This window comes from Pyrgilauda ruficollis, unplaced genomic scaffold (genome assembly GCF_017590135.1).
Source record: "Pyrgilauda ruficollis isolate IOZ18807 unplaced genomic scaffold, ASM1759013v1 scaffold29, whole genome shotgun sequence".
NCBI classification, from domain to species: Eukaryota; Metazoa; Chordata; class Aves; order Passeriformes; family Passeridae; genus Pyrgilauda; species Pyrgilauda ruficollis.
Window position 1 is genome coordinate 9,961,761 of NW_024524266.1, and position 133,566 is coordinate 10,095,326.

A 133,566-nucleotide genomic window follows, 5' to 3' on the forward strand; every position below is an offset into this window, starting at 1 on the left:
CTGAATCACCCTCACCCAAAAATCTGTTGAATTAACTTAACAGTTAATTTTAATAAATAAATAAATAATGTCCTTTAAATTACTGTTAGAATGATGTGTAGGTTTCAATCAAAACCTGCATAAACTGAGAAAGGGGATATGTTCTATCATATTTTCTCATATTAAAAATTGTAGCGTGTTGGACACACTTTTTGCTTAGATGAAGTCAACAAGGATATATTAAAGTTCGGATGGAGTCTGTTGCTGATATTACTGAGTGCCTTTTTGCCTACAGTCGTTACAGCAATCCAAAGCTACTTATTTGTTGCTATTTTATGTATAATGAGATTTTTGGGAGATTTTATTGAAAAGATAAGAGTTACTCAAAAATTGGCATGTGTTTGCATTTGGATTTTTTTTCCTTCTCTGAATTCAGTAGTAGGTTTCTTAAAGGCTTGTCCTTTTTTAAAGGGTGCTCTACACACCTGTGTGTATACTGAATGTTCCTTTCCATGTGTAGTATGTTCATTATTTGAAAATTGCAGTCAGTCATTTTGTAACTGCAAAAATAAATGGTAAACTGTACAAAATTAATATCAGCAGCACACCTCAACCAAAAAATACTGTGCTATTTCAAAGAAAAATTAGAGCTGTAGTATTATTGTATGACTAATGTATAAAAATAAATACCATATGTCTTGCAAAATATCATCTGTTCTCTTGAAATGAACCTTTGTCATTGCCTTTTGCTTAGTGTACCTATGAATTTAGTTGATTGTAGTCTCTCAGTGCAGTTGTCATTTGGGCTATTGATTAAGTTATTTTAAAGCATAATCCTTTTTTTTTTTTTTCCTTCTTTTGGATAACTAGCATGAAAATACTGAAGGCAAATTATTTTCCTTGGACCTGTTGAAAGCACAGGCTTTAAAAATCTGGCATGCAGAATTTCCAGTCATCCATTTCTGTCATGCCATTCAGATGGGTTGAGCTGCAAGTTCTTTGGAAGCCTTGCTAGCAATGGGGGAACACCTGAGAAAGCATCTTACAATCTCTATTGATCTTTTTTCATTATTCAACTCACCTGGACCCTAGCTTCTCCTTCTAGAACATATTTTTTGTGTACTGACCTCATTTAAACAGGAGAAACTAAGAAAGCACAGGGCTTTTAGAATGGTAATTTCTGTATCTCTATTTGCAGATTTCAGGAGGTTCCCAGTTGACTATTGAGGTCTTACCTGAGTGCAAAAACAGAAGCTAATCAGCCAGCATGACGCTAAAGAAAATAGATGAGACTCCAGTTCATTGCAGAGAAAAAACCCTTGATTTTCCTGTTGAGATTTTTCAAAACTAATTGTGTGCCATTAGACGAGCAGTTAAGAGGATGAAATGGAATGAAACTTAGAAGTACTTTTGTAGGCTTCAGTTTTGTTAATGTAGGCATATTATAGTAGGTTGTTTTGATATTGGGAGGCAGCGCCAACAACTAAAAAAATCTAACCAGTGAAAAGTAGCAAACTTTGGGCAGTTGAATGTGCTTTGTGTTAAATCATGTATAGTACAGAATCTCCCTTGAGACTGTTGAATTTTTATCTGCTCATCCTTGCACTCTTAAATTTATTGATTTGATTTGGGTGTTGTGTGAATTGTTTTCTTGTCATTGCTGATTTGTGCTGTAAATGTGATACAAGTTTTGTTGTTGTTGTTTGGTTGTAACTGGTTTACATACTGATGCCAAATAACCCATGACTGTTGAAAAGCGAACTGATCTAAGTTACTTGTTGAAAGAGCAGCTCAGTGGAGGTGTAGCTTTGCTGGAAATGGAACCTTTAGCAAATGTTGATTCCTTTCTTCCTTTCAGCTGTAAAATCTCTTATCTGAGTTCTCTTCTCAGTTCAGGTGAGCTGTTGAAGCTCAGTGTTGTGGTTACAGGCATGAGTGTAGGTAATTGTTTTACTCCTGGTGAAGGTGTCCTTGGCACATTGACATTTCTCTGGTGTGTTCTCACTGCCAGGTCTAGAAAGAAGTTTCTGGTTTGCCATGGGGAAAATGTGCGTTGCTATTTTACTGGAATGATGGATTGTTGTCTGTTGTGTAGGGATGACACGAGATTAGACTGGACAGTGTCTCTAAAGATACTGTAGGACTACCACTGTTGTATTCCCACTACCCAAAACTTCTGTTCATATTTCTCATTTAAGGTAACTTTCTGGAGGGAATATTAAGATTGTATGGCTCCTCTGAGCCAGGTTTTGGAAGCTGTTTTTCTTTACTGCAGGAAAAAAAGAGGTTATACCCCTAGTAGGACACGGGACTGGAAAGGCAATGCAGAGAACTAGAGCCTTGTGTTCTTATTTCCTGTATTCTTGAGTTGCTGTGTGAAAGTTAATTGGTTGGTGTTAATTGAAGGCTTGTCAAGGTTTTGGCTTCATTCGTGTGTGAGTTTAATAAACATTAGAGCCTCTAGTGACACAGAAGTCCTTTGCTCCTCAGTGGTCTTTTGCTGGCAACCCTCAGTGTTCTCTTGATGATTTATGTGCAGAGTACGTGACGCTCATTGTGTCAAGATTATTTTGAGGGTGGAAAATTTTTATCACCTCAAAAGTTGATTTGGATTATATCCAGAAGAAAAACTGAAGTAGTCTTGGAGGTTTTTGTTTGGTCAGTGGGTTTGTGTGTGTGTGTGTTGTTTTGTGGGTTTTTTTGGTTTGTTTTTTGTGGTTTTGTTGTTGTTTTTGTTGTTTGCTGTTGTTGTTGTGGATTTTTTTCCTTTTGTTTTCCTTCTGTTGTCAAAGTTCTGTGCGTAAGGACAGCATGGCAATGTGCTTTGGTAGGGAGTAGATGCTGTACTGAGGATAGGGAATTCTGAAGTTGCATGCCTGGGAATTGATTGGAACACACTACCAGTGGCTGATGCTTTGTGTTGTGGTTGCTTTGGTTTGTACACTTCTTCTAAGTAGTTTACATAATCTTACTATAAAGCATAATATATTTACTATAATTGTTTCAGTACTAGATGAATTTGACTTCTCATAGCAGTAGACTCCTAAAAAATATTCTTGATTCCTTTAAACATGGTATAAATATTACTCGTGAAGGTCTTGATTTTTCATTTAGCGTAAATCTCCCATCACTTATTTTTAACTAATGAGATAGAAATGAAAATAAATCAGGCTCTACATAGTAAAAGCATGTTTTCTTTGCCAAATTCAAGCTGGCACATTCAGTGTCCAAACAGTTTGCATAAACTAAGCAGGATAAATATAAATTGGGCAAAGAACTGCTAAAAGGACACCAACTAAATTAGCCCTGGGTTTTAGTATGAATTGCATTTGCTTAGTGGGCACTAGACAGTGCCTCTTACAAGTAAAATGAGTGTTTAGCATGCTTAAACCTCTAGTCGCCTATATTCTTGAACTCTGAAAGTTTTAATGTTTTCCCACTTTAACTGGATACTTCAGATGGGGTTAAATAGTATTTCTTCTTTTTACTAAACATTTATTTCAGTATTTTCCTCAAATAGACACCAGTTTTCAAACAGCTTTGAGGAGATCTTGCTTGTCTACTGTGTCTTGGGAGGGGATTTCCCTTTTCTCATATGAAAGAAGAGGATGCAAACTATTTCTGATGGCATGCTGCATTTAAAAACTGCGTGGAGATAAGAAGTCTCTTACTTCTGCTTTTGGAGTCAAGTTTTGCCAGATCTCATTGATTCAGGGTTTTGGTGCAAATGTATTTGTCTTCCTAAGAATGGCATTTGACATTATAGTTTTTAATTATTAATAAAACTATACAGTGAACATAAATTAACATAATCTTAGAGAAAGTCCATCAACACTTTCATCAGGTTTAAAATAGTTGCTTTTGTTTGCAGTGTGAATATCTGTGCATATTTCATTAACCTTTATCTCGCTTGATGTGTTAATGTATGCTGAGGAGACTCTCAAAATGCCTGAAGTTAACTGCATTCCATGATCTATTTCTGGTGTTACTCAGCTGCTACTGCTGCTTGGAGGCTGAACTACAAGTAAGATCATTGCATTTCACTGCCACTGGAGTTAAGGGTACAAAATTATTTAAGTTCTCAGTTGGCCAAGTTCTCAGCTTGCCAAGAAACAAGTTTCTAATAGTTGGAAAATGTGATGATGGATTCCTCCCCCTTTCCCCCCAATTAATTGAACTTCAAGAGCTAGAATATATTTCTGAAATGAATTGCAAGTTTGTTATTGGAGCAGATTCAAGTACTATATGGAGAAGTTCTTCTAAGAGAAGGAAAAAAAAAGAAGGCTTGCTTTTACATAAGTAAAAGGGCTGATACCTCCTCCTCACACCCCCAAACAAGATCAGAATGGTATTAGATTTTGCCTCTGTTTTTACTTGCAAATTAATAAAAATGGCAGGATAATTTGTGTTCACATCTCCTGGCAATAATGACAGACCTTCTATTTTGAGAAATTGACTCTTTTAGTGCTGGAGACAGTTGACATTTTCCTTACAGGTGTTTCATAAAAGTGAACATTGTTCTCCAATATCCTGGGCAAAGCGTGATCCACGGATCTGTTTTACCCTCATGTGGGTGACGGTCCTTTGTTAATTCATCAGCTGCTGTCTCCACAGGTTTGTAAAGCGTATAATTTCTTCAGTCCAAAGAGTTGCTTTATTTTGCAAGTGTTTTCTGTGTAGAGCTTTCAGAAAGTGGTGGTCTGTATCAGTCTTTCAGTCCACTGGTGTATGAGAAATCTGGTTTTCTTGATGCTTTTTTTGCAATGCGAAAATCTCATTTGTTACTGTAATAGCATAGCCTTTTATAGGAGATCTTCCAGCCATGGAAGAAGATGTCCATCAGACCATTTCTTCATTTTTTTAGAGTTTACCATGTGAACTTAGACTAAAAATAGGAAGTAAATTACCTTTTGCTTAGGAATCTAGCATCTGTTTAAAAGTGCTAAAAAGAGAGTAAGCTATTATTTCAGTGAAGCTTTTGGCTTAAGTATGATTCACTTCTAGAAAGTAGAAAGAGTAGAAAAGGTAATCCATTTAATTCCCAATTACTTTTAATAAAGACAAGAAAGGTGGTCATTTAATTGAGCTTCTAAGAAATTACATTTTCTTGAAGAAGGACTTTGTCCCCTGTCGTTAGAAGTTAGGTGCACGCATATGTGCATTTCTCTGTGTGTGTGTATATATATATAATCTGCAGAGATAAGAAAAAAATATTTGACCTTGTATGTCTGTGTAGCAAGGGTATTTGCAGGGAATTTTGGGCATCAGTTTGCATGAGAACCAGTTAAAAATTTGCCAGTTTTATCTTTGGCAAAATTGGCCAAACCCTCATTTTGTTGAGCTGAGTGAAGTGTAATCGTGTTGAAAAACACAAAAGACAAAAAACTTTCCCCAAATACCCCAAAAAAGTATGAGGTGCTGTGCTGGGGGAGGGAGGTGAGGAGTTGGGGAACTTTAAATGAGAGGACAAATTAAATAAATTAAATAAAAGCATAATAAAACTGGGCCATTGTCTGGACTAAAAGATCCACATTGGAAAGAGATGTTGTGTTATAACTTTTTCTTGTTGAATTCTTGAAGAAGACACATGTATTGCACACCCTAATGATAGTCTTTTTGCTCCCTCATTTTTCCCCCCTCCCTTGAATTAGCATTTTAGACTGTTTTATATTCCTTCTTCTGAAGTTAACTGTTTTCATGCTGAAGTAGTTTAAACTGCTGCAATACTACTAAATTAGAAAATTTTTACTCTTTTTTTCTGTATTCTGGCTTTCTGGGAAAAACCCCAAACAACATCAATAACAACACCCCTCACCCCCCGGCCCACCCCCACCCCCCAATATTCATAGAGTGACAATAACAAATTTTGTGTCCATTTTACACTACAGGCAGCTAACTAGGTTTATTCTTTTAAAACAATAAGTAAGCAGGCAGAGAATATAGCCTCTTTTTTTACCTTTATTCAGTATTAACAAAGGAGAAGAGAAGGTGGCTTCTAAAGTTGGGTACTTAATGCAAATTCATTCTCTTGCATAAGCTACAGAGCAATAGAACATAACACTGTCATTAAAACTGACTCATAGCATTCAACGAAGGTGTGTTTCAAGCTTTAAAAGTGTTAAGAGAATTACTGCAGTCTAGTAAATACCTTACAGTGGGAAAAAGTACTTGAGCTGCGTTTTGTTGCAAAATGTTGTGCAAATTATTTGGAAAGTATTTTGTTTTTAAAAAATATCTGGCCATGCAAGCAGAGAAATAGTTATTCTAAACTACAAAGTATTTTGATCAGTTGAAAAATGGATGAAAATAGACTGTGAAATTCATTTAACATCTATATTTGAAATTTCTGCTCAGGAGGGAGACTCTTTAAAAGAATTGATTGTGTTTTAGCTCTCTTCATTGCGGCTGTGGGGGGATGACTCCTATATATTAGAAAAATCTCTGTCCAGCAGTAGGTGTTCAACTCTGTAAATTAGTGTTTTGGTGGGTTGTGTTTGGTTGGGCTTTTTGACATCTTAGTGGAGGGGAACAAAAAATGCATATCTAGCACCACAGAAAGTCCTAAATGTTAAACTTGAATTTGAATTGGTTTCGTATGTAGCCTTAGCAACAAAGAAAGTGGTATAATCCAAAAGAGATTACAATAATTATTTCTGACTTTTTGTCTGAGCAAATAGCATCTCACCCATTCTATCTGGATTCCAAAGGAAGGTGGAGATTATTCTTCTAATGTTAGCAAGGCACAAGGAGAACATTAGTGGAAAGAAGTGATGTGGTGCAGTTAAAACTGTAATCTTGCTGTTGGCTCCCTGCCTGCTGAGCAGTGGCTGCTTGGGTTGGATGTGCTGGGTTAGCCTGGGCTCGGTGTGCTGCTGCTCCGTGATTGCTGCCTGTGGTGGCGGCTGAGGAAATGTCTTGCTATGCCTTGATGACCAATATTCAAGCCTGCCAATATATGCATATGGTTCTGTACAGCTTACTTGCAAGCAAAAGACAGCTGTTTCATCTTTGATTTAGAGTCTTTCACCTCAGCATCTCCCTAGCAGCCTTTGTCAGTAGGTGTAATTGAAATTTGGGAAGTTCTATTTAACCCTCTGAGACATGGTATGCCCTATTTTGTTGCCTGCCCTTATTTTCTCAGTAGTTTGTACTTTTGCAGGAAATAAATGACAGTATTTTTCTGGGTGCATTTTTCTGCATTCATATCTCCCAAGTTACTTTTATTTCCGTGAATATTAGCAGCCTGTTTGTACAAGAAGTAACTAGATATATAAGAAACAAGAAAGTCAGTTATGCAAATATTGACTTTTGGATGCTGCAAGTCTGTATTTTTTTATAAACTAATATAAATCTCAAATATCATGATGAACTCATTGCTCATGCCTGAAGCATCTTGTCCTTAGAATTTTATTTTCTTCATTCATTTCAGCACTTCTCCATATGCCAGTCTTTTACTGTCTTCCCTTGTGACTCCCTGCAGTAGTTTCCCTTCTTTTCCTCCCTCACCCACCCTTCTTGCCCTCTGCCAGGAGCATTGCCTTCCCTCTTTTTTCCCTTTGCCTCCTCCCACCCCTCACACTCCATAATTAAACTTGGAAAACTCAAAGGATAGAAAAACAAATGAAGGATGAAAATCAGGATTATGAGGTTTTTTATTACCTTTCTTCTGGTAGGTCTGCCAACATTATTTACTGTTTAGATGTATGTCCTTTTTCTCAGGACCTGTTTTTCAGGTCCTCTTTTGGGTCACTTACGTATCCAGACATGCTTTTGCTGTCGTGGGAATCTCTCAAGGAAGAAGCTGTCAGCGTAGCAGGAGACACTCTGCTTGGCTTGCCTTTGTCTGTGGGAGAAAGGCCATGTATCTGCCATTTTCTACTTATGTTTAAATATTTTCCCATTGATACCTAAGCTTCTAATCTGAATGATTCTTCTCTTTAGATTAAGCTGTAAATAATGTCCTTTTACCTTTTATTTATATTTTGGGGGAGTAGTTCATGCCTTCAGTAGTAAACTTCTCAATTTACTTTAGAGATATTTTTGTCAGATTAATAGTGTGGACAAAAATGCTAATTAAGCAAAATTCATTGGATAGGAATGTTTTACCAGTGTATTAATGGTGGTCGATGAAGGTATAGAGCAAGTACAGCCTGTATTTGTATTAAGAAAGTTAGTCTGAATGTTTGCACTTTTAATTATGAGGATAGTTTTTGTATTATGTGAGATTTAGGATATTTTCTTTTTCTTTCTTTTAACTGCAACATGAAAACCACTAGGCTGAAATTGGAAGAGGAGCTATTACTTAATTTATTTTGTTTAAAGTGATTATAGAAGTTGGTATTGAAATGGCATGGTTTATTATTAAAAAAAATTAAAGTATTACCACATCGTGTTTCCAGAAATGAGTCAAATTGCCTTCTAGTTTTTTTCAAGTTTTTCCTGAGTTTCCTGGTAAGACTTTCACTTACCTTAAGACTTATATTTTACCACAGCATGTTCTTCATGTAAAGAAACATTACCAGAGCATGGTTTCAAAGATTATGTCTTAGTTATTTTATAACACCACCAGAGGCCTTCAAAATAGCAAAAAGTTTCCTCATCAAAGAGCTTAACATCTAATTAAAGACAAGACCTAAGAATGCAACTAACAGTTGAAATAAGCAGGAGAGGAAAAGACAACATCATCATGATTGTATCTTTACAACTAGGATTCTGTGGGAGGTTGACCTTGGCTGTCCACTGTCACCAAAATCGCTCTGTCTACTCAGCTCCTCAGAGCATCACGAAGAGCTGGGGTTGGAAGGGATCTCCTGGTCCATCCCCCTCTCCCCAGGGTCTTTTCAGTGCTGAAAGCCCCAGCTCTCTCAGCTTGTCTTTAGGAAACATGCTCCAGCCCTCTGACCGTCTTTGTGTGTGGCCTGCTCTAGTATGTTCGCGTTTCCCGTGTGCTGAGGACCCCACAGCTGGGCCCAGCTCCACAGCTGGGGTCTCATGAGGGCAGACTGCGGTGGCAGAATCCCCTCCTCAGCCTGCTGGCTGGGCTGCTCTTGCTGCACACTGCTGGCTCACATCCAGCTTTTCATCCACGGGAACTCCATGTCCTTCTCTGCAGTGCTGCTCTCAGTGACTTCTTCTCACAGCCCCGTAGTCCTGTCTGGTTTGCCCTGACCCAGGTGCAGCACCTTGCCCTTGGGCTTGTTGAACTTCATGAGGTTCTCATGGGCCCATTCCTCAAGTTCTTCCAGGTCCCTCTGGACACTGTCCTGTTCTTCTGTTTTATCAGCTGTACCACTCAGCTTCATGTCATCTGTAAACTTGCTGAGGTCACTCAATCTCACTGTCTGTGTCAGTGATAAAGGTATTAAAGTGCACTGGACTCGGGACAGAGCTCTGAGGAACGCCACTCATCACCGGCTTCCAACTGGAACATAGAGCCATTGACCACAACTCTCTGGCTGCATCCAGCCAGCCAATTCCTTATCTGTGTCCTTGGCTGGACAGGGGAGGAGTAGTATAATAAAGATTTATTTATTTAAGGATTATAAATTAAATCTGTGCTTTTGTTTCTCTGCTTTTTTTTTTCCCTACTGGAAAATTGCTTGCACATGTTGCAAATTAAGTTGGTCACCTTAATATATCTTCCAAAAATGTTTGCAGTAATTTAGCAAACTGAAGTTCCCCTACCTGAAGGTGTTCTAGGTGGCTCAGCATGAGGACATCTGTCCTGACAGCACAAGTCAACACTGTTGCTGTACTTTCTCTGCAGTGGATTTGCATTGAACACAAACTTTTTTTTTGGAGTTTTCAGTTTAGTGTTCAGAGTCCTCCCTCAAATTGTCTTTAGTACATGATGCATTGCTGCTGCTGTTTCTGTGGTGAGGCATTCCAGAACTCTAAGCTTTTATCCTCTGCTTCAAGGAAGATTATGTTAATAAGTTGTTATATTAATAACAGTTAACAATTAACACATAATGGTAATTTAGGTAATTATTAGTTGGTTGAGGTTTTTTTCTCTTCATCTGGAATGTGATTCTTTTTTATTGAACTTCATCTTACTGTGGTGATCATAACCTCTTAATGCAGTCTGAGCCACTTTGGAGATTAGTCTTCTTGACTTGGGTTTTACTTAATTGATTTATTCACCTGAGTAAGTTTAATGGTTTTTTTTTTTTTCCAGCTAGAAAGCATAGCAAAACTCACCTTGATTTTACACATGGTTAGTGTTCAGTTACTCTGATAATAGACATACTAAAAGAGCCCCAGCTATGAAGTGTAAAATAAGCACATTGATACACTTTTAATCATACTCAGTTAAATTCCCAGCTGCTAAAACTGGAGCAAATACCTTGTAATAGAGTTTCAAAGATTGAAATAGTGGTAATATCTTCAAATTCAGATGAAACTTCATATGGAAAGGTGTTTCTATAGGTTTTAATTTCCTTGGGTATTTTTAACCAATCTGCTTTGAGACTGATGGAATTAGAGAGTCTTTTTGTAATTAAAAAAACAAGTCAAACTTAAAAAAAATTACAAAATCCTCCAGCACTCCCCCACAAAACCCCACTGTACACGATTTGTCTACCATGTATTTTAATCACTTTTAGTGACTTTAGAGGCAGAAGACCCTATGATAAATCTGAGTTATTTCTTTAAATGTTCTCCTGCACTCTAATATGAATTTGTTATTGAAATTACCTGTTTTAGAACTATTAGTTGTTGAGTGGCTTCTTTTTGTTGTTTTTTTTTAAAAACTTTTGATGGCATTCGTTTCAGGGTTAACATTGTATAAGGTGGATCATTGTTATTTCAATAAAATGTTTCTAATTATTTCCTTGGAAAATGCATGAAGAATCAATGATAAATAATATTATAGTGTAGAATGTAGTTCTGTTTGGTTGTATGTATTGTATTTTATTATTAATTTAGTACTTAGTTTTGAGGGGCTCCTGCCTCATGCTTCTGTTTGTTCTATGTATTTGGCATACCCTTTTCAAGGAAAAAGGGATTTCTTGGATTGTTTTTTTTTTTCCTATTTGGTTCAGATAGTGAACCAGTCATCTGTATTTAATTATATGTTTGAAGATTACAAGAAGAGTAGTCATTGCAGTTGTTTTGATCTGCATTAGAATGCCCACAGAATTTAGTTTCAGCATTCGTTTGCTATTTATAAATACTTTTTATTCACCTTTACTTTTCTGTACTCTTATGACAAAGATCCATCTCAGCCAAATACAGTGCAGAGAGGAACATCTGACTTTTAGAATGTGAATGGGAGCTATTTTTAGAACAATGAAGACAAAATTGGTTGGAAGAGGGGGAACTTTGTCAGATTAGCAGAATTTCAGTCTCACTAAATCACCAGCATGCTTTGTGTGTGCACGTATGAAAGATTCAGTGGCTGATCCAGTTAAGAATGCATCAGAGCACTTTTTCTGAAGTGGCCAGGACTTGTGCAAGTGTTGTTTTGCCTGCTGCCAGCATGGCAGTGCAGCAGTGCAGCGCTCGGTCGCGGCTGCTGCCCTTGTGGGGAGGAACGCGCGGTGCCAGCGGATGCCAGGGACCCGGAGCGTGATGGGCACACTCGGGAGGCCAGTTCTTTCCACAGCTGCCCTGCTGAGCTCAGGCTCCAGAGCAGACCTCCAGCTGACTGGCTGCTTCTTACATGTCCCCTTCAAGAGAATATATTGTACTTTTCTTGGACAGGAACATCCTCTGCCCTCGTATTTTTTTTTTCCCTTCTTATTCCTAAGTATGTATCTTCAAACACTGGAATTAGCTGCAGAGAGAGTCCTGATGTGTAACTGAAAACAGCAGCGTTTTTTGGGTACTTCTAAAGATGAGAAAATGTCTGTAATATTATTTTGTAATATTATATTGAGGATTTAAAGTCCATGGCAGATTGTCAAAAATAATATGGAACTAAATCATAGGCAACATGACAAATTAATATAGGATATTACTGGCAACTGGTGTTCTGAGAAGAGAGAAGGAAAGATTAAAATCAAGAACCAACTTCCAAGGAGACCACTACAAATATTGTGTCAAATAAAAAAATATTAGCTTCTTCCCCAGCAAGCTATTCTGTTACAAAATAAAACCTTCTATTATCTTAAAAAAAAAAAAAAAAAAAAAAAAAAATTCCTGCTCTTTGCCTAAGAATATATCACTAAGCCAAAGTGTGCTTTTACTTCAACTACAAATGTTGGGCACTTGTATTGGATAGAAATGAAAGTGTAATGTGGCAGGTGCCTTGTGCCAGAAGAAACTGCGAAGGTTTTGGTTTCACAGGTTGCTGTTGAGAGTTTTATCCTCTGCACACTGATGATTTTCCTTCAGAGCTGCCACAGGAACAGCGAGGCCCACCCAGCATGCGCCAAGACCGGCGTCAACTGCGTAAGGAGCTGTCACACCCACAATAGACTTACTTGTTAAGGTTCTTACTGGAGAGCAAGACTAAAATGGAAGCAAAATTATCTTTCCTGTCCTCCTGTTATGACTCATGGGAGCTGCTTTTGTGCTCAGTGCTTTCATAATCAGTGTGCTTATTTGTCAGTATGGTCTTAGAAGCATCCTGCTAAGCACCCACTCTTTTTGAGTTGGCCACAGCTGTTAGGGAAGATCGTGAATCCTGTGTTTTAACTCAGAGAAGTGAATTTAGTTCATATATCCAGGATGAGCTGAATTTATTTTTGAATCTGTACTTGGATACAAAAAAAAAAAAAAAAGAGCACTCATAGAAAAAGATAAAACAAACCAAATCATTATTTCTGCCCTGGCCTTCAAGATTAGTCTTCTTTTAGGAATTTAACCAAACAGGTATCTTGAATAGTTGGCAACTGATTCACCCTTTTCCTAGTTGTTTGCTTGCTACAGGATAGAAGCTGTGTTCAAGTTCTTCCCCCATGCAGTCCTGGTCCTGTGGCCATGGAGATCTGTTGCCTTTAGGCCAGTTGAGTGATGATGCCTTCCCTTGATGTATAATCATTCAAATGCATTTGCAGGTTTCAGTGTGTCAACAGCTATTTAAAAACCCAAAACTAAAAAACCCCAAGCAAATTCTTCAAAAACCAGCAATGGTGAAGTCAGGGTCGAATGCTGATATTATTAATGTCAAGAAAAGCTTTCTGGAGCTGAATTTTAAAATCTGTGGGCCTGTGCAAGGAACCTTGGTGTTTTGCTTTTACATAATTTGTTCAACTTTGACAGATTTCTAAATTTTGTATTTATTTTCACCAGCTGTTCTTTTCATTCCTAATTTTTTCTTATGAGCAGAGGAGGATAGATTGAAGTTTCAAGTATGAAAAATGGCTTGCTATAATTGTTAAATTCTTGTTGCTTTTTATCTCTTCAGCTTTTTCTTTTTTTCAACTTCCTTTTTGTGGATTTCTTCATATTGTGAAATCTTGATGGCTCTTGCTCCAGAATCTTATCTCATTTAGAACGTCTACTGTCCCTCCATAAAATGGAAAAATAATGTGGTAGCTTTTTTTCCAAATTATGGAGTGAGATTGATACAATGTCACTAGTAAGATTGGATTATTTTCCTCTCCATTCCTTAAGTCAGAATGTTACTGCTCGTTTCCTCTTCACAGCTTTTCATATACTGATTTTTTACTTCCTGATCAGTAATTTGTCATAATAAACCTGACACATTCCGCTGGATCAATAAATCAAAAAAAAAAAAAATCTCACCTATTTTCTTTGCCCTGTCACTTGTGTTTACTGCTATAACACTGAATTGGTTGTTTGTAGCTCTAACTAGAGTTTTCCTGGAAAACCTCAATGAACAGAGCTACGTGTATATTGGAGAGGAAAAGTCAAGGTGCTGAATGATGCACCATTGCTAACAGAAGTGGTTAATGCTTCTTTCATCCATGTAACTTCTTTGACAGAAGACATGCCAGGGTGTGGATTAATGCATAACCATCAAAAGATGGTATGGTATAAGTTCTTTACATTTGTGTAGGGATCTGCTGTGTTGTTAATGCACAGATGAAAATGTAAATGAGCCTCTAGAAATTCCTAGTTGTGGCCTCTTGGTAGGTAAACACAATAAATAAAACAGATTAAGTTTAATTCTTGTTTTAGAAGAGGAAGAGGGATGTATTATCTGCTGGCAAGAAGCTTGTTTAAAAGCTCATGGATGACTTTGAAGTCAGAAGTTTGTAACTAATTTCGGCGGAATGCAGATTGCATTCTGTCATGATATATGAAATTAACTGAATACTTGATTTTCAAGATGAAGGTATACAAATTTAACTGTATTTCTAGAACAGTTTTACTTCTCTACATTTTGTGAAGCCAAACATCTACCTCATGTGTTTCATAATTCTCACTAAGTGTCTCTACTAAAATCTAACTATGTAAAAAGTGCTTTTCTCTCCACACTGATATTGATGATTATGAAATAAAGAATAGCATTTCTACTTATGTTTGAGGCTTTGGGTTGAGTGGTTAAGTCCGATGCTTTTGAGTGATGCACTAGAATTCTTAATGGTCCTGAAGGGAGAAGGAGTTATGGAAAAGCTGGGTTTTTTCCCCACTGCTTTAATTTCAATTCAAATGATCAGGTACCATAATGCTGTAGTATTCCATAAGCTCATTTCGAATATGTTTGTATGTTTTCTGGGATTTACGTATAAGCCTTACATGCTATTGCAGAACAGCTACTTTTGTATTAAAGTCTCACACTGTAACACTTCTGGATTAAATAAAACTAATTTTTTTTGTGTTCATCTCATGGCGTTTCATTTTGCTGTTGGCTCTGTGTTTTGTAGAATATCATGATAATGTTGAGAGCATCTCAGAGGTCTGTTTGTTTAATTAATAAATTGTTGATGTGCTGTGAATCTGGCTGCCTTAGAAAGGGGTATTAGGAGAATGACTGCTATTTCCATACTGAGAGCCTTTGAGAGGTAGATGATGGCCTTGTTTCCACTTCTGCAAGGGTTATTCTAGCCAGCAAGCAACTTAGGAAAACAAAACAGTGTGGCACTCAGTGCAAAGAACGAAACTGTGGCAGCTATTAGGTTTTCCTTGTATTAGCTAAGGTTTTCCTTGCTATTTCCAGTGTTCAGCTTGAAAGAATCCAGCCTGTCCTCACTAAGTTACAGAATAAAGTCATTCTTGCTGTGGATAACTCTCTTGAAATTACGTTTTTGTTTAAGCTTCTGTTTTATTTAAGCTTTTGTTTAAACTTCCAGGTGTTTTTCCTTGTTTTTGTTATTACAGTTACTCACTCTGACATTCATAAGACTCTGTGTCATTCATGGAGTTTTGAGTTCATGTTACCAGATTCCCTGCAGGAATCAGTGATTTTCAAAACAATCTTAACAAGGCCAGTGCCTTTTGAAAAACAGGAGAATCCCAAACAAAGGGTACTGCCACTGAACAAATATTTTTAGCAGCTTGATTTTAATCTTTCAGCAGCTTTTGAAGACAAAGATCTCAAATCAGCATATAAATTTTGTCTAGAGAGTAAATGGGTCTAACTAGTCTGACTTCTCTAATGTTTGAATTATAGCCCAGTTTGAGGCAAAAAAATTGGGGCAAAAAGTGTTTGGGTATGAATCCATACTACTGGGTGCCACTAGTCATCTTTCACTAGCTTTCCTTTTCATTTCAAGATTAAGTTCCCATGAAGTGCCCTCAGGAGCAGAATTGGGCACAAAGCTGCCTGGAGCTAGTGTAAAAGAGGGGGTCACTCGAGTGCAGTTTGCTTTTGGGAGTCCCCCTGTGTGCGTCTGTGTTACCTGTGATGTCGGTCAGTCATGATGCACTTTGGGGAGATTTAGGGAAGCTGGATTGCGTGTTTCTTTGGGCCAGTTGAAGTGTGTCACTAATGGTAAGTGAAAATCACTAAGTGACTTGACAGGGTTTTATCTTTAAGGAATTACATGCAAATGCTTCTCTAGGCACCATGAATTCAGGGGCAGCAGGGGATCAGCTTTCTGTGGCTCTTCTAATTGAAAGTGAAAAGGGAAGATGGTATGTGATCACTAGGGAGAAGAGGTATAGTATTGAATATCATAGAATTTTAAGAGTTAGAAGGGACCTTAAAGATCATCTTCTCCCAGCCCTCTCTGCCATCTGCTGGAACACCTCCCACTAGACAGGATGCTCAAGGCCTTATCCAGCCTGGCCTTTAACACTGCTGGGGTTGGGGATCCACAGCCTCCCTAGTTGGGGGATTTCAGGAAGGAAGATTAGCTGCTTGCAAGTCTAACCTTTGTTCCCAATAAAAAAAAAACTAGAATTCATACTGAATAAACTTGCAGAACTGAAAATAAAAATAATGGGTCACAAGCTGCAGGCCTGCATAGCTTTAAGGAGTTTATGAGAAATTTAGGAATTATGCATGAGGGACAAAGGAAACTGCATCTTAATTTCTTCTTGAGCTTTTGGTACGTTATCTCGTAAGTTGCTTTACTGTTTCTTCATATATCTAGGAAGTATTGTGTACACTGATAGGCAGAATGAAAGTGTACACTGATAACATTTGCAGATAAGTAATCAATTTATCACAAACCAATTTCTGGAAGGATTTGTCAGTGAATCATGTTGGGAACTGAAGTAACAGATTTGGAGATGTTACCGAATAGTGCTGATAGAAAACAATATATGTTTTCTGACTTTTCCTTTCTTTCTGGCAAATAATTTTGGTGTTCTGAACTTGGCTGACCAGTTTTGTTGTGCGTGTCTCACATTATGGTGGCACTAATGGTTGTTTCAAGGTCTCTGTAGCAGTATTTCTGTCACTCAGCTGCAGCATGGGGACAGGCAGCTGCACCCTGTGCCTGGCACCAGCCTGTTCCAGTAGAAAGCTGAAGCAGCTCAGTGTGGGCTCTGTTCTCATGTTGATGGGTGCAACTAAGCAGATGCTCCTGTTTTTCTAGGACCTCATTTTTTTTAAGTTCGTTAGTGTAACCAGAAAGTCTGGACAAACAGCAAAAAGGCTTTTGTGAGGAGATGCCAAATGAAATAGGAGGAGAACATATGGAAGGGAAAGGAAGGAGTATTTTGTACAATTCACCAGTGAAGAAAAAATTGATTAATTAAAACAGTAAATTAAACCACTGAAATAATTAATAAAGGACTGGGCAGCTTTTTCTAAAAAACAAAAGCAAACCAGAGAACCCTAACTATCCCTTTAATTTGCAACTCACTGCTTTGTTTTCAAATCACTGTGGTTGATTAACTCTGGAGTTGCTTCTGAAGTAACAACCCCTCCCCACATGATCTGCCTGTGTCTTGCTGAAACAAAAGTCATTGTGATTCTCCTCCACCCTTGGGTTGTCCTTTTGTTGTGTATGACCTGGTCAGCACTGGGCTTTTGGCCAGCACCCCTGGCTTACAGTGACATCCCATTTGTGTGAGCTGAACCCAACATTATTGGGTCACACTCACCCATTGCACATAACTTAATTAAATGTATTCACTTCCATCCTGCCATCCTGGTCTTCATGAGTAGGTCTGTCCTTGAGTCACTGAATTGTAAAGATGGTATATTTCCAGTTCATGGTGAAACCAGTTGAGGGTTTTTCTTTCCCCATTTTTGAATGTCGGATATATGCCTTTAATATTTAGGGAGCAAATGCAGTCTGAATTAATAAAATCAAACTTCTAGTAGAATAGCAGAGTAGGGGTAAGCCTAAAACACCCAAAAAACCTTTGTTCTTTACCCTGTGTATAGTTGCTTAATTTGAAAAATTACTTCAGTGTTTGGGGAGCACTGAAAAAACCCTTTGAAGAAATATTTTTTCTGTTTATCACGTTTCTTTAAATAAGTTGATAATGGAAATAATTTGAAAATTTCATTCCTAGTCAGTCTAGCCAATTAATTTCCTTTTACTTTTTTCTTAATAATCACAGAAAATAGTAATAGAAAGCTGTTTTCTCCTATAGAGTGTTCTTTCTACCATATCCTTTTTATCATTACAGTGGATAAACAAGAAATTAACTAAACAAAATTTGTTTCTGTACCTAGCTATCAACATACACCAAGTGGACCATAAGTAATTATAAGCTTATTTTTGCTTACTGAGGTAGTTCCTGACAACATTTTTGTTTGCCTCTGTTCTGTAGAAAATTACTTTATGCCAGTTAGTTAGCCTTGCAATAGACATCCTGTGTATGGGATTACAAGGCCAGCTGTTGTGTCAGATGTATGGTGTCAGTGGATTCTGTCCATTTTACCTCTTCTGATCATAAAATGTAGAAGTAGATTAATTGTCTGTTAAAATTGTTAGACTGTGTTGGTGTGATGTCTGTGTACCATTGCTTTCTCTTACTGAAGTAAATCAAACTTCTAATTATGTTATTTTCTGTTCTTTCCCCAGGAAGCTATTGATTGCCTAGAAATTAAAAGAGGGTGTGAGAAGTCTGATTGATCAAGGTGAAAGTTTTTTTCCAAGAGCCTTTTCACAACTGCCTTTTGCAAAATCTTCAGTCGGTCCTGTTTGTGCCATGTTTTGTGGCTCTCACCGTAAGAGGAATTTGTCTTGATGAAGATTCCTAACATTGGTAATGTGATGAATAAATTTGAGATCCTTGGGGTTGTAGGTGAAGGTAAGTAGTATCCTAATAAAAAGATTAATTAGAATTTTTAGATTTGACTTAGATGATAATGAGTTACCAACTGCAAAATTTTTCTTGTATGTGTTTATTTTCTATAGCTTCTGGCTAATTTCCGTGTCAGATGGATGAAGAAGTTTGGAAGCTGAAAGGAAGGGAAGAGAAATAGAACAGTTTTGTGGGGGCTTGGGGTTTTTTTGTGGTTTTGGTTTTTTTTTCCTTTTAAAAGTTTAATGTATTGATTTCTCATTGGTGGTACTAGGGAGATGCAAGTTATCAAACTTAACTGCAAGCATATTTTTTAAAAAATAATTTCAGTGTTTTAAAATCCATTTACTTTTGAGCAATTTTTATGGAATTGTTTCAGTGTACAGAGATTTAGTACCTGTATATGTATGTTCAGGATAATAATACTGGGAACAATGCTACTTCTATAGTTAGGAGGTTGCTGAACGCTGTTTTATCTTGCCACTTTTAATTTTTTTCTGCTTTGAGATGGCTTATCTCTCATCTTCTCTGTTTCAGGAGCCTATGGCGTTGTACTTAAATGCAGACACAAGGTAAGTGAATTACTCTTCAGTCAGAGGGAAATGTTGGTGTTTGAGTGAAGCAGTGACTGCTGATGAGAACTAGCATGTTAATATGTATGAGACATGGCATGTGGGGTGGGCTTTTTCTTGCAGTAAGTTACTTAAAGCAATCTTAATTGCAAGTTTCAGGGGAAATGGCTATATCTAGTACCAGATCTCATTTTGTTGTGTGTTTACTGTTTCTCTGAAATATTACTAATATTTTATTAATTTCAACTTAGAGAGTTTTTGGAACACAGTTTATGCTCAAGCAGTCTTAATTAGAATGCCAAACAATTTGCCAAATACTGCTGTAGAAGCACTTGGCTGTCTTGGAAGGGGCAGGGGAGAGAAACGGGAGTCCATGAGGGATTTTGACATCTGTAAGATGATCAAATGGCAGTAAGAAAGCAGTGACTTTTTTTGGTTGTTGATTTTAATTTGGAAAAGGAAGACGTTAAAAAGGAAAGAAAAACAACAGTTTGATACAAAAACGAAGTTTGGCAACCTGTCTACTCTATTTTAACTAGTGTGTAAGATGGATGTATCTAAACTTGCTGCTCAACAATACAGAACTGACACAAACAAACTACTTTGCTGTCTTTGGAGCTGCAGTGTAGTCATTTAACAAAATAACTTATCTGAAGCAAAACATTTCAGAATCACAGAATTGTAGTGATCCAAGAATATCTAAAAGTCTTTTTATGTAGTTCATACCTTTTTTCTAGAAAAAGTTAGGACTGTGCAGAGGGTTTATGTTCCTATGGTGGCTTTTAGCGTGTACACAGAAGGGCTTTTGCACACAGTGTATGGTTCTATCTGGTGTGTCTTATGCTGTTGTACTGACTAAAAAAAGGAAAAAAATAAATTGAAACTTATGTTCCTCTCCAGCTGAAGCCTTGTTGGTCTTGGGGATGTATAACAGTCAGTAGAGTGACTTAGGTAAATTGGATCTTTTTAGATATTTATAGTACGAAAATTCCGGGCAGGTAGTTTGAGAACACTTGGGTAGTGATGATACGGCTTGTACTAGGCATCTCTATTCTTTATGGAACGTAACCTCAGCCAGACTCAATAAGTTTCTCAGATTTCCTGCATTGCTGAGTGAAATTTAAGCTGTGCATGTCTCTTCATGCTCACGCAGAAGAGTTCAGTACTCTAAAAGTATGGTGTATTGGCATGGTAGTCTATTGCCCAGGCTCCTATGAGAATACCTTGCAGCGCACCAGATGACTGGAAGGAAAGGCTTTCCTTTAGCAGAGGAAGGTGTTCCAACAGCCTGTGTAAAACTGCTGCCTGCCTTGTGAGCATCTACATTTTTTGGTAGTCATACCATTTTTTTCTACAGCTTCATCTTAATGGAAACAGCTGTGCAAGAGGTTTTATACAAAGTGGTATTGCTTTAAGCTTCTAGCAAGTGGGTTTATTAAAACGTAGTTTCCAGTTTTTGGAGATCTGAAGGAAAGGTGAGGCATGTTGCTGTTTTCATCTAACTGATTTATGATTCTCACTTAAAGCAAGCTGCACTGAGCCTCTGAGAGCAGATGAGTTTAGGAGCTATTTTACCAAAAAAAAGAGTAACTGTCTAAAAGTTAAATGTTGGCCTTTCCTACTTGTATAGGAATACAAAGATTAAATACACTTTCATACAGTCTTAACAGATTTACCTGGAAATGCAAGGATGTATGGTTTGGGGGGGTTTTGTTGCATTTTTGGGGATTTTGATGGGTTTTTTTGGGTTTGTTTGTGGTTTTTTTTGTTTTGTTTTGGGTTTTTTGTGTTTGGTTTTTTGTATGATTTTGTTGTTGCTGTTGTTGCTTTTGCTTTTTTTTTTTTAATTTACTGTTTGGCTGCTGGTGGGCATACTTTTGAATGTAGAAGTATTTATATTAATGTTTATAAATAGTGGTAATATGCCAGGATCAAATTCCCAGCTATTTTAAGTCAATATATCTCCACTGTATTGTTGAGAGGGTAAATTTTGTGTGAAATGAGGAGCCAGCCCTTAATTGCAGCAATTTTCCAACATATAATCCACTAGTGCTTCAGTAAATATATAGCTTTTTACCTCAGTGCATTTCACTGGCATGTGTATATAAATTTAAGTAGGAGAGAATGGCACAAGGAACAAATACCTTGTCATTATTATATGTGTTTTTCCTTTGCTAAAGGAACATTACCAGAAAAGCTAAACTAGCTCCTCTAGAATAACTGTGTTTACATTATTATACAGCCTGTTTTTATCCCAAATCCTTCATTGCTATTTTTGGTTTGTGCATAAAGATTATTTGTTTATCTGAGGATTTTTTTCTGATGCTAAGCTAATGCAAATAATGTTGAAAAAAAGCAGAGATCATGTTCTGAAAAGCTTTTTCCTATTTTTTCTTTTAGCCGGAGGATGTTTCCTAGGGAAATACACTGAAGTACATTGTGTTTGAAAATACTGGAAATACATTTGATTGTTGCAAACTATTTAAAAAGGCTGTCTTGGCTTATTTGAATTTTGGCTGTTTTCTGGAAAGAGAAGCCGCTTGAACAGTTCAGTAGTGTCAGAGATCATGGCTGAGGAAAAGAATCTTTGCTAATGTTTAAGACTTGTCAAATGTTTGCCCTTTAAATAAAACCAGTATCCATTTTACAGAGTGGTCTTCCTGCTTCATACAGAGTTGTTGGGCAGCAATATGATAGGAAGATGCTGTGGTAAAGCCATAGGTCCCCAAAGATGGGCACATGGAGAAAGAAACCTAAAGAAAATTAAAGAAAGAATTAAACCGAAAGCCAGTATGAAAAGGAAATGTTACACTGTGAGATAATGAACTGTGTTTATAGGAGGAACACTGACAATTGCAGCTGCAAACAGAGTTTATAGAGATGAGGTGAATACATCCTTAGAGGCCTGAGGTAAGTGGAGAAGATGATGATTCTGGAGCAGGGGTTGTTTGTTAGGATGAGGCAGAGCTCACCACAGAGCCAGGCTGCAGACGAGCTCATCCGAGCAGGCAGTCAAGCCATGAGAGGCATTTGGAGAATGCTCTCAGGCAAATGCTCTGGTTCTTGGGCTGTCATGTGCAGGGCCAGGAGTTGGACTTTGGTGATTCTTGAGAGTGCCTTCCAACTCAGGGCACTCTGTGATTCTATGCCTATATATATATATATATATTTGTGTGTATAAATTGATGGTGGTTTTTGAGGTTAGCCAGGTGTGTAGGAAGGTGTGTGGTGATGCAGTTTCTCTAAAAGCACAGTTGAAATGGATGAAATCTCCTTGACTTCTCCTTCTCGTACAGTGAAGTGTGTTACCAGAGGCCTTGAGACTAAGGGTATACAGTTTAATGATTTGGAAGTTTGGTGCCAGTTGTTCTTATAAGTCCAACATCTCCTACCTAATGAGATGATTTTTTGGTCTTTTATTTTAGGAACATGTCTGGTTTTGGTGGTTCTTAATAGTATGAAGCATTTTTAGACCTTTTTATTTGATATAAACACCACTTAATTCCCATATTAAAAAGAAACAAAAAGAAATGTTAGTTAGAATTATTTGGCACTTCAGTGCATTGAAGCAGAATAAAGAATAACCTCTGGAATAGGTTTAATACTTCCAGGCAATGTCTTCTTAGCCTAATATTTAATTTTGTCTTGTTTGAGCCTTCTGTAATACTCTTGCATTGCGTTCTGGTAAGTTGTTTGTCTGCCTCAGAATACATTAAAGAAATATTTGCTGACTCCTTAAAGAAAGGTACATTTTACTCATTAGAAAATATAGTGAATATGCATATGTGGCAGAATCATTACATTTCTTTTGCATATCTCAGCCTTTTTTATGTCTTCTATTACTAGAACCCCTACGGATCAGCAGGGTCATGGTTTTCTTAGTTTTCCCTTTGAAACCAATATTTTTTTTGTTTGTTTGTTTCTGCAGGTAATCCACTTCTTCACACTTCACACTATTTGTTTGTGTTTGAGCAGAATCAGGAATTCCCCTCTTACCAATGCTGGCCAACTTGAGAAAGTTTTCCCATGGCCATCACTGTGCTTAGAGGAGGTAATTCTTGTAGAACAACCACCTCTCATAGACTCCTTTGCTCTTCACAGGGCTGTCTCCAAGCAGATCCCAGAGCAAGGTGAAATCTGTTCTTTTGAAAGTCCAGGGCTGTATTTCTATTGTCCCTCTCTCTTAATTATTTTAGAATCTTAAATTCCACTGTCATGGTGGAAATGCTGTAATACCCATAAGAAAGGAACACAGGCTCTGTAAATTGTAATTTAAAGTGCTGCTTCTTCAGCAAGTATTAACTTCACTATAATAAAGTAAAAGTGGAACAGGTGATCTTACATCCCTTCAGATGCTGGGAATCTTCAGTTGTGCGGCATCGAAATGGCCTCTAATCAGAGTGCAGCATACTGTGAAGACCAGTCTGTAAGAAGGGTTTATTCTCTATTTTCATTATTCAAGCTGTTGCAGGATTCTTTTAAAAGAAAAGTCCTGATCAATTCTATTGTCAGACAGAAAGATGTTCTCAGGAGAACTTGTTGCTACATCCCTGGATAAAGGCAAGGCCACACAGGTTAGGTAGTTTCAGGTGCCGAGTGGGAGCTGCTTGCAGGCTCCTCTGGTACAATGACCTGGCTGGGTTTGTCCTGCAGTCCAGCTGAGCCTGGCCACCTCAGGTGAGCTCTGATGTGCATCACTAATTCCTCCTTGTACAGTGGTCTTCTGTCAGGGTGCACACACAGTGCCTCTGAGGTTATCATCAGCCTTCATGTTCCTCTTGGTTCATTGATCAGTGTCAAGCAATTGCCTTCTCTGTTTTCCAAAAATATGATTGTCTCCATCATGCTGTATTACCCTTGCAGCAAATGTTGGAGTGTTTTAAGTCCTCTGTGAAAACTGGACTTTATTGTAAGGCTTCCCTTAAAAAGGCTTTATTTATTTTGCTCTCTTCATAAGGTGCTTTGAAGAAGGTGTTCTCCTGAAGTAACCTGTGTTCTTCTGTCTACCAACCCTTTTGCAAGAACTTTTGACTTTTGTCTTACCTGTTTGAAAGCTAATGTGCATGCATTCAAGCCCCCTTCTCCTCTGCAAGGATGTCCTTGCCTTTGTAGGATATTTAACAGAAGATGAGCTGTGTCTCTTGTGGCAGAGCTCTTGTCACACAAGCTATTCCACTACATTTTTTGTACCCCTAAAGAGTGTGCCATCATCTAGGATGACAGGTGGTTCAGATAATGCATATTTCTAGAACTGTGCACTCATTCCTAGTTCCTCCTGGTCTTTTCTCAGAAATTTTATGTACAGGCACCAGGAACCCGGTCATGTTGCTTTCATAGAGCAAATGAGAACTTCATACTTACAGAAAATGTGGGTTTTCTCTAATATTGTCATAAAAGCAGAGTTCTGAATTTCCCTGGTGGATGTTAGAATCCCTTTTCCAACTCTTGTGTCTGCTGATGTTGTTAACACCTTTGCGCTTCAAATCTGCCAGCCATTTTTAAGTCGTTGAGTTCACCTTTAGTGTCAAAATTAAAAGGCAAGTGTACTTGTTTGTAAAAGTTGCAGGTTTTCTCAGTGTGCTGTATTTTTTCATGTACTTTCTTTAGATTTGGCTCTCAAGGTTCCTCAGCTCCCCAGCATGTGTTGAGTCAAGTACTTGGACTAAAGAATACAGTCACTGCAGTTTAGCTTTTATGGTATAATCTTTTGTACTGAAACGGGTACAGCTCTTTTTTGTTTTACTTTGGATGTGACTGATATGAAAGTAGTTCCTGTTTAGTTGATTGAGAAATTAAATGATGAGTAAATGAAAAATTTGAGTTCTCAAAATGAGACCGGATTGCTGCCTGTGTTTTTTCCCCTTGTCCTCAAATTTTTGCTGATTTTTAAAAATATGTAATTAAAAGCAATATGCTAATTTTCTCAATTAATCAAATTTGGTTTGGCTTTGTGGCAAGATTTTTGGTTTTGGTTGTTGCCAGGGTAAAATCTCTGTGCAGTGTACTGTTTTCTGTCAGTAATGGCAGCTTACCTATGGAAGATTATTCCATTAATGCTGTCGTTCCTTGGGCTAAAGCATCATATCACTGGTGTTTTTTTATGCCAAAATTTGTGTGAAACACATACAATGAATATGAGACTTTTTGGACCTTCTGGGTAAATAGAGTTTGCCAGTAGTAAAAGTTTGCAGTAGTCAGAGCTGAGATCTGTCCTAAGTATTATGTGAGGAAAATAGAGCTGTTAGGCAAGTGATAGTGCTCAGAGTCATAGTAACTCTTTAATAACCACTTGCTTCAACTTCACTATGAGGCACTGAATAACCTTTTGAATTCCTTACAGAATTCTGGTGTGAAATGTTAGATATAGAGTATTTTTTGGTGGACTTCCAAACTCCACTTCCATGGCATTCCCTTGAGTGCAGCAGTGAGAGGCAAGCTTGATTAGTGCTGGTTCACTTCAGGCATTGCTTTCTATACATGTAAGAATCACACAGTGAACACCTGTAACTGCTTCCTGTGCAGGGTAGATGTGAATATGGTATGGGCAGTTTATATAGCTTTTATTTTTCATTGCTGCATTGTGACATTTGTCTTTACCTGAATCTCTTCTAAAGTCCTCCCAGTCCCTTGTGGCAGGGAGAAACAGACAATCAGATAGCATTATATCAATGTGGTTTTAAATATGATTGCTGTCAATAAAGTGCTGATTTACATTCAAGTAAGTAGAAGATTCATATGTGTACTGTGAGTGCTGCAAAGATCAGACAGTTGTGCAGAATGGAGCATAGAAACTGAATTTGTTGAATTCCCACAGCTCGAGCAGACCACTGCTAATTCAGTCTCCCCTTTCACTCCCAAGGTGGGCTATAATATTCTCTATATCACACTACCACTGCCTTTTATTTCTTTTCCTCAAATTCTTATTCCCAAATCTCTGTCATTCTTCAATTATTTTTAAAGAGTTTTTTCATAGTACATTTCTTAATAAAAAACATTAAAGCACTAATTTTGAGGAAACTATCAAATTCTAAAATGATTTGCCCACACTACTAAAAAGAAAAAAAATAGATCTTTGGTGTTGTCTTAATTTTCTCAAAGTCTGAGTCCTGGGATTAACTGAACTGAACATTGGGATTCACACTTGTAACGCTATGTAGGATGAGGGGATGAGGTAAGGTAGTTCCAGATCTTTTTTTCATTTCTTTTATTGTTTTCTGTCTTTTCCTTCTGCTATATGTTGCTAAGATATGCTCTGTTTCACAGTTTTATTTAATTTGATCTTATATAAACCCTTGCTATCTTTATCAGTCACATATAATGATTTCTTTAAGAGGGCCTGGCCCTCTTAAAGGGCTCAACAAAGTGGGCCTGAATGCATTTTTAAGTGGGAGGGATCATTCCAGAGGGAATGGTAAGGGAGGTTTCAGTTGGATATCAGGAAAAGGTTCTTCACCCAGAGGCTGGCTGGGCACTGGAATAGCTCCCCAGGGAGGTGGTCACAGTACCAAGCATGACAGAGTTCCAGAGGTATTTGGACAATGCTCTCAGGACCATGGTGTGATTCCTGGGGTGTCCTGTGCATGGCCTGCAGTTGGACTCGAGGATCTTTGTGGGTCCTTTCCAGCTAAGGATATTCGATGATTTTATGAAAGATAATGGTTTTTGTTAATAACATCAGTCACTTTGTAGCCATATGAATAGAATGATGCTGCTTTGATATCTGCAGTTGTGCTTTGTTGTTTCTGTGTTGTTGAGTCTTTTCTGACAATCCAGATTGGTGATTGAAAGTTCCCATTCCCTTACCTCCTCCTTTGTGTTTGTCATGTTATGAGTCCATCAGATATGGATGGTATTCATTGCTAAAAATTCTCATTCTGTCCCTCCTTTGCTCCCCATAGCTAATATTTAGAAATGGAAGGTGCAGGGCAAAGATAAGAGAGCTTTCAGTGTGGAGAAATTAACTTGCTGTGGAAGGGGATACTAAAATTTTTTTTCTTTTCAGATGTGTTCAGTTTAAAGCAGTACAGTGTGAGGGTGTTTGCTCTCAGTCCACAGATTAAGATGGCTTAAGTTGGCTTGTCCATTATAACATTTCATGCAGTACAAAGCTGAGGTGCAGAGACACCAGATGCTGCAGAACATTTTCAAAACAAGAAAGGTGAGGGAGACAAACAGGGAATCACCCTTGTACTTTGGTAATGGAGGTAGGTGAAAGAAGCATAGAAGCCTGAGTTAAAAATAACAAGAGTGATTCATCTTGCTTTGGGAAGATATGTAAAATGTATTGCTGATGGTTTTCAATTTAAATTAAGTCAAAGACAAGCAATTTGTTGCAGTCACAGTATCTCAGATCAGTATTTCTTTTAATCAGACAGTTTCTTCCAATTGGTCACACTAAGGACTCTGGATAAACCAGACATCTTTTGCCCTTTTTCTTTTGTTTCTTAAGCAAACTGTTTGTATTTTTGATACTATTTTACATCATCTTTTATATGAATTATTGCTGTGGCTACTGGTGTTGCTAAGTGAAAGGTTACTGCTTATGCCACAACTAAGAACTTCTCTTGGAACATTGCCAGTAAATAAACAAGCCCCCTAGTAGTTGCTGTAAAATCCATCTGCAAAGGGATTATATATCATTACACTTGTAATAATACAGGAATCATATTCAGACCTGCAGCAGTGTGTTCTGTGGCTGCCCTTAATGGCTCTTAATTGCAAACAGCTTGTAGAGCTGTATCTCATTTTAAGGTCCTTGTAAGTGAAATCTTATTTTTAAGTGTGGATGTGATGAGCACCCAAAGCAAGGCTATCCGTACAAATAATTTTTTCTTGCAAAAAGTTGAAAATTTTATGCTGATAATTAAAAGTTTAGGAACATGATTACAGTATTTCTTAGAAGCAATAGCAGAAGAAGTTTAAATAGCTGAGTTTTGGAGACCTGATGTAGGGTCTTGGATCATTAGGAAAGTAGCAGTGCAAGCGAGGGAATTTATAGTTAATGCAAATTATTATATGGGAGAGAGAGCAGCATATGGCTAATTATAGGACTACATCTGTAGTAGTATGAACTTGGTTGAATATTGGATTACAATCTGGTCTTATCAAATTGCAAATTACTGTGCAGCATAATTGATACAAACAAAATGGTATCTAAATTTTACACTATTTGTTTTCCTGTGAGGGATTCTTGTGGAGTTTTTAAACTTTTCTAGGACACATGAGCAGCTCTAAGAGCATGATTAATCATTGATAATGTTAATCATTGATTTCTGGAGACTCTGTATTTAAACAAAGGCCACTAAGAGCATAACTCAGTGTTTCAGAAGATCATTCATGTAGATTGTTAAATGTACCATGGTAAAAATTATCATCTGTCTGGCTTTCAAAATTATTTGTATCAACCAAATTGGTCTAAAATTTAAATACACTAAAGTGTCTTGAATATGCTATTTACATTACCTTATTTTCTTAATTTTTTGGGGTGAATTTAAAGTCCTTTTTTTTAAAACTCAGGAGTCCTGCAAAATGAGCTTTGACACTAGGTAAAACATTCACAATAACAGTGAAAACTTTCCTGTAATTTCATTTTTTTTCTGAAAACTGTAGGCTCTTCTTGGCTCTGCGTTTTTTCATCAGAAAAGATTACAGTGTGTTTTTAAATAGTAAGTTGTCTCTCTGAATGTCCTGGTTAAAGCAATTGATATTTCCTTGATTACTCATTTCTACATAATTCCTAACTCATGGAATACCTTCCTAAAATAGAAAAAAAAACCAAAAAACACTTTCTATTCTTTTTGAATAAAAATTCTTGGAATTTTTAACTTCTTTTGAAGTATAGTGGTATTTACTTCTCATTCAAAGCCTGGATAACAATAAATGGGGAAGAAGGAAAGTAGTTTCCTTTTATACCATTACAGCTGTTAAAATCTGTACAAATTTGTAAATTCTTGTGCAGCGGACCTAATAATTGTACTTACAATGTGTGGTTTGATCATAGCTAAAAACCTAAGTAAGGGACTAGACAAACCTGGCATCAGACTGTGGTAATGAAGAAATTTTGGATACAGTGGGAAGGCAGGCTGAGCTCTTCAACAGAGGCCAGTTTTGCTAAGACTGCTTTGTGTTCTTTTTTGAAAGCAGTTGTTAAATATTTGCACAGAACTGGAGTAATTCTTTATGAGATCTATGCCTTATGCACATATTACAATTCTGAAACTCTTTAAAACACATACTTCTTTTTGCTGTGAGTAGCTGCACCTGGGCAATAAAGCTTGATGAGTCTGCTGCTTGGTTTTTTTCAAGAATAGTCCAATTGCATGCTAGCTTCTCATTTTCTAAAGTATATCTACTTGTGCTTTTCTTATTTAAGATAAAAACTAAAACACTGTCTGGATTTATAGAGTATTTGCATTTTTACTATCCCTGATTCATTTTTGTTTAAATTGCTAAATTAGATCAATTTTTATGCCAGTCCCTTTTAAGCCCTAGCACCATAGAACATAGTGGCTTTACTTTGCCCATTATGAGAAATCACACAGTTTATGCAATTTTATTTTCACTTTTTCAGATGTATAGCAAAGTGAGGATTTGTTTCTGAACAGAACAGGTAACTCCTTTTTGGAAACAGATACCAACATTGCTCTCCAATTCTATAGTTGTTTGCACTTGAAAAACTTTGATAAGACGTCTTCTGTTTCTTCATCCACAGGAAGAAAACTAATTTCTGTACAGTACTGGGTTAGAAAGATTAGTGTAATGAAGTTCAGTGTCTGTCTTGCATAAAGGGAGGGTGAATATTTGCAGGTCTTGAAGTAAAATAATTGTACTCATGGATGCCCATTTCTTCATGGTTTCATTCACTTGTACTCTCATACCCACACGCTTAAGAGTATAAAGGGATGCGTGTGTGTTCCTGAGAGGTGTCTGATTTGGGCAGTAACTCCAGCATGCAGGATGGAGGACAAGGGTAAGGAGCTTTCATGTCCCCACTTCATCTCTGAAGTTCCTCTGGGTGGTGATGACAAGCTAGTTCTTACATCTTTTGTGTATATATAATGTTTAGACATTGTCTGTTGTTATGGGATAGTCCTTAGCTTCAGTCTTGCTTTCTTCAACTTCCATGGGTCTGTTTTCTGCTTTTCCTTCTTTGGAGTTTGTGTTTGAAATGTATGTTCATAATCTGTTTCCTTGATGGGCTAACAGAAGATGGGCTCATATATTACAAACTGCAACCTTGCGGCCATCCTCCTGTTGAGGGGTGCATGGTCTGCTTGTGAATCAGCTGTGCTGCAACCTTCTGGCCTTGGTATAATGTTTTACTCAGTTTTACTTTTGAAGCACCATCCCATGAACAATATTCTTGATTATCAACAGTGTTTTTTCTTCTCATGCTCTTGCATGCCTGTGTGTGCACTCTCTCAGTTCTTCCCCCAATATCCTGTTCATACCCTGATCTGTTACACACTCCTGCAGCAGAAACAAGATGTCTGTGTTCTCTGAAAAGCTGGTTGTTCTTTTTTCAGTTTTTGGCATAGAAGTGTGCTGCCTTATTAAACAGCTCTCCTAATTCTTCAGTCCAGAAAGAATCCTTACAACACTGAGAACTCCTTCCCAAATGCATATTATGAAGCATATTTTTCATGCAGTTCTAAAAACAGAAGATTACCACAGATTCCAGTGTGCTGAAAATTATTTGCAAAACAGTTTTCTTAGACTTAACTTTGGCTGAACAGGATTATCATCATTATCAATTTTCCTTTAGGTTATAGATGGGCTTTTAAAAAATGTGGTTTTGAGGTATGACAGAGATAGGTGATATTTTTAAGTGTGATAATGCACTGAGATGTGGAAAAATGAAATTCGATAGGACCTAAAAAACTTGACTGGTTCCACCTACCTCCTCTTTTGACAGTATGCATCTTGACCAGGAGGCAAGCTATCTTCTTGAAATCAATTAACATTTCCAACAGAGATAGAGTAATGCCATGTTTATGCACAGAAATATGTTGCAGGCAATGCCATCTGCAGAGCATAGCTGACTAGCTGCTGCTTCTACAGGATCAAGTTTTCTGTGACTGTTTGTGTTAAAAACTCATCCAAGGGGTGCCTACCATTTTTTCTCCCTCAAAGCATCAGCCAGTGAGGAATGGTGTTAAGAAACATATACAAGATAGTGTCTGATGGACTTGCACCCTGGGCTCTGAACCTGTTCTAATTTTGTCCTTCGTGCTTCCACTGCTATAAATGTTGTTGCAGTGCTAAGGAACTATTTGGGAAGCAAAAGAGAATCAGTAAGAGCTTCCCCAGTGTCTTTTAGAAAGATGAAACATAGGCCAAACAACACCCATCCCATGGGCTCTAGCAGGTTTAAAAAAAAAATAGAAAGTGAGGGAGGGACATTTCTCCTCAGAAATTCTGGGGTGTAGTGCCCCCTTCATCCATATTCCTTAGGTAACATAAAAGAGAATGCAGAGTAGATGTCTAGATGATGGCAGGATCAGAGAAGCAAATCAAGGGTGATCAGTCTCTGTTTCTATGTAGTAGGGTTCTCAATGAAATGGATAATGTTTAATATATATTGTTGTAGATGAGCTTCTGTTCCTTTACCAGCATCCTTCCGATTACACCTGTGCACATGTACAGAGCTGTGCACAAGTGTGCATGCACACACACATATTTGTTTAATTAATGAGTTACAGCATAGTTGTCTCTTCTGGTCAGTTTTAGAAAATGTTGCTATAAATTCCTTCTGTAGCTTCTGCAAAGGTTTTTGTATGTATTGGTTAGCACACTGTAGCACTTTTCATTTTTATGGATGTAAGGAGAACTGAACACTTGTGTCTCAGTATAAAATATGAATGGCAATAAATCTGTTCTTTTATCGAAGTATATAGCAGGCATGTACAAGGCTTTAACGAAAATATGAATAAAAATTTCACAGCCCAAGTCTTGTGATTATATTTTCTCAGCTTTCACTTGTTTCTTCATCTGAAGATTGTGTTTCAGGAACTTTCTGAAAATTTATCCTTATTTCTAGAGTGTCTTGTGTTTTTTCCTAAATATGTTTGTCTGAACAAAGACAATCTTTTACCACTTGAGTTATTAAAAGAAAAATGGAAATGAAAGTTCTGTTTCGTTTTATAGCTCTGTATCTACAGTAAACAATAAGACCTAGAATTTTTCAGTGGAAGAACATGCTCTTGCTGAACAGATCTGGCTAGGAATCAAATTATGAGGGCATTGTTTATTCTTGCAAAGAACAAATATGTGGAAAGACAAAAGTGAAGGAATAATTAGGTATAGGAATCTCTTATCTATAGATTTGTTTGAGGTTTTTCTCTTGATTTTTAGACTGGGATAGGTTAGCAATTAACGTTCTTCAAGGCCACCTTCTTATTTTTTGAAGAGGTGGTGATAATTGGCTATTCAAACTACCTGAATAAAACCTGTGTGATGAGACTAATTCTTTTTCTTTTTTTTTTTTCTATGAAGATTTCAACTGCATTTAGCGTAACCAATTTACTTATTTGCTAACTTTTTTATTTATTGCTACATATCCAGAGCTACTGCTATATTATTTTATACTGCAATGTTGTGGAGATAAAAAAAAAAAAAATCACACCCAGAATCATGTTATGATGAAACCAAGTCAGATTTAGCACATTCAAGCACAAATGCTAGTCAACAAGCTGCTGTTAGAACTATTGTTTACTCTCTGTACCACCAGAAGGCTTGCTACTATATCAGTTTACAAAGGACAGAAGGCACCCTTCCTCTGAGGGAGCTTTGTTTGCCATATCTGCATCTAAGTGCTGCAATGATGCTCCAAGCTTACTTGTACAGGCTTAGCATTTGGAATTTTTGTAGTAATCTTAAATCAAATCTGAAGTAAGAATCCTGTTACTGAACATTAATGAGAAATTTTGCTAAGTAAAAGGTTCAAAAGCTTTACTCCACAAAGAATCATAAAACTTTTCCAATTGTTAATTCTTCTTTCACCTCTGTTTAAATGAATATTTATAGTTCCTTAGAATTGAGAGAAGTATGGCTCTAGGAGGTGAATATGCAACATACATTCTAAATGCAGAATTTTCTTATGAAAACCTCTCATGTTAAATATTTGAGCTCTTGCTGAAGGATCTGATCTAAAGCATTCTTCTGGAGGCTTAACATAAGGAGAAAAGCTACTTCTAATGGGGCCTTATTTGCAAGTTATTTAGAGTTTTATTGATCTCAGGTAGTACCTTTAATTATACCAGAGAAAGGAAATGCAAAGCTCATAGCAGGGATGCTTATAGCTTCATGAAGATCCTAACCTGTGAACATATACTTTATTCTCTAATATGCAGGTGAAAGAATGATGAGCTTCAGAAATTCTGGTCTTGCTGCTAGTTATGCCAGATTGCTTTGTGGGATGTGAGAATTGACGCTGCAGTTACGTTGGCAATGGAGATGTTCTTACTTCGGTAGCACAGTTTGGAATACTTTGTGTTTCCAGCATGTTAATTACAAATACAGTCCAATGAACTGTGATCATCTTCATGTAGCAATGCAACTCAAAAATAATGATCCAGAGAAAGTAATATCCTTGAGGTTACTAGTCTTGGTAAGATTTGGAAATGTACCTTAAAAACAAGTGCATACATGTAAGTTTATGCATGCAAAAATAAAACATTCAGACAGAAGGGCTGCAAAGTTAAGTAACTTGGGTGGAATTAATCTCACCCACTGTTTCAGTGCTTAGGTCTTGCATAACCAATCTCCCTCATTTATATAAGTTGAGAGAGTCCAAAATCCGAAAAGCAGCTCTTACCATCTGGAAATTATTAAAACCAGTAACCTTCTGGCCAGATCTTCTCTCCCTCCCCTGCTTTTACTAAGTGTGGGGAAAGCTTTGACAAGTCACGCTGAGTCTCTGACTCTTAGCTGGCTAAAGCTAAATGAGATAGGCTCTACCTTAGGAAATATTTGGCCTTATATGTAGATTCATTGAGTCTTTTAAAACACAGAATATAATGGTTCTCAGTTTAAATTTAGCCTTGGAGGTTATTGTTTCTATTTTAGGCCTGGAGAAGGGCTTCTTTTGCATACACCAGTATTTCTAATGAAAGAATGCTACCTTTTCCCCTCAAATACTGCCTTGCTTATATATACTGTGATAAACTTACTTTCCCCCCCCCCCCCCCCCCCCATAATTTTCTAGACTTCTCAAATACAAAATTCATGGAACACCATATGGATACCCACGCAGTTGTCACACAGCTGTCAGCTTCTAGTATTTGAGATGGCATAGCTAGTAACCTGTTGCCTTCATCCCCCGTGCATACCAGAACACAGTGGAATGAGACTCATCTGTGGTTTTAGTGGGTTTGCAGCTATTTCTGAATTCTCACCATTCCTCTGCTTTCGGTTAAATTGGGTTCCACTAAAATTTTAATGTTCACAGATTCATTTATTTGTTATGCTGCTTTGAACACTAACTTCTCAGTCGAGGTGCCTTACCCCAGTTTTCTTTTCCAATCTGTTCTCAGGCTGCATTTGTCTGCCTTCTTTGCCCAGTTTCTCTAGCCCATGTATTCCCTGGCCCTTAGCTCTTCACTCTGCACTTTTTTATCCTCTCTCCCCACTTAGTGTTTCCAGTGTTTGTGATAATAAACTCGGTGAGATCACGACGCTTTTCCTTCCCCTTTTTCCAAGAAGTATTTGTTTGTCATGCTTGGGCAAACTTTCACAGTGAAGTTAAATTCTGTGTGGTTATCCTTTTTTTTTTTTCTCCTGGCTCAAAAGTACATGTGTTGTGTGTAAGATGTAAAAGGGCAACATGTTAGTCTTACTGGTAGGGACAGTTTTTGCTAGAAGAGCTTTTTTTAGCTCTTCTAATTCCCAGAATTTCTGTGATGTTATGACATTTTCTCTCCTTGTTGAAATATAAGGGAAGATATACTGATCTGGCCACTGCTTTTCAGATGCTGAAGAAACTGTCTGAAGTAAGTCCTCTTTCTTGATTTAGCTCCTAAATCAAGCTGAAATTTCATCTGCAGAAAACGCTATTTTTATGAAAACTTAGCTGCCATTTCTTCTTCATCTGTTAGTAGTAGCAGAAATCTTCCTTGGATGCAGATTCCTTTATTTCCACATGTATGGTCGGCTTCTCAAGTTAGCTAAATTACCATGCAGCGTGTGTAGAGGCAGCCCTCCTGTTCCCTTGACCTCTGCAGCAGTGATCAGGAGGTGTTTGAGGTATGAATTTTGCCTGCTGTCTTTCTTTTAAGCAGTTTGGAATAAATTTTAATCTTAATGCTCTTCTATGAAGAAGAGAAAATCTCTAGAAGGAATGCACTTTTAGATGCTTCACAGATAAAAATGGCAGTTTTCTTAGAAGGCAAGAATTTCTCTCTTACTTTCCAGAGAGTGCATTGTCTGTATAATCCCAGACAAGAAAAGCCTTTTTTTTTAATCTGCAAACCTGAGTGTAGAAACTTTGAGAAGAAATTAGGGTCTCCACTTAAATACCCATCAATATACAGATTGGAAAAAGCTCCTGAAATTTAATTTGCTTTGGTATGAGGATAATGTCAACAAAAATATTTATTGATGAAAAAGACCTAGAGAGCAAAAAGATGTCTTGCATATGTCACAAAATCATTACAGGCAGAGGAGGGTATTGTTTTCTTTCTGTAATGCTGTTGTCTAATGTGAACTGAAGCTTGAAAATACAAGTGGCATTTCCTGTTCAAATTTATCATTCCCTGGAGAACAACACAAAAAATATTCTCATTAAAGATCTGAAATAAGTGAAAGGGAATGACAGATTCCTAGGGTTAATGCAGACATCTATGAAATGTTCCATAGCCAAACCTAACAATGAGCTGACACCAAAATACCAACAACGATGGTTATGTCAGGTAACACCTTTTACATACCAAATTGCATGAAGAAGACAGGGTTACAGTGTTACACTAATTTGTGCGCCCAAAATGTGAGGAGGAAAACTTTTCAGTTTAAAACTTTATTTTATTTTATTTTATGTTGTGTTATTTTATTTTATTTTTAATTGGAGGCACGAAACATAAAAGCTGAATTCTAGACAGGAAGACCATTGTAGCTTAGGCTTTCCCCCAGATGTGGCGTGCTTACCATTACTAACTAATTAATGTATTAAAACCAAAAATAACCTTTACCTTGGCTCTTGCTTTTGTTCCAAAACAGATCTGGAAGGTCTGCCTGGTATCTGAATAGGCAGATGCCACCTCTGGTTCTTTAAGGCCCAGAATACAGAGGAGTTGTTGCTGCCATTTGCACTTGAGAGGTGTTAAAGTTGGGGCAAACCTTGTCTCTACTTGTGCGCATGGAAATGACAGTAGCTGCTGCTATGTTTAGGTGTTTTTCCTTCAGCACTGAGAGCCAATTTTTTTCTAACATAGTGTTAAGCTGAGTTATCTAAGTTTGAGAAATCCTGTTGTAGCTTGCACACTAAAACAAAACTTTAGTTGGTATATAAAAATTGTTAACATAGAATTAATAGTGGTACTTTATGATGGATGGATGGATGGATGGATGGATGGATGGATGGATGGATGGATGAGTACAGACATTTCAGAAAAGATGAGCTCAAAAGAAGGGGGAGTGACATTTCTCTTTGTGGGAAAGAGTGTCCCAGACGTATGGTGGTATTTTCTGGGATGGTGTGATGGCCCACTCTTAGGAGAAAAGTGGGTCACAGCAGATGGATGATAGTGTGGCTGAGACCCTGTGGTTCAGAGTTAGAGGTGAGACCAGAAACTGTGGCATTATTTTGGGTTTTTGCTGTAGACCAGCTGATCAAAGTGAAAAAATGGGCAAAGCCTTTTTTACACAGCTGGTGATGTTTCTGAAATACTTGTTTTTCGGGGGGGGGGGAACTCTGACCCTTGTTTTCAGGGGGGACTTTAACTTCCCTGGCATTTCTTGTCCAGGCAGTGTGGTGGGATGTAAGCAGTCCCAGAGATTTCTGGAGGGTATCAAGGAAATTTCTTGATGCAGGTAATGGAAAGACCAGGCAGATTATTAGAATAATTTGCCACAGTGTTTGCATAATAGTGGAGCTCAAGATCATGAGTACATTGAGGAGAAAATGTTAGAAAGTACAGACCTTGAATAGAGAGTATTCCAAAAACAGATAGGTGGGAGATTTCAAGGGAGGCAACTCTAAAAGGCCTCTCTGACATTCCCACGTGTGTCTTGCAGATACCTCAGCAATCTTAAATGCTACTTAGATGCTCATGTTTAGGCTGCTGAATCATGACTGGAGTGACTGATCAATGTAGAGCTCTTAGAAGTTTGAACACACAACTCACATACAGGGATCTGAATATGGATGTCTTGATCTGAAACTGAATTTCATATGAAGAGTTTCAGCCTCAGAAACCTGCTTGACAAGTTTGCCTTTGGTTCACAGTAGGTCTTGTTTTACAGTTAAAAGAAAATGCCTGCCATGTTGTTGATGAGAAAAAAGACAAGCCCCAAAAATTTTAAATGTGAAAGTACCATATAAAAATAAATTGTATCCACTGCAGAAATAAAGATTTCAAAACTAAAGCTTGAGGTGTGATTAACTTCAGAATTTCAGCCAATCATGCTGAAACTATTTTGACTTTGAGACTTAGGATAACAACACTGAGGACTTTGGCAATGATATATTTTTTTTAATAAACAACCAACCAGCCAAAGTAACTATTTTCTAATAAGTTCTACCTACTCTTGAGTTACAAGGTGCCCAGGAAAGGAGCATTGCATTATAATAACAAAAACAAAAAACAAACAAAAAAAAAAAAAAAACCAAAAAAAAACACAACAACAACAAAAAAAAAAGGAATTCAATGTAATTATAAATACCTTGTTAACCTCTGAATCTATGGAGTCAGTGATATCTTAAAGGAAGCCATGAAGGTAATATAGTTTGTCTTACTGCATTTTCTACTTTGTTATCGCTTGCATTACAAGTGTCAAGATTATGCTGTAAAAAGTAATTAAATAATGCTGGTATCTGCCAATGCAGTATCATGCTATTTATAAATAACTTTCATTTTCACAATTTCCAGTGTTAACAGACAAAAACAAACAAAAAATCCCCAAACCAAACAAACAAACAAAACCGCACCAAGACTGAGGTTTGAAACTGAAATTACTATTACTGACATTTCTGCATTGGAAGAATTTTATAGATGTGTACTGAATTTGGTTTCTATTTTACGTCCATGGCTTGGATTAAACAATACTGTCAAATTGTAAAATTACATGGATTAGTGCTACAGCAGAATGAAATGAAACACAGATTATTTTTTAAATTGCTAAAATAGTACTAGTTTATCATGAAAAGCTAGAATAGCTACTATTTATAGTGTTTAAAGCTGTTTTTTATTCCAGATCCTATTCATTACATTATTGTACACATTCTTTGGAGATGCATATTTGCTTGGAGAAAATTGTGAATGAATATGAAAAATCCAATTGGAAAAATGGAAGTTCTGATGCTAACCACTATCATCAGCCCAATAGCTGGTAGAAAATACTGAGTGGGAAATACTTCCTTTCAAGTGTTCTTTTCAGGGTAGTATTTGCACCCTAAATCAGTAGACTGCAAGTCTTGAAGAATGTAAAATGCATGCGTTGTAGTGCATTCCTTAGGATTCAGGTGTGCCTCTTCACAACTGCTCAAAGCAGAATCAGCTACAGCATGTTGCTCCAAATCTCATCCTGGTGGATTTTGAATGCCTTGAAGGCTATTCAGAGCATCCCTAGAAATGGGGACATTCAAAATCAGCAGAAGTGCCTTCCAGCCCCAGCTGTCCTGTGAGCCTGTAAACTTCCTGCAGGCTGGGGAGCCCCTGGCATCAGCATCATTGTCACTCCAGCCTGCCACTGGGGCTGGAGCCCCAGCCTGGGAGTCCATGGACACAGATGGGCCACTCATTTGGCTTGTGGATTCATCTGGTAATTGGATGAGAAAAGCCTTCTGTTTAGGACTGCCTTCTACTACACTTGGTTTAAAACAAATAAGGAAGGTTGGTAAAGCGAGCGTTTGTTCATGACATCTGAACAAACAGTAAAGTTGTTGCAAGTTTTTCTGAAGGACATGGATAAAGAAATCACAGAAGCTGTTTCAATCTGCATGTTTGTTTTTGTTTTTTTGTTTTTTTTTTAAAGTCTCTTTCCATCATTACCTGCACTTACTGGTAGTTTCCTGTCAAACTTGTAGCTGAAGGTTTCAGCCTTTTCTTGTGCTTCTTTCCTTGGTGAAATAGCTGAGCTTATATGGCTGTTCCCCTTGAAAATCTTTTAGAGTGGTTTAAGCTTTCCCTAGTCCTCTTGTTCTTCCTCAGGAGACAGTGTGACCATCTTCCCAAAAGTAGCACATCGAATATAGAACTCTTTGTTCCATTAGGAGTCTTCCCCTGCACTTAGATGGTTAGTAAATAACATTCTGCTTTCAAGAGATAAAAAATTGATTTGTGGTGATTCACTCTAGGTGCTTCTTCTCAAGTAAACTCTTAACATATATGTGTTGGAAAAATTCTAAGCAATTTTCCAGTAAATAAAGGCATTGTGATAACTCAGACATTCTGTTCTGTCATTATTTACAGAAGACTCTGTCTCTTCCTAAAAATAAATAGGACTTTTATATTAGAAAGTAATTTCCTGAAAGTTCTCCTATGCTAAGAGTTATATTGCTTAGATAAACCAAGTGTGAGGGTTTTACCTGATAAACAGAAGAATTTCAATTTTCTCAAGGGAGAAATAGAAGGTTGAAACAGTGAAGCATCTCTTGAGGGAAATTCTCTAAAGTTTTTTAGGTGTAGAAGAAGACACAATATGCTGTGGCTTTATACTGTCAAACTGTTTGAAAAAAGAAATTGTGTCATCTTGCACATCTTTCTCTGTAGAGAATATTTTAAGGTACTCCACTAGATTTTGAAAGTAATTGCCAGCAAAATTGCCAGCACGTAATGTCAGAAGAGTTGAGACAGCAGGAAGTTGTGTTTCAGTCTTAGTGCTGTCTAAAGATGGTGGTGGTTTAAGGCAGAATGCAGATGGAGTCAGGACAGTGTCAGGGCAGTGACTTAAGGACCTGGCATAATTGCAGGTAACGATGCCTGTGACCTTTCAGAACATGGATTGCTTGGCTTAGTTTAAAATCTTCCACAATTACAAATGTCACATTTATGATACATTGATCTGACCAAAATGCTAATATTTTATGTTCCTGTTTTGAGAGTAAATTTGAAAAAATATTTGGCTGGGTTTTTTTTAAGCTTCATTTTAGCAACTTGTGAAAAATACTTTACCATCTTGTAATGGTTTTCTGGGCTTTTGTTGCCTTGCGGCTGACTGCTTAATGTTGTGGGATTTTTCAAAATCAAGATTATTGAAAAATCTGTTCTAAATACTTTAATGTTGTAGAACATATTATGCAATGTTTATGCAATTTAGAGTAAAATTGTACTACTTTGTTCTGAAAAGACATTAGCCATTGGATATGTTTGGCTGCATTTTGTTCATTTTTTTTTTAATGTGTGTCTTTGTTGTGGCAAACTAAATTGTATAAATGTAATAATGGATCAGTGAGGATCAAACCAGATTATTCTCACTTCTAAATAATTTTTCTGAAATGTGAATGCTCTCTGTGTGTAGAGAATGCAAATTGACTTAACTTCTTCTAAGAGACTTTGAGTTTGGGCCTAAACAGCCTCACACTTGTACAGATGAAAATGATGAGCCAACCACAGAACATGCCATATCATATTTTATTGTTTCACTTAATACATCAGTGTAAAACCCTGATGTGATGTACTAAATAGTGCTTGAGCAGCACCACCTGAGTAAAGGCAGCAATATGCTGCTTGTGCATGGGATGTGCTCAGCGTTGACTGCTGCTGTCTCTGCTCACATTTGTTGATACTTATAAACATTTGTTCTTTCAGTTGCTTAAAAATTCCATGCTTGAGAAATTCTTGTACAGGGTGAGGCAGTAAAATTAGAGGTGAACAATGCCACTTTCAGAAGGTCAGTCTTACCTATTTTTCAGCAATCTTGTTGTGTACCTGTGCTTTGTGTCAGATTTTCCATGATTTGCAAAAGAAAAAGGAAACTAACAGAAACTTTGAAATAAAATAGGGACAAACATTTAAAAAGATTTTTTTGTAACATGACATTTTCAAGACTAGGATATGCTTTCTCTTTCCAGACAATAATGGTTGTAGTTTTAAGATCTTGATTTATGCTAAGCAGCATCTTTTTCCTTGAGTACTCCCATCAAGGATCTCTCAAGAAAACAACAGAGATACATCACTCTGCTGTTCTGACACTTGTGTTTTGTGCTATATATAGTTACATAAAATGAAAGTGACTTCTGTCATATAAATTTTGTAGAGACAGTGGAAAAATAGAGGACCTCTGTCCTTTAAATGAGATAAAATTAAATGGTTTTGAATTAGGAACTCCTCTGGTTTGATAGTGGTGACAGGAAACAGCAGCTATGACAATCTTGTGAGGAAACCTCGGAGAGAAACTTGGGGGTGGCAAGGAGCACAGCAGTGAAAATGCTCAGCTCTCATAGTCCTGCTCTCCTCTGTGGTTCAATGGGCACTTGGTAAGGCATGTGTTTTCTCCAGAGGCAATTCCCACAGATATTTCGAGGTATAGGACAGGACTGAGCCCCAATATGAAGTGATTCCTCTCTCCAGGAATTTTCCCATGAGCAGGTATCTCCTCTCTATCACTATATTTATATGTGAAGGAAATTAAACAGAAATTTTTGTCTTAGCCTCATTAAAATACATTTGCAGGTTTGTACATGAAGAGACATATTTTGCCCCATTTTAGACACATGTAATCATGTAGTCTGAATAACCAGTCCCTGTACATCCTTAACTTTTACACGAAGTCTTTTCAGTAATATTCATCTATTGTTGTATGTTTAATTGTAAAACTGTGTTCTTCCTGTAGTTTTATAACACAAGGTGTTTGTAATATACATGCTCAATAATCAGAGGTAATGCCAGTGTTAAGAGAGATTCGACTTCTGTGTTTGCAAATTTGCTTTTGTTGTAAAGTCAAATATTGAGGCCAGAATTTCTTTGTTAGAACATGGTAATGAGGTGCTTAGTAATAGATGTAGCTGAGAGTACAGCTAAGGAAACTCAAATTTTCCTACTTCGTGATATAAACTGGTAGTAGTAAGTAGTAGAGATCAGAAAGGGTTATGTGAGTTTTTTCTTTTTTTGACATTCGCTGAAGGCAAGCACTGAATCAACTAGTACCAGCTTATCTACCTAGGTGATGCCTTTAATTGTCAATGAAGATTTTCATGCTAGGAGTTGGATTCTGAGCTGTCCTATAAGTAGGTTTCCACAATCAGTCTGAACATTGTTTTCAGTACTGTCCTGTTTCATAGTACAGTCTTGAAAAAACACCCCTTGAAATGCAAAAAAATACATTTTAGTGAATGACAGTTCTATTTGGGAGAATTCCAATTTAGCCTGTTTTAGAAGAGCGGAAAACCAGATTTACAAAAGAGCTCAGATCTCCAAAATGTCTTTTAAATAGATGCTTAAGTGACAAAGTCTAAATGCAATCTGTAAAGAACCTTTCAGATTTTCCCAGAAGTCTGAATTATCACTATTGAATTTCTTAATTTCTCTTAATTCCTCTGCTTTTCTTTGTATCCCCTGTTCTGTCCATCTTCTCAGGGCTCAGCAATGTGGTGTCTGCTTGCTTTACACCAAGTGCCCGTCAGTATTTGTTTGAAATTTCAGGTTTGGCCTCTGTCTGACCAGCAAGTCTCTCCTAATCCAGAAGGGGTATTTTTACCACCTCTATTATATGCCCACTGTATTCATCCATATACAAAATTTATTCCATGTTTTCAATTCTGTATTAGCTTATGTTAATGAAAGTTATCTGCAATTGCTGATTGCTTTGCACAGTCTACATGTGCTGCTGACTTGCAACATCATACAGGGTACAGGAGACTGAGTTCTTGCTGGTTCCTTCCCCAAGGAAGAATATTCTGTATACAGATGATAAATTTGAGACAATTTTTTTAAAATTTCCTCTTTTTATGTCTTGCATTTCTTTCTTAAAATTTGGTGGAAACCGGACATCTAGTTCAAAATTAGTAGAAGTAATGAAAATAGAGGAACAGGGCATTTCACATAGGTTCTTTCATTTGAAACTAGTTTAAAATTATGAGAGGTGCCTATTTTTTATGTCACTTCATATAAACCATTTAGTTATTTTAAAGCATGTGAGCAAGAGTTGAGAAATGTGCACTTGGCTGCAGTTTTCTCTTCTGTCAGATGGAACACCCCTTTTGGAGGTGTTCTGCTTCATAGGGAAGTTACAGACTTTTTGTAAAGCAGGTGAAATGTATTTAAAATCTGTGCATAGTAATCTTCAGTGCCTTTGGCTTGGCTGCTTCACCAGTAGCGCATTCCTAGAGAATATAACATGCATAGGATGAAATTCTCTGAGAAACCTAGACAAGAATGTTTCTTGCTGAGATGGAACATGATGTTACTAGACCAGCTCCTTAAAGCACATACTGTCTAGTCTCATTCTGCTGTTGTTTCACTTCAGGTTATTTAAATATTATTTGTTGGGGTTTTTTTTAAAGATAGGGAAAGTGTCATGTATAACTTCTTAAGTGCTTATGACACCATTCATTATCATTTCACTGGTTTAATGAAATAATAGAAGTCACAAAGCTGTGTAAATGAAAATTTCTTAAATGTTAGATTTTTTTGAACTCTTCAGGTAATTTTCTCATCCCTGTTTCTGAGGATTTTCTGTTCCTTTTATTCCTAGAATCACTCATGCTTTAAGTACTGTGTATAGTTAGAATCCTCCAGGATGTTTGATAGCATATCTTACCCAAGTCTTTGAAAGACCTTGACTCAAGAGATTTTAAAACTTAATTTCCAAAGTAATCACATCCAGTGTAATCAGGATATGGCAGAGAAGCCGTGTGGACTAGTTTTCTTGAATGAATCAGAATTGCTGTCTGCGTGAAGATACATGTTTCAACTCCTATATTTCTTTCAGTGTACTTAGCTATTACTTTGACAATAAAACACAGCCTTTTTGTGGTAGCTGAAACATCTAGAAATTTTTCTTTTACCTCATGTGAAATAGGCATGTAATAGTAATGGATAAATTTGGTTCATCTGTAAAGTGGTGTATGGAGGCTGTCTAAGCATAGGCATAATACAGTCAGCAGAGGCTTTTTAGGGCAGTGTTCCCTTACATTGTTCCTTACAGTGTTCCTTTTCTGAAAAACCTTTCAGTGGCTTAATTAGCCAGACCACCTACCAGTAGATACCAAAAGTCAAATAAACTAAATTTACTCAACCTCTTAATGTTCCTTCATAGTCCTAGTAACTATTGCTACTATTGCTAGAATTAGAATTAATAAATATAAAAATACTATAACTCAGTAGTAGAAATATAATTAGTAAAATAGGGTTTTTTGGTTTATTTCAGACCATTCTTTCTAGGTGCTTTTATTTTAATTGGGATCAGGTATTTTACAGGTTCATGTGTTACAATGATTTGAAATGAAAAATGGAATAAATGGTTGTGTTACTCAATAACTGGTTATGCACATGTCTTCAGGTATTCTAGAATGGCTTCATTTTTATTGCTGTCCTCCAATCTGGCCTTTGTATGCTATAAATAGTGGAATATTGCTGTTTGTTTTTTTTTAAAACTGTGATGTTTGGTAAAGGTGTGTAAGGTAGATCTAGCTCAACAAGTACTCAGGTAGCCTCCTGCCTGTCTGTTCACAAGCCCTTACCCCATGACTTTAAGGTTTGCTCTGCTGCTGAAGTTCACTGTCTGCATCCTTGAATGAACAGGCCTGAACTGGGCTACATCTGTTGGCTACCTTTTGTCCATGTGCTAAATGCATTCCTGCTCAGACAACGCGAGAAACTTAAGAGAAAAATGTGACCTATGATTTGGAGAGTAGAGAGTGCTAGAGGAATGCACAGGCAGGTGGACATTAGTAAGTTATCCCTTATGACTGTACAGTAAGCATGGTTGTACACTGCCACATGCAGTTACTGATGTCCATTTTGGATAAGTTTCCCTTAAGGTGACAAATTTTTAAAAGGAGGCACAGAGAAGCTACTTTCCTTATACTGTATTCTTTGTGGATGTTTGAACTTTGAAGCCCAAAAGCTTTTGGCAGCCAAAATCACAGGTCTAACTATAAACCTTAGCCACATACTGGCACAGTATTTTCAGTTCACCTCATAAAGATAAGCACCCATATCCATACTGTGGTTAGATAAAAGATTGCTAGAGCTTCAGAATAACTTAAGAAACAAGAGTCACAGGAAAACCACTTCAGAATATTTCACTGTTATAAGAATATTTCACTGTTATAAGACTATTTCACTGTTACAAGGTGTTGAAATAGGAACTTTTGGCATTTAACTCTATTGCTTTTGTACTGGGGATCCTAATTGTGACACATATCTGCTGCGTGTGGGTTTGTATTGCACTTGGCCTGATCGCTGAGGTATTTCCCAGATTTTCAATCAATTTTTTTTTGCATTGTTAAATTCCTTTTGGATACTTCTTTTTTTCTTTGTCTGATACTCAGGGGAAAAAAGGCAAGAGAAAATGTACAAAAAATCTTGCTCATTTCCATTTCTTTGCTTTTGTTTTACAGGAGACACATGAAATTGTGGCCATCAAGAAATTCAAAGACAGTGAAGGTAATCTTTTCCGCTGCATGATCTTTACTGACAATATAGTCAGTAACTATATTGTTAATATCTATTCAGTTAAAATGAGAAGTCTCATATAGCAAGATATGATTTTAGAAAGATAATGATTTATTAGCTCTGTAAATATTCAAGGCACTTGATGTTTCATACCTTCCTAGAGACTGCATTATACACTCTGTTTAGATAACTACATTTGATGCATCTGTCTTAATATGGATGAGATTGTGGTGCTGTACCTGGTAATAAGGTCTACCATTTGGAGATTGCATGTGACCAGAAAATGTAAGAAGTCCTCTTGTAATAGTGACTTGCAGAGTCCTTGGACTTTATCACCCTTCATATGTGAGAGAGGATCTAAATGTCAGGGCAACTTGAAATTGTAAATGGAGGAGACTGAAAGAAGTTCTTGAGAAGTTCAGTCACAGGAAGATAAATCTGGCAGCCCTCGAGGATCCATGGAGGGAGCTGGGTGGTGAGGCAGCAGTCTGTCCTCACTTCAGTGGGCTTCAGTCTCCTCAGGAAACTTGCTCTTTGCCCCTTCACAGCAGACCCCGAGTACTCTGCAGCGTTTCTGAGTTTGCTGAGAGGGAGGAAGAGCTAATTTCTGCAAGGATTAGTGTTGCTGGCAAAGAGGGTGGTGGAAGGCAGGATACACAGAAATTACTCTGAGTGCTCCGCACACATTCCTCACCAGCAGTAATAAACCCAAAGGACTGTACAAGACAAGGCTGGGTCTCTGCCCCACGCTTGTTGGGCTCAGGGAATCACCATGTCCTCTCATAGGCAGCGCTGGCAGTCAGCCATGAGAGCAGCTGTGTGCCTTGTGTGCATCAAAAGTCAGCCCTGAGCCCCAGAGACCTGCACAAACAAACAAACAGAAGCGTGAGCTGGGAGAGGAGTGATCCTGGTGGGATGCGGTGCTGCTGTGGTTTGCTGTGTACCGAGGCTTTAGCCAAGAGTTAGCAATTTTGTTTAAAGAAACAACAGTCACTTTATTTTAGCAAACTTTCTTTTTTTGCTATCCTACCCTATTTTTTTCCTGGTGGCCGTGAACAAGGGCTATATTTTTCAGTCAGTCAGACACAACAAAGTCTGATTTGCATCTTGTTTTGCACAGTGCAGTCTCTGCTTGGCAGATCATTTTCCCAAACACTTGAAGAGTATATTTGATAAATGTTTTAGCTCTGCTATTCAGAAATCTTTTAAAGCCCTGTAAAGGATGTAGAAGATAGTTTAATTGTAGTGATCATCTTGACCAGGTCACAAGAGCATCTCAGAACTGCTTTTTGGAAATTGCTGTGGCTTTTCAGTACAGATCCTAGGAAATAAATCTCAGTATTAAGCCCTAAACAGGATTATTGTATTAGCTTGTCTACCAAAAAATGAAAACAAAAAAAACAGCATTGCCATTAGGTCTGGCTTTCCAAGGGTATTACATAATATCAGTTTACATGACTGATGACTGCTTTTCTGATTTGTAGCTAGTTGTTTACGAGTTTCTGGAAATATGACAGAAGTTCTTTTGATGGATTTGATTCAGCCCATTTCACATCTGCCTTGTTAATATGGTAGTTCATTAGAAGTTTGAATATACTGTAATTGTTTCTATTGACATTTTTGTTTCACTGAATTTTTGCCGTTGTTTGACATATGAATACTAAATGTGCTGGAAAGTGACTGTCTTTTTTATAGATGAGATTATGCAATCAGGATGATGCAAGCCAACATCAAGCACTCAGTTTTAAAATGAAAAGATTTAGATTGCTCTAAATTATATATTTTTTAATCAAAACATTTGTGATTATAGTATTTTGTTTTCCTTCTCCCTCCTGCTGCACTTCAATTTTTTATTTTCCCCTATTTTCATCTATGATGATTAGTGCATTTGCATGACCAGTGTTATTCGCTCTCCCCTGCAAACATCTTCTGGCCTTTTGCCTTGGGAAAACAATTTCTCTTTCTTGTTTCTTCTTCCTCTGTCACTGTCTTTGTGGTACAAAACCTGCAAATGTGATTTAGTTTTGAATTTATGCAAGTATTTCCCGTTTAGTAACTCTCTGTTGTAGATAACAGTTCTAAGTGATTAAGTACGCTGTTTCTATGTGCATGAGCAAATTTACTGAATTAATGGATTTCATTTTACTAAATGAAAAATAAAACCTAATGTAGTCAGGTTTGCTTCACATATGGTTGCTAGTATCCTTTAGAACCTATTTAGTTCAGAGCCTCTTAATGATAAGCAGTGTATGAAGCATTAGTGAAGCGCTCCTCCATTCTTGAACACCTTTCAGACAATTAAATTGTCAAATCAGTTAAATGAAAATTGAATTTAATTAATGAAACAGTTAAATTTCTTGACTCCTTTGAATTAGATTCAAGACTTTGTTGCATCAAACTTACTTTGTTGCATCTTACTTACTCTGCTGCCTCCTGTGGCTGCTACACTGGTCTGGGGTTGCTGAATTTCCTTTGAAAGTCATGTGGGGAACACACAGAACTTAAAAATCTTCAGTCTTAAAATTTGTCACGGCTTTTGGAAAATAAAATTATTTCAGAATCAAATACATTTGTTTGGTATTGTTCAGAGATGAGCTTTGCATTCCAGTGTTTCTGCTGAGGACAACCTTCCCAGTGGTTAATGTGTGTGTTGTGTATTTGTGAGGTATAGCATGTACACACACATGAATGTTTTTTTTGAAGCATATTAGTTCCCTTCATAATAAAAAAAATATAGAAATGCAAGCAGTTTGTTTCTTATGACTTTCTCAGCCACAGAAAACCTTTATGGTAGTGATGGGAAATCTGTGAGGGTTGTATAATAAGCACAGTCATCATTTACCTCTCTTCCAATGCAGAAGTATGCAAACAACAGAGAGTCCACGCTGGAAAATAAGCTTTTTTTTCTCTCTGTAATGTCTAAAACCAGAGAATTTAATCAGTGGTTCAAAATAAATCTTTATAATGCTTTATACTTGGAGGGTTTGTTTTGTTTTTTAATCAGCTTGCTCTGTCACTTTTACTTCACACTCTAGAAAATGAAGAAGTCAAAGAAACCACTTTACGAGAGCTTAAAATGCTTCGCACTTTGAAACAGGAGAACATTGTGGAGCTGAAGGAAGCCTTCAGAAGAAGAGGAAAATTATACTTAGTTTTTGAATATGTGGAAAAAGTGAGTTGATTTTGTAGTATCCTTGCCGCAGTTTAATTATCAGCTTACTAAAAAATGTCTTTAAAATTGCTTTTTTTTTAAAAAAAAAAAATTAAGTTATCCTAATCTCTAAAGAGAAGCAGCAGAAACTTTAATGCAGTATGTTGTGAGACGGCATCACTGATTACTGTTGTGATTACTGATTTTTATGTCATGTGTTGGTATTTCTTTTTAAAAATTCTTCCATTTGTGAATGTCAGCATGTTAAAAATTATGCAGACTGGAATACATATGATTTGAATAAAAGTTTCCATCTGAACTCTTTAATCCAGTTTAATTGTAAAGCTGGGTAACTGTCCTGTTATGTTGTGTAATGAGTCTTGACGTAGTCTTTTAAACAAGATCACAGACTTTTGACCTTGGAATCTCTTTCAACTTTCTCCACCCTTCCCTGTTAAAAATAGGATTTGTTTGTGTATTTCTGTAACAAGGCCACTATCAATAGTTGCTTAGAGGGATTTGGCAAAGACCACTGTCATTAACTCCAATCCTGACCTCATTTTGAAACTATTCCAAAATTTCCTTAGATTGGCCTACTACTGCCAAGCATCCTGATCTGTTTCCAGGGAGAAGCAACCTAGAACAGCCTGGTTTTTTGTCATTTTTGCAACCTTCCTGATGAAGGTAGACTTTCCCATTGAATTCTAAACATTTAACATTTCTTCACGGAAACACTTAGATGGTGTTCAGATACACACAGTAAAAGAAAATGCAGGTTTAAATATGTCTATAGCCTTCATGGGATACTGTTCTTTTGACTGAAATTTTCATTTAATTTCCTGCCAGTGTGCTGTTGCACTCTAGCTGAGTGCTAGTCCTCTGCAGTCAATTTTCTCTCATCTAAAAATTTCTCACCCTAAATGCTTTCTCCTTTACGTCAAGTTGACAACTTATTTTGTCATATAACTTGACTACATAATGTGAGGTGACCTCTGTTAGCCCACAATTTGGCAGAAATCAGTTTTGGTCTTCACCAGCAGATCAGCAGCTTCTAATGTGGTGGATCTTACTTGGATTAACATTCAAAGCTTGACTTGTTTCACCCATGTTCATTGCAATTGTTCCAGACACATGAAATGTCTTTGGTCACACAGCAACTTAGAACGTATATTTAATTTTCTGTTGTAGTTGACTTGACTAAGCTATCTGGAGAAGTAGGTTTAAAGAACAGCATAAATAAAAGATATTTAATTGATCTGATAAGGGGTATATATTAAAAAATGGTTAATATCAGTAAAAACACCTGGCTGCAATATCTATCATTATTTATATCAGAATAAAATAATTTAGGTAATATAGGTTGGCATCATATCTAGTTTGTATGTAATGTCATTTCTGTATTAATGTTCACCTTCCTTTTCAGTTAAACTTTGAAGTAAATGAACATTTCTTATTTTCAGATACCTTAAGTAGTGTCACCCATAGTTTCTTTGAAGACCAGGATGTTTCTGAATTCTTTGGATGAGGGAAAAGTAGAAAGAATTAAATAAAATGTGGTGGAGTCGACTGATTTTTTTGTTTAACTGGTAATGAATACTGTCCTTCAGGGCATGTTAACTCTGCAATACTGAAACCCAGATTACTTAAATTCACATTTAGTCTAATCTCCTTTATTCATCATCCCCGTTGTTAATGTCTTCGTGTAGGATTATGTCATCCTGTGTTGATGCTATTATTTTGTTTTGTATTTGTAACACTAACTTCTTGACTTACTTACCCAGATCCACAGCCTTCTGTGTGGACAAGAATCTAACTAAAATCAATATGGTTTCTTAACAGAAAATGTCTTTCTTCAGATCTGAAGTGTGTTTGTAAGAAAACTCACACTCAAGCACATAAGTTCCAGTATTTACTCCCAAACTGCAAAACCTAGAAATGTTTTCAAATATCATCAAAATCTCTACTGTTCATTAAAACATCTTTCAAGCGAAACCTCAGAAATTTTACTTTGCAGCTAAAGAAAATGTTTGTCAAAGACAAGGTAAATTTACTTCTAATGAAAAATTTAAAAAATGCTCAGATTCATAGTTAAATGAGCTGTGTAATGCAATATAGCCAAAATATTACTATTTCGGTGTTCAGTAAATAAGACTTTTTTCCTCTCTTCAGTGGGCTGCTGCTGCCCATTATTATTTCAGAAATCAGCATACAAACTTCATTGTACTTCTAATTGTGCAAAATTAGAGACATCTGTTAGCATAATGGGCATCTAAGTGTTCTTTTTCAAAGAGGAAGTGTACTAGTATAAACAGTAAGTTTATTTTCTTTCCTATTTATATCCACAAAATAGTTGATATGGCGTAGTTGCTGTAGTGCCAAGATGTCCAAGATCACTATAACTGATCTGTAGCTATAGGGTACTCCCTATGCCCCTGTGAGGAATTTTTATATCTTTTACTCCATTTGCACTAAGAGGCTTGTGTTGTTTTACACCCATGCATGTACAGATACAGTGGGTGATTCATGGTGGCCCTGCAGTGTCGAAGTGGCAGAACCAACATAACGAAGAGAGCAGTGTGTTAAACCATTGCTGAGTATTTACAAAATGCTTTGATTTGCTAAACTTTTTGTATGGCCACACACCTGACCTGGTGTTTCTGTTTAAGCAGTGTTTTTTAACTAAATGACTTTCTAGGTGTTTCAGGGGAAGTGGTTTGATGACAGTCTTTTAAGGACTTATGGTATATTTGTGGTTCACCTTTTAGGATTATTGTCTTCGCAAGTGTTTTCTCCAGAATGAAAGCAGCTAGGAGAATGCTTATGGTTAAAATTCATTCCCTGAATGTTAAACTGCTGATTTTCCATTGCTGAGCTCTTTAGCCTAAATATGTTGCTTCAGAAGGCTGAAAGCATGTTGTCTTCCAGCAGCTATAGTATAGCTCTTTTAAATGATGTGTCTTTTAAACATTTAGAATATGCTTGAATTGCTAGAAGAAATGCCAAATGGAGTTCCACCAGAAAAAGTGAAAAGCTACATCTACCAGCTAATTAAAGCAATTCATTGGTGCCATAAGAATGATATTGTTCATAGAGGTAAGTGTGTACTTCTCCACATGAAATAAGGCCCTTTCTAAAGGGAAACATGTTACAGCTTGAAGTAATTTGCATTTAATATAAATATAAGCAATTGCTTTCTATCAACAGGAAAAAAATGTAAATTTGGCTGGGTCTTAAGTCTGCTGCATGGCTCCAGATCATTTTAAAATGAAATTCATCTACATAAAAAGTTTGCTGTCCACTATCTTTGGGAAGTGATAAGCACAGCAAACTGTAACTGCGGGAACAGACATTGTCTAAGGAAAAGGATTTTTTTTAAACATTTCATGGTGCTCAATCATTTCACTTTTGAATCTGACAATAGAAGAAAAATAACCTAAAATTAAAAACCTGGTCCCCCATGTTTTAGTTCTTAAGGCAGTTCGTCCCAGCTCCCTTGAGTTTCAGCTCTGTATATTTACTTTCTCCCTAAGCTTCAAGCACTTAGAGTACACATCTTGATTAATTACTTAATCTAGTTTTATGTAATTTATCCTGATTCAGTAAAATTGTATTTTGCTTTGTGACTTTGCAAGAGTAACATTTTTAATTAATATTTCCAATAAGATAAAATCCTTACATAGTGTGTTTTTTATATTTAAGACCAGCATGATTCTGAAAGTATTTTCAAAGTGTAATTTGAAAAATGTACCATGTGTATAATAGAGGAATGAAAAAAGGGCCTAAAACTGGGCAAGACACTTGTTCTAAAGAAATTACAAGAGGTGATCAAATGGTCATTATAATTGAAAATGTTGAGCACAACATACTTAATATTTTATTGGTTAACTGGGTAGTTGAATATCAGTCCTTTCTTTTATTTTGCCATATGAAATATGGATATTGGTTTTCTTCCCAGGAATATCTGTAAGCACATTTTATCTTTCCACATTTTGTTGGGAAACACTTTAGAAGACTTCAAAAGGCAGAAAATTAATTCTGCCTGTTCACAAACTGAATTGCTGGAAGCTGTTTCAGCAGTTGCTCTTGTAATGCTTCATTTATGATTGCATGAATATCTCTAAATAAGTTATAATGAAATAATATTTGTTGACAAAGTCCAAAATTGAGAGAAGTTAATAGCTTTTTTTTTCTTTCCACCCACTCTGATACTTCAGATATCAAGCCAGAGAATCTCTTAATAAGCCACAATGATGTTCTGAAGTTGTGTGACTTTGGTAAGTTTGGAAGATACCTGTTACTTATCTTTGTAAAGAAAATCTCTTGCAGTGCAGTTTTGCCTTATTTTGTAAGAGTTCTACAGTATGTACTGTTCAAAAGTCCTCAAGCAGTGAAAATTGATTACTGCTTCAGGTTTGGGGCTAGTATTTTAATTTTAAAGAATTCTGTTCTTAATTTGCATACTCTGTGAAATACCTGTGTTAACATGTCTGTAGAAACACTGCATTTCTCTCTTCCTGTGTTAGACAAGGTTTCTGCTTTTGATGTTGCTGAGGCTCATCTGAGAGGAGCACAGATGATGAGCTGATCAGGAGGCTGGCAAAACTATAGGTTTATCTGGCCTGTGTATTAAAAGAAAAGATAATTATTACTTGTTTAGTAAAGACACAGTAAACTTGTGCTTTCTATATCTTTTTTGAACCATTGGCTTTTGTGGAATGTTATGTGTGTAGTTATAGGTTTTTTGTTACCGTAACTAAGGAATCACATGTCCACCTGTGATTAATGACAGACTGACTGGAGGTCAGTCAGAGCTGTACATGTTAGGTTAACTCTGATGTTTCTTGACCTACCTGTTTAATGTCAGCTTTAAGGCTTTGAAGAATCACCACACAAGTACAAGGTGAACTTTGCCCATGTGAGTAATCCAAGAAGACAACAGGGCAGGACATTCTAACAATCTGTATTTTTACTCTAAATGCTACATAAACACAGAATAAAATATTGTTCCCTCTGAAAAGTTTACAGTTTGGCTTGGTAAATAAAAGCCGATTCCATAGTGTTACCCCAAGGGCACTTTTCAGTAAGAACAGTTTGAAAGCTGTCATTTCAAACCTCTGCAATTTTGAATGAAAAGAAGAACTGCTAACAAAATAAATCAAAATAGTTTCTAAGGAGGACAAGAAAGGTGTTTGTCATTTGCAGTGCTGCTTATTTCTTTTAATCCTAAAGGCATTTTTGCCTAAACATTCAGAAGCAATAACCACTCTAGGAAAAACCTTAAAATATTTGGTCCATGTAAGTTCTTTGAATTCAGTGTGAGGTACTGCACAGCTCTGACAGAACATCAGATACTCTTGTGTGGTGCCCCTGGTGCCTTTGCCATTTTGGCACGCACAGGCCTCCAGTCTGCACTGCTGGGGTAGCCCTCCCTCGCCTTACAGTGACTATCAGGGTCTTGCCCCTGCCAAGCAAACCCCAGTGAGGGACCAACCCACTGCCCTGTGCAGAGCTGAGCAGCCAACCCAGGCTGTGCCCTGCGCGGTGCACAGCCCGGTCTGGGCTAACCTCATCACAAGCAGGTACAGCCAGTGGGGGTAAGGAGCACGAGTGGGTCTTCATGGGAGCTGTGCACCCCACACGCCCTCCCTTCCTCCCTCCTCTTTTTTGGGTGAGGGATGTCCCTGGTTGAAAATAGTACCATTAGAGTTGTTACATGACATCAACTGACAAAACTTGTGTCAACATCCCCTGTGCAGCAGAATTGCAGGAAAATAAAAAGCCAGACAAATGGTATGGTCATGTTTTGGACACCAGTTTTTACACCAGATAGAGATGGTGTGAATTCTGCCAGCAGTGGTGCTCTGTGTGGTCTGTTGCCTTGCTCATGCTGTGTGCTTCAGCCGCGTTCTCTTTCTGCTCTTGGAAAAAATGTGCAATCACGGTGTACTCAGAGTGAGCAACATAATATCAAAGAAGGCAAACTGTTATGTATTTCTATGGTTCTTAATGTTCACGTGGGTTAGTTTTAATTTTAATTGGCCTTTCAGTTTTAGTTGAATTTACAATCCTGAGGAACTCTTGTAAGATGGAATCAGTTTTAATTTTTCAGTGTTATTACTAATTGACATAATTGCTAGTAGGTTAAGCTATTACTATAAAATACATGTCAGAATGGTGTTAACCACAAGTGTTTCCTGAATGTGCAGAGATTAGGATATAAGAATTTGCCTTGTAGTGTGATATGATATGCTAGTCTGACTACCTTGCTTAATTCATGCTTTGGAACACGGCTACTTGCCACATACAATGTCACATTTGTGATTACAAATACAAAAAAAAGGATAATGCATCCCTTTGCAATAGCCCAGTGGACAAAACCAGTTTGAACAGAAAAGATCGTAAATTTTTAATGAGATAGTTCTTCATAACCCTTGTGCCATGTGTTCTGTACATACTGTGCTAAATGAAATTGAGATTGGTTGTTGTGTTTGCCTGGACACATGTTGTGTGGGTGTCATTTCTGCCAATAGAAGTGGAAAAAGAGAACAGTACCAAGTGCCGATTACAGGAGATGCATCTGACTGTTGGAAATAATTCAGTTTTCTGACTAGTGTGTTTTGCTTTTTCAACACCAGGGCTTCAAAATTGCTTGTTTTAGCAACCTCTTAATTTCTGTATGGTGTGTAAGCATAGAAATTGTGAAACATGGGACTGGAAAAGACCTCAAGAAATCCTCTAGTTTTTCCACCTACTCAATAAAATGTCTGTGTCATTCTTGACAGGTGTTTGCTTAGTATATTCTTAAAATTCTGAATAATAGAGGTTCCCTAGTGTTTCTAGGCATCTATTAAAGTACTTACATGTTATTAAGATTAGAATGCTTTACCTTAAGTCCAAGTTAAATGTACCTTGTTTCTCTGTAAGAAACTGACAACCTCTTCCTTTTTTTTCTTACATCTTTTTCCTTGACATCTCTCCTACCATGTTCTGAGTTGTTTAAAATCCGTTCTTGAAATCTCTGATTTTGCTTATTTCTTTCTGCAGCATGATGCCTTTGCAAATGCTACTGTTTTCATAGCTGCTCTCACCCAAATCTACTATCTTCATCTTCTAATCTGTTCCTGCTTGCTGTTTAGAGTTGATCTAACCTCCCTAGCTTCCTTCTCTTATTTCTATATTCCTCATACCTCAGCACAATTTGGAAGAAGGAAAAATAAGCAAACTCCATCATAACCAAATATAATTGTTCCCTTAGAAAGATGTGTTTTCCTGAACTGTTAGTTCTCTCCATCATCTTTCTGCATGGTGTCACAGGGTCAGAGCAATACTGGATCCATACAATGCATCACCCAACAGTAAAGAGGTGACACAGAAGCTCATTATGATAACTTTGCTTTCGGTCTTGCCACATCAAATCCCTGCTGCACCTGGCCTGTAAAGTTAGGGGTTGATTTTTCAGGCTACATTAGCTGGTTTCTGGACATAATAGCTCCTGTCTGTGACCAAGTTCTGGTAGACTGGCCTGGAAGGAGGAGGATGAAACTTGGACCTGTTGATTCTTCCGATGCACAGGAGCTCATGTGCTACCAGGCTGGTGTGTTGCATCAGCACATCTATTTATTTCTATTATGTGACAACTTTTTTCCTTTCTCCCCCTCCTCCTTTCAGTCTGGGGTTTCCCACATTTTGACTGTCCCATTTCTTCGGTGTAGCTCCTGATTATCTTCCCTCTGTTCTTTAAGCACATGAATGAAAGATTTTCCACTGCCAAGATTAATCAGATAGCTCATAATTTGGAACAGAAATGGGGCTGCCTAAGCAGTTCTAAATATAGTAATATTTCAAAATTCAATCAATCCCGTGTTAGAAGTTTAAAAAAAGCAGTCCTTTCCAGCTTTTCTGCAGCAGCACCAGTAATGTTCCTTAGACTTTATGGGAACAGATATGAATTCTTATGTTCAAACAGCTTTGAAATATCCATTCCTCATCATACTCATCCCATCTTTTAGTTTACTAACACTTGAAGTTAGAGGTATCTTGCAAAAAATAACAGCTGTAACCTATGTCATTGACAAATGTATAATTGTTTTCTATGATCACTAGTCTAATAATAATAATAATAATAACTATCTGCATCCAAAGTTTTACTTCAACTTGTAGTGAATTAGTGTTCCACAGGGGTCAGTGAAATTGGGCTTCTTCACGCTAAGCTTTACACTTTCAGAATACTAAAAACAATTCAAAAATTTTCTTAAATTACAACATTACAAAACATAGTTGAATGGAAAAGGCAATTTTGGCAGCTTCTGCAAAGGAACTCAGATATAAAGAAATACATCTATTGCATTTAAGTAGCACTTATTGAGTCAGTAAATAAAGTTATGCCTTATTCTTCTGCAACTCTTTGGAATTTTTACTATTTCTTCATTGTTCATGCAATAATGGAAGGATTTAGTGATTTCACTGAAGGGAATTTTGAACTGTGTTTTAATGCCACATCCCAAAAAAAAAGCATTTTGGAAATGCTGCTTCTGCATTTCAGTCCCAAAAGTTTGTCTTACTTTGAGCTTTAGTGAGGAGCTGACACATGTGGAGTCTTGCTGCTGAGATCTGTCTGTCCTGTCTCACCTAACTGTTAATTATTTATTTGAAAACACTAAGACTTGATACTTTTTGAAAATAGTGCCAACATCTGTCCTGGAGTACTTCTACATGAAAAATCCAGTAACATTATTGTGGTGCTTGACTGACTTTTAGTGAATGGAGGAGAATGAAAATAAAATTTCAAATTATTCCTACAAACGCATTTTCCGGACACTTGTCCATTAGGACCAGCCAGTGGTCATAATTGTTACATCTTTGGACAGTAGGGACATTTTGGTACAATTGCAAAAAAGTATACATTTTAATTTATTTGTTATTTCTTAACAAAATTATATGGATGAAGAAGTTAATTTGGACATGCTTTCTGATCCTTGAAGAATTCATGAAGAACCTTATTGTGAACGTGATGCTAAAGCAGTTGAGAAGTCAAATATATGGAGTGAGCCAAGTGCGGATATAAACAGTTTTGCTGGTTTTCCTAGACTCCTACATTTTATAGTTTTGAGGAGATGACCATTTTCCTTGCCAAGCCTGGGAGGTAATGTCCTTAGATGAGAATAATATGTCATTTTTTGACCAGTTTAAAAAATCAAAGACAGTAGTAATTAGGATCAATGAGCAGAAGAGTCTAGTACACATGCATATGTAATGTTTCTAAAGTTATCAATCTTCTGCAAACAGCACCTCGGTGAAATTTAGTGTGATATTTCAATAGCTGATATGGCATACTGACAGTTAACTTTTATAAATCTGGTTTGATTACATAATAGCATACAGAGTAATAGCAAACCCCACTGGCTTGTGAGATTGTACACAAGTAAGGGAGTCAGTAAAGCAGGCATGCTGATTTTCACTGTTGTATCAATAAAAGCTTGCATTTCAGTAGACAAGCATTTGTTGGAGACATCATTCTGCAGCAGGGGTTGTAAACAATTTGCTTCTATATAAATAGACATGACCTCTTACTGCCAAAATCAGTGGTGATACAGGTATTGTTTTTAAAATGGGATACAATCTTTCTTGCTGTTTCTCTGACAGGCTTTGCTCGTAATCTCTCTGAAGGAAGCAATGCTAACTATACAGAATACGTGGCTACCAGATGGTACCGCTCACCTGAACTCTTGCTTGGGTAAGTACACTTTGAGAAGTGCCATAATAAATCTCTACTGATTCTACATGGGTTTTCAGCACCTTTTGTAAGCTCTGCCTGTGGAGAACAGTGTTGAATTTAAAGGCAAGGTTTCAAGAGCTTCCAGATTTTCATTAATTTTTGTTCATTTCCAGTAGGTCAGTATGAATCATTGACATACGACCTGTCTTGAGCTGAGCAATGTTTAACTGATTAAAATATTAGGCTGAATTATAACAGATGTACTTCTAGTTCCTGCACTCCATCCCCAGTTCTTTCAGAAGAGGGTTCCATGGTAGTCCTCTAGCCTGGAATGTTCCATCAGCCCTGTGTGGACATCACATAGCAATGGCAGTTCAGCTTTCACAATGCAACATTCCTAGTTATCTTCATCCTTTGAGTCAGGACAAGATTAGGAAGAACTGTTTTGCTCAGAGATGGCGAGGCTCTGAACAGGTTGCCCAGAGAAGCTGTGGGTGCCCCATCCCTGGCAGTGTCAGGATGGGGCTCTGAGCATCCAGATCTAGTGGAAGATGTCCCTGCCCAGGTGAGGGGGGATTGGAACAAGATGATCTTCACAAGTGCCTTCCACCCCAAAACTTTCTGTGATTTTTTTGCTTTGATTTTCATTTGTGGTTACCCTTTGCCAGCACTGCTGAAGTCACTCAAAAGGAAGGTGCTAGGTTTTTACTAGTTAGGAAGAATTTATTGAAGGAGGCTGTATAAATCCTTTTAATAAAGCACTGAGAAGTCAGCATTACATTGACTGCAAAAGTATTAGTTTCATGAGTAGCCTCAGCCAGAAAACTTAGTATTGCTCCTTTATTAATCAGTAAAATGAGCATTTTACTACCTCACAAGGTAAAACAGGTTTTGAGATACTAAATGAACAAATTCATGAGATAGTAAATGAACAAATTCAAGGGCAAAGGAAGAGGAAAAAAAAAAAGTGGAGGTCTGTGATATGTGATCTTCCCATTACAGTACAGGGCATTAATCTAAGTACGTGAACACTCTCATAGAGTAAAATTCCAATATACAGTGCATATGTATTTATATCATATTCTTAAAATAAGGAACTATTAGCCACAGGATGAATCAAAACATTTCTGGTCACTCCTAAGAATCTTTAAGTACCATGTTGAGTACTCCTGGGAAACAAGTCTTTGTTGGAACATTTGATTAACACTGAACTAGATTTTTTTGTACTGGTAAATAATTAAGTAATAATTATTCTGTCAATAAAGTCATCCTAGTATTCCCAGAGCTGTGCTAATCTTAATCAAATTTGTTGGCAGTTGTTTTCTTATGTGCATAATGGTATCTTAAAAATGCTATTAAAATACTCTAAGCTCAATTTTTCACATTTTGGAGAAAACAGTAAAGCTTCCAGTGAAGCGTGTATGTGCATATATAAGTATAAATTTAAAAGACTTGGAAAAAATAGCATAAATTGTGACCTTTTTAGATACAAACCATTTTTTTCTGTCACTAACAGTAATGAGGATTTAGGAGGAAAGACATGAAAAGCTTGACAGACATAGTATTAGTCTGACCTGCATTTTCTGAAACTGTTTTGTTGGCAGGGGAAATTTAGCAGGAATTATGTCTGTTTGTAGTTGACTAAATCTGTTTGATTAGCTTGTAGAGAAATGGAGGGGATTTGTGTATTTAATGTTTCAATTGTGCTGGTGTATGTTTTTAAAGCCAAGTTTTTCTGGCAAAGTGATGCCTGTTTCTTGGCAATCCTGTTCTATTTCCCAGGTATTCATCTTTCCCATTCCCCTTTCCTTACATTTACCAAATTTTTATAAGCATCTAATATTCAAAAGTCTTCACAGGTTTATTAACTACATTCAATTTAACAAATATGGTTTTACTTTTTCAATTTTTAAAATGTGTCCCAGAGAGGTTTTTGTTTAGTGATAACATTCAAGGCTTAAATTTCAGGAGATGAAAGAAATTGCTCTGTAATTATTCACAGAACATCTAAAATCTACTCATTTTGGAGAGCCTCAGGTAACTACTGTTAGTGGAGTACTCTGTACCCTTTGATGACAAAATATTGCTAAAAGCCAGTTGATTTTAAAACATGCTAAATTACTAGATAAAAAGGTATTTTGGAGAATCTAATATGTGCAGGCAGACTGTAGTGCTTCTGAGGTATGGTCTATCTGTGCTACAGGAGTTATTTTCATTTGTCCAGCCATGTCACTCTTGCATGTTTTTTTCTGCTGAGATCTGACCAGACTGATCCTGACAATCAACAGAAAAGAAGTCTTGAGTTCGCCTTTTCAAACAACAAGGTTGAAGTTTGTGCTGTCTTAAGAAATGGCTGTTTTCTGATTTGTTTCTGTTTGACTAAATAGTGAAAAGTTCTCAACTGTAGTTCAGCTTCCTTTATTCTTAAGAGCAAGCAAATATAATGGACCATGCCTCAAAGGAGTTTTAGCCAATCCCTCAGTTGTGACCCTAGCTTGTTCTACCGCAACCTTTTCCCTATTTCACATTTTAGTGGAGAAAACTATGTATTAAAGGCGTTGCAAACAAAGATGTATTTGGGTTTTAGTCATGATAAAAGGGGAGGATTTTTACCTGTGCTCTCACTGTTTTGCCTACAGAGCCTTGGCTTTGGAGTCCATTCTTGCTTGTGTTGCCTTGTGTACTGAGAAGGAAAACCAGGCCTTACTTTAAGTCCTTCTGACCTAATGTGTGCGTTGGACTAGCAGCACCCTAGAAGGGTCAAATACTGAGTCCCAGCAAATCTGCAGGGAGCCACTGTGCAGGATTAATAAGGAAATTATGCATCCCATTGAGTAGTAGTGGTACTTGAGGAATTGTGACATGGTCTGCTTTGCCTCTGGTGGTTCTTTGTCAGCAGTCTCTTCCAGTGGGGCAAACCTTTGATTTTGGCATGGTTGTTGTGAGAGGACTACAGTGTCTCATGGCACATTCTCTAAGGCAAGTGGTTCTTGAAGTTTTGGTGCCCTACTTCAGCTTTCCCAGCTGCCATAGAGTCCAGCAGCAGTTTCACTTAGGCTATGATCCAGCTAGAAATGCTTTCTCACCTTCTCCTAGCCAAATCACCATAAGGGTTTACTGTTCCTCTGGCCAAGTGTCCTCCCCACAAATGAAGTAAATAATCATGAGTAATCAATGGGGAGGAGTCAAATTATTTTTATTTTTTTTTTAGTTTGAGGATGTTCTTTCTCTAAACATCATTAATCAGCAATATAAGGAAGGAGTGAAGGAGACAGATTTAGGATAGGATTTGTCACCTTCAACTCTTGATGCTGTCTTATTCCAGAAAAAGGCAAGCCAGCTGTAACTTAAATCTCTTGAAACAGAGTTTGAGTTAGTGGATTACAAGCTTCAAGAAGAGGAGAAATATGTTCATTCAGTGAAATGTTTCATTCAGTGAAATATGTTTTCACTTCAATCTTTGTTCCAGTCTTTATGATTTTATATGATTTTTTGTTGACATGAAAAGTATTCTTCAGTCATTCTATTCAAAACCTAAACATTGGAAAGACATTATTGGAATAATTTGGGTGTTTACAAATTTTTTTTACAAATTCAATAGGCAAGAACTTGGGTGTATAAAAAAGAGCTCTCCCCAAACCCCACCCTGTGGCTTTGCTCCCAAACAGGAATTACTTTATGATGCTTTCATTGCTTCCTCACTTGTTTCTTCTATCAAATAGTTTTCAGGAGAACTCTGTTTTCTCTCTAATTAAAATTTTTGTCTATAAATGCTGAAATAAAGATTTCTTAGGATTTCTGTTCTCCCAGTGGCCAGACCCAGTATGCCCATCCACCTTATTAAGGACAATCAAACAAGAGATGTAATGCAGGAACAGAGTGCAGGCATGAGCTCTAGAGAGAAGGGACGTTAGTGGTAGTTTAACTGTGAGTGGAGAATGCTTTGCAGTCAGAAAGATTATTCCTGTATGTAAGATTTTTCAAAAAGAACAAGGACCCTGGGGGCACTTTAGAATCCATCTCCAGCCTTTTCAAGCAGTGATAGATACATCAGGAAATCTAGGGCAGACACAGAGGGCTTGATTTTTGAGGTAGTTTGCTTAATAACAAAGTTTGTTTTTCTGTATTGTGAGGAAGTGTGCCATGGGAAATATAGCAAATAAATTGAAGCAGGTCAGTAAGAAGGCAGTGGCAGTGGGTGACAAACATTTTATTTTCGCTTGGCAGAGCCCCGTATGGCAAGGCTGTGGATATGTGGTCTGTGGGCTGCATCCTGGGGGAGCTGAGTGATGGGCAGCCCCTGTTCCCTGGCGAGAGTGAGATTGACCAGCTCTTCACCATTCAGAAGGTGCTGGGCCCACTGCCAGCTGAGCAGATGAAGCTCTTCTACAGCAACCCACGCTTCCATGGCTTGCGGGTAAGGGAAAGCTTTGTTCTTTTTTCTTATTTTTCTTATTTACTTCTGTGAAGTGCTGCAAAGGTTCTTTACGTTTACATTGTGCGTTGTCTGCTGCCTACGTTTCTAGGTAAGTATAGGATATAGAGACTATAAGGCATTCATAAGAAAAGTAAAATTCTGATTACACCAGAAGTGAGTATTTTAAGTACATTTGTTTTCTTGTTAAAAGTTGTTTAAAGACTTTCTTTCATTTCTTTGATATTTTTGGCATGCGATTTACCTCTTATACCCAATCTAACATTGCCCTGCTGGGTTTGCACTGGAAAGTTTAGTGGCAAAGCTCTGTAAGGTCAGGTTGTGGACAATTCAGGACTGCTGTCTTCAAGCTAGTTTGTTGGGAAAATCTGAGCTGTAGATGCTGCTGTCATGGCAGAAGAGCTCTCTGCCTTTTGACTTATATTCCTGGGGAGTTTTTGTAAGTCTCTTGAGTAAAAAACTTCTTCCTACTGACAGCATTGTTCTCTTCAAGGGTTTGCCAATATAATATAATGACAGAGACTCACTTGTGTGAAGATCCATGCAAGCTGGGATGTGCAATATGACAAAATACCAGAATCAATAAATAAGTAATAGTTCTGTTACTTTTAACAGTACCTGGTCAGTGATTGTACTCATGTTTCCTTATAATTCAGTTTTGGTTGTCCTTTCTTCTATTGATGAATGTTGCTTGGAAAGGTGAGTTTATGATCATGATGATATTCTGAAATCATTAGTGTAAATCATATAAAGAGACATATGAAGGCTTTAGGTGACCTGATCTGTGCTAAAGACTCAATATTTGAGTTTTACTCAAGAAAAGGAAGAGAAAATGTGAGAATGTGAAAGGGAAGGAATGGGGACCTAGTTCTCTTAAAGCATGTTCAAAGTTGCCACATCTAAAGACTCAAGATTTGAGTTTTACTCCGAGAAAGAGAAAATGTAAGAATGTGAAAGGGAAGGAATGGGGACCTAGTTCTCTTAAAGCATGTTCAAAGTTGCCACAAATTTGTTTCAGCTAACAGTGAAAAGAAAAGAGTTAGCTTAAGGTGTTAGGGTATTTATTTTAGGTATAAGAATAACTAATTCTGAAGAGTTTTTGTTGAAGAGTTGTTGAAGTCTGTAGACCCTTCCAGAGTGGAGGGTTTAAAAAACAATTAGACAAGCATTTCTTGCAAGGTCCTAGTTGTATTTCACCCTGTTTAGAACAGTGGGCTGGATAGTGTTTTTGTATGAGAAATTTATAACCCCGTATCAGGAAAGCAATGCTCTAAAAAATGTAAGCAAAATAAATTACTGCCTCTTCAACATTATTTTACAGCATTTCTGATTGTGCAGTGTAATCTTGTTTGGATAAATACTCTGTGATGTCTTAAGATGAAGTATCTGTTTTGTAGCTTAAAAATACAGTAATTCAAGAAGACAGCACAGACCTAATGTGATTAGCACAAGGTTCAGAGTTATGGGTCTGTTCTCATCCCGGATCAGTGGTTTAGTGCTTGGCCTCAGACATGTTCCTGCCTTCTTAGTCCCATCTGTAAAGTCAGGGTACTGCTGATGTGGCAGGGCCATACGGCTCCTCATAGAGAGTATTTTTTAGACTTGAAGTAAAGTCTGAATAATGGCTTAGACATCCAAAATACTACAAACATTATTTGTTTGAAATATAATATTCATTAGTTAATTAATGGGAAACAATTATCTTGTGCTATAAGCCAGCCTTAAAAGTACATTTTTTTGAATGTAGTGTAGTGCTTAATAGTGAAAGATTTTCTGTTGCAGAGCAGATAGTAGGTGTGCTGTGATCAAGCCAATTATTACTTACAAGCTGGACTTGGTGCTGGATATTCTCAAGACAGAAACTAGCCCATGATGTAAAATTTTTTATCCATATGCTTAGACTTTGTGAATTTCTATGTTATCTTCAGTGAATACTCACATATTGTAAAACAGGGTGAAAAAAATTCAGACACTCCAGCATGGATCCAAATGGACAGTCGCAAACTTGTCTTTTCTTTCGACTCATATCCTCCATATATATGTATATAACACAGTTTTCATTGCTCCTGAGGTTTAGGGAATATTTAGTGATCTCTCTTCAGCTCTTTAGAGGAGGAAAACATCCAGGGTATGTTGAAGACATAAGGAAGTAAAATAATAGGGGATCAGAAACAACCAATAGGTTCATGACTTTACAGAAAAGTGTGAGTGGCAATGTAGGGCTATAAATATTTATTCTACCAATAAGTTACGTGAAGAAATCTGAACAATTACAGTGACAAGCCACTGGTGCTTTGCACGGCTTTGGCACATTTTCCTTTTTCCCTGATCATTCTAGATATAAAAGCTTCTTTATGATTGTGACTCCAGAGGAAGACATGAACATTTTACAATTTGGTTTATGTTAAAATTGGAGGAAGTGTGGAAACCTTGTTTTACCTAAGTTACTGTTTAAGATCAGTATAGCAGACTTGGACTTTAAAAAATTCTCAATTATTAGTAAACCACTTCAAAATAAAGCAAAGTCAAAAGAAAAATACAGAGACTATTTAGGAATAAAAGCATTCAAACTACTGTTCTTTCATTTTTCTTCAAATTCACATAATGTAATTTATGAAAAGTAATACTAATACAACTAATGGATGCCCCCAGCAGTGTGCACTGCTTCTCATGGTGTTGCCAGCAGCATAACCACAGCAGTAACCCTGAAACTCCAATCTTTGAGCTTTTGCCTTTTTTCACTAAAAACACTTGGGAATTGTTCATTAATGTTTAGTATTTGAGTAGTACTGTATTTGCACTCTCAAATTCTCTCTGAGACATTTTTAACCTTTTTTTTTAATAAATATGTTACTTATGTTAATTCTGAATCTATTTTAAATTTCCTGTCAATCATAATGCCACAAAAAAATTTAAGTTGATTATTTCTCACTTGAGAGTGATTTCTTGGCTGTCCTAATGATCAAAAATACTTTCTTTGGTTGACTAGATGCTTACCACACATATAGAGTTATTTGTTTCACTATAATATTTTATAGTTTTCATAAACCACTAAATTTTTCAGTTTAGGATTCCCATTAATTACATGTCTTGATTCACTAGTTTCTATTTTTTGAAACATTGTATCCATGTATTACCTTGTTTACATGATCAATATATTTACAGTGTATTTTTTACAGTTTCCAGCAGTCAATCATCCACAGTCTTTAGAAAGAAGATATTTGGGAATTTTAAGCGGTGTATTGCTTGACCTTATGAAGGTAGGAAACTGTCTTTTATTCTCTATCTGTAATATGTAGGAAAATATATAAGTGACTTTTTACTTTTTTTTTTTTAATATGACACATCTTAGAAGGACTTTGGGAACTCCCTTTTGAGATATATTGATTCCCCCATTGTTTGTAGTAAAGCTTGGTATTTCCTAGGAATCAGGAAAATATCCCTTGCAAATGCCAGGAGAGTCTGTTCAATTCTAACTGATTTGATACAGAATCTGTAGCCCAGACAAAGCATCATCACCATCCTTTGCAGGGCTGTGCTTTCACACTGACACCCATGCACTGACTGCTGGAGTGTGATCATGTTTAGATACATCCACAGAGTTTTGGGCTAACCTGAGTTGTTTTCCATTTGTTATTGAGTAAGTGTGAGGATGTAGACAGTTGTCAAAAACAAAGTTGACACGCAGGAGTTCTGGGTTTTTATCCAAAATCTTAATCTGCTTGCTATCACCTCTACACAGTGTGTACATTACTCTTCAGTCCTCTTCAGTCCAGTGTTGGAACAAGTCAGCTAGTTATACATGGCCAAACTAGGTTATAGTCCTGAGAGTTCTTCTTATGAGGAATCAGAAGAAGCTCATTCCCCACAAAAACATTGTGCTTTGCATTTGTGCCGTGTTCCTGGGTATGGAACACGTATTGCTGTCCTTACTACTGTACTATAAAAATACTCCCATGGTAAGCTGCAGTATAACTCTCACATCACTTCATCCCTAGTGAGCTGAAGAAAGAAGTCATAGTATCCAAAATTAGGTTTATAATCACAGAACTGCCTAAGAATTAAAGGCAATATGGGACACACATGAAGCGTGGATATGGCTAATCAACTCTGAATTAATTTTATGATCCCAAACCCCTCTGCACCAGTTGTCTTGGAAAACAAAGATGCTTTGGGAAATACTTGAGTGTTTACTTGCTTTTAGTAGTATTGCTGTAGCCAGCAGAAATCCACCAAATTTGCTCTACTCTTCTTCAGAACAGCCAGTTCAAATCCCTTTGATCTCCATGCCTTATGAAGAGAGTCAGCATGGCTTTTATCTTGGTTTCAAGGAGTCTGCAATATGATACACTCCAGTGCATATAATTACTTGTTTTGGTATTATACTTTCTCCTCTATTTTCTAATTCACAGAAACTTTTTTTCATACTTAGCTGTAGCTCAAGATCTCGTAGTATATATTGCAGAACGGAAATTTCAAAATATGTCTTAAGACCATTGTTACATGTATTGGGGGAGGGTTTATTTTCATGTTATCCTAAATTTTATGTTATATCTCAGTTTTTTTTAGGTTCTTTTGATATGATTTAAAAGTTGCAAAGTTGTGAAATGAAGCACTTGAATTTTAGGGAAGCACAGGTTTCCAAATATTTTCATTCTTTTCATCTTTTCTGTTGATGTTTCTGCCCACAAGGTGAGAAAGGTCAGGAATTCTGTAGAGGGGATATTTTTTGTTTGATCTGCATTTCTCAATTCAGGAGTTGGAACCCTGTTAAGCAATGTGCAGACGCCTACAAGGAGAGAACAGAAGGGACTTGTGGTTAAGTTGCATGTTGCAAATGCTGCGCATACTTTGTTGTGTGTCTGTCTCTTCTGCAGACAAGGGACAGTCTGATACATGTCCACACTTGTTGTGCTCCTCATTATCTGCATTCCCAGGGACCTCAGGTCAGATTACTAGACTACTGAATAACCCACACTTCAATTTATGCCAGTTGAAGTAGGGAGTTATTAACATATATCTATTTAGAGAGCATTTCTGGACTAGATTAATGATGAGGCACCAATTTGACCTTGTTGCTTTGTTGTTGCTCCAGTCCTCTGCTCTCCATCACAAGTCAAGCTGATTTGCAAGCATTAGGGAGTTAGGAACTGGTTTTGCATGTTATGATTTGGGAAAAAAAGACACTGAGACTCTCTTCTTTATATCATCTGCCATTCAATTGTCTCTGCCATTCAGCACCAGACATGCATTTCCTCTGAGCTGTGTGCTAAAGAGAATACTTGTAGAACCCTTTCTTTTTACCCTTGGTTTTCTTCACTTGCCTTAGCTGGACTGTGGCCTTCTGAAGAGTGGCCTGACCTTTGTGCTAATGCACTGCTTTTATAGTCCGTCTTTGTATCCTGTCCTTCATTCTGGTTCTCACCCACTTCTGTTTTGCGTTTTTGTTTATTAGGAAATTCCCTGTTTAGCCAAACTCAACCTATGAAAAAGATTTTGGTCTTCTATACTGTAAGATGCTTTGTTCCTGAACTCAAACCAAATTTTCCGTAAAAATCAATGGCTGTCCTGGACATCTTTCCTCTTATGGTAGTTGTTCAGGAGATTATGCTTGGTAATTCCTTATAAAAAATGGAATTTGCTTTCCTGAAGTCCTGGGTTTTATCTGTGATGTTTATCTTCCCACCTCTTCTTTCAGTCCTAACTGTAGTCATCTCATGGTTGCTACAGCTCAGTGTCTTCTCTGATCAGATTTCTCACCAGTACTTAACTGTTGTTGAGCAGCAGCTCAAGTAAACTGAAGTCCCCTCCTTGGCTAATTTGCCTCTCCAGCAACTGCACTCAGAAATTTTCACCAACTGATTATAGAAATCTCCTGGAGCATGTACACAGGCTGGATGTCAGGATAGCTGAAGTCTGCTGTGAGGATGAGGATCTGTGACCAGGAGGTGTTTTTTTGTTGTTGTAGAGAGTTTTCCTCTTCAGCACCTTCATGCTCTTCAATGCATTGTTGGTAACAAACTCCCATCATAACATACCATATGTTGCTTTGCCTTCTAATCCTGACCTAGAGATTGTCCATGGATAAACCTTTTGTTCCATGCAGACATTGGATGTGATCCAGGAAGCCAATTATATGGAGTGTTACTCTTCTCCCTCTCCATCCCCTTCCTTCTGAGACCAGTTGTACCCATCAGAGACCATGCCTCAGCCATCAGCCCTGTCCCACTGCTTCCCTGTGATTCCAGGCAGATTCCCAGCCTTGTGATAACCTGTGGACTTCCAGTTGTCCTTGCTTGTCCAGCCTGTGTAATGTAGTGTACAGGCACTTGTGAGAAGCCTCTGGACATCCGCTCTTCTGAAGGGGAATGTAGGAATCACATGTGGCCTCCTCATGTTTGTTCAGCCTTTTGAGCCACTGTAGTGATGAATACCAGAAAAAAAGGGGGAAAGAAGCTGTTAATCATTCAGTAGAGTGTGTCACTTAAGAAAGAAAGGTGCTGCATAGTGTATGACCAAACTGCATAAGATTTGGTTTGCCACTTGCTTTGTTTCCTGAGCATTTTCCATTTTGAAGTGCAGGGATCCTGTGAAGGGAAAGCCAGTTTGTGGTCAAGTGGCTGAATATGGTGTTAATGTAGTGTGTGTGTATGCACAGACACACATAGATTTCTTCTCTCTTAAACTTACACAACCCTTAAGAAATAGCTGTTTTTTTTACTTAATAGCCATTCAAACTTTTAACCTTGCTAACAGTCATGCATGTTTGAATATTCCAATGTAAACTCTGGATTGCTCTTTTATTGCAAGAAACCTTTCAAACTTCCCAAAATACCCAAGCTCCTGATTTCAAGTTTTGTGATTAAATATTTTCTTCATGTCAGGAAGTGTCTTTATTTAGAATCATAACTGATCTAACAGAATTATGAGGCAAATGTTATTCTGAATGCATTGTAAACAGCTTAGAGAATTCTTTGAAAATACAGGTGAACTTGATCCCTATAAGCTAAAACCAGAACTCTTACATTTGTGTATTTTTAAAAATACTAAACTTTAAAATAATGTTTATTTTTGGATTATAATGTTCCCATATAGTTGTTTCATTTGTTTGTAAAGCCTGTTTCATTGTAGCATTTTATTACTGGTAAATTTAATATTTTTGATTCAAAACAATGTTGTAAGGTTTATCCTGAAAAATATGTTTAAAATACATATATTTAAAACATATATAGATATATATAACATTTTTAGAAATTTTATATATCTTTGTATTTTAAACATACTGTCATATATGTGTGCATAAAATTATATATATATATATATAACAAATATATGTGTTTATTTAGTATCATATGTAGTTTAATGCACCATGAAATTACTCTAGCAGTGACATCTAATCACAGAAACTTTGGAGATTAAAAAATTACCCAATAATGTTCTTTATTTTGTTGTGGGGGTTTTTTTTGTTTTGGTTTGTTTTCTTTGTTTTGGTTTTAGGGTTTTTTTGATAATGTAAATACAGATACTAACATTTAAGCTTTGGGATTTGTTTTTCAAAGAACTTACTGAAGTTAGATCCAGCAGATAGATATTTGACAGAACAATGTTTGAACCACCCTTCGTTTCAAACCCAAAGACTCTTGGATCGCTGTGGAAGTTCACCTTCACGGTCAGCTAAGAGAAAACCTTACCATGCAGACAGCAACACTTTATCCAACAGGTAAATGTAGCCTTGTCACTGTTGCCACTGACTCTTGCTCTGCCGGTGAGTGAGTTGTTGTGGTGCTCACATGCAGCATCACCTACAAGAAAAGTGGGTGTTTGACAGCTGAGGCACTCTGGATCATGTATGCTGTTCTGTTGCCTCACTGAGTAAAGGAAGCAGACAGTATCTACAGCTACACGAACTGAAATTTTTGCTAACTTACTGCATCAGGCTGCTTGCATCAAAAAAAAAAGAGACAATGTTGAAGCCATTTCTGTATGACAAAAAAAAAATTGGCTAATCCACCTTAAAAAAAAATGTTAGCCTTTTTCTTGAACAATAGGAATTTTGTGGCTTGGAAGATGCCCAAGATTCCAAAGGAATGCTCTTTTCTTTGGAATGCTACCACTGTTGTATATGTACAAATCTGTCCAAGATTTTGATATTTAAAAGCTTAAAGTTCACACAGATTTGTAGCAGCTGAATGTCCTGAAAATTGTGCCTATTGATCACATTCCAAATTGGAGATGAAGAGAATTTTGTCTGCAGTTGCAGTTGTGGATCATGTCTAGTCTATTTGACCTCAGACTCATACAGGATATGTTTGCTCAGTGACTCCCTTGCTGGACCCACGTAGCTTGAGAGAAGCCACTTAATTTTCATACCTCAGTGAATCAGGTTTACTGCTGGATGAAATACTTCAGTACAAAAAGCTTCTTGTTATTGCTCTGATAAATGCATTCATAAAGGTCACCCTCTGAAATATGCAGAATATTTTAATATTCTATATACAGGCTTTTAATCCTGGCCATGTTTTTCTTTAGCTTATCCTGTGAGATTCAAAAAATTGCTCCTCTATTTTAAGATTTCGGATGACATTCACAATCTATACTTTTTCAAAGATAGACACCAAGAAGTTTTAGCTGCCTTTACAGATGCTTAGAGTAGAAGTTTTATCATTAGACATATGGTATCAGAAAGAAAAAAAGACCTGCATCCACTAGAAACTTGTCCAAAAGTCTTGCCTAGTAAAAATACTAGGTTCCTCTATCTCTAAAGTTTTGAAAAATATGCTTTCTGTTGACTGGAAAATATTTTAAGCTGGCATTAAAATTTCTTAAGTTTTAGGAACTGCAATGAAATATGAGATCACTGGAAGTGGTTAATACAAAAATCCTAGGTATAAAACCAGCTAGCGTTATCCAATTATAATTATCAAAAAGATCAACAAAGGTACAGTGATCTCTCACTTCAACCCTCAGCAATATATCTGAGTTACGTCATAGATTTATTACAGAAATAAGTTAATTGCTCATAGCCTGCCTAGGTCCATCAAGGCAAACAAGCACAGCTCCAGCACTGTCCAGTCTTGGCTATGGCAGTGCCAGCCTAAAGCTCCCAGAAGCTGAACTGGTTTAATGCCAGAAAACCTGAGATAATAAATCCTGCTCACAAAAATCAGTCTCAGGGTTTGCAGAACCAACTCATATCTCAGTCCTGTAGTCCCAAAACCAGAAGAGCTAGGAAGTAGAGTAGAGGACAAGGACATAACCAAGTAGCTCTGCCCCAAGTCAGTCTGGTTGCAGAGCCTTTCAGGTGCAGCTTTGGAATGAGTTAATATACCAAAAACTGGGATAGTGCCAAGTTCCACAAAAGCTGTCTTCCTGTGGTTGACCTGGTTTTGGGTTTGGTGTTACAGGGCTAGCTCAGGCTGACTCCATCTGAACAATAACCTCTTTTCCCCTCCTTTCCTCTCTCCTCCTCCTCCAAACCAGGAATACCCAAGATAGCCTGGAGCACTGATTGTATCAGGGCTTTTTGACAGTGCTGACATATTTGATTGTTCTACCTTCCTTTGATATGCCAGGTGTATTTAAGATTTTTTCAATTGATATACAGCTGATTTTCATAATGTAATGCTTCACTTAGCGGTGTACTCACATCCATTTATGTACACACATACATAAATGTGCAAATATGTTGGAATTTCTGTTACTAGATTTTATATCTTTAGAGCTTGTGTCAGCAAAATCATTAACCAAAGCAGAGTTTGCCATCAGATTATAACCAGAAACAACAATGTAAAAACACTTGCAAATCTGTTATTTTAGTGAAGCTTCTGGTGCCTTAGTTGGCGATATTTGATCTTACTGCAGTTAAATTTTTGGTTTTAAATGGCAACTGAAATGGGTGTACTTTTTTGAAGTTATTAATACATGAATAAGTAATCTGATATATTAATGCTTCTTTATGCATTTTAATATAGAAATCAAGCCAGCAAAAGTTCTGCTTTGCAGTCACACCACAGATCAAACAGCAAGGATATGCAGACACTAGGGGCTGGCGGGCCAAGAGAAGAGGGGCTTCCAGCAAATGAAAGCTTTTTAAATGGAAACCTTCCTGGACCTGCACCTAGTCCAATGCACGCAAAAAAACCAAGCAACACACCTGGATCTGGCAACAAGGATATAGCCAATAATAACATGCCACATCTTCTCAGCCCAAAGGAACCAAAGGGAAAAACAGAGTTTGATTTTAATGTGGACACCAAAAGTTCTGACGGTTCAGGCACAAAGTACCTGAAGTCCAACACCAGATCTCAGCAGAACCGGCACTCCTTTATGGAAACTTCTCAAAGCAAAACTGGGACGCTGCAGCCTGGCGACAAGCACAGCCGCCACAGCTACATCGATACCATCCCACAGTCTTCTAAGAGTCCCTCCTATCGGACAAAGTCCAAGAGCCATGGAGTTCTGACAGACTCAAAATCCGTGGGCAACCTTTCTGAGGCCAGGGCCCAAGCTGCAGAACCAAACACCAGTAGGTATTTTCCATCCAGCTGCATGGACTTGAACTCTCCTACCAGTCCGAGTGCTCCCCGGCACAGTGATAACAGAACTATGCTCAGTCCATCCGCCAGGAATAACCGCAGCGAGGGCACCCTGGATGCCCGAAGACCACCAACAAGACACTCCAAAACAATGGAGGAGTTAAAACTGCCAGATCACATGGATGGAAGCCATTCCCACTCTCTGTCTGCTCCACATGAATCTTTTTCCTATGGTCTAGGTTATACCAGTCCTTTTTCTTCACAGCAGCGCCCTCATAGACACTCTATGTATGTGAGCCGGGACAGAGTGAGGTCAAAGGGCTCAGAGGGTGGCTTAAGCGTAGGGCAAGGGATGGCAGCCAGAGCAAACAGCCTGCAACTGTTATCTCCACAGGTGCAGCATAAGTCACTCACAAGGTCTGTTGGCTCATCACGAGAAGACTGTACGGAAGATTCTAATAGGGTTAGTCCAAAATATTGCCTCTTATTTGAAGGTTTACCTTTCTCCTTTTAACTCACGTGGGGGCAGTGCGCCTGCTTTCTGTCTTCTGTTTGTTTCTTTGCAGTTATTCATTTATTTGTCTTGTAAGGTATGGGGATGTTGTTGGGGGCTTTTTTTTTTCAGAAGGGCTGAATATATCAAGGTACTTTTGAAAAATGGACTTTGAATACCATTCTCCTAAAGTACTGAAATGTGAGAACAGAAAAATTGTCTCTGAAGTTCAAATTTCATTAGTTGTTTTTAGTCCTTGGTTACATAGTCTGATGTCATTTTTACTGTATCATTTTGCTTAATTATCTTTCTCATTTGTGTTTTTATTTAGCTTTTCCTATATGTATTTCTGTTATGAATGTTAATGTTAATTTTTGAAGCCAGTGTTTCATTCAGGTATAGCAGGACATTATTTCTGAAATACCCTAATTTACAAGAGAAATATCAAAGCTTGCAATATTTCTTTAGATTAGTATGATAAGTAACTGGTGTAATCTAGAAATTTCATATTGTAGTGGCCACTGTAAATTGACTCTGACAGTGGTTACTGTTAGTGGATACCTGGTTGTGTTTTTCTGTGAGCATTAATTAAAGAGTAGAGGACAGGCTGGTTCTGCTGTTGATTTACATTTGTTACACAACACTTCTGAATTATCTCATGTTTTACACATCAGATATGTAAAGATGACTGTATTTGTCCTCAGATCTTTAAATTTCTCTATTAACAAAATGATGGAGAGACAAATACAAAAATAAGTGTTTGTTTCTCTATGCCAACACCTGTGATAAACTGACTTCTAAGGAGCGAACATCTAGTTCAAATTTGTTGATAAATTGAAGAAAGTCAAAGAGCTGCAAATAATATTTAAGGTCCAAAGATGATGGTTTACTATGAGAAACTGAAATACTCTGCCCACTTAGTAGTTCATCTAAGAAATACGTGTAGCTAACCTAATAGGCATCTACAAGTACCATAAAAGAGTTTCAGGTAGTGGCTGTCTCCTCAGTCCAGTAGAGAAAAAAAGACATTATATGTTTTTTTATTCATAGCACATCTCCTCCATTCAAGATTATGTTTATTCAAACATCAGAAAATACCAAAATAAAAGTGCAATGGAATAATAATTTTTAAAAAGCTACCTAGAAGGGATTACAGCTGCTCCATTTCAAAAACAGTTTTTTTCCTGTGTACTTATTTTTCTGTCTCTCTCATTTCAGTCAAATTAAATGTTACTTATTCTTCAGGATATTATTTGGAAGGGCAGTAATATCAGTGTTTCAGTTTTTGATAATAAAAGGTCACACTACCTTGTATTCTTCAGTTCATTTTCTGCATTATGCAGCAGATAGTAATTTGAAGTAATTTTAATTTTATTTCATACTATTTAGAGTCCAGTTGTTTTTATTGGATAATTCTTTGTCGTTGAAAATGGGTTTACAGATTTTTATTTTAATTAGGAAAATCTGTGTGTATTGTAATGCTTATGTTTTTGTTCATTTTCATTTGCTTTGGAAAGTCTGTTCATTCAAGATAAAGAACTTGCCTTTATCTCTTGTGGTCAGTATTTTTAAAACTTCAGCCTTCACTTAGTGCTTTTAAATCTGTATTTCAACCATTAGAAGTGTTAAAGGAAAATGACTTTTCTGAAATGGATGCTAAGTCTGTGAATTCACAGAGCTGTTTTTTATTTGTTTATACAGCTTTCAGTAACAAATCAAAATCAAATTTTCAATCTTCTTACGCCTCATAAAGGCATTTTCACAAAAAAAGTCATTTTTTGGCTCCTTCCTATCCTATTTTCCCACCCTTTTCTACATTATGCATTAGGAGTCAGAAAGTTTCACTCCCTTCAGGATTAGTGAACTAAAAAACTCATTAATAATATGTGTTCTCATAGATTCTTTACTGTTTTCATACTTATTTTTTCTGATCAGTTCTCCTGGGGTTTTTTTCTCTGCTCATCTTTGGTTAATTTTCCTTACTTCTGTGTTTCTATTTCGCATTGGTTTTCTTTTTAGCTCTACCAAGTCTTTTTAAAGAAAAACATTCTTTTTTTGCCAAGTTTTAAATCTTATTTAAGAAAAAAAATCAAGAAAAAACTCTCATCCAGTCTTAGTTTTAGGACTTTTCATGTCTCAACACAACAGTTTTGTTTTAAGGGGTTTTTTACATTTAAAGTAAATGTACACAAAAAGGGTTAAGCAGAAGAAAATCAAATGCAAGTTGCTATTACTGTCTCATGTTTGAAATCTAACTGCTGATAAATAAGAGGTATCTAATACAAGTAGTAATTTAATCAAATGCTTCAGCCTCTGGTAAATTTTAGAAGAATCCAGCTGGGATTTGAAGCATTGTTTTATCTGCAGTTCTGGCCTCAGTTTCAAGGTTTGTTTTCTCTGTGACAACAAGACAGAGACCAGATCTTCATCCACAAAAAGCAAAGTAGATTTTGCAAATCACTTGTGCGGTGAATTGAAATCCCAGTTTTTAGTTTTGGATAGGTTTTTTTGTGGCTTTGGTTTTTAACCTTTGTCCTTCTTGGACATTCTAGATTTCACTTAGTGCAGGGGTTTCAGTAGTTTCCTATGGGGTCTTGGAGAGAGCATTAAATTTCATGTGGTCAGTCCATACTGAGGGAAAAAATTGTAGTTTCTGATGCATTTAAGAGTGGGGTTAAGTCATATTTGGTGGCTAATTGTGTGCATAAGGATGTTTCTATGGGCTCACCTAAACTTGTACTTGAAGTACTTCCAGTATTGTTTTCAGGAAAATAGAATGAATTAGAGGTAATGATATGCTTTTAGCTATCCTGTCTGACTGAAGAACTTTGTCTATAGATTTCTTAGTTCAGAGACTTTCTATTATTTTGCGTACAGTAGATTTTGTGATTGTTGGTACCTCTAGATAATGATATTGAGAGATAAGAGATGATAGTGCTTTGGTGTTGCAATTATTTCAAATTAGATGCATTCCTATCTGCTTTTTAATGTTTGCCAGTAGCAGAGTGACCAGATTCCATCAGAAATTAATTTAACAAGCCTCCAGTAAAAGATTTCTCCCGAGATGTTACAGTTGCATTTCATTCAAGTTGAAATTCTGAGGGCCTGAATCAGATTAATGTCTTTAAAATCACAACTTGGAGGCAAAATTTTGTTAATGCCATTTTTGTCATTTTGGAAAGAGGCAAGCAAGCAGCAAAATCAAGTAATTATTGATTACATAGTCTGTGATTTGATATTTGCAGTTATTAATAAAATGAAAGGAAAATGGTATGGTGAATTTGGAGTTCTGTTGCTTATGTATGTTGACTAAAAACTGCAAATCAGTTTACAGTCTTTCATTTTAAATAGTTTATTATTCTTTTACATAGGGTGGAGCATATCATGATCCACACACAGAAGATGGAGCATCTACTAAGGAGAATAGAATTCTGTATAATGACCCTGTTCCGAGAAGAGTTGGCAGCTTTTACAGAGGTAATTTCATGGTGGCTCTTTCAAATTTAATGCAGAATTTTAGTATGGAATATAAATTAAGTACTAGAAATTGATACAGAGGATTAACATGAACAACTACCAAGGTTTATTGGAAAAATATTTGTTACTCAGCTTTCAGAGGGTGAGTTTGCAGGATCTGCATTGGTACCCTATTGTTTATTTGTAAATGATAGCTTGCTTTAATTGGAAAGTACATCCACTGCAGTACCTTGTAAAGCAAAATATAATTTATCAGGACATCAGGGCAAAATGAACAAAATTAGTATTACCAAAGTAGGCAGTTAATCAATATTTTAAATTTTTATTTTCAGTTCTTATAAAGGCTCTATTTATACCTATGCACTTGTAGCACATAGACATACTTACTGATCTGTTTCAGATACTGTGTTACATGGACGTGTAACTCTAGCTTTAATGGCTTGTAACCTGTGGCATTTCTTTTGTGGGGACTTACTAAAGATCCGGGTTTCCTCCGAGCAAGAGCACACTTGCATAATTCCAGTTCAGAATAAATAATAAAACAGGTCTGTGTATGGACACACACAAATAGATAGTGTTCTGTTATGGCACACAAAAGATGGTGGTTTCTGAGCAGCTGCCTCATGGCTAAACCTGGGTAATTGTTTTGAAGAAGATGATAAGAGGCTAATTACTGTCCTGCAAGTGTTAGGAGGCTTGTGGGGCTCTTCTGAGCCTTAAGAAGTCCCAATCAGCTGAAATTCGATTATGAGTCACCTAATAACCTTAAGCAGAGTCACAAATCTTCCTCTGATCCTCTTCAGGTTGATAAGTTGGCTCATGACCTGATTTAGACACGTTAAAATCTGACAATCCTTGCAAGTGTCCCACTGCAATATTAAAACCTGTGAGCAGAATTAAAGCTTGCACTGTTTTGAGCGATGCTTTTGAGTGTTCGTGTTGCAAATGCAACAGAGGATGCTTAAGAATTCTCAGTCCTGGATTGCTTTCATTAATCCCTAAAAAGCTCCTAAAATTGTGCGTGGATTGTCCTTCTTTTTTATGTATAGTGAAACAAAAGTTCCAAAGAAGAAGGACTTCATAAGTCATGTGCTAAAGAAACTGCAGATCTGGGATTTATTCAATTCCTTGTTATAAAAAAGAGGGGTTTTCCACTTCAACTTTGTCTATCTAACAAATATATTTTAGATGGGCTTAATTATTGCCTTGGGAAGATGATATTATATTTCAAATAATACTTATTTGAAAGTATTATAGTGTATAATAATAATAGTGTATGCAAAACTGGTGATAATAGTATATGCAAGTTACTGTGAAAAAGGTAAATCCTTATTTATATAAATTTAACCTTTGTATTAGAACAGTATTTATTAGCATATACTTTTGTACTACAGCTTGAACAAAATCTTACAGATGCTGTTTTGATAGATTGTGTAATGTGATGCTGCATTAACGTTCCAACAAGCGTCTTGTCAGTTTTTAATCCAGTGCAGGTATTTCTAGTGATATTCATAATTCTAATAAATTTATGTTCTAGATCTGTATATAGTTGTATATTTTCAAAACCACAGTATTTCTGTTTGAAAAATACATAATCTAATTTCCATGTTTTAATTTTTAGTACATTATCTTTTAGCTACATCAAATATAATTTTTTTTCCAAAAAAACTGTTTACTTACTACTGTTTTTAAGGGTTAAAGTGAAGATGAAGTGTAAACTGTAGTATTTCATGTCTTTAATAACAATATTCCAACCTCTTATTCTCTTTCCTGTTTTTAAATATCAGTCACGCTTAGAGCTCCCTACAAATAGAAGTGCTCTCAAATCTAATAACAATTTACCCAAGTTCTGATGATGGTCTCATGTTATGACCAGTATTACCCTGCAAGGATCACAAAAGTCAGCTTTCTTTTCAATCCTACACAAAACACAACCGTGTCTTTGCTCTCCTGTTACTGTAAGAGGCAGAGAGGAAGCAGAGGAGTGGGAGCTGGGATTTTTTGGCAGAGCTCAGTGTACATTGTTTGCTGTTTCTCTGTTCAGTTCCATCTCCACGTCCAGACAGTACCTACATAGAAAACAATGTGTCCAACAGAGCCTCGGTGTTACCAGCAGACAGCACCACGGTGACAAACCACCCCAAGAGACAAACCACCTTTGACACCTGGTGAGTTGTAATGGGCACACACGTGTAGAGAATGGCAGGGAAAAAATGTGGTTTTAACAGGAGGGACACAATCCTCACGCTTTTCTCAAGATTTGCAGTTGTCCATGTGCTTAGTTGCTTCCTCCAGCTATACCAGCATAGCATGGCGTGTTTTCTGTCCCCTCTTGAGCAGCAAGGAATCCTGCTTTGCACCCATAACATGAATGCAATAAAGTTTATATACTTTTGTCCAATCCTTCACAATTTTTTTCCTGCTATTAGTCCTTAGTTGAAGATAGTGCAAAGTGCTTGTGTGTGTAGTATATATAGAAATTTGTGGATTCCAGAAGCATGAATTGTTAGACAAGTGGGAAAAATATCAAAATGCATGTTTCCATATATAAAGTACTATATTAATGAAGAATATTTTCACCCTACAATGGGGACTGCTGCTCTCTTTGTTTATACACAGAAGGAAATGAATACATTCTATGGGAAAATGGATTAAGCAACATCTTAATGGTGTATATTGATTTTAAAATATTAAAAGCATCACATGGCTCCATTACATAACATAGAGCACCTTAATTATGCTAATAAAATGACATATACATAGCTTCGCAGGACTCAATGGGAAATAGTTTTGTTTCTCTTAGAGCTGTTTGGCTCTAAAATAATCTTTTACTTTTTAAAATCACAATAAAGCATATTGAATAAAAATAAGCAGATGGAGCTCACAGGACTGGTGAGAGGAATGGGCTGCATACATTTGCATGGTTCAACTATGCTTTATACCACTCTCTGTGAAACCTTTCTCTCTGAAAGGGCCATAAAGTTATGATGTCTAAACTGTTTCAGTGGTTTGTTGACTTAATGTGTTTTCACACAAATAACCAGAGAATTATGTGCTTAAAGAGAAATGGGGGTGGTGGGTGGTGGACTGTTGGTATTTCAGCTTGTGTTCAGGTTTTATACCTATGTCAGTAATAGAAGATGTTTACTCCAGAACCCTTCTCACCTGCTCTGATTCACTAGAGTCTGCTTCCTGTCCTTCAGTAGCTCCACCTACATCCATTTTCTGGAAGTTAGCTGAGGAAACCGGTCATTTATGTAAAACGGTGGTGCTTATGTTGTGGCTTATGTGGCTAAAGAAGGTATTTATTCCTGCTGTTGAACCCTTTTACCATTTTACACTGTCCTTCGTATCTGGATCTTTCTATATTGCATATCACATAAGACAACTGGAATCTTGTTTTGCTTTATATATCATTCAGCAATATAATGTCTTGACTGCAAAGAAACATATAATGTTACTTGAACTCTGAACTGAAAAAAATAGCGTATGTTATTAGAGCTGGTTGGGAATTTTTTTATGAAGTTTTTTTTTTGTTTGTTTATAATGCCAAATTACCAAAACCAAAACTTTTCAAAAGAAGTGGGTGATAACCACTAACCTTTTATTGTGAAGATTCTTCAGCTCCAGGATGGAATTGCCAGACAAAACCAGAGATACTCTCAAAATAACCAATATTTTGAAGGCAGCATTATTTTTTAGAATGCGAGGAACTTGAGTGCAGGGTCTTTGTTATTTAAACCAGAGGCTTGAACCAAGATCTTAGATCTAACAAGTCAATGCCCTAAACCAGAAGTTAGAGGTTATTCTGGAGGACATTGTCTGGTTCCCTCAATATATTGTCTTAAAGCTGTTTCATCTTGTTAAAACAGTGAAAGAACCACAGAGGTGCTCAATATGGCCTTGTGAAAAAGGCCCTTCATTAACTTTGAGACAGATAGATTTAAGTCCTTGCTCCAAATTGCTCAAATATTTTCACAAAGTGGATCAGCTCCTTTGAGAGAAGAACCCACACAAGAATAAGCATTTCTTCTTATGAAATGGAAGAAATAGCAGTAGCTGCAAAACCAAGTTACTGCTATTTTGGCATATGCTTATCTTTCTCTTTTCTTTTCCTACTCCCTATTTTCCTGAAGTGTTTCCTGCCCAGCTCTACCTGCTAACTCTGTTCAAGTTGTCCTGGCAATGGTCTAATGTTGCAAAATTGTTCTGTGCCATAAATGCAGCTTAATCCGATTCCTGAGTAGTGAAGAGTCTGTGTTCCTCTACTCAATTTTCTGTATAGAAGTTGTGTAAATGCTTGTGAAAATGTTGAAAGCTCTAATGGAATGTGATTCTGCTTACATCAATTTTATGATGAAGTAAATATTTGATGTTTGAATGACATACCTAACTGGTACATGACAATTCATCTCGAATTATGAGTGACATGTATTCCACCTGGACTTGCCACTACTGTAAAATATTGCTTCTCATACTATTGCTCTGTGTTGCCTTTCTTCTGTCAAAGATTCTGTGAATGTTTGCTAGACTGAATTGTCACAGATGTTCCCCTGTCTTTGTGTGCATTTTTTCGCTCTGTCCCCACTGTCCTGCCTTTTAAAATAAAGATATTATAAACTTGACCTTTGTCATCAGATTTTACTCTTAAATTACTAGATCATTTCTGAACTTCAGACAACTTGATTTGAAAAAAGGCAAATTTTTTTATCCTTCTAGAAAATCTTCTCTTTGCTAGAGTTTAATTTCCTGTAAATGACCTTGAACTTTCTCAATTTTTTTTTTATTGATACAAGAATAGATGTTTTATTCTCTTCTACTCATACAAACTTTGTCCTGAGCTGGGCAAAATCAGTAGTTATAGGCAAGATATTTATTTGTATTCTCCCAGTGTGCCAGAATATTGGCCTGAATTATCTTTACCACTGTCATAGTTCTAAATATCTCTTTAGAATCAATTCCAACATGCAGTAGGGTATCTCACATCATATTGGAAGTGTTTGCATTGACTGCTTACAAGATATTTGGGGGCTTCTGGAAAGCATTTTTATATCCATACAAATGTAGTTGTCCTATGACAAGTAGATTGTCGTATCTTCTCTAGCATATGTCATATATTTCTGCAAAAATAATAAAAAGGAGGAACTGTATGTATAATATTACTGTTTTTAAATTATATATAATATATATAAACACACAAAATCTCTGTCATTCAAGAAAAGAAAAAAAAAAATCTCATTCTTACGAGAGTAAAAGGCTTAAAACTTTACCCACTGTCAAGTTTCAAGGTTCCAGAATACGTTTTTTTGTAAACAGGACATGAGTGACTTTTATATTGCTGTGGCAGTGTCAGTGTAACATTATAGGCACACTTCTTTTCCTGAAAGTAAAAGGTTACCAGCATCTGAGCAAATTAGTTTAGAGTATGTTCAGCTGTGTGTGCAGCATGGCTCTTGCTGCATTATAAATACTTTCCAGTTCTTTAATGGAATTTGTAAAAGAAATCAGGAAATTGCAAATTCTGAATGGTATTCTGTATATGAGATAATAGATCTGGGGTTTATTCCAATTAATAAATCCTCCTTTTCCACATGATAAAATAAAAAAATTGCAGCTCCAAACAGAGTTCAGATTTGATCTTTTGATTTTAAGCTTTCAATGCCAGACTTTCAGACCATGACCTTTTACTGTGGGCTTCAGCTTGTGGGATTGAGATTCTTATCTTAAACTATCTATTTGAATTGCTTCATTCGTTTCTGACATTTTCATTCCTTTGCTAAATGGTAGCTGTGTAACTGCCCCTTAAGGGTCTTACTTTGACTAAACTAAAAGGTATCTTGGAGAATTAGTGTTTGTCATTTATCTTCAAAGAAAAGTTCTGCTATTTCAGTAACTCCCTCATTAGACAAAATCCTGACTCATGTAATTGTGATTGGATCCGTAAAGGGACTAGTACATGAAGGTTTCTCAGCCAGGCTGCCTGCTGAGATTAGGGTTGCTGAAGAATAATAAAACAAGCACGAGGAATTGCCTCCCAAAAAGAGCTGTCTGCAATACGAATCTCTCTATGGCAGCATGAATGCAACATGCTTCCTATTTTTTCTTTTTAGCTAATGTAAAAGCACATCAGCTTGCTTGCCACATGCATGTTTGCTGCTACACCTCATTGCACCTGCATGAAGCTGGATACCTTTCCTACCAGGGGTAATAAATAAGAATGATAATCACAGAATTTCTGTTTGTACTTATGCCTTTTCCGAGTGTTTCAGACCAGAATAACCGATGTGTTCTACATTATATGTCCTAAGCATGCAAAAGGTACACAAAAATAAAATAACAAAGCACAGCACATTTTTCCTTTGGTTTCTGCTTGAGAATGAGCTCTGTGAGTGGGGGCTCTTCTCTAGGACTACTCCTACTTGTTACTAAAACAGACAGCACATAAAAGACTCTGGTGGAACTGTTTGCTTTCAAGAGCTGAAGCTTTATGCAAAATACCAAGATACTTGCAGTGTGTTGTAAGAGTTTAGTGTTGTGTGACTCTACAGATTTTTTTGATAATCCTAATTTTTTCCTGTACTGTCCATTATCTGAAAATCGTCTTTTGGGATGCCTAAATTATCCCAGTGTTTCATCATCGATCAAAATGTTCTGCTCTATTTTTACTCGGTACAAAATCCTGGTGTTGAAGCTTCCTGCTATAATGCTATATATGTTCACTCTCTTCACATAATGAGCATGTGTTTTGAAGCAGTTTCTTTTCAAGGTCAATGCTTTTTCAGACAACTGTACTGCATTATGAGTCAGAGGAGTTAATGACATAAACCATTCAGTATAAAACCACTGGCTTTTGGGTAAGCAGCAATTGAAAATGAGCAGTTTTCAGCCCCTTATTTTCCAATTCTCTCTGGTCACTGTAGCCATAAAGAGGAAATGATGGTGCAGAATTTCATTTCTCTCCTGTCTGCTCAGCTGCTGTGGAGAGCAGTTTTCTCATCCAGGTTCACTGGGCCAAAGAAAAGAATCACACTTGAGTGAATCTCTGTCTAAAAGTATGGCAAAAATTGTTCCAGGCTTCACTCTGAAGATTAACTTCACCTTTTAAAATAGCATCTCCATTTTGGAATAGACTTTGTAATAGAAAAGCTATGGCAAGACACTGAAAAATTTTAAAGGGCAGTGTAAAGTAACCTCCTGGGGTCTTGCTTATGATCTGACACTGGTTCCTCAGTGGACAACAATTATCAGGTTGATAATTTGCATTGGGACTGGTTTGGGATATGCTTGCAGCTGTGGATGCACAGGAGCTCCTTCGGGGAAAGGCTCAGAAGATTCTTAGCCCCATTTACATGAATTTCTGAGTACAAGCAGAATATTTGGGGTGTATGCTTTCCTCCAACTTTTCTAACAAATCAAGTAAAAATAATTTAGTAAATAATTCTGCAGGTGTTCTGTCTGTTATGCCAGATTCCTGAGTTCACTGAATCTAAAGCTATCAGTAGTCTTTACTCTTTGGCTTTCTCCTTGGTGCTTTAAGTGACTTGTATAATAACGCCTTACTCCTGTCACACTACTTGGAGTAGTACCAAGTACAGGGACATGACAGCAACAGGAATCCTTAGCAATCCAGTATATTTAAAATACCTATTATAAGTATAATCATTACATTAAACTAGAGGGTTTTTTTTCCTGTAGTAATGTCCACATTGTTGTAATGTCCACATTAAATATATATTGTCATGCACCTGAATGTAATTTCTGCACCTAGATATAAGTTCTCAAAAATTTAAATTAGGAAAATTTCTACCATACTTTCTACTTATTGCAGGATTTAAACACATGCATTTACATTTAGAGCCGGGTAACATTTCAAGCTTGAGGTGGTTTTGTGTAGAAATTGTCTAGATATAAGTTCTCGAAAATTTAAATTGGGAAAATTTCTACCATACTTTCTACTTTTTTTTTTTTTTTTTTTTTTTTTTTTTTTTTTATCTTTTTTTTTTTTTTATTTTTTTTTTTTTGCTAAGACCATTCTGTTAATGAATAGTTGCACTTTATTGCAGGATTTAAACACTGCATGCATTTACATTTAGAGCCAGGTAACATTTCAAGCTTGAGGTGGTTTTGTGTAGAAATTGAAGAACTGATACCACCTATCAGAGTGAAGATGGTTTTATCAATAAGGAGGATGACGCCAGTGATTTCTACCCCAATTATGTTTTTCACATTTATTTGGGGAAAAAAAAAAAAAAGTCAGCCTGGCATGTAGTAGCAGCTGAATCACCAGCTGATAGCATGGCATTTAAAGCCAGAATTAGAAGCCAGTGACAACTATATTAGACAGTTAAATGTTGCTACATTACAGTCGCTCCAAGAAAAGCTGTTCCTATTTGTCATACAGAGCCCTTAAAACAGTGGCTTTGATTTAGGTTTTCCATCAAGACAATTTCTTTTTTGTTTTCATGCAATTTAAGTGTGAAAAGGGATTTCAGTATGTCGGTTTCTGTATGTCAGTTGCTACTAAATGTTGTCCATCCTCTGGGATCCAGGCCCAGAGACAGCAGACCTGTTGGCTGTGTTTCTCCCAGATGAGTATTAGGTCCTGATTTGAAATGTCAAAGATGGGAAATGCACTTCACTAAGGAGTTTTTTCTGGCAGTTAATGATGTTATTGTGAAAATCAGTGCCTTATTTCTAATATGACTTCTTAGGCTACATCATCCACCTACTTGTTCTTGTAATATCTTTGCCTGTTAAGTCCAAGATTTTCTAGTATTCTGTAATTTCTTTCTGGATAAGTAGTTCTGTGTCGTGATCAAGGAAACTAAATATCTGAGCTGGTTTGAGTGTGTTTTTTAACATACTAAAGAGATTGAAATCGCTGAAAATGTTTTTGTGGTGCTTTTCTGCACCGTTTTCAATTTTCAAGCTATTTTAAAGGGCACTAGAACTGAATTCAATTATGCCCACCACTGTCCTTGTAAACCATCTTTTTACCCTGTATAAGTACTTTACGTACATGGTATACTGTGTATATTGAAAGTAACGTGTTATTTATCAGCTGTAGTTGCTTCAGACGTGTAAATAAAGAGTTAAAAGGCAGAAGTTCAGTCTTCAGGCAAGTCACCTGTTCCATTTTTGGGTCACCTCCTTTTGCCAGCACTGTCTCATGCATAGCAAACTAATGGAAGGTTTTAAGGTGAAATGGACAACAGTAGATCCCAGCTTCCCTGATGATAGATTTGGAACCATGTCAGCAAGGGTCAGGAAGTGCAGTTGAAAGTGGTTCTCTCTGGCCAACTTTGCAACTCCTGCTTCTCCAGCAAGCAATGGATAAACTGGACCTGTGCTTTGATAGCTCATCGCCATTTGTATGTTCTCTCAGATATGCTTTTCATTTTCCTAAAAGACCTTGCGTGTGATATTTTGATTTGAATATTAAATTCTGACTTAAAAGAACACATGCATGCTTTCCTTTTCCCTAAATAACTATTCATTGGTTTAAACTAATCATTTTACCCTAACACTGTGTACCTCCTATCCCTTGTAATAAGTCTCTCTGGTATTTGTGTAGTAACCCTGGAACCAATGAATGCTAAAACTTTAAGTATCTTTTTACTTTAATCAATAATTTACATTCTTTGGCATCAGATCTCAGTATTGCACAGAATTTACAAAGTAATACCATAATAAAATTTCTCTTACAATACCTTATTTCATATTTAGGAAAAGTCCTGAAAACCTTAACAGTCACTCAGAACAGCTCAAGGAGAAAGAAAAGCAAGGTTTTTTCAGGGCAATAAAAAAGAAAAAGAAGAAATCTCAAAATGTAAGTATGCAGCATTTCTGGTAGAAGAATTATTTTATTTATTTTGAATTATACCATTTTAATAATGCTAGATTAGTACAGTACCTTCGCATTATTTATGATTGTGTGTGTGTATGCACTTCTTTTATTTTCTCTCTTCACTATATGAAAGTCAAATTCTTCTCCTGTTTGGGGTTGATTTTTCTGCCTTTTCAAATATTTCTTCACTTACTAGTCCTTACTAGGACTAGTTAATGAAGAAATTCAAACTCACACCTTTGTTTCCATTCAGACCTTTTGAGAGCCAGTTTTGATGCAAGTTTTAAGATGATGTTGCAACAAATTCTTTTTCAGGATATGGTGATACCATTCCAAGAATAGTAACTTCATTGTTGCATGTCCCCAGAGCTTGAATAGTTTCAGGCACCCATACAGAGAAAATGAGACTGTAACAAATGAGAATTCTTTCCAGTCTTTTTCATGGAAGTGTCTTGGTAACAGCCTCTGTCTTCTTGCTGCATTCCATGACTGGAATAAGGATGATGTGTCTTAACCATTCCTAAGTGTTTTATGTTTTGTTGAGGGAATGGATTGTGGCTTTTGTTATTCAGTATAAGTCTTTGGTGTCTCATATGTTTTTACATTTTCATAAATTTTTGGGAGGGAGAAAGGACTTTCTTTTATCAGAAAGTAGTGGTATACTAATATTTCACAAATTTTTATAATAAAGATATCCCTAAGAACTGAAGTAACCTAAAAATAATCTCATTCTTAAATGACAGCTCTGGAAACATTAAAATATTTAAAACTGTAATGTTGCTGTAAGTTTAAATGCAGTTATAGTTTTGAAGATTCTCAGAATTGAGTAAACCATGCTTACTCCTGGCAAAGGGGAGTGACTTAATGAAAATATTTACTGTCAAGGAGTGAGGTGACAGGACTGAGAGTTGGTGGAGGGCTACTCTATTGAAAACTGGGAGAGGGGAGTGATTACCACACTTTTTATTGTTTTGGATTTTTAAAAATGTCTTTGAACTGTGTGGAACATGTGCATATGTATATTAACTAGCACTCAGAAATGCTCCTCACCTTCCTGCTGGGTGATTTACAGCAATGGCATCTACCTCTCCTTCTGAATTCGTTCACCCTCATACCTGTATGCAGCTCAAATATGATCATTTGTATTAAACAACTGAATTAAATGCCTACATTACAGCTCTGGGACTGTTTGATACCAAAATGTCCATGTAAGGATAACACCTAAGGCCATTGGTTCCAGTAATGCATTTTCAAGGGGGAAAAAAAAAAAAAAAAAGGTGTTAAATTTGCATTGCTATATTGTACTGTGATTCCAGCCATGCAGACATGGTGGCAGACAACACTCCAATAGCTCAGCTGATGGATGGTGTATTGATTGCCTTCACATTAAACTGTGTGAAAGAAATACATACTGGACTGTGTTGCCTCTCAAAATCTGGCATTTTACAAAACACCTAAATCAAAAGCTCCTTGATCTGTAGCTACCAAAACCATCATTGATTACAAGCTAAGACAGATTTATATCTAATACTAACTCCTGTTTCTTCTCACTCTTAAAAAGAGGGGTAGAGAAGAATGGAAGAGAGAGAGAGAAGGGAAAAAATTGTGTTTGCTATTTAGAGGTGGTATCTCACAGAAAGATGAATAAATTAGTGAAATAATATAGTGATACAACTCTTTCATCCTCAGCCAGAAACTTGCTGAGATCTACTTGAGTTTTGGATCAAACCAGAGCCGGAAAAACCTCCTTTAATTTCTCTTTGCAGCTGATTACCAGGACAGTATCTAGGCATAGACTGTACCACTGGTGTGTGTACAAGTGTCTGGCTCAGACACTGCTCTTTGTTCTTCTTCATCTGTTGGTTGAAGACATCTACCAAACAAGCACTGGGACAGTCTTTAGGATCTTCCAGCACAACATAAAATTACTGCCTTCAATTCAGAACCAGATTTGGTGTTAGTAGTAAAAGGTGTTCACAGCACTTGTAATATTAGCTCTTCAACTACACATATAATGTTTTCTATGAATTCCTATTAAAAGTCTTAATAGACAGCTTGTTACTACCCAAGGTTTTTTCCTGAGACCTACAATTCATGTAGAGTCCTACAAATATGAAATTCCAGTTATTTACTCAAACACAGACTTTCAGCAAGAAATAACAAATTAGATCTGGGGACTGTCACAGAGCTAAGAAGCACATAAAAGCTAGCTATGATTTACTTCTGATATCCTTTGGCAAGTCTCATTTTGCTGGTGATCATCGTCACAGGAGTTGTAAAAGATACCTGAAATTGGATTGAAGACATCTTAGTAATATCATTCTTAAAATATCGAATAGCCTAGAATTAATCCCTTCAGGCACTTCTTCCTGCAGGTTGTTCCCATGAATCATTGTCCCTGGAGTTCTCCAGGTGCAGTACCTGGTGGGTTAGCAATTGTTACTGCCTGTTATGGGAATTCTTTGCAGTATTGTTTTTGTAGAGCTGTTGTTATCCATTCTCCTTTTCATCGTTTGAAGTGTTTTAGTAATGTAGCAAAAGGTTTTGAGGATTGCTAGAATCACAGTTTTGATTTGGTGTCATCTGCCACCAAACAATTTGATATCCATGAGGGTTGTACACAGTGACAGTAGGCACTATCTTCAGAGGAGTCTGAGTTTTGCAGATTTTGGCACTTATTTCAAGCTATGGGTCAGAAGAAATTATCTGCTTTGGAAAAAAAGTTTCAGGTGAGCATTTCTCTTAGCAGTGCTTTCATTCCCTTTTAATTTACTGAATTTGAAACAGGAAATTCTTCTGACCATAAAGTTCCTGAACATAAGCTATGCTAATTATTGATTTTCATTAACTTGTATGGAATCTAGGAGCTGGGAAAGCTGTTTGAAAGCCCACGCTTTTGGTAGTGCACTTGTCATTGTATTTAGTCAAATAATAACTCTATTGCATAATAAAGATTTCTTCTGATAGACAGGAAAGTGCAAGGCACAATATATGTGTCCTCTGCTTGTTTGAACCTGAGCAGGGGGGAAATAGACCCATTTATAGTTCTAGTACCTTATAGTTCTGTTTGTTGCTCATTCGTCTACTGGTAAGCTCTTTGGTTGTGCTCCATAAATTAAAATAAAACAGCCAGTGTACTTGCAGCTGTACATGAAGTTGCTAATGGCATATACTGAAATAATTCATCCTAGATCCATAGCTCTTACTGCAAGTTAAAAATAGAAGGCTTTTTCCCCCCCCTCCTGGAGTAACTATCAACTTCTCATTCTGAAACCAACTCCTGTTATTGTTAGTGGATTTTTAATATTTTCTTTATATAAAAATTAAGAAATGTCATACTGCTTTAGGTCATTATCAGAAATACAAATGATTGCCAGAGTTACAGGATTTAATTCTAAGCTCAGTAAAGTCAACAAGAGCCACCAGTTATTTCCAAAAGCCTTTGAAATAAACACATTCTGTATTTCTGATGAACATGGATATAAGAATAGGTGTGCTGATCTTTTTTTTACATACTTTCTATGCATTGAATTCCTTGAATTTGTTCCATAGGCTTTTTTCAATCATTATTGTATTTTCAAGAAGCAAATTATAGGCTTGATAACATGTATTGTTGAATACTCAAAAAAAAAAAAAAAAAAGTTAATTTAGTAAGGGGCAGATCTCTTGAATTGAAATATTATGCATTTAGTTTTTGTGTCTTATATTGCAGACAGACTCAACCAACGGCGAGAATCCGAGCATCAAGAAATCCCTCTTTCCTCTTTTTAATTCAAAGAATAATTTAAAGCATAGTTCTTCTTTGAAAAAACTTCCTGTAGTCACTCTACCAATGGTATTAATTTTTAAGTACAGTAACACTGTAAAATGCTCCAGTAAATTTGTTTTACTGACTACAGCAGCATGTGGTTTATTTTCATGGTATAACTTCCTCTTCATGCCAGTTAAGTATCTTGGGCCAGTTCAATAAATTTAAGTAAAATTGGCAGTTTTGTTGAAACAGATTATGCCTAAGAAAATTTTTAATAATATTTGATACAGTGAAAATGTAACATAAACAGTTCCAGAGAGAATGAGCCTTGGGAGTAAGACTAAGGAAGGGAATTAGTTGTGAAATTGTGTATGTTTAAAATTAAACTGTCTCATTATGTTTCATTCAGGAAAGAAATCAACCTGGTTTGGTTTATAACTATATTGTAAATACATAATTTTATACAAACTACTCCTTTATATATAAATTTAAATAAATCAAATGCTAACAATAGATTATCTGGAAAGAACTTTAGCTCATGCGTCTGTTGTATTTTTGTTTGTCCTGACTGTTCATGATAAAAGACAGTTTGTATTAAAAATAGATTATATTTTGACTGTCCTCTTTTTACTTAGAATTCTTGAAATGAGATAAAAAGCTACATGTAAGTTTTAAATTATCTTTCTGCCATAAAGTTTCATCTGTTTCTTAATTTTTGCTTTAGTTTAGGATATTTGTGGAGGAGAAGAAAGATGGGAATAGAGAAAGTTCTTGGTTTTGTGATGTCAGTCAGGAGATGAGTTTAGAGGGATTTTGGTCTGCTTCACTCTGGAGCAAATTTATAGAACTGATCCATGGTCTTAACTGCAGTATGGAATGCTTTTTAAATGAAGATGAGGCTCAGCAATGTTTTGTTTTTAATTTTATTTTTGAGGCCTTGTTTAACTGCTCTTTCTTACAGCAAATAACACTAACAGCATGTGAATGCTTTAAGGGCTAAGGGTAGAGCAAATCTGCATGACGTCCACAGCCACTTGCTCTTACTATGGGGAGAATTATTGAGAGGTCATTGTAATTCTGCTGCAGTAATGGGCTTCACTTTTGTTCTGTAATTAACTGTGGGAAATTATTTACAGCTATCTTAAGAAAATACTAGGAGACCAGTATTCAATATTTTGTTGCAGATGCCTAATACTGAAGGTCAGGATCTCTTGGCATTACAGAAAGCCATTCATTCTTCCAATCACCAGAGCAGCAGGCAGAAGGATTGGCATCCTGAGAAGATGACAGAAATCCAGCCTCATGTAAGTGGCATTATCAATTCCCTATATATGAATATCACTGATGTATGTTGACAGCTTTTTCTCTGGTGAATAGAAGAATTGCATTTGACATTGTTTCCCAGCTTTCTAATTCCTTGCTCACTGGATGTACCTGCAGTCCTGCATAATTTTTTTAAAAATGTGAACATGAATGACTAGGAAAAGAGAGATTAATGTGTCAGTCTTTGAGCCCTTTGAAATATTAGTTATGCTTTTGTATTACAGGCAGGCAGTGTTCCAGTGCACGTCCATGGTAGCGATGCAGTGCTGTACAAAAGCCCTCAAGTCAGCTCTGTAAGGAATGGTGAATCTTGAGGGTTGGCTGCTGCTCTGCAGAGTTTGATACTTGATGTGGTCACCAAAGCATCGAGGCCACGTTACAGTGTGGCTGGCACAGACTGCAGTTTCAGCAGGCTACATTTTTGGAGCATAGCACTGCATTAGTGCAACTTTATTTTCTCCAGTTCTAAAACCAGCTCAGTGGGCAGTGTTTGGGAGGGAGTGTCAGTGCCATGCTCCATTGTTGTCACATTGGGAACTGAAGAGGGTTTGTTGCAGCTGCAGTGTTTGAAGAAACAAGTTGCACTGTCAGCTGTGGAATTTAACAAGGCTGCTTTCATACCACTTTGTGAACTCAGGCTTCCCCAGGCTCTTGCTCCCCATTTTCAGTAACCCTGTATCACCATTCACCTTCAACCTGCTCACCAGTGAAAGAAGCTGGGGGAGACTAGAGCTGCCTATCACCCAGCTGCCAGCAAACAAAATATGTAACTTCTGAGTTCTGCCAGACCTTGTTTCAGTGCAGATGGTTACTCAAGACTCACTCCAACCCCTAATTTATGTTCACAACATTTTTAAGAACTTGTATTTCTGAAATCTGTTTCTCATAAAATGTGGCTGATGATCTTAAGTTAATAGCAGACAGATGGACAGCTAATGCAATTGTCTGTGCCTGCATTTTCAAAGGAAATAAGGATAAAATAATTGATGGGAGCAATTTTTCTCTGAGGGAGAAAAGCTTCCATCTTTTCAGGTAGCTAATAGATTGGACTGTGATGAGAAGACATTTTCTCAGGTGTGTAGCCATAGCTTGGAATAAAATATATCAAACAAATATGAACTAAAAGTGAAGAAGTCCTGTGAAGTTTAAGATGTTCAGTTTAGGATAGCACAGCTTTTTTATGGGAGGTCTGATATGATGGAGCTTTTCTGCGTGTCTTTCAGAGCCAGCCGTTAAAATCTCTTCGGAAGCTCTTACACCTCTCTTCAAACCATCCTGTCGCCGCCGAGCCCCGCTTCCAGCCCTTACCCAGCCAGCCAGCCAAAGCTTCTTTTCCTGAAGTGCGAATCCACCCCATGAGTCAAGGCTCCAGCAGCGGCAGCAGCAACGTGCGGCCGGAGCCCCAGGCCAAGAGCCGGCCAACGCTGCAGATCCCGAGCCAGCTGGAGCCCACCTGGCACGTGTCCCCCGTCAACAGGAGCGTGAGCGACGGGCCCCCCTACTCGGAGCAGCTGCCTTCCAAGAGCGGCCAGAACGGGCACACCTACAGCCGCACGAACCGCTCGCGAATGCCAAACCTGAACGATCTCAAAGAGACAGCCTTGTAGTGGCGCTCCAGCACGCAGACCCGTGTGCGTGGAGAGCGGCGTGGGGGAGCGGTGGTTCTGCTGATGGTAAGACTGCATTTTCAGCTTTATACAGGTGTGCAATATGTACATGTGGAGCTATGCTGTTCAGCACCACGAGAGAGTCAGGGATGGTACGGGAACACGAGTGGAACTGTGAGTTACCAGGCATCAGAAATGTCACTGGACGCCAGGCAGAGTGTGCCGGTCAGGGAGAAAAATGCATTGTCGTTTTCTCTCATTTACATTCCAGCTTAGTGCACATCTCTGTCTGAAAGCTGGGAGACTTCTGGTATGTATTGGCACTTACAAGGGTGAAAACATTGTCTAGGCCTATGCCCTTACTACATTTTTTGCTGCCTAGTTAAAACAGTGGGGTTTATGTGATAAAAGTGTATCCCTGTAAAGGGTTTAAAGTTAAATTGTATGTCTTAAATTTGTTTTTTAAACTTCCATATTTGATAGGATTTGTAATATTTATTTATGATGACCTAATATCGTACTGTTATAATCATATCTTTTATGTTATAATGTAAAGTTATTTTGAGCTGTTTGAAACATTGTGAAGCAGTGCAACAGCTACAGTAGTTTCTATAAAAAACTAACAGTAACATTTATATATTGCATCAGGAGTATTTTATTCTATATATAAATATATATATATAAATGGAAAATAACTGTCTGTTTTTTAAATATACTCATTTAAAAGAAAAGTATTGTTATGACACTATCTGCCATATTTTTTATACATTTGTGATATAAAGTGCAGTATTCTACTTCTAATAAAAGGAAGCTGAATGTGGATATAAACGTGACTGTAACAGTATGGATCTTGCTTGGCTATGAGAGCCCAGAGTTATAGGCATTACTGGTAACAAACAAAAGACAGCCTTTGATTCCAAGCTTTATTATGGGCTATTTTGTTGGAAGTATTGGCTAAATGTAAGAGACTGCAGAACTGTACAGTAATCTAAATGTGGTATGTTCTCCCCTGTCCTTAGCTTTCCTAGTAATATTAATGGGATTTCTGCATCTGCATCAAGAGCACAGAGCCCCAGTACCAAATTTTTGTTTCTTCTAAAGAGATAAAGTGCCCCATTACTACAAGCAAAAGCAGGTGCTCTTCCACGTAATAGCAGGGGTGAAAACCAAAGAAACACAGCATGAATTGCAAGTGAAATGCAAAACTTCAACACTTAAGCATAGCATGGCACTGCAGATCATGGTATAAGCTTTTATGCATATGTGTATTTTACATCTCTAGCAATCTATTACCTAATAAGATAAACACTGTATTAGAATTTAAACTACTCTTGCACTTTTTATTATATTTCAGGATGTATTTAAAGCTACAAATCTGATATTTGGATATTGAGGGAGAAGGTTGCCATGCAACTTGACTTTTCCTTAGGTCTTACTATCCAAATATTCCCATACCCAGTTCAGCTACCAGTCTCAGCAAAATACTAGATCTTGGGCTCCAGTCTCCTGTACAACATAGTTAAAACTGCCTTTACCTTGGTGATTGTCAAGTGTAGCAAATACTCACCCTGATTCCTCTGTTGCTACCAGTAAAGTAAATCAAAGGTGAGCCAGTAGGAGTCAGAAGAGTTATGCCAGTCTAAACTTTGTGCAATAAGAGGAGAGCCAGGCCTGTAGTGTCAGAACAATACAATCTTTCCTTTTCAAACACATTCGTTCTACTTCCTCATTACTGCGCAGCATACTTTGTTTTCTAGCTGCTGTCTTCATGAGACACCTGTACTTGCAAATACACTGTCTTTTCCAAAAAAGAGATTAACCTGAATGTAAATTGAATGATTTAGCCATAGATGAAGTTAACAGAAGCAGTCAGGCAGTGAAAGCTGAACTTCCGACTTGGATAGCAATGCAAACTGGACATGCTGTTCAGTACCTCTTGAGTCATACCAAAGTTCTAACAACAACAAATTCGGCACCACTACTGTAAAAATTGTTGTCAGAAAGAACAGTGTGGAAGGATGTTATATCAGTTTTGTCCAGGACTAAAAATAAGTCTACTAAATTTGAAAAATTAAAAACCAGGAATTCTTCCTTTGTCAATTGCCTGCAAGAAATGTGCATGTGATTTTTCTATAGCTAGATATGATATATAATATCTCTCTATATATGATATATGCACTGTATTGATATATCATATATATAGCATATATAAATACAATAGACATGAAAGGATATTCAGTTTTTTCTAGGTTCAGTGGGCATCTAGGAAAGAGATATTGTGATATTTACTTGTCGTCACTGTCAGAGTTTAGCAGCTTATTTTAGCAGTCTCTGTAATATTCACTGCTTGGTCAGAGCTACATGAGCCCTTTTAGCCCTGCTTTGAAACGGGCTGATGCCACTGAAATCCCTCACAAAAGCACTGCCTGAGAGAGTGGGGCTCTAAGCAGTGTGGTTTGAATGTCTCTTTTATGGCAACAGAGCTGGTGAAGAGCCTGGAGCACAAGTCTTTCGAGAGTGACTGAGGGAGATGGGGGTGTTTAGTCTGGAAAAAGGAATCTCTGAGGGACCTCATTGCTCTCTACAACCACCTGAAAGGAGGGTGTAGCCCAGTGGGGATCAGCCTCTTCTCCCATGTCTCAAGTGAAAGGATGAGAGGAAATTACCTTCTGTTGTGCGAGGAGAGGAGAGGTTCAAACTGGATATCAGGAAGGAAAAGATAATTGAAAGAGTGTTCAGGCATTGGAATAAGTTGTCCAGGGATGTGGTGCAGTCACCCACTCTGGAAATGTTTGAGAGGCATCTGGATGTGGCACTTGGGGGATATGGTTTAGGGGTGACTGGGGTGGTTGATGGTTGGACTGGATGATCCTAAAGGTTTCTTCCAACCTTGATGATTCTGCATTCAGTCTCACAGGGAATGTTCAGTCTAGACTCTTCTGTGCTTTGTGGATATGTATCCTTTTGCCTCTACAAGGTTTTTAGCTTGCTGGTAAGATCTTCATGCTGGGGATGATGATACTGGGCTCTATGTGGTTGTTACAATTCCTAGCAAGGAAAAATGTTTCTAAAGGATTTTTTTTTTCTCCATACCCATTAAGTTAAATCAGGGTGATCCCTGACTGTACATATAGCTGTTTAAAGTAGTTAGCAAATCTTCAAAGGCGACCCAAGGAATGTTTGAGTATTTGGTGGCCCATATTTACAGAAACTTGTTTCTACTTCATACTACTTTTTCCTCTTGAATTCAACAAACCGTAGTAGCTTTCAGTTAAATACTAAATTGTGTTGAATGTATGTAGTATTTTCTTTCTTCTGCTGGAAAGAAGTTCCAGTAGCTCGGCCGGCTGGTGCTGGCTGGGATGAATTCTGTATTTTTAACTTGGTCTAGCTTCCCAATATTTAGAATATGGCTAATGTAATTTTGTTGAGATTTTCAAAGGAGTCTTATTATAGTGACTGAGATTTTCTGACTTAATAAAGAGGAAGAGAATTACAGAACAAACTCTTTTGTAAGTGTGAGCTTTCCTTTGCACTGGTCTGTGAGTCCTGTACTACATGCTCTATGGATTTATTTACTATAAAGGATCCTAGTTAAACTGTATTTTATTCTTTGGCAATCTTTTGCCTTATGGCATCACTGATGATGTGAATAAAAAAGAAAATACGTTTCAGAAATTAACTGTAGTCATTTTACAGAACTCAAGCTGCCTAAACTTGTCTATATGTTTTAGTTATAGCTCTTGAGCTCTTTTTAACTGAAAAAAAAAGCACCTTAAGGTCATCCTAACTGAAGTTGTGTAAGTGTCTAAGCTGTTGTTTTAAACTGCAATGTAAATGTATTAACCTAGAACAACATCTGTTTTCAACAGACCTGGCCACAGAGAGCAGTCCCTTTGACCTATTCACTGCTTTTTGCTCCATTTATTGCAGTCCGAGCTCCGATGCCCCTCTGAGAGATTGCCAGGAGAGCACTGGGCAGAGTTCTTGGCAGGAAGTCAATGATCCCAGATTTGTCTCCTAAAACATTCCCCAAACACCTTTTGTTCTTTTAGATCAGTATTAAAGCAGGCTTCAAACTTCCAAGTGCATGAGGCATCCTCAGGTCATCATTTGGCTTGTCACCTTTCTCTCTACCACAGCAACTTGTTTCTGGGACCAAGGCTGGAGAGACTCTTCAGGAAGCAGTGGCCTGTGGTAGGTTCTTCCCCTTCCTTGTCATTGCAGTTACATCTCTTAGGAGATGAACCTCACTTGTTTAAAAAGCTACATACCAGCCTTTTCTTGTTTTCTTCAAAAGCTGATGAGGTGTTAGCTGAGCAGACTCCTAGGTTCACCCAGAAAAAGCTATGTATTCTCAACAATTCTGTAGACCTCCCTATAAGAACACAGGGAACCTATGGGAATACAGATTATACAGCTCTGAAAGCACTGTTGTGATCTAGGTAGCTAAGACAAAACCTAGCCACTTTAAAGAGGAGCTGTGCTCTAGAAGTACTGGAGTTTTTATTCATGTTTCATTTTTTTGTTGTCTTGTAATGAGTTGTTAGTGAGACATGCTTCAAAATACTTGCATGTAATTAATTCTGTACATGTTAATCACTGTCAGACTAGAGCTGGGAGAATAATTGCATCCCAGTCACACAAAGAATGTGAAAAGGATAGCCATACATGATAAACTGCAAATTGTGGGGTGGCAATGAATGTTTATTTTTTCCATTCCAGCTAGCATGCATACTAAATCTGTGAATGGGGTAATATCACAAACAATGCATCCAGGCTGTTGTTCATGTTAGTAGGCTCACCATTTGAAATAGGAGTGCCACAGAAGATGATTGGAAAGGTGATGTGCCCATGTGCCCTATGTAACCATTTTTGAATAACCTTAAATCAAGACACTATTTAAGAACAGGTGCCTTTCCCTACACAGCTCTCTCTAATGGTATCATGATATTAACCATTCCTTAACTTTGGGTTTGTAATGAATGAGGAAAAAAGCCATTTAACTTCTGGCCTTTTTTTTAAAAAGGGGGTGATTTGAGTAAACCCTTTTAATATAACAAAACTTGGAAGTTCTAGATGTTGGCACCTTTTCCAAATGGTCAAGCAGCAGCAGTGCATCAATGCTCAGGCTCATTAGGCAAGTGAAGGCTTGTGCTGTACTGAATGTTGTACTGAAACAGAAGATTTCTCATTTTGCAATCACAAAGCAAATTTCATTAAAATTAGCAAAGCAGATCTTACAGGAGATCCTCTTTCAACTGTAAGAAAAAAGCTGTGTTAGGTCATCTGTTCTCTCAGTGGAGTGTCTTAACAACTACCACGTGAGACAGCATAGATAAATCTGATGGATTAGGTCTGAATTTTACTTGTTCTGAGTTCTGTTTGGATAGAGATTTGTGACCTTGTGTGCACCAATTGTTTGGTGCAAAAGCTGGGGTTTGAGCTACTCAGTGGAAGATGCATGTGAAGTGTGAGAGGACTGGCCCTACTATGTTGGATGCTTTCATTCCACCAAATCAGATTGCTTCTCAGACTCTTTTAAAACATAACAAAATATTCTAAAAGAACATGCAAAATACGCAGCTGGGCAAAAGTGACTCTTGAAACATGACCCAAGAGCCTGAACATGGAGTTTGTGTCTTAGCCTAAGAATGACTACACATCTCTTGTCTTCTCTGCAAGTCAATCTACCTCCTCTCTCTTGCAGAATGTGGTTGAGTTTGGGTTTGTTTCTCCTGAGCTTATTATTGACTCCAAATTTTGAAGAGACATCTAAAAAGATTCTTCCTCTAGGTACTGTTAGCAACCATGTAATAAAATATTGTTGGGCCTTCATCTGAAATACTTCTGAAACCTCCAAGCCATCTGAGCTCTCTCTAGAATCCCAGTGCCATCCTTTGCACTGCTTTGCAGTCTTCCCTTGGCCTTCCCCTTGTGGTTCTCAAATATTGCAGTTGCCTTGTTCTTTGTTGTTTCTCTAGTGCAGATTTTCAGGGAGTTAGAGGCCTTATCTACTACTCCACCCTATTTGCTGTTTCACTCAAACAGCTATCCTTAGACTTGCTCAGGATTTCCTTCATTTTAATTTTCCATTTCATCTGGGTGAGATACCTTACCTCATTGTGCCCCCACCAAAACACACTGCCTACCAGGCTTTTCCTTCCACCAGGTCTCTGTTTTCACAGGGCATTGTTTCTCTGGATCCGTTCTGAGAAATGCAAGGTGGCATCTCAATTGTACAGGTGTAGAAATGCATTGTGAAGTAGCTGCTGTCGTAGAGCTTTTCATTAGCATAAAGATGAAGCATGTTCTTAGCACAAGGTGGAAACTGCTGTTCAAGTTTCCTGTAGGATATGAACCTCTTGGTGTAAACTCCTGATATGTAAATCCAGTGGCAGAGCTTTTAACTCTTTGGTTACAAGGCAAAACTTTAAGCATAGGGAACTGTCTCGACCTTCCTTTTCTTTCTTTTTTTTTGCTAGTGCACATCTTAGGATACTACTGAAGGATATGACTAACTGAAAGAAGTAACTTTATATTTGGGTTATATGGACCAACAAGCTAAAATCTTGCCAGAAATCATAATTTTTTTGGAAATTCTATGCAGGCATTTTAAAATCTGGTTAATTTGATAAGGAATTCTGGGACTGCTTAGGTCTCCACTGTGGAATGTTTCATTTTAAATTTGTGACATTTGGAAGAAAGAAAAAATAATAAATTTAGGAAAATCTTTTTTTCTTTTTTTTTTTTTCTTTTTTTTTTTTTTTTTCACTATCTGCCAGTACAGATTAACAGGCTGGGGAGGCAGCTTTCAAAACTTATAAATGTATGGATAAGATTCCCTGATGTTTTTTAACAGCTATTAGAAATCTAAAGCGCACAAACTTTTAAGTCTACCGTGCTTTCTGTTGTGGAAGGGATATGTTGTGGTGTTAGCCTTTTTAATCCTGGAATACAAATTGATTTTAAAATGTGTTGAATATTTAAGGATGACTTCATGCAAGTTAATAAACCATTTGTAAAGTGTTTGTATACAACCCTTTGTATCATGTTGTTGGTACACCTTACCAAATTTTTTTTGAGCATGTATTCCATTCTTTACTTCTGTACAATTTCTATTGTTGCTGTAAATATTCTAAAAGAGAAAAAAAAATCCTGTGGTAACCTTAATTATCAGCATGGAAATGGTTAATTTTTACTGAGCACAATGTATTTTTGAATGGGCCTTCCAAAATATGTCTTTAATAAAAATGCAGATTTTGCACTAGAACCCTGGCACTGTTCACCAGCTGATCTTATTCCTGACACGTCTCTTCCAGAGCACCTCTCCATATGTTAGCTTGGCTCAGATGAGTGGAATGGACCAGAACCAGGACTCCTGTGCCCAGTGGGTTGCTGCCAGGTCCTGGCTGACTCCCCCATCCAAGAGGCCACCTGTATCTGTCCGCAAGCCTGAAGTTTCCCTGGGATGTTTCCACAGGGCAACGTCTCTGAAGCACCTTGCTGCCCACCATTCCTCTAGTCTCATTGCAGGACGGATTCTTCCTTTCAGGGCAAGAATATCTGATGTTCTCTTTTTTGAACAGTAACAACCCACCAAGCCCCTTAGCAGGCACCACCAGAAATTAAAAGGCCCTGAAAGTTTCCAGCCCGCAGTCTTCACCACAGGAGAAGTGTCACGATGGCATTTTGTCATTGTAACATGCAAACTGAGACACTTCTAGGCAAATGTTGAGATGTTGAGGTGTCAGCAGTAAGAGTTTTTGATGGCTTCCTCTTCAAAGTATCCTGGGTATAAGGTTTTTTTGTTACTGCGTGCAGCTTTAAAAAAACTTTATTTCCCTGCTAGTCTCTCGTTCTTTGGGGTAATTGTAAACAAACTGAGTAGGGACCGCTTTTCCTGGGCCTCCCTTCTTTCCCTCTGAGCTCCAGCAAGACTTGCTGAAAGCCAGAACTTGCAGTCTGTTAGATCCCTCTGAAATAGCTGCCTGATAGGTTGTGCAGCAACCACAGCCTTGGTGAGACCAGGCTGCTGCCAGTGGCTGCACTGAGCTGTGCCCATCACCTCCTCAAGAGGGAAGCTTCCAGCCTGAGCTAATGGCTTCAGCTTCCACCAGGACAAGCAGCCCAGCATTTTTATATTTCCATCCAGAAATTGGGTTGAAATGCATTTCCTCAAGGTGCCCAGTGCTCTGGGGACTTGGCTTAACTCTTAAAACCTTATTTGGCTCTTACTCTTCCAACAATCTGTACTCCCTGAAGAGCCCCAGAAACTGGAGTGGTCATCTCCTTGAAGAGGCTGAGCACCTTGATGTGGTATCCCCAGTGTAGTCAGTATTAAACCCCCATGGGATGGAGGGCAGAGAGGACATTTTTTGACATTTTTCTCTGGATGGAAGTGAAGAGATAATTCCTACATGTTCCTGCATTCCATTAAGATAAAGGGACTATTGACTTAAAAATGAAGTGGCTGGTCTGGAGGCCTGAGGCAGTCTCTGATCCGGTAACTTAGACTGGGTACAAACTTCTCAGCACTGTTTGTTCCCTCACTTCTCTCTACACATCCCATCCTAAAAATCCAGGCCATAAAGCTGAAAGCTATTCTTGGTGCTACTTCCTATTTCAAATCCCTTGTGTTTTATGCAGCTGCAAAGCCATACATTGATCTCCCTATCTCTGCAGGTAAAGACCTGCAGGATTGTTTAACATCTTTGTCAGTGGGATTGAGTGTGCTCTCACCATCCTGTTGTGTGGTTGACATGCTGGAGGGAAGGAAACCCATCCAGAGGGAGCTGAGCAGGCTTGAGAGCTGGGCCTGTGCAAACCTCATTGAAGGTCAACAAAGCCAAGTGCAAGATGGTGCATGTGGGTCAGGAAAGTCACAAGCAGAAATACAGATTGGAGGAGGAACAGATCAAGAGCACCCCTGAGGAGAAGGACTTGGGGCTGCTGATGGATGAGAAGTTCAGCATGAGATGACAAAGTGCACCTCCAGCTCAGAAGGCCGATTGTATCCTGGAGTGTTTCAAAAGCAGTGTGAGCACCAGGGTGAGGGCTGGGGATTCTCTCCTTCTGCTCTGCTCTGCTCTAGTGAGACTCCACCTGGAGTGCTGTGCCCAGGTCTGGGGCTACCAATGCAAGAAAGATGGGAACCTATTGGAGCATGTCCAGAGGAGGGTCACTAATATGTTCACAGGGCTGGCACACCTGTCCTATGAAAACAGGCCGAGAGATTTGGGCCTGGAAGAGAAGGCCCTGGTGAGACCTTATAGCACCTTCCAGTACCTACAGGTGGCTGCAATAGGGCTGGAGAGGGACTTTGACAAGTGCACAGAGTTATAGGACAAGGGGGATTGGCTCTAAGCTAAAGGAGGGCAGGTTTAGATTCGATATTAGGAAGAAATCCTTTACTGTGAGGGTGGTGAGGCACTGGGACAGAGTGCCCAGAGAAGCTGTGGACTCCTCATCCTTGGAGGTGTTCAAGACCAGGTTGGATGGGGCTCTGAGCAACCTGGTCTAGTGGAAGATGCCCCTGCCCATGGCAGGGAGATAGGAGATAAATTATATTTAAGGTTCCTTCCAACCCAAACTATTCTGTGATTCCATGATTATGAGGAAAAGCTTTTGTATTTATGTAATTATACTTCAGCTGGTGCTGTCTCACTTTCAAGATGGTCTCAGTCACACTGTTACTCCAACATGCTGAATTTATGCAGAAGTCAAATGCAATTCTAAAAGCATTTTAGGACCACTTAATTAATTAAGCCTCTCAGCACTCTTTATATAAGAGGCAGAGGTTAAGTGAATTTCTAGAGGTCAATTAGCAAGTGAGCTGCATAGTGAGGATCAGATCAGAAACTCCTGCTTTGGCAGGAGCCATTTAGTTGCAAGTCAGAAGTAGGTCCCTTCCCCATGCAAGTGGAGAGGTGAACTGCAGACAAAGGACAAGAGGCAAATGAACTGTGAAATGCACTGTGTTCCATCTTATGTATTACCATACATTTCAATCTAGAAAAAGGTCTAGTGATTTCTTTGAAGATGGGAGGCTGGAAGAGTGATAGCACACTTCCTTTCTACCTAGAAAGTATTTTTTTCCTCCAAGGTTTTATTATATTCTCTCTGTAGGATTAGTTATGTGAAGATACATAATTTAGAGTGGTGCCTTGGTGTATAATGGTGTGTGGTCCATCCATTCAGGTTATGCATTAAGCCTGCCAGCTCTTCCAAACCTCACAGGAGCTTCTGGCCTTTGCCATTGGGTGCATTTCCAAAACCAGACAACTGGAAAACCCTGGACTGTGCATAGGAGCTTGTCAGAGGCCAGTCACAGGCAAGGCTTGACTAGCTACAGTCAAGCTTTGGGATAGTACAAATATTCACCAGCTTGTGCTCAATTCATCCTTCTGCCCCTCACGGCCACCCCTCCACTCCTCAGTCATGCAGGAAAACATCAGCCCCAAGGCTCCTTCCCCCATTACCATCCATCAGGACATGGAGCAGAGCTGCCTGTGCTGCTTTTAGGGCAGGCAGAGCTGTGTGTTAACATGTTTGCATCTGCATCCAGGGCCTGGAAATGCTTCAGCTTTCAGTGTTGGTGACAGCGAGCCAAGAGCTGTGATGGCTGCTGGGCAGCCCTTGTCTCCCTGGTGCTGGATGTGCAGTGCCTCCAGGGAGGCTCCAATACCATGCTGGTCCCACAGCTTGGCTGCTGAGGAAGTGCCTCGAGCTCAGTGGATCCTCTCAGCAGAGCTTGCCTTGACTGTTCAGCATTAAGGAAACCACACAGGGATTTCTCACTAAGAAAATGTGTCCCTAGACTAATTTGTGGATAGGCAAAAATCCCATCCATGGATGAGGAGGTGGGAGGGAAGCGAGAGTGCTGGTGTATAGCAATCACCTCAGATGGGAAGCGGTCTTTTTTACATCTCTCTAGACTTCATACTGTTGGTTAGTGGAGCAGCTTTCAGACTTGCCAGAAGAGCTTATTTCCCTGAGAGCTATTATTTATCTCTACATACAGGAATAAAACAAGGCAGAAATATCTGCTCTCACAAATGAATTTGATGAATTGCACAGCCATCCAAAAGCTTTTCTCATGTGTTTGGTCACTCTCATTTGTTTTTAGTCATATCTGTACTCCTGCCCTGCACACTGAGCATTCACCTCTCTGCCCACAGGGATAAGGAGAGGACAGGAGAGGCAGACAGGCTGCCTCAGTGCCACTGTCTTCATGCTTCTCTTCCCTGAGACAGTTCAGGTTCTGTTGCTGTGGGTCTTTGGGATGGATGCACAGATTGTTGGAAAATAGGGAAAAGGCCTCTGGTGCCTGCCAGAGCTGCAGGTGTGTGGGAAGGCAAACCAAACCCCACCTCATGCGAGCTGTGGGGGCTGCAGGTCCCACCTAGGCTGTGTTGGGCTGAGGCAGCGACATGAACCTCAGTAACTGGGCTGTCACCTCAGGAAGATGGGTTCATTATCCACATGCCCCAAATTCCTTGGGTGCTAAACACCCACTGGAGATTGGGCCATGGAGATCAAACAGTTAAGAAGAGTGAGTCCCTGTATCTGTGCCCAAACACCCACAGGGAGCAAAGTGCTGGGGTCCCCAAGATGTGCCAGTGCAAAAACAGAGAGATTACAGAGAGGCTTTGTCCACCTGGTGCTCAAGGCACTGATGTCTGTCCCTAAACCAGGCACAGCAGCTCAGGCCAGGGTGTTCCTGATACAGGCAAACATGAGGTGATTTGAGAGTGTGATATTTGAGAGGTGAGGCCCTCTTACCAGGGATAGGCCAGGTGAGGCCCCAGCCCCGTCTCAGGGATGAGGGTGACATGTCTGTCCTGGCATACAATAATACACCCCAAAGAGAATCCAAGCCTGCCTGTGGACCTCACCTGCATGTGTTCCAGTGTTCCAGCACATTGTGATGATCATTTCCCCAAGCTAACACCCAGGGCCAGAAGCACCACACCTCACAGGATCCGAGCCATGGCCCCGAACCTTCCTCTTCCCCAGTGCGTGTCCCACGGCCCCCCTCAGCTGCACCACCAGGCACGGTGTGAAGTAACATTTTATTCAAGACAGCCCTTCCCTCCCTCGCAGGCTGGGCGTTCACGCCGCGGGAGGGGCGGCGGGGCAGGCAGACACCCCCGAGCCCTCCGGGCACGGCGCTCAGCCGCACTTGCCCAGGCACTCGAGGAGCTCCATGCGGATGGCGATGCGCACGTGCCAGCCCAGCGGGATCAGGCGGATGAAGCGCGCCACGATGGGCGGCCGCAGCAGGTTCTGCACCGAGGACGAGCGGTCGGAGTTGCCGTAGAAAACCTGTCAAGGGAGGGGTGGTTACGGGGCTGGAAATCCTGTCCTATGACTTTGGGGTGCCTGTGCAGAGCAGGGGAGGAGGAGGCCCTGCACCCTCAAAACAAAAGACTTTTAAAATAGCCAGATGTAGGCATTTTTTGTCACATGATTCAGTTTTCTTAGTAGGCCATTTCCCCCCATCAGTCCTGCACTTTTTACAGTTAGGCCAGAAAATCTCACCCCATTCTCATCCCATTCTTTCTCATTTGCCTTCCTGTACCAAGGCACTGCTTGTTTGGAGTGAGCATGATTGACTTTGGCTCTGTGAAGTTCATGAGCAGGCTCCTACAAAAGCCATTATAGATGAAAAAAAATGTGAGGGCCCTTTTCCCATTCCTTGGCCAGGATGTCATATCTGCTGCCATGACCTGTTTCTTTGGGAAAGCTCAGCATCTCCCCAGGACTGCAGGAACTTCAGCACAGCCAGCAGAGCCTCCTATGCTAGGACAGGGCCATTCCTATAGATGGGCATTGAGGATACCTGGGAGGCAGCAGCTGTGGCATCCCCCAGCCCAGCTGGACTGCACAGGCATCAGAGGCAACTCTGTAATATCTCCCCAGTGCAATTTTTTGTTTCAAGTCAACCAGTAAGAAGTGCAGCATGAGAATGGTTTGGTGGGTTATGACTTAACTAGTTGCAGATTTTGTCTGAGAGGTTTTTCTGCACCAGGATGACACATTATCCCTGGACATGGAAATGAAAGAAATCCCCGTGCAGTGCCAAAGCATGGCTGGGTTGTGTGGCCACAGCTGAGAAAGGGGTTTTATCATGGAGTTGCTGCCTCCTCTCCAATGCCAGTTAATGCCTCTGAGCTTAAACTGGACTCCAGTATGATCATTAGAAAACACAAATAATGTATTTTGTCCTTCTGCACTTGTCACCATGACACACTCTCACCTCAGGGGGAATAGCCCCTCTCTGTGCTGCTCCCTGATGCAGAGTGAGCACTGAGATCCACTCTGCTGCTCCCACAGGATCCCCCTTTTGATGCACCTTCCTCTGGGACCTGTTGTCACCCTTCCACCAGTGGCCAAAGAGCAAAGGTCACTGACCCGGTTGTTGCCGGTCTGGTCCTTGTAGTACACCCAGTTGAGGTTTTCGTCGGTGCGGTACTGCACGCTGTACTTGGTCATCCACTCGTCAGCGTCACAGCGCCCTTGTGTGAGGATCCCCGAAATCACCTTCACCTCCTTCAGGTCGATCTGCAGCCACTGTGCAGTGTCCTGGTACTTGGAGAGCCATGCACACCTGGGGGGACACCACCAGCCCCGCTCTGTTCTCCACTGTGCCCTCCCAGGCAGACCCTCCTGCTCCACACAGCCAAGGCTCCCCAGCCCCCACAGCCCCCAGGACCCCTCAGGGGGGCATTTTTGAACTCACCCGAAGCCTTGGCCATTGAGGCGGGCCTTGTTGGCTGTCCAGGAGGAGTACCAGCCCGTGTACTGCTCAGGGTTGGAGCAGCTGATCTGGTCTGGGGTGACGGCACCAGACTCAAAGCCCAGGGGCTTGTGGTAGGGACACTCTGCAGAACAAGGGAAAAACACTTAAGGGACAGAAGTGGCTCTGTTTTCTGGGTGTGTTTGTGCACATATTGTGAGCACCTCCTGGGGTTTCATTGCTCTCTCTTCTCCCTCCTTAGAATGCTGGGAATGTTCTTACCCCAGACCAGACCTTCCCTGGGGCCACAGGGTCTTCACTTCTAACCTTCACTTGTGTTAATTTCTAACTCTTCTTTCTCTCTCAAACTTACTAGACTTGTTCTGACTGCAACATTTTGGGGGAAAGGCTTTATTCAGATGTTGCCGTCTGAATCTCCCTCTTGTAAGCATGTGGAAGAAGAGCCTGACTGGTTGCATCAACCTGGATCCAGCCTCCAGGCTGTCAGCTTTTTGCCTTGAGTAATGCTGGGCACTTATTTTCTTGCTGGGCTTTACCTCCTTCTGCCCCGACTGTCTTGATTTACAGCTCTACTTGCATGGCAAAATTGCTGAGCCAGCTCAGGTCATCCTTCCACAAGCACCCTCAGACCTGCATTTCTTTGCATCTGGGGGTGGCCTTGCCTTGTGGAAAACTTGCAGGTGCTCTGGTGCCAGTGAGGTGTCATGCTCAGCCCTGCTGAGGGATCATCCCTGGCTCAGGGATTTCCATCTCCATTTTTGACTGCAGATCTTCAGGGGAACAATCCTGCCCCCACAACTGTCTTCTGCAATAGTGAGAAATTCAACATGACTACCACTGGCTGCAAAACTACTGGAGAAAGAAATACTCATTCCTCTTTAAAACTTTCTGTGGTGGGTCACCACACAGTGCTCTGGAAGGCAAGACTTTAGTGAGGCTGAGCACCTGCATGCTCCCTGGACCTAGCTGTGGGGGTCTTTTTGTTATCATCTTTTTTTTTATGTGATCAGGTTATCATTGGGTATCAAAATACACAAAATGAAGGCACTCAAGTGTCACATAGGGATTGCCTAGGCAAACATCTATATCATGGGCAGCATTTTCTGATTTTGCAGCCTGTGGAGCCTCTGGAGTCCCCAGAGTTAATTCTGTCCCTTTCTCCAGTTCAGCATAGTCTGTTTCATGGGTCTCAGCAAAAAAGGAGCACGCAAAGCTCTGTGCAGTTCACTTCTGGGTGAGAGTTTCCTTGCCTTATCGATACCTGAACAACCACTGTAGTGCCTCGTGTCAAAACCAATCAACATGTGGGGAGCACCAGTGGGTGCCCAGAGCCCAGCATGACTGTGGCCTCCCCAGTGCAACTCCCCAACACTGCAGCCATGCGGTCGATGTCTCATTAGCAAGCTCTACTCAGTCAATATTGCATGCATCAATAGCTCATTAACATATCTTGCTCAGCTGGAACCTCATTAATATGTTTTTCCCCATGAAAACATAAAGCCACTGTCCCACCTTCCTCCAGGCATGGAAACATCATGCTTTTCCACCACGTTAAAAGCCTTGCTCCCTTTGTGCAAGAAGGGGCAGCCTGTGTGTTTACAACTTGTCAGGCTTATCTCGAACACACCCAACGTTACTTTTAGCAACACTAATCCACAGACCACACAACTGTAATGCAATTAGCAGGTCACCTTCTGGTGAGTCCATTTGTGCCATGCACAGGGACCTGCCAAACCAGATGCCTGGTGCCTGTCCAGCCAAAGCAGCTGAACCATTGAGCACTGTTACTGCCAAGCTAGAGAAGAGCCATGCAGCGTTTGTGAGGCTGGCTGCTCCCTTAGGCCATGCCAGAGGCAGCTCTGCATGGCTGCTCTGCAAACTGTCCCTGGGCAGCAGGGAGTGCCAGGCCACACCACCCTGGCTGGGCTGGGCTGGGCTGGGCAAGGGGAATGCAAAGCCCCCCTCTGTGGACAGCAACAGCTGGAAGTTACAGTGGAAACATTCCTCATTCAGGAAAACAAGGGAAATGCCTTCATTACTCAGCTACATAATGCTAATGTGAGAAATACCCCCTCACACCTCACCTGGCCAGGAAACCCAGCTCAGCTCCTTGCCCACATGTTCCTTGGCCATGAACAGATCAACCAAACCTGCCACCTTCCCTTCCCTTCCCTTCCCTTCCCTTCCCTTCTAAAAACATGCTGCAAAGAAGGAATAAACTGTTTTTCTTGGTCCCTGGAGAGTCTAGAAGATTTCACAGGCTAAACTGCAGCAAGGAGAACAAGCCTACATGGTACAAAAGGTTTGCTTACAAAAGGTAAGCAAATCTTACACATGGCAGTAGCTGCCCCAGCCAGTCTGGGGAAGCACCAGCACCAAGGGCTCCAGAGGGAGAAAGACAAATGCCCCCTGTCACTGGTCAGCATGGGCCAGCCCAGGTGACCTCTGAAGGCCCAGGCATGGGGGCTGCCTCTGCCTGATGGTGCAGGGTCATCCCCTCACCTCACAGTGGTTCAGTTCCAGCCCCATCAGCAGCTGGATTTGGAACGTGCCAGCTCTGCAATGCCAGGTGCAAAGGGGAAGCTGCTGAAGGGCACCAGACAAACACAGCTGAAGGGTCCCTCTGTACCTGGCATGCACTCTAAGCCATTAGTCCCGCTGGACCACACCGAGTTAGGGCCTCCTTGGCAATCGCATTTGCAAGCCTTGCTGTGCCACAGCTCCAGTCTCTCATCCTAAAGGAAAGGTAAAAAACAAATAATAAATCTACATAGTCATCAGCAATAGTGTCACGAGGCCAAATCTGAATTCTGAACCTTAGAGAAATGCTTGTGCCTGTCTGGACTGCTGCATCTTGTCTGAGACCCTTTCCTGTTGCCAGCTCAACGTGAAGCACAGAATGACTTGGATCCCCTTGGCTTCAGAGGTCAGAGCATGTGCCTGAGCTTGAAGGCCCAGGTGCCAACCCTCCTTCTGCCCCAAAGCACCAGGGCTGGGCAGTGTCAGAGCCCCAGCATTTACCTGGCAGCTGAACTATCCAGAGAGACTTACCTCTCCTGGGGAGAGGGCCATCACAGCTGGGGAGTGGGCATGGAGGGAAGAAGAGAGAAAAAGACAGAGAGAGATCAGAAACAAAGATGCTGTAAACAAACATCAGGAAATACAATCAACATTTACTCCTGAGATAGAGACAAATAAATAGAGGAAGGACTGATTAATCTACCACATTTCCCCAAGCTGATTGCCAGGAGAAGGCAAGAGAACATGGGCAGGAGCAGGGCACTGTATGTGTTCATGTCTGTGCTACTCCTCCATAGGGTTTTCCTTCAGATGCCTTTGGCATCTCCTCTTCCTGATCAGATTCACCTGAATCACCTCGAGGCAAACACATGCTGGACCCCTCAGTCTCTGCTTTACAGCTAGTTTTGCTCATATGCATTTTTCTGTCTTTCTGCTCCACACTTTCCTGTCACATTTTCCCCTTTAAATGTTTAATCTGATGAGCTTCGAGGGTCAAATCCTAGCCTGGTGCCACTGCAGATCCAAAACATCTCTGGAGGAGACAGGGTATCTCACAAGGTGCTTGGTCTGAGATCATTCCCTCTGGATGTGATGAAGAAAAAAGAAATGTAAATAGGCCTTCCTAATCTGTCTTACAGACAAGACTACCCTTTTTCCTTTCTTAGGGAAAACCAGTAATTGTGGCTGTGGAGGAAGAGACTGCTATTTTTGCAACACCTGACCTGTTTTATCTCCTGCCTCTTACTGAGCAATGGCTTTTTTATGAGGCTTTTTCCTTACTGAAAAGGCTCTTGCTTCACAGTGAAGTCCAAAGCAGAGTATGTTAACAGCTTTTAGACTGGCAGAATATTTCCCAAAGAGCTATGAAAATAAAATAATTTAAAACAATAATCCCATGACTGCTGAAAACTCATCAACACAAATCAAATGTCAAACATCAGATTTTCAGAGATGTAAGGAATCTACAAGCTAGTAAGGAAAAAGTGATTGAGCAGGTAAAAGCTTGCATGCAGGAGCCGTGAGAAACCTGCCATCTCCAGAAGTACTGTGAATACGAAAAGCTGATTTTTTTTCACCAAATGAATTAGACTCTGAATTATTCACTGAAATCTAGTTATGATTTATTCATTCATACACTGTCACTTTGCTGAGCCTAGGAAGCTGCAGCTAATGCTGGGAATTTACATTCTACATTACTTTACCAAGTTTCATCTCAAAAGACTCACAAACACAGAGCAATTATAATCAGCTGAAATATAAACTATATACAGAGCTCTGTTTATTACTGAAATGCAACTGCTCCTTGGATGTGAAAATGAGTCTGAATGTATCAAGAGTCTAAAAGAAAGACATTCAAAAGCAAAATGATAAATTTTTAAAAATTCCTTTCTCTCACACAGGCATGGTGTCCTGTGCTTCAGTGTGCCAGAGTAGCATTTCTGGCATCAGGAACTTACCACATTAACCCACAGCACTGGCCCTGGCAGAAGAGTGAATGCCAGTCTACAATAAAAAGTTGTGGCTTCTAGTCAGGCTGAAGAGAGAGGGAGGCAGGGATCACCCAGAGGGCAGCATGCTCAGGAGGAAAACATGCTTGGACATCTCCAGACATCTTGGAGAGTGCAGTTTGGGGACCACACACAGCACTGCACTACACCTGTCCCAGCACAAATGTTGCCAAGCCAAGCCCTGGGATCCACTGAGCAATCAGAAAACCAAGGCAGAAGGGCAAACCCAGAGCCACCCCTGTGCTGTGCCACATGGGGCAAGAGGTTTGGCTTAAACCTGTGTGAAGGTGACTTAAGTTAATGCTGTCTGTCAATACAAGAGAAACCAGGATTTTATCACTTACCAAAACTGGACCATATTTGCCAATAAAAGGAATGCAGTGCCTGCCTCTCCTGCCTGCCCTGTGCTGTTTGGTGCCAGTGCAGGAGAGGCATTGGTACCTGGAGCATGAGATCCAGGCTGGCAGGTGTCTCTCCTGCCCCCCTGGCCCACAGAGTGCTGTCCTTCCCAAGCAGGACAGGTGCCCTGCTCCAGGAGCACCAGCTGCAAGGGCTTCCTTACCCTGACATCTGGGATGGCTCCTCAGCCTGCTCTGTGTTCCCATTGTCCAGCAATTCCTGGCTCACAGGGCTACAGGCTTGGCTCCTTCCATCTACTTAACTACTTGATTTTCATCTTTAGAAGATTTATTTTTGCAGAGAAAACTTTTGTGGGGTTTTTTTTTTTTTTTGTTTTGTTTTTTCTTATGGTGATTTAATGTACTTTAGTCTGGAAAAGGGGTTGGAAAAGACTTCTTCTGGATTATGGAGTCCAGCCATTAACCTAAGGAAGTTATGTTTCATGACTGTAGTGTGGTGAGGCCTGTTCTTAAGCACTGCATGCCTGGAGTGGGGAAAGGGGATATGAGTTACCAGGATGGTGTAGGATATTGCTTTGTGACCATGCTGAGCCCTCCAACAGGCCTCCTGAGTCCCTCCCTTTGAGAGCCAAGATCAAGATTGAATATGCCATTGACACATGCAGCTGGAAACTCAACATCTGTGAGTGAAACAACAGGCAAAAAAGGAATAGATTGCAGGTGGGTGGGTGGGTGTATGGTAGCATCAATTCAAGCACCCAGAATAAATCCTCCTGCCCAGGTGACCCAGCATTTTGTAGGTGGCTGCACTCAGCCAGTGGTGCCTGCTCCTGAGCAGCGAGAGTGGCTTTCAGGGTTTTTAGCCTCATCTGCTAGGGGACACCACTGCAAATCAAGCAAGGGTGTGAATTTCAAGCAGAAAGGCCCTTTTTTAAAATGCAATGTTTTATTGGGTCAGTCCCACTAACACAGCAGTGCAAAGGCAGTGCCAAGGCACAGGTGCTGGCATGCTGCCCCTCTGGCTGTCCCAGCCTCCTCCACTCCTCACTGCATAACTTGCTGATTTAAACCCCTCAAACAGGAGTTCAGCTTCCCCTTTTTCAGCTTGGAGAGGTGAACTGCTAAGGGCTCACTCCCAAAGGGGCTCAGCCACCCAACCACGGTACAGGGGAGCAGCAGGCTTGGCATGGGGTAAGCGTAGCAGTGGATGGCCAAATGCCCTGCCTGGGCAGTGCAGCCTGATAACCCCTGGCCTTGGGAGAGGAAAGCAAATGAAAGATGCCCTTGCCTGCAGTTGGCCACAAAACATAGTAATTGATATATTGGTGTGTTTGCAGCTGTGACGGGCCCTGTCCTACAAAGGAAATGAAGAGGAAAGCTGGCTGCCAATAGTCTAAAAATGTGATGGGCAGTATGCTTTTATAGCAAGCATGTTTGCCTTCAAGGAAGGTTACAAAGATAATTGGTAATTGTAGGTCAGACAGAACCAATTGCTGCAATTCAAGGGAGAGTCATAAGGCCTGCACAGCTGCCAGGGGCTGTTGTTTTAAAAGCACAGGACTGACCAAAACCCCAAAACATTGAAAAGGAAAGAGCTCTATTTACTGCCCCCCAGGACCTTCAGCAAACCATGAGTTCAGTGAAATAAATTATTATCTGTGTTTGTGGAAGGCAGAGAGATGAGGCATGTGCCTTTCCAGTCCCTTCATCCCACCCTGCAGTGCTGTGTGTCCAGAGCACTGCCATGCACAAATGCTGTCCCATAGCACAGGATTTAGGGACCAGGGCTTGGGACAAGATCCAGGGCATGATTTTGTGCCAGGGAACCTGTGCCGGTGAGGCTGGGCTGGAGCCCACTCCTGAGATGTCTCCACTTGGCACCTGCTGCTGAGCAGGACGAAGGGCAGTGATACTCCAGGAACTGGTCCAGGTTTGGGGCAGAGAGAAAAGAGCTGGCAGAGGTAGCCCTGGGGTGCCAGGATGGGGTTTCCTGAGGTGGAAGTTGGATAAAGCAGCAGCCACAGCTTAGGGCTACTTGGGAAAAGGGGCAATCAATAGCAAGGAAACCTAACTGCTGGCATTTCAATGACAGGAACAGGTAACTGTGCTTCTCAGAAAAATTGTAATCGTTAGGAATGTGATTAAACAAGAGAAAGAAAGGAGGAAGATAAGTGTGGGCAGAAGTAACACTGCCAAAGGCTGTGTTCAATACAGTAACTCTGAGGAATCATATTCACTATCCTGACCATAAAGTCAGAGAAGCAAGTCATCTTTTAGTGTAGAAATTAATGACAGGTATACAAGCATGAGAAAGCACATTATAAATATGAAAAAAAAGAGAAATAAAATATAACACAGAATAAATGTCAATCACTCAATTTACTGGAATAAGTTCACACAAACTTATCATTACAGGAAAAGTATGTGGAAAATGTTAAATCTCTTTATTTATTTACTTTATTATATAGCTGTCCTAGAAGTTTCAGCTGGAAAATAGTTGATTTTTTGTCTCATCTCTGTAAGCAACATCTCAGTTTAACAGTGCTCAGAGAGGTAAAGTTATTTTCTCTCTTCCCAATGGAGAGCAATGCCCCCATGATGCAGCACTGCTTTCTGGGCACAATGGCTCCTTTTGCACAGTCACCTTTTCCCTTCTGTACCTGTGGGTTATGGGGTAAAGAAAAATATCTTAAACCCCCCAGAAAAATAAGGCTGGAGCCCCAGAATAGCCCAAAAAAGTCACAAAAATGAAAGGCATGGCTGGAATGGGTGGCACTGGCTTTATCATGCTTTCTGAAAGTCCCTCTTTTCCCTGAGCACCGCACTAGACAGCATCAGGAAGCAGAGTTAGGTAACAGCCTGTAAGCAATACAGAGGGTCGAAACACTGAAAAAGGCATTGCAGCGCCTCTGCGCCCATTGGGTGCTCGTTTGTACCTTGCTGTATTATTAACTTGGGCTATTTTTACATGTCAGCCCTGAAAATCGTGCCAGGCAGCTGAGGTGACTCACATCAGGTTGCGCCAGCCTCCGTAGGAAGGTGCGTTTCGGGAAGCTGCCACACTGGTGGTGCTCTCCCCATCTCTCCCTGCCCTGTGCCAGAGGCAGCGGTGCCAGGGCCCTGCTGCGGCTGTGGCCGGTCCCCAGGTCCCCTTGGCGAGCACAGCCCCCCTGCCCACACGCTTCGTGATGGCTTTTGTTGATTTTCCCCCGGGGCTTTTTCCATGGCCGCGCTCGGCAGGCTCCACGGGAGCCGGTGTTGTGCAAAGAGCACTTTTATCTGTAAAAACCGGGGGCTGTGCCAGCAGGCAGGGACCTCCGGGACACCTGCAGGTCTGTGTCCACCCAAAGGCAGCCCGGGCAGGCCGGCCCGGGCACAGCACGGTGCCCACCCAGGGACCCCAACACCTGAAGCCGCCGGGCGGAACGCTCGGCCTGTTCTCCTGCGGGTCACACCGGGGCCCCAGCAGGACACCCGCACCCCGGCTCTCAGCAGCTGCCTGCGCGCTCTGAGCTCCGCTGGTCGCCGGCAGGAGACACAGCCCCGGGCAAGGGGACATCAGCCTGCCAAGGGGAGGTCTCCTTCTTTGGGTTAAACTTCTCTCTCAGGCTTTAAATCGGCTATTCTTTTCCTCCTTCGTTTTGTGGGGATTCTTCACTCTTGTATTGTTTTAATTTCCGTTTCATTTTCTTTATCTGAATGTTTTTCATTAGGTTATCCTTTTCATTCATTTTTATTGTGGTTCACTTACTATTTACAGGTACTTATTTGAAGGCAATAAAAAACATATTTAAGTAATCACAATTGCACCTATTTAATTCATATTAATTTCCCTTTTTCCATAATGTTTCCACTAAATTCTTTTATGTTGTGACAATATTTGAAAAAAGCTAAATTAATTTGTTTTATAAAATCTACCTTTCCTCCCTTTTTTCTTAAGAGATGTATAATTAATTATCTTTTTTCCCCAAAGCGCTCCTTAGAAATGTTCAACATTTTCTGACCTTATTGACATGTTTGTTCCTTCCTGCTTGGAACTACGCCGAACATCGCCTGCATAGTAATTTCATTAGACGCATTGATTACGCCAAAGGGCAGCTCTACTAAAAATGTTATTTACTGTGATCCAAAAAGCATGTTTGAGCCCTTAATTTTATTTTTTTTTTGGGGGGGGCGGGGAAGATTCTTGTTTTGGGGGGTTTTTTTGGTTTTTTTGGTTTTTTTGTTTGTTTTTGTTTGTTGGTTTGGTTTGGTTTGGTTGTTTGGTTTTTTGGCCTTTTTTTTTTTTTTTCCTGAAGCTGCAAAAAACCAGAGGTGAAAGAAGAGAAATGCTCCCCTTGAGCTGCCGGGGAGCGCTGGTTCCCGCGGGCCCGGCGCTGCCCGCGCCGCACGGAGGGCCCGGCAGCTGCCGCAGGAGCCCTCCTGCTCACCATATGCTGAGCTGCCCTGCTCTGCCGTGTCCCCGGACAACACAAGCCCAGCCGAGGCTCCTCTAAGCCACTTGCTCTGCCAGGGAAAATCAGCTAAGCGGCTTACCGCGGCATCAGCGCACGTAGCTCCGAGCGCTGACCTAGCGGCACCTCCGTGCGGGGAGAGGCAGAGTGTGAGGGGCACCGGGGCTGCTCTTTGCATCCACGAGAGGACACTTAGACCGCGAAGCAGGGGAAACCAGTAAATTAAGAAATACAATAAATTAAGAAAATAAATTAAATACCAAAGGAGTGATGCCTGGAAAGCGATCTTGCAACTTATTTTTCACTGCAGGCTCTCCAAAGATATCCTGATGTGTGGGTGTCTATTAAAAGCAAGCTGTGTCTGGAATTCAGAGCAAGGTATATGAACTTATTCCAAGGACTAATCGCAGTTATGCCACCCATAAGGAAAAAAATGCTAGAATCTGTGTAAAATCACTCTTCCCAGGAGCTCAGGCACCAGTAGGCTTCCCAAGTGAAACAAAGGAGAGTGATGAGATAAGGTACAAGGAGAACGTACAAATATTTGCTGGGAGATTAGAAGAAAGACCTATTAATTAGGCAGAGCTGGGTACAGCCAAACATAACAAGATGAAGTGAAGGCATGGCTAGTTGAGGAGCACTTCTTTTCCTACCCATGAAATTTGGTAGAGTAAAATACTCAACAGAAACACAGAAAGAGAGAAAAAAACAGACATACCAAAGCACTGGGAATTCAACACCCACATGAGAAAAGTTGGGCTGTCTGATTAATCTGTTCCTCACCCTGACAGATCATACTTGATTCACACATTCATGTCGGTAGACACTGCCCACCACTTACCAAGAGCAACCCTCAGCCTCATTTAAGAAAAAAGTAGCTTTGCCATTGGCTTTGATGAAGACAGAAATTTAAATATGAACCAGGAAATTATCTCCTTGTTCTCCACAGCTGGGTGAATTAAAATGGAAGGAGTTGTCACCCTAAATTTTCTGTCTCCTTCTAGCTTACCTACTTTTGTTGAATATGAGAAAGCCTCAAAACTGATAAATACCTTTCCCATTTTCTAGACTTACGAATTGTCTTTTGTTCTAAAAGTATCTTTAGAAGTCTTTTCCAGGCCAAAATACCTTGAAAGGCCTTAAAAAATAACAATCTTCATCAGCAATGTCTTGCTGCTAGAGAAAATGATCAGTTTTTGATTAATCAAGAGTTTTGATTAATGAAGGACCAGTCTTTCATGTTATACTGCACCTCATTTTTCAAATCAGCGTTATTATTTACACACTGGCTTAGCTGCACTACAATTTTCTTTGCAAATTCATATTTTGACAAATTATATGGCAAATTTTTTACACTGCAATTATTTTTTTGAAACAGAGTTTTACTACTGAATATTCATAGAGCTGTAAGAATGCTGCTCACTCATGTACATAAATTACACATCTCCTCCACATTTTGCCTTTCCCCGAATTATTATGTTTCCATGAGAATGTAGAGAAGAGCTTGCTCTGTACCCCAGAGCCCCTGGCAGAAGAAAGCATGGCTGAAACAGGAAACACAAAGAGGAATATTTGAAAGTGCCTCTCAGGAGGCAAAATGCATACCTTTGTACCAGAAAAGAAGAGACAGCAGGACGCTCCCCATCTTGTACTCCATCTTTTCCTCCCTCTGTTGTGAACAGCTCCTTAGTGCACTGCTTGGCTTGATGGGAAGGCATGAGATTAACTTAAGCATTGCCTAAGCACCTTACTCTCCTCCATTCCCATGATTTTATCAAGCACCATCAAGCCAACCACACACTTGTTACTGTCAAGCTCCATCCTAGAGGCTGTGCCATCTGTAATGGTTTTTAAAAGGCAACAGATACTGAGGTACTGACACTCTGTGTGTGAATCTGATTGTACATGCAGACATATGTCCAAATAAACCAGGATATACCTATGTATAAACCACATACACACCCTACAGAAATGCAGATGCCTAATGCTCACAGAAGATGTATGGTATATATTGTATGTTGTATATAGCATGTGTTCATTATCTTCCACCCCAATTATTTACCTCTACACTAGCAATGTCTTTCCTACCAATAGTTGTGTGTAGAAATCTGCCCTGGCCTTACTGCTCTTCCAGTCACCTAATTGCACAGGGCTGAAAACTGCAATTAGAGATCAAACCAAAATAGTGTTTTTCAGTTGTTTACTTGCTAGGCTGCAAAAATCTCTAACCAAAAATGTAAACCTCTCTTCACTTCTACTTAAGTATTCTCTCAACCAGCCTACACCAAAGATTTGATTTTAGAATGACTGATTCAAGATAAAAATAGACTGCTAGTGATTCCAGTGGATCTTGCACCTGTTTCTCCAATCTCTGTTGATTATATGAAATAAGTGGTGAATTTTTAATGGAGGTTTTTGAAAGCAATTGCTTCAGAAGCATCTTGCTTTGTTGCAAGAGATCTCAGATTGTATGCACTGGGAATAGATTAAGGCACTGCTTTGATCACATAGGCTGAGTTAAGCGAGTCGTGTCTCTGCTCTTCTGGTTTATACTCATTTAAAAATGCTGTGCAAACAAGGATGCTGGCTTTTCAAAAACAGTCCCCTGGGCAGGAGTCATTTCACTTGCCTTTGGATACCCACAAATTTGGAATGCCCTGTAAATTTCTTGTCAGGTACAGCATCCCACTGCAGCCTCACCTCCAGCATCAGCACATCCCAGACTCACCAGGGTACGTGACATGGACGGGAGGAGTCTCCCACCAAGGATCTCACTGCTCTGCTCAGCCTGAAGGAGTTTAACCTCCTCAGCCCAACACTTTTCCCACTTTACCCTACCTCCATGGAGAGGAGGGTTGTCACACCTGTGGCACAGACATGGCCACTCTGCTTCATGGACCTGGGCCAGCTCACCCCAAACACTGGGGTGTCATCAAATCAGAGCATGGCAGGGCAAGCAGGAGGGGCAGCTCATCCCAGGCCCCAGGAAGGAGGTCATTTTTCTAAGGGCATGGGGCTGCTCCTGATTTTTTGCCAGAAGCCTCATGCACATATGTTGTTCCCATCCTGAGGCAGGGAGACCACACCAGAAGGTCCAGTCAGGAATTAAAGAAATATGAGGCCCACTGAGGGTACAAGGGCAGCTCTGGGCATCTGATGCAGTGCAGCATCTCACTTCAGGCTCTACACAGTATCCTCTTTATACTGTTCAGTCTAAAATGGGCTGCCACAGAGATTTTCAGAGCTGCTGAAGACACTCAGATATCTATTCCACCTCTGCATTGCTGAGCAGTTGGTGTCTAAATCTCGTGGGTTTGAAAATCCCAGCTTAAAAATCCCTAAATACCTTCATCCACATATCTCTTGGAAAACCAGATCTGAGCTTCAGCCTCTCATCTTATGGTCTCATAAGGACAGGTCACATGGAAGGACAGCTGCTCACACAGAGAGAAATCACCTACCATGTTTTAAAGAAAAGCCAAGCCAAATTCTCTCCCATCATCATATGCACTTTTAAATCAGCTTGGTTTATGGTAAACCCCACCCTTCAAGTACATTTTGATTTTGTGTAAGAATTACACAGTAGTTCAGGGAACGTGTTCAGAAACAGCACAGCTTTTATCAAAGAACATTCTGTCCCAAGGGATACTCTTCAGACTGGTGGCTGCCCAGTTGTAAAACTCTCTCCACGCAGAAGGAAAGGCAGTCTTTGTTTTAAAAAATTGGTCTATAACATTCAAAAAAAACAAACTCTTTCACATGAAGACTAGAAGAGCATTTAAATTAAAGTGTCTATATAAATAGTATGCAGTTCAGACAGTCTATGTCTAATGGTGTTGATAGTCCATCATTTTAATAACTATAAACAGCAAAACCATGCTGCCACTGCAGACAAGCATTACTAAATGAATCATGTAGATAATTCCTAGCAAGCACAGAAGTATTTTCAGGTACAGAAGGCAGAAAAAGTTTAATGGCCAGTACATAACACAGCATCAGAAATGGCTACATTTGCCCTGTACGAAAAAGAAAAATACAATTTCAAAAAGGATAAAGATTGGTCTGGCATTGATTACAGAACAAAACTGAGACTAGTGCAGATGGCCCAAATTAGGACATTTGGTAACATTCCAACTGCTATGTAAAACAGGAACTGCCTGGAAGGTTCACCCTTTTGTCCACACATCTTCTCCAGCTCTTGCTCATGTCCCATTGGCCCTAAGACATTTTGCAATTTTTTCATAGCCCTCAGAAATCTTGGTGTGTTTTCTTCTGCCAGATTTTGGGAAAAAACACAGAGATCACCCTGCACCACAGAGATGCTTTTAGTCTGACTGGCAGCACGTGTGTGTGACCTCAGAGGGGAATCAGGAGGCAAAAGCACTCCTGTGTGAGAGAGAAGTGGAACTCCACGTAGCAGTGCCACGTTTCTCCCCAAGCCAGAGTGCCAGACGGCTCAGTCGGAGCAGCACGCACAGATCCACGCGTGTGGGGGCTGAATGCACACGACGAGCAGTGTCTCAGCAAAAAAATGTGTGACTGGCACACTTTTGTTTCAGCACAGTAAGGGAATGTACAAAGCACACATACATGTGCATGTGAACCACGGACATCTCTCAGAAGCAGGATACTGATGTGCGGAGAGGGCGAGACTGTCGATGCTTTTAGAGCCTGAGTCAGGAGCTGCATCCCCTTCAAATGGATGGAGCTGCAGACATGGCTCTCAGAATAAAACATTCCTTTTACAAGTCTGAAGCGTGAGTTTAAGTCATCTTCTGAAAAGGAGACTTTTTCCTAAATGTAAGAAAACACGAGGCAGATAATCACCCAGTGTTGACCACCAGGCCCAGGCCCAGTCCCTGTAACTCATGCACTTGGGCGTGCTGTGGCTGTCAACAGCAGGGTAGGCACCATGGAATCACCATCCCTATCAGATGGGATGTACCTACCCCAAAGGTTTACATATCCTACATCAGGAGAAGTCTAGCTGTGTCTGCCTCAGCTTTGAGCCTGTATCCTGGAAGCAGCCAGTCTGTGGATAAGAGTTTACCCCAGAGGGGGGGACCACATGGCTTTGGCTTCACCTCCTGTGGGCTGTGCACACACTGCTAAGCAAAGAGGCCGAGAAAAGCCAGACCTGAGTACTTCGGCACTTTCAGGTTGTGGGATGCACAGGCCCTTAGCATCAGTATGGTGTTAATGTCACAACTTTAGCATGCCAGGTCTCACTATGGGAAAAAAGCTCTTGCGACCTGGCCCAGTTATCCCTGCATTGGTCTGCAATCTCTAACTGCATCTTGCCCATACTCCAGAGTGTTTGTTTAGTGAGAACAAGCACTGACAAAGGTTAATAGTTTTCTCCATATGACGATGATTAAGGTAAGTTTCTTAATAAGTCTCTGATTAAAGTAAGTTAAGCCAATTTTTTCTCTTTAATCTTTAAGATAGGTAAATCACACCCTCCCACTCTGATCCTTCAAAGATACTCAAGAGCTGATTCCAGGTCAGTGGAGCTCAGGGACTCTTCTCCTCCTCCTGCAGAGATGTCTTAGCCCCAGCACTCGATAGGGCTCCCACGCACAGACAGATGCTGTGCCAGCACCCATGCCCAGAGGTTACCCTTTTCTAAAGCCTTGCACGTGCAAAATGAGACAACGTTATAATTTTAAAATTAAACTGCTCCGAGGCAAGCTGAGACGGCTCTTTCTTTCCAATAAAAACGATAGGCACAGTACAGGGGAAACAAGGATGGAGTTAACTGTGCTTGCTAGATGCGCGCTGTGAAAACCGCTGGCCTTTTCCCAGCGCTCAAACACCTGTCCGAACACAGAGATGAAAGGACCCACGTTCCAGTGTCCCGGTGAGAAGCCTTGGGGACGCATGGGGCGGCAGAGTCCGCACTGCCTTTGTTCCTCGCCGCTTGGGAACCGGCACAGGCTGCTGCTTCCCCGCACTGCCTCTGCTCTCTGCGGTCCCCTCGGGTGCCCCTCCGAGGGACCATGGTCAGGTGTGGGGATTCCTCTCCCGCGCCGGCAGGGAAAGGCTCCTCTGGCAGGCGGGCGTTCCTGCCAAGGCTGCAGCCTGTGGAAGGGACCCCGAGGGACAGGGTTTCCCCTGAGGCGCCTTTCTGCTCCCCTGGTAACTGCTCCGCCTCTGCCGCACGCAGGGCCCGCGCCCTCTAACTGCTCATGAGGTTACCCATCTTGTGGAGGAAACAGCTAAACCGAAACTCACCGCGTTAAAAGAAATTAGGAAAAACTCAGCGTGAGGTAAGAAAAAAACAAGCTATTGCTTGGCGCTGGTTCCACTGGGGCTCGAACCCAGGACCTTCTGCGTGTAAAGCAGACGTGATAACCACTACACTATGGAACCGCCACGTTCGCGGTGTGTCACAGCACTGCTCCTATTGACGACATTCTGGCCACACCTCTGCCTGGCTGATGACGGAAGTCTGGTATTTTCTCTTTAATTGCTGGTTGATTAAAAACAAGTGTAGTAGTTAAAAATTACCCTAATGCGTTTTCTGCCTTTCTGATCGCTACAGAGGGGCAGTGACTCGGGTAAATCAGCTCCCGGTAAGGCTCCTGTGCCGCTATGTGTTGGGGGCAGCGGCGGGCCCCGCTCTGCCCGGCCGCACACGGCGCACAGGAGCAGGTAAGGACCCTGGGGCGAGCGGGCCGTGCTACAGGGAGCGCTCCCTTCCCCGGCCCGTATTCGGCACACGCATACCAAACGTGTTATTGCCTACAGCCCGTGTGCTCCCAACGCCCCGCTTCGGGAAGGGCTGGCAGCCTTCCTGCGCATCCCGCTGCTCCTGGCATATGCTCGGCTGCTCTGTTCGCCCCGAGTTGGGCTGGATTGTCACGTCAGGTTGGCCCAAGTGCGGGAAGGGCGGCCTGAGCTCAGGGAGAGCTGCAGCAACACCGCGGCCGCTCCGAGGGAGCGGCTGCGCGGATTCCCTCTAAACTGGCCATGGGAAGCGCCTCGCTGCTTAACTGCGGGGCGCTGCAGCTCTCTCCTCAGCGGGGGAGGGACGTGTGGGTGATTTCCTCGGCACATGAGGCTGTTTAAAACACAAAAGGCAGCGAGAAGCAGGAGCGCCCGGCTCTCTCCAATCCCCCGGGGAGGACGGAGAGCTCTCCGCCCGTCTGTGGCCGCCCGCGGCCTGCTCCCGCCGCGGCCCGCGCCGCCGGCAGGGGGCGCCCCGCGCTCGCCCACCGCCTCAGGCCCCGCTCGGGTCTGGGGCCTGTGCGGGAAAGGCCTCCGTGAGTGGGTGCTTTGGGTATCCATCCATCCGTCCGTCCATCCGTCCATGAACCTTCTTGTCACCCCTTACACCCCACAATAATTGCCGTCTTCTCTCTGTTATGTTTTACCCGCTTTTTTGCACTACTTGCACTACCTGAATCCTCATCATACTGTGCCTCGCCTCACATCTCAAAGGGAGTGTCTTGTAAGAGCGCAAATTAAGGCACCTGTACTATGTTTACAGGTCAAAAGGTACAAATAGAAATTATTATTTGGAATATAAAAGGTAAGTTTGGGAGTTTTCAGAAGTGTAGTGCTTGTAAGCAAAAGAGATATTGTTTGTGCCTAAATAGCATAGTTGACATGACTTTTGAAATTATTAGTATTTTGCTGAAGTAGCAGATTTATTTAACAAAGTAGAAAATGTTTCATTAAAAGCAGTTTAATAAGCATGAGATGAAAATAGAGATTAAGACAATTATTTCCATAGGCTTGATGACCCCTTACCCTGTATGTGGTTGCATTTATTAGTTGGTAGATTCCATTCTTTAAAAAACAATTTAAAATATTTTTTAAATCCTTTTACGTACTGATCATTAGTGTGGGAGTCAAATCTGTGTGCTCTCCTGACCTGGAGAGCCTGATTTGACCTGGAGAGCCTGATTTAAAGGCTTTACTCCTTTGGCAAAGAGACAGCCTGATAGGCCTGAGGCATCAGGATGTAGGGTTTGCACTGTGTGTGGAGCTTCTGGTTCACCAGACCAGCAAAATGCACATCAAGCTTTTGTTAGGCAATTCTTCTTCTTTCTGCTTTCTGCGCCCATTTCTTTTTCCTCATGCTGCTTTACTAAGATCTGTCAAACCCCGAGTGCTGTAGATAGATAGCTATCATTTCTGTAAGCTCTAAGTGGAGGTTGAAGTTAACGTCAGGGAAGTAGAGCTGTGCAAATTAGGTCATTAGTCATTGCTTCCCAGAATAATCTGCATTCATCTGATAATTTAGGAAACTTTCTTTAAAAAAAAAATGTTTCCCATTTTTTGCAGAGGGTATCCTGATGGTTTCATAGTGTTCTGGTCTAGTTTCTCAGTCTTCAAGAGCTTTGAGGCCTACCACTGCCTTTCTTTCCCATTTCTGATTTGGTGTGCTTTTTGCCAAGGATGATAGTTTGATGTCTTTTATTCACCTTCTCACCCAGAATTGTCAGTGGAGGAACATTTCTTTTTGTGTTCACACAAATTAACCTACTTTTTCTAATGTGTGAGCACAGATTTCTGTCATCTCACTGACTGAGTCAGAGTTTAAATTTGTTCTGGACATTAATTTCTCTATTTTTTTCTTTTTTTTTTTTTTTTTTTTTTCTTTCTGTCTCCAGGCATCTGAGTTTCTCAGTCAGGGACTTTTCCCTGGCTGGTACTTTAAAATACTTTGCTGGGTCATATAAAAATACTTCTTTAAGCTTGGTAGGGCAAGAGGAGGGAAACCATGGTCAGGGCTTAGAAGGAGCACGTTCCCTTCAACTATTATTATCTTCGTCCTTTTTGAAAAATATCGGTTACATCACTTTGTAGTGGGTGCTTCTGAGAAATAAGCCTGAAGCAGAATTTGAATTATGCATGTGGAATGCCTGCATGAAGACTTGCTCAGGAGGTTAATGTTTCTAAAGTATTTGGAAAACAGAATATGTGCTATTACATCAAGAAGGGCTGCTTTTAGAGGGATGCCCTGATTTCTACACTAGCACCATGACTGGGTTTTTTCTTGTCATGCTAGACTGCTCACTCATGTATTGTCAGAGTTTTTGGCCTACTTTCTGTTGCAGCTGTTGATGCTAAAAGTCTATTCAGCATATTAAGTGTGTGTGATACATGAATGCTGAGCAAAAAAGCAGTAGTATGTGTGACCTTGTTGATGGGACTGGTATGTTCTCTTTACCCTTTGTAGAGAGGAAAATGGTGTTGTCTCCTTGGACTTGAACGAGAAAGGTTAATTTGGAAAGGACATTTGTGTTTCCTCAAGTTGCATGTTATTGTGATCCCCACAAGTAACTGGAGAGGTGGCTCAGTCCAGCAACACTGACTCTTTATCAGGTTGCTTGGTCATGTCAGATCACTGAGACAGAGAACAAGAAGAGAAACAAAAGAAAACATGTCCTAAGGAAGCTAACTGCTAAGGTTATCCCTCTCCCACTGGTCTTGGATGAAATGTTTCTGATGGATTTATTGGCAATTGGAGCAAACTTCTCATTATGCAGAGAACTTGATAAATGCCAATAGAGATGAACTTATCAGGTACAGTAAATGTTTATAAATAATGTGTATCCCAAGAGTACAGTGGAAAGAGGTTGTGATGTATTTTTGCTTGCATGCATTTTGGCAGAGCAGTGTGATCATACATAAAAGATTAGCTGCTGTAACTCAGATCAGGGAAAGTGCATCCTGCCAGAAAAAACAAACATCAAAACTGTTCTGGGTCATGCAGAATTATTGCGCTTGGTATGCTTTCCATTTACTGTCTCGTCTCACAGGAGAGGAACAGCTTTGAAAGTGGAAGCTTGTGTCTGGGACTCCAGAACCTCAGAGGACTAGCTCAGTCAATCAAATGCCTTCTGCTTTGCTGGTTTGGCATTTTAAATATCTTTTGCACCTTAATAAAAGTCTGTTTCAAAAGGGGATTTGATCACTCTGTCCTTCAGAGTGGTGGCTGATACTTTTAAAGTTGTCACCACACTGATGGCAAAAAAATTCTGAAAATAGCATGTTATGGTATTATTAGACCTTTGGGGAGGTGCAGAAGGATGAAGATATTACTTTGCCTCTATTCTCAGAAATCTTTTGTTTCTATCCAGTTCCTGGTGGGTCTCCATCACCTGAAGAGATGGAGAGCAAGGGCACAGTGGTCTTCATCTTGTGCCCGTGCACACGGAGCTTTCTCCCACCATAGCATGCTTTACAACCTGTGGTCATCTTCAGACCCACAGGCCCCACCCTGACCCCACAGAAACGCTGCTGTGCTCTGTTCCATCACTGCACAGCAGCAAGCAGCCCCTCCCTGGCTTCTGGAGTGGGGCAATGGTGTTCTGATGAACATAAATGCTGATGAGGACTGGGCCCAAGACTGTAGTGGTGACATTACACTGTCATGCTTCTACAGACATCTCCTAGTTTTGAGTGGTTTGACGGGGTATGTGTTCAAAATCACATGGTATCCATGCATTGCCAGTGGAGCAGATTCCTCAGGGGCTGTTGTGTGAGCAGTGGGACGAAAAAAATCACCATGATGGCTCTGTCCTTCTCTAGGGATCCTGTGCAGTTACTGGGAGTCAGGGGTCAGCATGGCCAGGAGCTGGGTCAGAGATGTGGGAAGTACTGCCAGGGGTCAGGGTTGGATTTCAAATCGTGGCTTCCTGACCGGAGCAAGGCTGTGGTGTTCTCGGCTTCTCAGCAGTCACACAAGGAGAAGACGAGCCAAAACATGAACTGAGTCCACAGAATTTCAGTCTGATGTTTATGGTGAGAACATGTGCATGCATGAAGAAATGAACTGAAGGCATCAGCACAGTGCTTCCCAACACAAGATCTGAGTGCTTCATACTTGTGCATTATCTGGATATGACTGAGTGATTTGGAGAACACTTCTATATATCACTTGCATGCAGATGCAATGCCTTGTTGTAAATTCAGTATTTTTTTCCTTAAGGGCTTTCATAACCATGCCAGTCACATCAGATAACCAAATAACCTGGACAGCCTTATGTTTTTTTCCGGTGTGCTAGATCTGCTAAAATGCAAATCATTGCCTCAACACAGCAGAAAGGCCGAAAGAGATCATGTGACTTCAGATGCGAGGCAGATAACTTCAGCCCATCCCTTTCTCTGCCTGAGATTCAGGAGGCATGGAGACAAAACAGCTTTTCAACACGGAAACAGCACAGCTGGAGAGCTGCAGCCATGAGCTTTCACATCAGGTTGGACCATGAAAACAACATTTTCCCCTGACTGTTTCTGAAGAGCAGCATTCAAGAAATTTCCTCTCGGGAAGCTGTGTAAATAGGTGGAGAGCAAGTGCATTGCAGCTTCTGAGCTCCAGAGTCCCAGAGAGAATTGGAGCACCTGTTCTGCAGAGCTACGCCCCTCAGGGGTTGCTTTCTCTTAAAAAAAAGAATCTTCTAAAGGTACTCTAGTACAAAATATCTCGGTATTGCTGAAGCAGAAAGAAAAAAAGGTAATATCTTTGGGCGGGGTATTTATAGATATATATTTAGCTCACTTTTAAAGAGCAGACTGACAAAATGAGAGATGTATGTGGCATTATTTATGATTTTACCATAAGCAACATCACTGTGCTTCAAGCTATAGTTTGACCTGGACTGAATCAGTTATCCAGAACTTCTGAGTACAGATGAAATCAAATAGCTTTGAGACTACTGTATTTAATGTAATTTTTGTTTTAGGAAAAATAATTTTTATTGTATTTTGAACCTTGTTCTGATACCTAACTTAAATTTTATGAAAACCACGCTGAAGCATTAATTTAATTTTTTAAACTGGCTCAGATTTCAACACATGTTTATTCCAAAGATTTGCTTTTTCAGGATGTCATTAAGACCCTGCTCATTAAGTGCAGGACAGTATGTGATCCAGCTTTTTGCTTAAAGGGTGTTAACTTTTATGCTTCTGTTGGGTTCAGTTTACTAGAACCAAAGTTGCTTCAGGATTTTCAGTTTTCCCCTTGTTGCCTAAAGGAATCTCCCCCTAGAGGCATTTAACATTTCTGGAAAGTGATATGATGGGTTTGCTTGTTCTTCAAAGAAGAATGTGTACCCCATTTGTCCACTTGTAGTTGCTATTCCTCCTCTTTTAAAAACAAAATCTTTCTAAAGTCTTGCTATACAAAAAAATGAGGGTGCTTTCTTTATTTTCTGCCCCCCCAAAAAACCAAAAAACCCCCAAAAATAAAGAGATCCTTTATTGATTATAAGTAACATTAACTGGTATTCTCCCCCCATTTTTTCTGCAGATTCTCTTTGGGTTTGCATGCAATTCCTGAGCTCAGGGATTGCTTGAATTATCTACATGTTCACACCTTTGCTACTCTTGCTTTTATTTCTTTTTGTAGTGCATTTTCTGGCTCAGGAATATGAGTCCACCTTAAAACTTCATCCTATTCTTCATCCTGTTCTCTTTCAGGCTTTGCTGGCTTTCTGGAATCTTACTAACATTTGGCCAGTGCTCAACCCACCACATACATCCCATTCCCTATTGATTCCTGGCCCCAACATTGAGGTCTGTCGACATGACCACTTACAGCAATCATTCCATCAGCTCTATATTGAGTTTAGCCTTGCTTCTCTGAGCAGGCAAAGGAAATTACCTGTTAACAAAAAGCCTTTCTCATTTGTGTCTTTCACATCTTTATAATCACTGAAAATCACTTATTAGAAATGTTCGTTTGTTCCATGGATGTAAAATGATGGAGACCTAATCACATATTGATTTGTCTATGTTTGATGTTCTCATATCAACCCCTTGGCAGATCAAATTCGGTGTTGGTGTCAAAATTACTACTCCTGTGCCAGGAGTAGTAGCCAGGTTCCATTTCACTTCATTTCTGCTAGTTGACTGTGACTGCTTCGTCCTGCTTTCTGCAGGGTGGGTCTTTTAGCTAATGAGATCTTCAACTCATCTCTGGCTTCTCATCCTTGACAATCCCAACAAGACAGTTTTGGAGAACTGTTTTTCTGCAGGTTCTGACCTGAGTGTTGTGATTTAATGTCTGGGTTCCCTTCTCTAGGATATTTTAGTCTTTCCAGCTTCTTTCCCTCAGTAATGCACAGAAGCAAATCCATCACAAAAGCATATTGTGGCATTTCTACACTCTCTGCAGTCCTAGTTTCCAAAGGAAAACAATTCTAAAAGAAATCTGTGAGTCACAGTAAAATAATTATACAACATAGCATTAATGGAAAGCCTCTGTCATTAGAAGCATCCATCCATCCATCAGATCTTTATGCAGAAAACTCTTTCCGTCTTATCACCTCTCCTAAGACATGTTATGGGAGGAGATCTTAGCTACCTGTTCAAAAATATGATTGAGAAAAGGGGCGAGTAGTGAAAGCCGGCATATTGCTGGAGAGAACTGTTGAAACAACTTCTAGGGGAAGTAGCATAATTATAGAAACCCCATCCCAACAAAAATAAAAGGAGAAGCCTTTCATTTTTGTTTATCAAAGATAAGAAACAAATGAAAAGACAGAGAGAGGAGTAAGAACTTAAATCTTAGTGGCTCTTATTTGTATGGCTTCCATATCCTCTCTTTTAACCTAGTTTACACCTGTCTGCCAATAGCACAGGTCAAATAATTTTAAAAGATAAGGTGTGCTTTAAAGGATGACTCTCTGCCCAAAGACCCTGCTGTCTGATTTCATTGAAAGTCAGCTATAAATTTTTACAGGATTTCCATTTTCCTCGAGGCTGAGGCAGCCTGGTCTTTATGTGACTGACAAACTGGAGGCAAGATTGATTTGGGGCAGCATCTATTACATCCAGACCGAATGATGCTGAGCCATGTTCTCTGTAAATCAGGCTCGTAACAGCTCGGGTTCTCAACCCCAAATTTTGTAGCACTTGCTGTGTGTAACCTTCAGCAGCTCCTGTCCAGGAAAGAGCAGCATGTGCCACTCTGGCTTAGCTTTGTGCATGTCCATTGACATGATTGCAAAGACATTTTATTTTGCTTCAGTGGATGGGTTGTGCTTTTAGTGCCTGTCTATCACAAAACTGGCTTTTTTGCTAAACTGAGATAAATCTGGCAATTTTTTGAATTATGTCTAAAAGTGGGGCAGATGACTTGTAGAAATTGAATGCCTGCTTTTCAGTCAATGTGACAGATTCTCTCTTAAAGTAAATCAGTGGTATAATATCTAGAATATTAGTACAGTGTTATATTTCAAATTCTCACCTAGCTACCTTGTGTCTCTTGCAATACCTTGGTAAAAAGCCCAGCTTTCCATTTTATCATCCAGCATTTGGGGGGAATTTTGTAATGGCAAATGATTCTTCACCAGACACTGCTACACTGTGTAGTCAGTAGCTCATGGAAGTTATTCTCCTGGCCTGCAGTCTGGGCATGCAGGTTGGCACTGAGGATGGCTCCATAGCCACTTGAGAAGTTGTCATGAAAAGGGAGTTGAATGTTCACCCTGTCCATTTTAGAATGCAGATATTTGGGACTGAAGGTGGTGATTATTCCCCTGGACTAGCCCTTTGGTGGCCAGATTTGACCTTTTTAGGAGGTTTAATGATAGGATTTATCTGCACAAGCTGTGAGTGTATGTTTGAGTCTTCATTTACTGCTGTCACAATATAATTTCTGTCCCTATGCCTCTATCTTTTAATTTCTTTGCTCAAGGAGGTTCTAGAAGTCCATGAGTTTAGATGTATGTGGTGGAGACTGGTGATGACTGGGAGGAAAGCTGAAGTCATTGAAAGCAGGTTATGATCACAATTCAGCCCCCATTTCTTGGGTCAGCCCATTGCTTGCTGTGGTTTGGAGGGAGTTCTGAGAGGTGTGATGGTTCTGTTTTGGGCACCCATTGCCCACTTGCTGGGCACAGGCTGACCTGCCTTTAATCAAGAGTCTAAGCAGAACTTAGATTGTACGGTCTATTTTGCCCTTAGTCCAGTCTTCAGATCACAATTCAAGTCATGGCTGTTTGAGATGTTGTTTGAGATGAAGTAATGAAGGTTTGAGATTCTCTTCAGAGGGTAAGTGAGGAGACGGTAACCAGGAGAGCAAGAATTGTTTGGAGAGAAGACAAATTTGAGCTATTAGCAATATCAGTGCTGTGTTTGATGCTGCCAAAGCCATTGGTGGGCTCAAAATTAATGTAAGAGCACTTTTTTTGGATTTCGTGATATCTCCTTCAGAGGGAAGTAAAGCAGTCCATTGTGTGGGAAAAAAACCTTAAAATCCTTCTTTCCTGAATTAATTACTGACTCATAAGGAATCAGACCCAGCTCAAGTGTAAGATACCTTTGTTTTGTGGGATCCTAAATAAAAGCCCCAGAACTACAAAGAGTTGTGTTATATTAACATGACAGGACAGTATATCATTTATAATAATAAATGTTGAAATCTGCACATTCAGACACACAACTACAAATGTTTTCTAATTATGGAAATTGAAAATCACCTAGTTATACATTTATGGTTTTTTTCTTTTGTATCCTTCTTTTATTTTGATTTCTGCTAGTAAAGCCAAAGGAATATAGTAGCTAAGCATTCATTTTATGCTGATGAATTTCTTCTTTGTTTTAAAACTCAAGTTAAAAGAAAAGGAATATCAATGAAACCGATAAAATAATTTAGATGTCAGATGTATCCCTGGAGACAGAGAGAGTGGGGTCAGTGTGATCATATAAGAGATCTTTAGCTAAAACAAAGTTCAGTATCTAAGAGCATCAGTGAATTTCTTATTGCTTAGAAATTGATCCATTTTGTATCTCAGAGGAATTGTATTCATTTGAATTTGTTGATTAGAGAGTGTATTGCATTAGTGAGTTATACTATTTAGTGAAGAACTGAGCAAGTGCCAGGAGAAAAACCCAAAAGACTTCACTTCAAAATGTATTTTGTTCATCTATTTAATGAAACAATATCTTTTCCTTGGATTGTTTTCAGTAGAAATGCAACAGAAAATTGGATATTTTATTTAAATGACATCTGATAATGAAGTGATTTGCTGTGGTACTGTCTGTCCTGGTAAATTTGGTGGTGGTATCACTGAGCGATGAAATGATAAATGGGGTGGTAAGGCAACTTTTCAAATCAATGGAGTATTAGGAGGATTGGGGTTTTTTTAGCAGTACTATCACATGTCATTTAAAATATTTAAATTTCTGCAGTTCCAATTTTCAAATCATAAGAATGAAGAGTAGTGTGTCTCCATAGTCCCTTGTCCCTAGCAGTAAGGTTTTAAATAGCAACTCTTCATATAA

General features: G+C 39.3%; 2 protein-coding genes and 1 non-coding gene across 3 annotated transcripts; 1 reads left to right on the forward strand and 2 right to left on the reverse strand.

Moving 5' to 3' along the window:
* Positions 1-18,366: 18,366 nt before the first annotated feature.
* Positions 18,367-94,604, forward strand: CDKL5 (cyclin dependent kinase like 5). Its single transcript, XM_041472502.1, has 16 exons — positions 18,367-18,546; positions 19,078-19,112; positions 45,829-45,874; positions 48,919-49,055; positions 52,007-52,127; positions 53,249-53,308; positions 58,677-58,767; positions 62,977-63,166; positions 66,364-66,444; positions 70,744-70,904; positions 73,156-74,182; positions 77,584-77,689; positions 79,734-79,857; positions 87,416-87,518; positions 92,472-92,591; positions 93,834-94,604. Exons 1-16 carry the CDS (start codon positions 18,483-18,485, stop codon positions 94,215-94,217), a joined length of 2,850 nt encoding a protein of 949 aa, XP_041328436.1. The 5' UTR covers positions 18,367-18,482; the 3' UTR covers positions 94,218-94,604.
* An 11,787-nt stretch (positions 94,605-106,391) lies between these two features.
* Positions 106,392-118,982, reverse strand: RS1 (retinoschisin 1). The gene is made up of 6 exons (XM_041472483.1): positions 118,927-118,982; positions 111,031-111,056; positions 110,609-110,714; positions 107,962-108,103; positions 107,634-107,829; positions 106,392-106,544 (listed from the first exon to the last, which is right to left on the reverse strand). Exons 1-6 carry the CDS (start codon positions 118,976-118,978, stop codon positions 106,392-106,394), a joined length of 675 nt encoding a protein of 224 aa, XP_041328417.1. The 5' UTR covers positions 118,979-118,982.
* A 4,638-nt stretch (positions 118,983-123,620) lies between these two features.
* TRNAV-UAC lies at positions 123,621-123,693 on the reverse strand. Its single transcript has one exon. It is a non-coding gene; the product is annotated as a tRNA-Val (tRNA).
* Between the last annotated feature and the right edge of the window lie 9,873 nt (positions 123,694-133,566).

Excerpts from the sequence above, each read along its gene's own strand:
- RS1 (XM_041472483.1), bottom strand. The coding sequence starts at position 118,978 with ATGGAGTACAAGATGGGGAGCGTCCTGCTGTCTCTTCTTTTCTGGTAC. Across the intron at positions 108,104-110,608 it reads TGGCTTAGAGTGCATGCCAG|AGTGTCCCTACCACAAGCCC; the intron begins GTACAGAGGGAC and ends CTTGTTCTGCAG. Across the intron at positions 107,830-107,961 it reads CTCAATGGCCAAGGCTTCGG|GTGTGCATGGCTCTCCAAGT; the intron begins GTGAGTTCAAAA and ends GTGTCCCCCCAG.
- CDKL5 (XM_041472502.1), top strand. The coding sequence starts at position 18,483 with ATGAAGATTCCTAACATTGGTAATGTGATGAATAAATTTGAGATCCTT. Across the intron at positions 63,167-66,363 it reads CACGCTTCCATGGCTTGCGG|TTTCCAGCAGTCAATCATCC; the intron begins GTAAGGGAAAGC and ends TATTTTTTACAG. Across the intron at positions 92,592-93,833 it reads TGACAGAAATCCAGCCTCAT|AGCCAGCCGTTAAAATCTCT; the intron begins GTAAGTGGCATT and ends CGTGTCTTTCAG.